The sequence below is a fragment of the Macrosteles quadrilineatus genome, unplaced genomic scaffold, assembly GCF_028750875.1.
Source record: "Macrosteles quadrilineatus isolate MER2022 unplaced genomic scaffold, UCM_ALF_1.0 Scaffold_2__2_contigs__length_208266976, whole genome shotgun sequence".
Lineage (NCBI taxonomy): Eukaryota > Metazoa > Arthropoda > Insecta > Hemiptera > Cicadellidae > Macrosteles > Macrosteles quadrilineatus.
In genome coordinates, this window is record NW_026542595.1 from 133,012,988 (window position 1) to 133,157,166 (window position 144,179).

Sequence of the window (144,179 nt, forward strand, 5' to 3'; positions counted from 1 at the left end):
CTTACGGAATTCTTAAAAAAGTCTAACAGAGACATGGCAAGTTCCACGTACCCGTTTTATGTTGGTTTCCAACCATAGTTTAGTTGTATTAAAAGTTTTAATTCATCCGTTGTTTAAATTACCTGTGCAATCATAAATAAGCAAACGCCCACAGTTATCCCAATGGTTTGCAGGTAAATCAAGGTGCACATCCCTGTAGCTCTGTTAAGTTTTTGGGTCGTTCTGAAACACAATATTAAAAAAAGCTTAATAGTAATAATATAACATATAAATCTCCTGAATTACACACAGTAATAATTTCCCCTGATTATTTACACACAATATTGGACTTGTCAATAAATCAATTTGCTTTATTGTTTTATCAAAATTACCCTGTGGTTAATTTTGACAGTTTTATAAAACTAATAGGTATAATTATGTTTTTACCACATCATCCCGATGCAAGCAAAGCACGGTTAAAGCCATCAGTATAAAATATATTTACCAGACACATTTTCGAAACCATTGAATACATGTTTTAAGAAACAATAATATCAAACCACCTACTTTATTATAGCTTGATGATGGCGAATGCTTTCTTTCAGACATTCAAACAAGCAGCCCTCTTTCATCGTCTCATCAAATGTGATCTGTTGTTGAGTTCCACGTGCCTTTAGTCGCCACGGACAACAGCTGATCTCAATTTCTCTCCGCAACACTTCAAACATGTTCCTCGCTCGCTGATCTATAGTGTTGATAGAATCTGCAAGAATAGTCAATTCTCCTGTCAAACGAGAAATAGAGTCAACCATGATGATCTCCCAGTTGGCGTGGTAAACGCCCACCGAAATCGCAATGGAAAAGTTAAACCAAAAGTTGCAGAGTGAAAGGATAAACTCCGTGGAACTCCCGAGAATCAACGAGAGGTACTCGTGCAGCAACTGTATGTCTTTCTGAGCGTAGAACAACGGATAAATAGCAAAACTGCAGATGACCTTCAAATAGTTGCTGAGTATGAATCTTTCCGTGGTTCGCATCCGTTCTTGAATAATTCTTCCATCTTCCATCTCTGAGTTGATCCGATAGGATGTGTAGTTGGAGAGATCTTTAGCCAAGCATCTCATCAAGTCTGCCATTTCTTCATGGACAGCTGCAAACTGTATCAACAGAAGTCCCTCGTAGCTTAGTATGATTAAGTCCACCACGAGTTTGAGGGTGTTATCTCCCTCAGTGTATGCCTTTGTGAGTGCTAAAAGAGTTCTGGCCAATCCCAAAGCTACCAGGAGCACGTGGAAGAGGTAAAACTTCAACTTGAACTCGCCTTTGTTAAAATTGTTCCCAGATAGGTAAATCAACCAGGTGCTCACCTGGTAGGCTGGAACAACCCAACGTCTAGACATTGTGAAAGTCTCAAAAACACAATACAGGATAGGACACAATACCAAGGGGTAGTCCGATGAAAAAATAATGAAACGAAACAGAGCAGCTGTGCTTCCAATTGAAGGTAATTGGTTGAAGTGCAGTCACAGCGTATGATTATCTGTCTGCCCCGCCTTATCTCCTGGTCTCCATAAACATTGTGACTATTTTATAAGGAAGTATATTATTTATAGCTGAATAGTCATTCAGCTCACCTGCTAAACAGAATTTCATTAATACTTTTAATTCTTTTCATTGAAATGGCGACCATACAAAGTAGGTATTTTATGCCAAGTATGAATGGAGATGAGTGTAGGATGAGTGGAGTGATCTTGCAGTCTTGTCAGTGCCGACATATTCCTTAGACACAGCTGTTAATTAATAGCCCATAGAGCTAATTTGTTTGAAGCTAAGAAGATACAGTAGTTCCTCGAGACTGGACATAATTCCTTGATCATTGGGGTCTAAATGAACTATTATGTAGCATTTAAAATTTGACATAAAAAGATAGATTGACAACGTAGCGTACAGAATAAAATGTTTAATCCGTACAAAACAATACCTTTTCTTCTATCAATGTATTTAAACAAATAATACATGTAAATTATTTGATACAGGAACTTAATTTTTTACCAATTTATTTTAGAAATTTTAGAGTTACCGAAATTCTTTTATTTTGGTCATTGATTTATGTTAGACAACAACTGGATAGAAACAAGAGATATTGATAAAGTGCTTTGTTTTTCTTGTCAGCGCTGCCTTCCAATGCGTCAAACATCGAAACATAAACATCGACTGTTTCTCTTTCCTTTGACTTACTAATGCTGATGGCTAATATCGATTGTCAAATCTTAAAAAACTCGTAGTTTGAGAAAACACCAAAATTGTGCTATTAGATGTGGTACGGCATTTCAAAATTGATCTCACACAAGGATTTGAAATATTTATTAGCAAGTTATATATTTTTGCCAACTTTTAAGCTCCTAAAATAAAACATGTCTAAACAAGGAAGTTAGGTTTAGACTCTAAGAATAAATGATTTTTTGTGAAACTATGATAATCTTAAACTATGAACTTAAAGCTTCATGCAAACATAAATTCTTGTTCCAAGGCTATTCAGGATAAACTTTTATGTTATGTTCTCCCAGCATCAAAGTCAAGCAACCTATCTACAACAACAATGAAGATTGTGGTGGCTTAGCTATTTCACGGCTCACTTGACGCTTTGAGCTAAAAGTCTGACGTCACACATATTCTTACTTAATGATAGTATGACTATCATTATCATACGGCTATCTTATGACAATCAGATTTAAACACTTAAACTTTATTTAAACTTAAATAAAAATAAATTTTACTCATGAACTTTTGACTAACCGTACGCTTGTTTACTAATAGCAGTGTACCTTACAAATGGAAAAAATATGTTCTCTTAATTTCGAATTCAACTCATGTAATACAAACTTATGGGGGAGTGTGCTACCAATAAAAACAAAAATAACTTTTGGTTTGAGCCGTTAGGTTAATTATTAAAGGATCTTGGTGAAGTAATGTTATGTCAACAATATGAAACAACCTTAATGCCCTGTTATTATTGATGCCGTCTTAAAATATGTAATCTTTTCAATAAGATCGTTTTTTATATTTGTCGAGTTACAGTACTTAACTAAGCAATGCTTGATTATTTTGAAGAGGTAATATTATATTAGATATTTTATTATATTTTCAGATAATAGGTCCATTTCATTTTAACGTTTTAATGATTTAATCAACTAGGAAGTGGTAAAATAAATTAAAATTGTGTCACCAACTCAACAAAACACAATCAAAAAGGAAAAAAAATCAATCAAATTCAGTTTCTACGTTATTACTAAATTATTGTAACCTGAACATTGAAGCTTTTAATTAAAACGATCCGGGACTCAAGTATTAAAACAGAAACCTTTTATTCTAAAACTCATAATTATATTCCATTAAAAAAGCTTCTTACATAGTCAGATAAGCATATTTTACATTGCATATTGTGGAATAATTACGTACAGGTTTCAGTAATATGCCTAAAAACCAGTGTGTTCCAATGATGCGTGATGTAAAATACCATCACCTAGTCCCCATTACAAGAAATATAAATTATGTAGCTGAATAAATAATACTCAATTTCATTGAGAGACCTGATACGACTGTATAGTGTATAACTCACCTAACTTAAAAAAAGAGTTTGTGCACGAACTGAACGAAAAAATGGTTCCATCCAAACACTGAAACTGTGGTTTCAGTTATAATGGTAATAATTTGCATAGAAATGAGCCGTAAGAACCACCATCCAAAAAGAAAACAAGAAGAAATTATTACAAATGTACGTGACTCCTATTGGTCGTTTACACAAACATTCAGACAAACTGTGGTACACAGCTGTTGTGAAAATATTCAAAGGTTATTGGAGTCGGGATTTATTAGACCATAAAATAATACGTAAAATAAACTACTTGCATTTCATTAAAATATATAATATAGTCATAAAATAAAATTTGGTAATTAAGTACAAGCAGGAAAAGTTTAAAATAAAGTTATCATTGGGAATTTTTTTGTTTTGTTAGAAATTATAAATGCCTGATAAAATAAATAAAGATATTATCAATTGAATGTAATCATTTGGTATCATACTAGTTCATCAATAAATGTTTCAATAAATTTCAACACGTACACATGCAATTCTGTTTGTTTATTAATACTAAAGTTAATAATATTAATATTAATACTAATACTAATATTAATAATATAAGATTTGTTCCCAATTTAAATAGTATTATGTTTCACGAGCTTAGTGCTACATGAAATATAATACGGTGTGTTTTTTGTAAAATGTGAATAGTTTTGTATTAAATAAAAATAGTTTAGCCAAATGTAATCAAAGTAAACCCATAAAACACAAGAGAACTACACAAGTTTTAAAAATTTCACGATAAAAAAAATCAAATTTACATTTTCGTGTAATTTTCTAAGTTACCATTAGGTGCACACGCTCCAGTAAAGACTATTATTTGTTTAAAGCTTAGCAATACGGTTTAGAAAGTAATTGGAAATAAATATATATGTACGGTAGGTGTTTCTATTCTCTAAGGACATGAAAAAATCGGTCCCGGATCTACGTTTGAATCTGGGTCACTAAGAGACCTACGGTAATAAAAAGCTTATACTCTATAGCACAAATTCGCTGAAGAATAATTCGGTCATTACAATGTTGTTATATTTTGGCTTTCAGAATAGACAAGAGTTGCTATTTTTAATTGATCTCTTTGCACATATGCTAAGATACTCTGAATTGAAGCGGTAAATTGGGATGTTTGTGTGGTATTAGGTATAGTTAAGAAACCCAAAGCTCGAGGTTTTATCTCTAGCTGAGAAAGAATTAGGAAGTTTTTCATTGAACTTTAGTTTAGTTGGCTCGTCTCCAGTCCAATCCGATAGTAGACAATGGCTGCCAGAAGTTGATCAGTGAGCTACGTAAAAGCTATATATACTTTTTCATGTGAAGTTGGCGAATTTAATGCGTATTATTGAGTTGAATTAAGCAGTGAAAAATAAATCAAAATAGAGATTAAACATAGATATACGTTGAAATTATGAGTGTGCGTTGTCTATAGTGAGTATAAGAATAATATAGCAACTTTAGACGTTTGTGGGGTGGGCCCCTAGTAGAGTTTCAAATAAAAATAAGCCTATGTCTGTGGTATATTGGATCTAAATTTCAGCTCAATTGGTCCAGTAGTTTTCACGTGAAAGACTGAGTGACAAACTCACAAACATACACACTTTCACATTTATTTTTTTAGTAAAGTAAAATAAGATTTATGTTTCAAAGTTTTGCCCAGCGTATAAAATATTGTGACTTAAATATAAGTTAAAAGTGTAATTTTTCTTTTCAGTAGTTAATCAACCACAGTACGGTAATGAGGAAGAGGAAACATAAATTGTGCAGGAAGTTTTTAACAGAAACATAACTTTCTCCATTTAAAATGACAAATGTGGATTAACTAGTCATCCTGAAATTTATTAGTTAAAAAGGGGAAATAACAAAATATTAATGTAAATATTATTAGAGGTGTTATTAGTATTAAAACATGTATTAAATGTCCTATGGGAATTTTGTCTGGAACTTCTATTGACTAAATATATTGCCTCTTTTAATTCTATAATCTAACTAATTTTATCTAAGTGTTTCAGAAATTATAGTTCTTTTATCTACAGTAGTGAGTAGCTACGCAACATTAAAAGGACATCTTAGAGAATAAATCCAGGGCTGCGACGATTTAAAGAGCCTGCAGCTAGTACAAAGCAACACCACTTTAATAACCGCTTTAAACATTTTATCTTTTGGTTATTTGTTTTTATCTTTAATGTTTGGTCTAAAAGTAACTAAATTATTTGAATCGTCGTTAATATTGGCATATTGCTGTTCTGTCAAGACCTTACTCTGCAAAATGATTTCCCTAAATCATCTTACACTATATAAATTATTTAAACAATTTTCCCTAAACCTGAGTAAACGTTTGGACCAACAGACATTTTGCAAGCCCAGCGTTGTGGGAAATTACCAATTATTTAAGTCATTGAAAAGTGAACTAAGTGGAAAAAACCTTAAGGCATTTTGTAAACTTACTTTAAGATTGAGTTGAGCTTTGTATTATTGATTAAATAAAACAACTCTTTATTGTTAAGGCTATTTTTACAGTAACAAACTTGTGCCACCTAAACGTTGCTTATATTCTAACTGTTGAGAAAGTTACATTGTAATTTAACATATTTAATTTAAATAACACTGAATAAGAAAAAAATGTGAACCAAAATTTGGAAAAATAGAGTTTACATTGATTTTAAGCACGATGGTACCCGAATTATGCATATATTGTTACACTTTCAATAAATCATAACAATATTATAACAAGCGTATAATGTCAGATGGATGCACGAATACCGGTATGGATCATAAACATAAACAAATTACGTTGTTGGCCCGAATCCTATACTATTCAGTACTCTGATTATCGAAAGAGTGCCTTGCGGAGCGGCCGTGTGGCGACCGAGTTTAGCTACAAACATTATATTTCACAAACTTGTGGAAACGTAACACAGGTTAGAAATTTCTAATAAACTATGTTTAAATAGTCAGTCGAAGCACGTTTTCACTGCATGTTTTAAATTTTTTTGTATCTTATTCCGACGAATTTATAGTTGTAGTTATATTTGTAAAAACACGAATCGGAATTAAAATTTAGCAAATTCGTGTTTTTATAAATATAACTACAAATATCAATTCATCGGAATAAGATACAAAATATTTCAAACATACGCTTAAAACGTGCTTAACTGATTATTTAATCACCGTTTATTGGAAATATCTAACCTCCTGTTTATTTTCGGGCCAAAAACCTCATTTGTTTATGTTTATGATCCATACTGGTATTTTTCTAGTATTCGTGGATGGATGTATACTATAGCGTGGTTGTTAACAATTTGTATATACACAATACAATATTGTTGACGAAAATCAGCTGAGTATGAACAGGATGCATATTGCACATGAACATGTCTAACAATGGTCTGTACCAACGTGAACGCGTTATGGTCGTTACATAGCCATACATAGTGTGGTAATATTTAACGACTTACAACATACAATGTTTGTAGTTTTACCTTTTTGTACAATGGCTGTAAATCCAAGCGAAATTAGTTAATACATGAAATAAATTTATTAGGCTTAAACTCTGAGATAAGCGTATATCTAGGTACTATTCCTTGATTATTTACAACAATAAAGGGTGATACGTCTGCCCAACATTACTTACTAAAGCGAAATTAGATCCAACCATTTTTTGTCGGAAAAGGAGTCAAAGTTATCTGTACTGATTGTTCAGAGGAACGAGAATTTCATTACACATCTATGTTTTACGTAATAGAATAAATAGAAACCCCATGAGACCTGCAAAATATGTTTGGTGGTTCACGAACCCATTTTGAAGCTCTTGTCAAATTTTAAAAAGTATAAAATCTTGTTATTTAAGGAGGTGCTGTCAAACTAACCAAAATTATTTTAGTGTCCAATGTTTAAGTAGATAGAAAAATATGTTAAAATTGTATACTGTATACAAATTAATTGACTATGGCCCTAATTATTACAAAGTTTCCATTCCAAGTTTAGACGTTGGATGTTTGGTACGACAATATGTAACTGACACAGTGTATAATCAGTTCAGGTTAATTGCATTATATGCCCTCGGTTGCTAATGTCATCTGTCAAAAGCCCTTCGTCGTCGTAATTAATATTTCTGAACAATAATGCTTCATATAAAAAAACATACCCTTCCTTTTATTTTAGTAAGTATTTTAAAGGCTTTTGAGGTTTCGGTCACGTATTAAAACTAAAATCTGATCAATATCCAAACGTTTATAAAATAATTTACGTGATTCTAGATACGGTAGCTAGATTTTATTTATACTTAATATTCTCCTGCAAAATCTGTAATGGTTAGCCATGCCGGTTGCCATCAGACAGAGTCTGAGGGTGAGTAAATAAAAACAATGCCCTTGCTTGAAATACTGGATAAACAATTTTATCTCTGCCCTAGAAAAATTCTAATAACGCTTCTTTGGAGATATTGGCTGCTATTGGGCTATGGATTTTTAGAGACACCAACAGCACTGCTTGGATGAAGTTTTCAACCATTACTCTTTGCTTTTCTGCAGAACGATATTAGACTCTATGCTCCTACGGGGATTATGAATGGGTCCATTGAGTTCTAAGAGTTGGCATGGAAGATTCCCATTTACATTCATGACTATAAAAGATCCAGATACACATTTGGGAGACTGTATTGTCTTACTTGTATCAATAACGGAGGGTATCTACTGACAATGAAGTTGTTTGTTGAACTGATTACTTGTAGTCAAACTGGAATCAAATCAAGGGTAGGAACTAAGCAAAGTAAAAATTTGACTGTAATTACCTATTGAATTTTTTTATTCATATACAGTATATCGTGTAAATATTCAAGCGGTTGGTAGTTAGATAATTAGACAAGTTTAATAGTTAGATAATGTTAGCGTATATAATCTAGTTTATAATTCGCTAGGCACGAACTCGGAATTGCTTATCACATTATGTACTTCAGGCTAGACCAAGGGGTTGCGGCATTATCACTTGGATAAAATCCATTGGTGACTTGGTGGGATTTGAACCCGGGACCTCAGTGACTGAAGTCCCACGCTCTAACCACTACACCAGCTCCCTCCTCAAATAAAATATTAAAACATTAGAAATAGAAGGTAACAAGTATAAATTATGTAATCCAAATGCACTAATTTATTTCCTCATTATGGTACACCAACTCTTCTTTTACTTGTTTACTATCGCAAAACTAACTAGACCAAATTCGTGGATTCAACTAATTAGCAAACCAGTTAACAGATTTAAAAAATAAATATATTTATAGATTTTCAAAGCTTTATAACAAGGAGGTCTTTGTATGGAAGTCTGTATCATTTATCACCCATATAGAATTGCCTCATTCAGCACAGCAACCTCAAATGCAATGCTCACAATTGCCTCTTTGGATAAATTGATATACATGTTTATATTAAATACACTTTTTTCAAGTTTTAAAATACCAAAATTTTAAATTATTTGAATTTACTTCTCCTACTGTTTGTGAGAGACTGGAGTCTGTTGTAAAACCATAAAATAAAAAGTAAAAACATTCAATTTAAAATAGAAATAATTCATCACTAACACAAGTTAACTACACCAAAATAATAATCTGTTAAATATTTTTATGAGAATTTGAAACAATGCTGACTCAGTTATCTCGTTCTTCCGCAGTTTAAAATGTAACTAAAATTCAATATATAACAATCATAATAATAGTTTAGAGTAAATAACAATCATATTTTAAAATATACTAGAGTATGTTAACATGAGAATGCATGGCAAGCTGTAGAAAACTAGGTAGAATTGTAGGCAAGCTAATAGAAGAAAGTATAAGTAATATTGCTTTTATATCGTTTATTTTTCATATCTGCCATGAGTACTGTTGTAGGTATTGTATTTTATTATAAAACTTCTAGTAAATAACATATATCAACTATAATCTGGATGTATCAACGTAACAAGTAGTATAATAAATAAGTAAGACTAAGGACAAGATTGTTTAAAATTCGCCGGTTTTTTAACAGTCTACGGCAACATTTGAATAAGCTCTGCAAACAGCTGGTCGGTTAATGGAATATTTTATGTGGGCCAGAGTAAGTAATAAATGAGGTTCTTTGCGCTTGACTCATAAACGCTTATAAATTAAGGAATTAATGAAATAATAACTTTATTAACACAATGTACGGCGTGAATAAATACATACTATTCAAACACAAACAATTACAAAATTTATACTAAAATTAAAATTATAAAGAGCATTTATCTATTACCTTATTATATTTGTTTTGAAACACCCAGCAGTAGAAAAGTGCAGGTTTAAAGAATTAGCCGATGGCCTCCCCCACCACAATGCTCACTGTGCGGTAGTCACTTCACACGGAAAATGCTCATCGTTTCAAAACCACTTAAGACAAATGGCATGCAAGAATATGTTTAGGCGTAAATTTTAGTGCGACAGTTTTTATTATTTACAACGATGGACAAAACCCTATGGGATGAATGACTCGATTATATTTGTGTACCCTTTTAACAATAAAATTATGTATAGCCTTTTTTTAACATACAATTAGCCACTGAATTCAGAGCTATAGCAGACGATGTGTGAACGAACATCTCAGTAATGGCAATGTTTATCCCTCTAATATTTGACGTCACATGTCTTTTAACTGCCAAAATTAATATGTATAAGGATTGGATTTCAAATGTCTGTTTCTAAAAATGCACAGTAGAAATATTTCTGTTTTCTTTTTCAAAGGTCAGAAATTTTCAAAGAAATTCTCTTGATTTTTATCATAACGTGCAATTTTTTTTTCCTATATTTGGAAAAAAAAATAGTTGAAATATTTTGAATGTTACAATTTTTTAACCAGATAAGTTTTATGTTTGTGTTTCGTTAGACAATAAACGAGTAAAAAGAAAAAGGTACAAAACGAAAAATATAATTTGTCGTTACGGATTAAATAAATAACTAATGAGGCTGAAGTTTTTCGGAATAATAACTTGAATATAAGCGATCAATAACCAAATAATAGCTTTTTTGTATTACTATTTGTACATAAATATGATACATTAAGTCCCTTTGTTCACAAATCTGTTGGAAATGTTAAATTCGCAGATTATGATCCAGCAATAGATCTAAACACGCCTCTTTAAATCGCATTAACGTTTTAAATTTGAACATTAAAAACGGTTACTACACAACAAACGTATTCCCTGAATCATATTAATTTGAATGCACAACATTTTTTGCTATTAAATAAATACAAATTATTTTTGTTTTCAAACTTAGTTTGTTAAATAATGTTGCAATATGGTGAAAAATATAGTGCATCGCATTAGCAATAATATTGGTGAAATAGCATAGTTAAGCAGTTAATTTCCTTGATTACATAAATAATATGATACACAGTTAACATAATACTTATTCAATTAGGAATAAGATAGAATACAACAACTGAATGTAAACATGACATCTATAAACAAACTCACAACAATATAATACTATAACATTAACCATATGTTAAGAACAAATTAGGCAGGCAAGGTGAAAATAAAACTTAAACATTACAACATGCAAAACGTGTCTATTCAGCCCGCGCTCATTGTAAAACTGAAGCTCAGGTCGAAAAGAGTCATTTTACACCCTAGTGTAGAAATGTGCCACAATGTGATTGAAACAAATGTTGCTGAAAAGAAAGAGGTAAGTACTGCAAAACTAAGAGCATAGATCAAGAGCTTTTAAAATAAAGTGGTTACTCATCAAGTATGTTATAGAATCTGTTATCTAGATCCATGCTGTCTTTACCAATGGTAATGGCATTATTGTTTGGTAATGTTAATTACGATGGAGCAGCTTAGACAGGTGTTATTCGTGACGTCACTCTGCATTAATTACACTATGACGCTGCTTATATCACATCTGAGACACACGTACAACTTGATTGGCAACCCAATAATAAAGGTAGAAATTAATGAATTTGTTATTTGTTTTATTATTAATGTTCTTTTACACCCTAGTACGCTTGGCTCTTGCTTGGGACCACCTTACACTAATGAGTAATATCCATGCTATACTTAGAGAGTCGCAGGTTTATCACAACAAAGGTGTTGGTGATTTGCGGAATTAGAACCCGTGACCTCAGGAACGGAAGTGACACACTCAAACCCTAGACTAGATCGTTCCAACAAGTAATAACAATATTACAAATCTAAAATAAAAATGATTTTTTTTTAGGCTCCAAACAGCTTACCAATCCCCAAAATAATCAACTAAACTTTTTATTGAAATAATTTTTAATAAAATGAAAGCTTTTAGATCATCAATAAGAGAAAAAGCACCATCCACATCTCTACCGACAGATCTCTACTCCATCAATTTAAATCTTTTTTAAATAAAAGATGCAAAGAATAAACTTCCGATGTATCTTTACAACAGAGAATGTGCTGAGATGTGTTTAACTATAATTTTGTAAATAATTAAAATATGAATAGAAGATAGAGCTCTCTCGGAGTTTAATATATTATACATTGTGACCCTTGGTATCAATAATACTTATTCCAATGTATTATTGATCAAATAAAAGTATTACCTTATTCAGCCACAGTTTCTGGTATGAAAACTAGTTTTGTCGCTGAGAACTTCGTCAGGTATTGTATGCATCATCATCATGAACATGTCAAAATGTTCTTTAGAATACTGAAATAATCACAATAATCGTAACTTGTTACAGTGATAAATAATTAAAATGGGATAAAAAGTTATAAAACTGGTTAAAACTGTAAAGACTGGCACTGTCTTATGTCTGTCACCAAATAAATAAACACTATAATAAACACACAATAAACACTAGCTATAAAACTGAGTTTTATTTACTATTTTAAATAATCCTTTGAAATACCACAATGTATTAACATTGATGATGTGGTTGCATAATGACCTGACGAAGTTCTAAGGAACGAAACTAGTCGTCATGCCAACAGTGGTTGGATAAAGTAATCATGTTATTTTATCAATAGGTTACTAGGTTAATAGGTAGGTCAATATAGCTCTACTTCACTCTAAGGGGTTTAAATTAAGCAATAGAGCCTCTATTATCAACATCCATCAGCAACTCAATACACAATCTATATACTTTTCATAACTTTTATACAACGATTCCTTATTGCATTTTTTTAGCAAAATGATTTGAAAGTTTTTGCTAACAAAGTGTCACACTCGCAAAACTAATTGATAAAATCATACCAGAAATAGTAATAAATTTAAAATAAAAACAGTAATCCTACGGGTACTCTGTATTGAATATACTGTGGTAGTAGGGTGATTCAATCATATGTATCTATGGCTGTCTGACGAATGGGCTAGGCTTTATCTATTACTGATACTCTGCCTGTCCAGCTTTGTGGAGGAAGTAATGGAGACAAATGTGCAAGAGGGGATTGTATCTGATGCTGTGAACCACACCACTACACAGGAGTAATGTCAGTGGCAGTCCATAATGAACCATAATGAGGTCCTTGTAGAAGATGCGTATATATTTAATATAGCATAAGTCCGTATCCTAGAGAATGAGGATATTTTTGTAATATTCGTATTTGCGATATATTTAGTTCAAAATTGGAAAAAGGTAAACATAAAAACTCGCAAAAGATCAGGGACACATTGGTAAATTTACATTTACAATTTGAAACTACAAATTAAATTACATACAAACATACAATATAAGTGTTTGTAATAAAACATTTTACTAAGCTCTATTTAACTTTAAAAAGATATTTTAAGGATATAATTAAAACTTTGCCAATAAAATAGGTACTATGAGACAGTACAGTTTATTTTCTATTGTTCCTGCTGTAAGTCCTACTTTGCTTTTGAAGGGAGAAAGTATCCTAGACTAAAGAACAACCGTAACATATGTACAAACCTGGCAGCACTAAGGTAAATGTACAGCTTAATGTAGTGTTATGTGTAAAATGTGTTGTATTGATCAAGGAAAAAATAGACTCAAGATTATCCAAAATATTTAACCTAATTTTATAACGATTTAAATAAATGTCATCCTTAAGAAATTAAATTAAAAATATATAAAAAATTTGCCAAAATATAAACAATCTAAAGACATATTTTTCACTATACTTAGAAGTAAACAACATCAGACGACGAAATACAAGCTGTTTTAAGTGTAAAACAACACCCTGCGATGATAATGAAAACTCGTTAAGTGTATGTACACAATCCTTTCTTTCCACAAAATGGCCGTCTCACTGTTTATCCTCCAGTTGTACATGTCAGATAAACGTTACGTGCATGAAATTAATTAAAAGTTATCCTTTTACGGTTTGTCTAGAGATAAAACAGCGTGTATTCGTCGTATATTTATACGATGAGCTTTTTGAAAAATTTTATTGTTGTGGTTTTGTTGGAGTTATTTAATTTGATATTATTGTGTGTAAACTTAATAAAAAAAACTGTTTCGTTTGTACGTTAAAATCAGTTATTTTGTTTTATATACTATGTAACATCTTTTGGTATATTCTTGGTTTATTCTAAAGCTATGGATATCATAGACAAGATGGCTGAGAGTTAAAACGGTACAATATGATTTGTCTTGCCAAATAAGTTATGGTAAAAGAAGAAGCCTTTTTTGTTGTGAGAGGGAGATTGATGTTATAGGGATAATAGCTAGGTGGCCGAGAAACCCACTCGCGTGGCGTGGACTTTTTACATATGCGTCAGAAGGCACTACTGGATAAGGGATGCTACACGATAAAGTGTTGTTGCAGTCAAGTAGCTGAAGTAGTGGTGAAAAGGGTCTATTCCTATGAGCCGGAGAGCACATGGTGTGGGTGCTTGGTTGTGTCAGAGGATCATAACCTTGTGACGATCCAAAATGAGACTTAGTGAAAATGAATCGCACTAGTTTTAAATTTAAAAGGAAGAGAGTAACCGAAATTTAATATGGCTTTTCTCTTACTGCCTGTGCAGGTGCATAAAAATGTCAGAGCTGCAAGTGACGTCACCGAGTAGATCAAAGTTGGGGAGAGTCTAACTGATGCAAGTAGCAGTGTGGTGTTACAGATGCATCAGAGGCTCCTCGCAAGGCAAGTGACGTCACAGGATGTGGCGAGCCTAACTGATGCAAGTGGCAGGTGAGGTGTTACAAATGATTAGAGATGCCTCGCCAGGCTAGTGACGTCACAGGGTGTGGAGAGCCTGACTGATGCAAGTGGCAGGTGAGGTGTTACAGATGCATCAGAAGTGCCTCGCCAGGCTAGTGACGTCACAGGGTGTGGAGAGTCTAACTGATGCAAGTGGTAGGTGAGGTGTTACAGATGCATCAGAAGTGCCTCGCCAGGCTAGTGACGACACAGGGTGTGGAGAGCCTGACTGATGCAAGTGGCAGGTGAGGTGTTACAGATGCATCAGAAGTGCCTCGCCAGGCTAGTGACGTCACAGGGTGTGGAGAGCCTGACTGATGCAAGTGGCAGGTGAGGTGTTACAGATGCATCAGAAGTGCCTCGCCAGGCTAGTGACGTCACAGGGTGTGGAGAGCCTGACTGATGCAAGTGGCAGGTGAGGTGTTACAAATGCATCAGAAGTGCCTCGCCAGGCTAGTGACGTCACAGGGTGTGGAGAGCCTGACTGATGCAAGTGGCAGGTGAGGTGTTACAGATGCATCAGAGGTGCCTCGCCAGGCAAGTGACGTCACAGGGTGTGGAGAGCCTGACTGATGCAAGTGGCAGGTGAGGTGTTACAAATGCATCAGAAGTGCCTCTCCGGGCTAGTGACGTCACAGGGTGTGGAGAGCCTGACTGATGCAAGTGGCAGGTGAGGTGTTACAGATGCATCAGAAGTGCCTCGCCAGGCTAGTGACGTCACAGGGTGTGGAGAGCCTGACTGATGCAAGTGGCAGGTGAGGTGTTACAGATGCATCAGAAGTGCCTCGCCAGACTAGTGACGTCACAGGGTGTGGAGAGCCTGACTGATGCAAGTGGCAGGTGAGGTGTTACAAATGCATCAGAGATGCCTCGCCAGGCTAGTGACGTCACAGGGTGTGGAGAGCCTGACTGATGCAAGTGGCAGGTGAGGTGTTACAGATGCATCAGAAGTGCCTCGCCAGGCTAGTGACGTCACAGGGTGTGGAGAGCCTGACTGATGCAAGTGGCAGGTGAGGTGTTACAGATGCATCAGAAGTGCCTCGCCAGGCTAGTGACGTCACAGGATGTAGCGAGCCTAACTGATGCAAGTGGCAGGTGAGGTGTTACAAATGCATCAGAGATGCCTCGCCAGGCTAGTGACGTCACAGGGTGTGGAGAGCCTGACTGATGCAAGTAGCAGTTGAGGTGTTACAGATGCATCAGAAGTGCCTCGCCAGGCTAGTGACGTCACAGGGTGGGGCGGTGTAGGGAGGTGGAAGGGTGAGGTTAGGGTGAACGACAGATTCAGTCGGTGCGTCGCGGTGCAGCGAACAACTCATAGTGTCAATCCGCGCGATAAAGTGCGATCACCACCTGCCTTAACTCCAATAAACTAAACCCAACCTTAAATCCAAAACTAAACCAGTAACAAAATAAATAAAGCAAACGTAATATAGAAAAATATTTCCAACACCAATCCATTAACTATTTATGTTTAAGTAAACATTTAAACGCCCTAAATAATTACTTTACGAATCAAAATATAAAATATAAATGATGAAACATAACTGTTCCATAATCAAATACTAATTTGTAAACAGTCTTCTTTCCAAATAGAACTTTATGAAGATTAAATACCAATGTCTCCTAATAACAAGAAGATGATTTTTCTATTGAAGGGATTAGAATTGACATGTCACTGCATCAGTTCGGTACTTCCTAGTTATATTTATATTTGACAATCCGTAGTGTTGTGATGCGAGAGTTGAGTGAGACAGGATGCTGTGTTGTGTATGAGGCTCGACGCGTCGCACTGCGGTAGAATTGTGTACAGTGACAGGTGCGTATTGGAGCTGCATACATTATATATTCCTCTCAATACATGTTGCATTGGATTTGAGAAATGTTAGGATAAATATAATGCTTAATATCTTGTTAAGTGAGTAGTTATAGGATACAATGTATGGTTTTCTGAATGGTCACTTATTGATATTCGTGTTTTTTATGTGAGGTGTTAATGTTGTTCAGTTTTTATGTTTAAGTACAAAATGAATGTTGTTGTTTACAGGATATTTATAATTATTGAGTATAAGAATCATCCGCGGGAACTTTTAAATTAATAGTTAAATTTTAAGGTTAATCCTATATGCGTTGGATATTTAAGATTGTAATACAATAATTGAAAGACATAAAAAAAATTTAAACGAACCTTCCTAGTAATTGTTATAATGATTTAGTTCTGCAAAATGTCATTAAAAACTAGGTTTATTGTAATTGACCTTTTCACCTCCGATTTCTAACTGGAGTTTGAAACATAACCTTTTACACTAATCTTTAAGGTAAATAATTAACAAACTATTTATGTCACCTACATAAAGCTAACTTTTAAAAACATTTGTGCGAACAACTTTACTACCTTCTTAATGAAACCAAAAGTTTTTTATGTAGGCGTATTCTTACCCTGGAGAATTTACTAGCACACTATTAATTCTTAGTTACTTTACATAATAAATATTGTTTATTAATTTTTTTTTAATAATTTTATTAAAACTATAAGTTTTTTCGTTGGTACAAACACACTGGCGAAGACTCTTGTTATTAGACGTATAATAATAGTTTCAAATTTGCTAAATTAAACTATTTTACTTTTGTTTTGAATACGCATGAAAATCCTATGATATTATATATTTGAAGTAGACATATTTCATTCTATCCAGCTTTCACAGGTTTAGAATAATGATACGGTGTAATTTGTAGTTTTTATTTTGAAATTATTGCTTCTTGAATAGCTTGACATTTTTTTTTGTCACTAACTATGCACACAAACTATGTACTACAGCAGCGATGTTTAAAGATAAAAGATAAAGAGAAAGAAGAGATAAAGATGTAAAGTGTGTTTAAGATCAAATATATAGATGGCCATCACACTAAATTCACATCAGAGAATTGTTATATTTAACCTAATGAAAAAGTATAACTACAATCTAATTTTTACATGAACATAATTTTAGGTAATTAGGTAAACATAAATGCCCTCAAAATTGCAACCCGGAAGACTAAGCGATTTAAAATGTGTCTGGTTAGTTCTTTATTGTGAAATTTCCTCAAACAGGTCAGATTTATTCCCTATTTAAATAACATTAGACTTAAAGAGTACTTAGGTTTTGCTGATACAGGGAAAAAACATTGTAGAACTTTTATTTATTATTAATTAAAGAATTTCTCCCTGAACTTAATTTCTGTTTTTTAAAGTTCAACAAGATGGCTTTAAATTAAACATTATCATGTTTTAAGGGTAAAACTCTACCGTGGAAATTTACTGGAAACATTAGTTATATAATGTCATCTAAATTGGATACATTTCCAAAATCTTACAAAATAAGATTTTAATTTTCTCCAAAATTTACGCTCTATATTTGTTTTGTGTTAACACTAAACCTTTTACATTTCAATACATATTTTAATTAAAACCAAACACTGAAGGCAAATAATAATTTCGGTTCAAAACGACAATTTCAGTAAATGACATTACTTTCCCAAGTTAAAACGCGGAAAGATAATTAAAACAAGCAATAACAATAAAAACTTGTGGACAACAAACAAGTACAATTGTACACTTCAGCCACACAGTTTGTACTGCTCCCTAGAGTCTTATATATGAATATACCATCGTTAGTATATTATTCACCGACGTTGTGTCTCCAAACACCGTTTGTTTTTAAATACAATTTCATCATTTAATAGTTATTTTAGTAACATTTCATCGTTCTGAATAAAAATATAGGAGGGTAAAACATGTGTATTTTACGGTTTAACAGTGATACAAATAAGTAGGGGTTGCGGAAAAATCACTTAAATAAAAGCCGTTATTTTGCAGGATTTGAACCAGTGACCTCAAGGCCCAAAGACCCGCTCTCTACCAATAGACCATTTCGTTCCGCATGATGCCACTAGTAATGTACCTACTGTCAATTGTTGTAATGATAAACTTATTTTTTCTTAACATTTCAACCCTCAGAGTAATCTCCATGTGGAATATGTGGCCTACGTATTTATGAACGGAAAATATTACAATAATGGTTTCATGGTTTACAAAACATAATGTAATAAAACAATCCCTACATAAGTTATTCTATGTCAAGAGAAGTTTAGAAACGTTTCAACTCGTCCAATAGGTAGCATATGTTATTTTAGTTGTTTCTGAAGCTATAACCTATATAGATACTGAACAGAATCATAACAATGGCATCCTTGATATCAAGGCTAGAGGCGATCTCCTGAGAGTTAGTTGATAAGGTAGACTTTATCACATAAGGCTTCGTGTGACTCCATATGAATAAACTTATTTTCTTTTAAGGAATCGAACTTTGTCACTAATAAAATTCCTGTATGTTTGACTGGATATTTTTGTATTCTTTTTATACTTAACTCGTAACTTAGAGAAAATAATTGTATACAGTTACATTCAAGCGAAATATTTAATCAGTTGCAGTTCAGTTCACTGGTATGTTTTACACAGAAAATATACAACAAATAATCCAAACAATACGAGCTGTTTTTGAACAAACATGATAGATTTAAGTAATAGTGGTCTGTGTTACGATACGTCTAGCTTAGTAAAATGAAACAAACGGATATAAACAATTCATTGTGGGATAGAACATCTGAATCATCATAAAATGTAGGTAGCACTATTTAGTTAGTGTCTCCACAAATTGTGGTGAAATTCTAGTAGTTTGTGCAATGGCAGGACATCAGCAGATTTATGTCGACTGTTTACTGTCTGACATTCACAAATAACCCAATGGTTTGTCACCAACAGGCAAGAATTGTGGCTCTGATCCCATGACCTATCTTTGAGAAATATTTTAATCCAATGCCTTATCTTATATTTATTATTTATTTATGAAAATGTAAAATGAGTTGTATATTATTTTCCTTTATAGAGAGTCAAAATTAATTTAACGATAATAATAGGACAAGACCTGTCATGGCGCAAACTGTATCTTATAATTACAAACTTTTTATTTTTGTCATGGCTACAAAATTAAAACATATGTTGGAGAAAAATGAAATCAACAATTCTTTGCATTCAAAAAACTTCAAAATATGGTAGTGAAACTTTTTACAAGCCTTATGTGGCATTGAACAATTAGATTTACAATAGAATCCATTAGTAAAGCTTAGAACAAGGTTCATCCGATTTTTAGAAAACCAACTTGAAACCCACAATTGTATTTATTGTGTAAAAAATGTCCGAAAAGTATTACGTATGCAGGCCAGACGTTCACTCTTTGTGTAAATAAATGGCAGAAAATCGTTTTTTGGTAGACAAAGGTTTTAAAAACAAAAATTAACTAACACCACTCCCAAAAACAAGATTTTTGTTTGATGTTATAACTTCAATGCCCTTTACTTAATATATCAACATAAAAACCTAAACTCGTAACCCACCGGTTAAAAATAATCATAATACGTAACCAGTTGGTATACAAGTTTTTCCCCACTTTAAATAGAAGATTATTAATTAAAAATTGAACTACCTTGTTGAATTGAAATTCTTCTTTCGGTCTTTTACCAATTACATGTTCTAATTCATATTGCATTTGGATATTTGTTTCATATTTTTTCCAATTTGTGATTTGTGTTCTGCAACGGTAAAAAAAAAAAAAAAAAATTCTATTCTATTCATACCACATTAAAATATCTCTACCTTCTATATAATCAATAAATACTATACAGAAAGTAAATACTTAAATTGGATACAATACATGTTTTATTTTAAAGAAATCTCAGAAAACACATTTTCTCGCAACGATTCATGAAAGACATTCATATAAATCGGAGCGTAACTAATGGAATGCTGGCGATGCTAGTGTCCAGAAGCATATTGAAATAAATTATAATTTATATGTTTTTCCACTTTAAAGAGATTTTTTTGTAATTTGTACTGTATATATTGTTTAGAGAATACAGAGAATTTGTAAGGAATGTTTGACGAAATTATTGTTTTGAACCATACAATGTAATCAGAATTGGGCAATTGGTAAATAATGTATACTATGAGCAATATGTTCTTATCTTTTACTAAACAAATTATTACCACGTTGGAGGAGGTAGCATGGTTTGTATGTTCAATATGCTGCCTCAGAATACCCTTTTCATATTTATTAAGATTACGCTATAAACTTAATGTAATAAATGAAAACTTATAAATTCTGCAACGTCCTAAATTTAGTTGTCTGTAGTTCTATTAGAAAATGAAAACTATAATTATAAGAACAGTTGTATGATGATATCAGTTGGAAAGTATTGTTAAACTTGAAGTAAACACTCTGGAAACAAGAAAATAGTGTTTAAATTTCAGTAGATTGAATAATCATGAGAATTTAAAGGTGAAAGTTGTTTAAGAGGATTTCATAGTTGGCGCCCTCTGCTAGAAGAATTAAGTTCTCGAACCGAAGGCGTAGTCGAGTGATAACAAAGTTATAATTACATTTCCTCCATCTGTTAATTTGCTCCTTCTTATGATTTACGAGAAGTTATAAAATTGCAAATTAATTGAAATCCAATCCAATTATAATAACTTATTTTTAGTTTCAAAGCAGTTATGGTGATTATTCTGATTGAAGAGTGTTTTACAAGTTTTTATTATCAATACAAATTAATTTCTTTAATAAAAAAATATATATTTTCGTACAAATGAACCTTTTAAGAAAAATATGATTTTAATTTTTTTAATTATTTTAACAACTGATAATTTTTGTTTTTACCCTAATACAAAGAGGTACTGTACCTTTTTCTAAAAGCAATAACAAATCAGTTAAATGATCTTGTTATTGAATGTAATTAATATAATACTGGTAGGTACCTGGAACATTAACAAAAGGTAAATCTGTTAATTAATCGTTAAAAGACTCCCATTACACCCAGCAGGGGAATTTACATCATGAGATACAATATACGGGACTGGTGAAATATTACTTTTATTCGGACAATATGTTTGTAACATAGGTTGAACCAAAAAGTGAATGAGGTATTTGAAGTAGCCCAGGAAAACCAGTCAAAATATAACTAAAAAAATTGTAATCAAATAACCCATGGGGAAAAATAAAATACGGTTCATAAAATTTTCAGCACACTACGATGTTTCTAGGCGTTTTATAAACGTTAATTGGAGGCTTTCTTTACATAACCTTTAAATTGTACTCGCGTTGACTGTTAGTGTGTACATTGTTATATTTTCTCAACTTTTTATAGTGTGGTGAAAAATAGCCTGTGTACCACGCGCCGAAAGGGTTTTGCAGCTCTCAATTTCTTGTCATCGTCTAGAACTTATAATTTGATCTCGAGTCGGAAAAACCTCTTTCGGCCTAGATACGAGATCTATATATATATATATATATATATATATATATATATATATATATATAATACGTGAAGCCGTTTTTTGTTAACACAACTCCTCCTTTAAAATATAGTATTAATACATGTTAACATATAACTCGAAAAACACGAAATCATGGGAACTATTACAATACAATTTTCAGGTGTTGATAGTCTTCAATTTGTACCTAAGAAAACTTACGAATCTTAAAAGAAAAGAAAATAAAATGTTACGAAAATCCATACAGTCAGAATAAATAACGATCATCTTGCTATATTTATATCATAAATAAATCCAATGTCGCTGGTTTAGGTGTAGATAGCTTTTTTGAGCTTATTTTTAAGTAAAAATACTTTTACTATTGTGAATTTTGCTAGGATGGATAGGTTTATCGTGCCTGAAAACATCCTTTAGAAACAAGGAAGAAAATTTCATTTCATTCACAAAACAGTATAGTACACTTTTTTAATTCTTAACTCATGTTATTAAACTTATTGTACAAATCAATACACAGCTCCCAGTTTTAATCATGAAAGTAGTTGATTAAAATGTTTATGACCACTTTTTTCCTAGCCGTATTTTATAGGTAAGGTTAAGTAAGAGAAAGTTACGGGCAGTTTCCAAGCAGCAAATCAAATGGTAATCTTATATTGTAGACCTTAATATAAATTTAACTTCCAATTCTTAATTAAATAAGTCGAAATAAAAAAAAATCTAAACTCCACAAACCGTTTTAACTGTAACCACTATTAATACATCAACACTTCTGTATCCAATAGTCAATGCTGTAACATAAATGATCTTCTAAATCTAGCACGACACCCTAACATTATTAAATATTAAAAATTCTATCACAGTACTAAATTGTTTTACTCCTTGGTAACCTGCATCAGATAAACATTTTTTTTAACATCTACGTAGCTTTACCAAAATGATTGTAACTTAAGGAATAAACGTGTAATTTGTTTATTTGAACAAGCAAGATAAAGAACTAGGTTTTAGTTTAATGAAGAAATGACGTAAAGTCAGACAAGAGTCTCCTAACAACTCTTAGGTCAAAAGTGTTGACGGGGTTGTTATCCAACGGGGTTTGAGAGGACAGAGAATCGTGCGGCTGAATAAGTCATTTCTAATGTAAACTGTACAACATTGGTTTGACGTTCTGTCCGATAGAGATATTCTACTAGTATTTTGAAGAAAATTAACTTACTATTCGACTACCACTGAACTAGATTCGTCGTGAATCAGCTTAGACACATGATTTAAATTTAGTAATTGGACCAAACTCATTAAATCATACTTGGTATGGAAACTGCTTAACTAAATAGGAGCCTGGAGAAATTAAATAGCAAAAACCACAAAATAGTTTCATATTTAATTGGTATCATTCGTCTTTGTTGTATAAACTAGTGTTTAAATAATATCTAAAATAATATACTCACACAGACATAAATAAAATGTTAAATTAATATCTACGAGTCTTATTCTATTCATTTCCCTTTATTGGATTCATAGCTCAACCCCTTGTTACTATTCCAGTTTGTAATAGTTATCAGGATTATTTATTTATTTAAAATTGCAGTTGTAAGCTAAAAAGATTTAATTTCAGGTTATTGAAACATATTAGAATTTCTTAAGATAAATATATGGTTAAGAAATATATCAGTCCTACTCTGGGATATGAAAACTACCTAATATTTCAGCATAGTTTTAATACTTTAATAAGATCTGTCTTCTATCTCAGGGATTTATAGAACCTATTTTCAGGAAGAAATTATTCATTTCTGGAAAATAAAAATTTTGCTAACTTTATTTGTCTCAAGTACTAACAAATATTCAAAATTAATTTGATTAATTGGATAAAATTAAATACCCTTAAAATTTGATTTTATTGTAAATGGTAAAATAACTAAAATATTAAGAAAACATCATTGTTTATTATCAACGTACAAAAAAATTAAAAAATTTTCTTTGACTGAAGATAAACGCATTTAAAGATTGGCAATAAAATACTAAGAAACAAGCTATACAATAATGTTCATTTTGTAAATAAATTTTATAAAAAATTGAATTCCGAATAGGCCTACGATTTAGTTTAGCAACAAAATGGGAGATTAAACGCAATCTGTGAGAAATAATTAGCTTTATACATACTGTGTTTCATGTGAGTTTGGCGGTTGCAATAGTGTTAGACGTTTTATTAGTTGCTTGGTTAGTTGGCTTATGTGTTGCACTACCAAATTTGGTATTATTATTTTCCATATTTGAGTAAAAGAATTGGGCATTTTACACCCGACCAACGTAAAACTGTTATAAAACTAGCATGTGACATTAATACATAACAAGTTCAACCACTGTCCTGTTAAACAGCCAAAATACAGTCACATGCGAATAAATACACAACAAAGACCATTAGGCCTACAGACTTTTGAGTAGTAAAATAAAATAGGTCTCAGTAGAGAATCAATACTATTAAATAAACAAATCTCTAATAGATTCAAAACTGAAAAGTTTGCAATGCAGAGTATATGCGAGATACGACTGCAATAGTGACACACCTGGGGGATATTGCCGTTTGAAGCTGCAGAAATGTAAAGTGGCCTGAAATCAGTACGATGTGACCTGAATATATCAGGTATTATTGCAGTTGTCTTGTAATTTTATACAAATGATATGTTTTATCTGAGTTTATTTATTGATAAAATGTAAAATCTTATGATACAAAATATACAAAATAAATCGTTACTCTATCTTTGAGAATATAAAAGTGAACCTAACAACCTTTTGACTAACATACAGGGTTAGGCAAAAGTCTGGAACCCCCCAGTTAACTTTTTAACTCGTTGCAGTAGGAAAACCAAACTCGGCACATGGTCACCACAACAAAAATTCACTTTTTCATTAAAGTTCGAACGTGTACCCGGCCCCCAAAATGGGTTATTTTTGGGGCAGCCCCAAATTTTCAAAAATAAACACCTATCATGTGACCCCTCATTTTAAAGGGTTTCTTAAGACAAATTGAATCGTGCAAACTAGAGGTCAATCGCACCCCTAATCAAAATGGCAGTCGTTTTTAAATATCCCGTATTAACTGTTTAACAGGTTATAGCAGGAAAACTAAACTCAGCGTACCTTAATAAGAAAAGAGAATTCACCTTTTGGTCAGTATTAAAATATTAAATTGTTTCAGTTAACTAGGGGTGTCCAGACTTTATCTTGCTTGCTCCTCTTAAATATTTAAAATGGCTGCAATTTTGATTAGGGGTGCGATAATTGACCTCTGGTTTGCGTCATTCAATTTCTTATGATAACCCCTTACAAATGAGAGGTCACATGATAGGTGTTTACTTTTAAAAATTTGGGGCTGCCCCAAAAATACCCCGTTTTGGGGACTGGAGCAAATTTGTAATATTGATGATAAAGTGCAATTTCTTATGTTGTAAATATGTGCCGAGTTTGGTTTTGCTACTGCAACACGTTAAAAAGTTAATTGGGGGTTCCAGACTTTTGCCTAACCCTGTATGATTAATCATGTCAGCAACATCATACAGATTCCATTTCAAACAACCTCAGTTGAAAACCATTATTTTTAGAATATCAATTTTCATATACAATTCTGAACAAGGAAATTATGTTTATTAATTATTCCAAGGTATGATTACCATTATTCCTTCTCTACTTATTTGGTTTTCTTTAAACAAAGATAATGTTTATATGTCCAGTCGTAAATAAACTGTTACATCCCTCTGAAAATTATTGATAAATGTTCTGATGGATCAAAACATAAAGAATTTAATATAATAATGCATTAATCTTCATTTAATTGATTTTTCGTCTGTACAGACATATTTAGGACATACACACAGTTACAGCCTGAATCCTCCAATTGATTTCTTTCCGTTGAATCTGAGACTGATTTGATGGATTGCCACAAGACGAATTGCGGATTTGACCTATTTATCTATCTCGTAATGTTTTAAAATATTAATTCGTTTTAGAAAAGGAATTTGGCTTTCATTTCAAAAAGATCTTTTATTGACTTGAATACCTTGAATACTTGATTACCTCTGACATGTACAGTGTTTTATCACAAGTTATTCAATGTAAGGACTTGTTGAAGTTCAAAATACTTATTCCAGGCTCAGTTTTACAATGTTTTTAGGTCGCTTTATTTGAAATACGATAACGTAATCAACACGTTACGTGTGGTCACGAAAAAAAACACATTAAAGTTAAACATAAATGTTATCCAACAAACGGATTGATTTACGTATAAACAACTCAAGAACTATAATTATACACTTTTTTGTGATACTATTAATCGATAAGTTTGACTATGCACACTTCTCTATGACATTTGTTACAAATAATACAATAGTGTAGTGGATTATACTGCATAATAAAACATTTTCCTTCACAGTTATTTTGTTACTATGCAATTGTTTTTGTTCAATGGAGTAGGTATTTTGTGTTGGGAAATCTTAAACGCTTTAACTCTAAAACGTAACTCAAGCTACTTCTGAGTTCAAAACCAGTCTCATTAAGTTTCACAAAGTGATTCATTTGATAACGCATACGTTTTTTTTAGTAAGAAAATAATAATAAGAAAAACATGGTCACAGTTTTGAGGTTTAACATATATATTTGTTTCACAGATAAAATCTATCTTTCTTTGTACATCTTAATAAATTTTACGACAAAAACCCATAGTAAAATTACTATTTTTTGCAAGAAATAACTCATACAATACTACATCCCCAGGATTGACAAATATATTTTTAAACAAATATAGGCTATGTTAAAATGAGATTTAAAAAAAAGGCTCCAGGAGTTAAGAAATATATTTTTAATCAAATATATTTTTAAATGAGATTTTGTGAGGACCACTTTAAAAAGAAAGAAAAGACATAAAACTTTTTATGCCATGTGTGGATTTTTTTGTAAGAAATAATCAAAGTAAATGATAGTCCATTTTACTATACAGAACTTACAGCAGCCGTGCAGGATTTTCAAACGGACGTGAATACTTTGAAAATTAAAGGCCTAATGAAACCCCTTTGACAAAGCACATGAGTGCTAGCTATCATGTTTTAGAAACATGACATGACCTTTAGATAAGATTTTCTAATTTATACTATGAAACTACAAGTTGCCGATTTTTATCTCAATAAATACTTATGATCCTCTTTTACTCCCAGTGCAATTTTTCATACCAAGTATGTAATTCTAGTACATGCATGAATGTATGTTACTTGTACATTTGCTTATATTCCGTGTGTCTGGTAAAATATCATGTTAGGCTTATAATAAATAGATTTTAATTATACATTCTTAAGAATTTACACAGTTAAGTATACATTCTCAAGTTTGATAAAGTCACAATCTTTCATATCATATGATAGGAAGTAATTTTTAAAGGTACAAATATTTGTTAAAAAAAAGTTATCGAGGATTAATAATTTTTATACAAAGCTGACAACCAATGCATAAAGCAAGAAGTAGAAGGATTAATATCCGCCATTTTACAAAATCCTTTTATTGGATTTTTCCATTAGAATGATTTTGTTTCATATTTCTCCTTGGTGACTGTACAGTATTGAATATTCCAGTATAATCCCAGATATTCTTAGTAAGAATTAATTTTAGATGACGTAAAGAATTTGATATTCGCTTTTTTATTTGCTTTTTTTATTTAGGTAAGTTAAATACTAAGCAAATTTAGCTTCTTTTCTCGCACGGATTATAACACATTGTTTTTTATGCAAATGCACAAACGTACTAGACCTAGTGTAGTGGTTTTCTTAAAATAAAGAAACATTTTATCATCGTAAAATTATACAAATTCAATTTCAGTTTTAGGCCTACTGAATACAAAAACAATATATTTATCTGAGGGAATAAAATTTAAAATTAAATACCAAGCCAATACAGTAAGTTGAACATTAAGTCTAGTATATTTAGATTATCCTATTTAAACGAAGATAGTAAATTAAAGTTGATGTAGATATTCATAGAGGAAAAAATATTCATAGATATTCATAGAGGTATGAAGTATTGAACGACCACTACTAAAAGGATTCATGAATGAAAGCATTCGTCTATAATTGATCCTTTGTATAAGGTGACACAACAAATATTATATGAAGACATATGGTGTATAAATCGTTACAATGTTTAGTGACTCGTTACATACAGTGACAGATTCAACCCTTTCAATATAATTTTCTTTGTATGTAATTAAACTGAAAGATTGATTAAATAAATGTTTAGTTTTAACTTAAAGTAAACTACACTTACTTCATTATGCCATTGTTGTAACTAGAGCCAGCTTGTTCTCATAGGGTAAAAACTGTTTTAATTATTCTTTTCACTTCCATCCTAAATGTAAATTTGTGTAGGCTTACATGTGCTTGAATTTATACATGTAAATATGTATTGGGGTTGGAATATTTTAAATTTAATTTGTCATATGGGTTATTATAATTTGTAATATATAATTAATTGTACCTCTTAACACAACTATTTCTTTCCTATGAATTTAAGACCTGTTTTACGAATTACTACGAGTACGAACCAATGAATTCGTTACACCATTCATAACATATTATTTGTGTCACACATTTTATAACTCACCTCTTCAACTTAATTACGATAAAAATACTTTTACAATACTCATACGGCTTTGTTCAATAAAACATTAGGTAAGTTAATATCAACAAAGAACTTTTACTAAAGTAACACAATAACAACACCTATTGTTAACTATAAACATAAACCATACTATGAAAGAAGTGTACATAGTTTCTATTAAAACTATCACCTATAGCTTGTGAAATAGGAATACTAGTTACAAGAATAGTTTTATTCTTATATACATTAGAGATACAATAATAATATATGTACAAGTATTTATTATTCACAGCCGACGAAGCATTACAAAATGCACAAAATATTATTACTTTACACATAAAATAGCAATCCGTTTAGCAGTTTTAGATGTCCGACGCTAAGCTTTCCTTTGAACATTTTTTATAATGTGGCCGAAAAATAAAGCAGGAAAAGGGAAACGCAGTTTTAGCGCTATTTTAATACTACACTACCCATATATGACACATTCTACCTATCACATATTGTTTAAATAGTTGTTTTTACTGCAACGCAAGCTTTTGTATGCTCTGCATGACCAAAGAAACATATTAAGAGTTAGGAGGTATCCTAAAATCGTTTTGGGATTCAGCAATAAAAAAGAAACAATGCTTAGCACTATGCTTTAGAACTCTGATATGTCAAACTAGGGACGTATTTGTATGGAAAGATTAATTAATGCAGTAAAAAAGAAACAGTTACAAACACACTGCATTCGGGGTTTTACATTATGATTGTAATGAAATGTGTAAACTTTAACCCTTTCATATCCAATAAAACTTTGAAAACTGTTTCAAGTGCTAAACTGCTATTTCAAATAACAGTGTTAATATGGTTAGGACAAGTCGGGAGAGGAAATTACATGAAGTTGAGTGCAAAGATCTCTTGAACAACCTCCAGGTCAAGAGTTATGACAGGGAGGTTATATGTGGTGGGGGTAGGAGTGGGAGAGGGGGGGGGTGTCAAACTGAATGTGTTATTGTTGATGTAGATTGTGTAATGTTTCATGTAAATTAGCGTTAATTTATTTTTATCTGCAAAGGGTAACAGAACAAAATGTAGTTTGACTTTGTCTTTAGCTTAGATTAATATATGAACATATTTTATAGTAATAGAAATGTTGATATAGCAAAAGAAGTATATTTAATCAAAAACACATAAAAACTAGATTACTAATCCATTAGAAAAACTAAATCTAAAACTACATGTTTTAAAAGTAGAAACCATAAAAGACTGTACCTACTTTATCATTTTGTTTGTATTTAATAAATAATTAACTTTTCCCAGGTATAAACTGAGATACCACATAAACCATTGAACTTAGTTTGATTGCAGTGTAGGCTCACGTGGAATTAACAAAGTTACATTAGTTTAATGAAATCCTTCTTACTCAATCTATCAGAACCATTTTATCTTAAAAACATACACCAATTCTTCATTTTATCGGATTTGTCAATTATATAGCCATTAAGTAAATGCCAAACATTACAATGATTTAACAAGTACAAATTAATAATACAGAATTTACAATGATGATATTTTTTTGAATGTAAGTAATGTGTAAAATTGTGAACACAGCATTCCTCCCCAGTTTACATTTTTTTATGTTATGTGCTACAAAGAAAAAAAATGTCAGGCCAAAAAATATTGGTGTTTTTATAAGATCTGTTTAAACAAATATAAACAATACAAATATCTTATTTATTGCTAAAAAATAATATTTCAAATACAACTCAAATCGTAGGGTTTGGCTAGTGTCTCCACAAATGGTGGTGAAATTCCAGTCGTTTGTGCAATGGCAGGACATCAGCAGATTTATGACTACTGTTTACTGTCTGACATTCACAAATAACCCAGTGGTTTGTCACCAACAAGCAAGAATTGTGGCTCTGATCGCACTAAATTTTTAATTCAATCCATCACCTTTATGTTATATTCATTGTGTTTATGTTTATTCTTTATTTATGCGGAGAGTAGAAGTTGATTAATATAATCTTATCGGAAGACTTAAATTGTTTTTAATATATTTTTACCTCGAAATATTTTCTCAGAAAACCCAATATTATTAACTCACAGTGCAATGTCATAAGCGTATATTGAAATTACAGTAAAAAATTATCGTTGCTAATAAAGGTTGTGACTTAATGTTATTTAAACATTTTTGTCGTTGTTTGAAACAAGTTAATTAGAGCTTCAGAATTTAAGTCGGAACAATTAAATAATCGTTAAATTTAAAGGTGAAAGTAGTTTAAGAGGAGTTTATAGGTGATACACTTTAAAAGAAGAATTAAGTTCTGGAAGCGAAAGGCCAAGTCGGTTGATAGGAAAGTTTTAATTACGTTTCCTTGATCTGTTAATTTGCTCCTCCTTATGCGTAACGGAAAACTATAAAATTAAAAATTAATTGAAATAAAAATTCCCTATAATCTTACCTTTAACCTTCCACATTAACCTTCTAAGCTTTCATTTAGAAATGTAAATGTAATTTTTGTTTTTTACAGATTTTTCATAACATATTGTAGTAAAACCTTGTTCCATAAACAATGTCAAACAACTTAGATGAGCACTGTTGTGGATTTAATTTATGTCGTATCGGTAGGCACAAAGAACATCAACAAAAGGGCACCGCTGTTAATTAATCGTGAAAACGCTTACATTAACTCAGCGGGGAGGATTTACGTCATGCTATACAAAGTGAATAAACGCTGATGAAATATAACTTTCATTCTGACAAAAATAATTTATACACATAAGTCATACTCTGATAAATGATTATTAATATGATTTTAAAATAACGAATATGATTAATATGATTAATGATGATTTGGAATTAGCTTGAGAAACCCAGTTCAAACTTTCTTATGAAAATATAAATGCGTTTATGGGTAAAAATTATACTGTATGAATATCCAACCACAATATTTGGGATAATTGAAGTGGCAACATACCACTTCCAATTTCCCCAGATTCACAAAAATAAAACCCTTAGGTTGCGATAACATTTTATACCGTTTCCAAGATAACTTATATAAAAAATTAAAAACAAATAAAGATTACATGTGACGTATAAGCATATTTGACAATCAACCATTCACATAATGCAAAACTTAAATTATAAATATTGTTAAGACTTTCCTGCTCTGGACAGATAATGTTTTATTTAAAATGTATTATACTTAAAATTATAGGATAAGTTCAAGAGTAAATGTTGTTTAACATACTTAAAACATCCCTTAGATTTACAAGGACAAACATTGCATTTTCACAACAGAATAGCTTAAGTGCACCTAACCTAACTTTAAGTTAATGTTATAAAACGTGTGGTACAAATTTATTTTTGTGTTTCCCAGTTTGACCATTAAAAATATTTTTTGTAAGAGATTCAGACCACCATTGGTTCTTTTTCACGTTGGCAACGCTAAGAGAAAGTTACTGGCAATTTCCCAGCAGACAATCCAACGGTTATTGTCTTATGCTGCAGACTTGGCTGCATATTTTTAAAAGTTATAATATATTCTTCTGAAATCCACACGCATAGCAGTTGCATAATTATTGGAAGAGCTTAGGCAATTCCTGTTAGGCAGTTCAACATAATTTTGTCGGTTGTTTAATGTGGTTGGAACAAAGAAAATTTGTCAGTTATTTCGTTGACTTGTATAGGTAATGAAACAAATTCAGAAAAAAATAAAGTTTAGATTCCAAACACTCTGAGTAAGAAAAAAACGCAAATTAGAGGTTCTTCTTTATGTACTAATCGATTTACCTAAGATGATTATAATCATATTAATACTATACCAAAATTTAATAATGTTAACTATAAATGCATTGCCAACTTTTAAGCTACATAAACTCTATGCAAAGATTATTTGTAACCCTACTTAGGTTAACCAAACGAGGTCCAAACAATATGCAATATTAAGGTAAAGCAAAAACAAACTTGGTTTTGGTTTAATGAAGAAATGACGTAAAAGTTGGATAAGAGTCTTATAACAACTCTCAGGTCAAGAGTGTTGACGGGGTTGTTATATTTTTAGGGAGAGTACAAGGGGGGAGGGAATAAAAGGGGGGTTATGACAGGTTTTAGGGAGAGTACAGGAGAGGGGGGTGGGAATAAAAGGGGGGTTATGGCAGGGGGGTCCTGTGGCTGCACCTGTTATTTTAATATGTACAGTACACCATTGGTTTGCTTTCCATATTTCATTATTATGTAGTAGGATTGCTTGTATTTGAATTTTTTGAGAACTATATTCATATTTTAGAGTGTTTTATATGAAGGGGGTGGGGGTTGCTTGCAAATGATTTATCATCTATTGTAAATTTTCAATCATTGTTTTCTTGGATGTCCAGGGATGTAAAATAAGTAATATTGATGAATACTACGTGTCATTAACAAGAATCGCCATAGCAAATAATATACAGTATGCACAAAATAATGTATAACTAGCACCGCAGAACCAACATGATAACAAATATTCAACGCTAAAAATTAAATACGTCAACATTATCAAAGTAAATATTTTTCACAGAACAAAATCGACAAATACAAAAACCCCCAAAAAACAGGGTTTCTTGTTGAGTATGCTCACATAAAGAGACGGTATATAGTTTGACAACTTAGTGGTCAGATATGTAAATAATATTGAGGATGCGACTACAATTATCCTAGTTTGACCAGAATGCAATTTTTAAATATTATACAACGTTAAAGAAGGAGATAAACTCATGATTTTGTGCTTTGTATAAAAATTACTTAATAACGAGCCTGGTTAAAGTAAGGATCAATTCACCAATCGATCAATTCAATACTCATCTATCAATCGTCTTGGAAGTAAACAACGGACCGTAGTGTTTAAACGTCGAATTCTGGTTTGCAAACGTAATTATAGATTCATCTATAATTTGATGAAGTACGTATTTTAAATTTTGTAAATTATAAATGAAAAATGACTTTTATTTTAATTAATAGTCATTCTTTGATCTATAGAAAAGAATATTTAAATTCAGCCAATAGAAAAGTTTTTTTTACTATTTAAAAAAATATATCTTTTAGTCGGGATCAGATCAAATTCCTCCATAATAAGTAGTTAGTTGTCTGTTTCATCTTAACTTTATAATTTCTAGTTTAACGGTCTTAGTTTAACACATGATCTTAAAGGTGACCTTACACGTCAAGAAACAATGTTAGACAATATGATGGATCACCTTTGCCCAATACATCTTACATCATCAACTGAGACAGGCGAGACGTGGTGTTGTGCTCATGTGATTGATTAATAAATTTTTCTCAATTCTTTCTCTTATAAACTTTTGTAGTAGAACTTAATTATTTATAAATATTACACAAAAGCTGCTTAATAAATCTGGCGGGCAAATATTTATAATTCATGACGATGCTTTAGTAATTTTGATGTTAGCTAGGATGAATTATTCCGATTAGCTTACTTTAGCCTAAATACTGCCCACTATATGGAAATGTATTACTGATCTTGATTATCAAAAGTAGTTATATTGTTTAAAAAAATCTCCACACAATTTTTGGATAAACGAGTACATAGCTATGTTAAAAAACGAAAATAGGTTTGTATTTTTGAAATGTGTAATTTAGTGCTTGATTAGTCAATCGAAATATTGTAAGGAATTAAAAGTTATGACATCCTGTTATATTTTGCACACATTCGTATTTTAAAAAGGAACTGTCCTCGATAACAGGGTTTTGTAGAATCTATTATAAGTTTAAGAAATTGTATATTACTGGACTGCAAGTCAAAAAAATGTTTCAACTATCTTTGAAATTTATTCGTCCATCGATCAACTATGAGATGGACTTTAATGCTTGATATCAACATTTTGGAAAAAAACTATATTTTTTATTCAACCGAAGCAAAACACTCGTTTAAAGTTAAAACATGTAAAACATTATCCTATGTATGTATGTATGTGTATAGATAGGATATTTCGCAATGCAGAGTAAACTTCAGGTAAAAACTGCAATACTGGATCACCTGCGGCGAATTGTCGTTTGGAGCTACAGAAATATAAAGTGACTTGAAATTAGTCAGCGTTTTATGAAATCTCTTCTTAGATGTCCACATAAAATAATATATCTCTGTGGTTTAACGGGATGTATCGGTATAGTCCTTGAACTTTAGAGGGTCTGTAGAAGTGGAAGACTTGTTAAATACCGTACTGTTTATGTGTTTCTGTAAATGTTAGGTACTCCAATAGTCTACACCTTAAAGTTATGGACTAGAGTTCCTTAAATTAAGATCCATTTTTTGGCAATAAGGTTGGTGAAATAATATTGTCTGAGCATAATATGAATTTTATATTTTAGCACAGTGTCTTTTGTTAGTTTTGTTCCCATTGTAATTATTTTTATGCAGGTTAAATTGTTGTAAAAGATAGGTTTAGGTAACTTAAATAATTAAATAGGAGTTCTAAATCTAATCAGGTATCAAAAACCAGTCTTAATAACTATAACAGTATGATTAGTTAATTTTTAGACTACTAAAGTAAATAATTGTAATTTTTATACAAAATTAGGACTATCTCAGTTAAAATTTAATTTTTTCAAATAATTTTTGTTATCCCAGGTATTATCCCACAAACATCTTACCTAGTTAAGAACAGAGGCAACAACAACAATGGTAATCTAATTTGTATTTGTGTTACATTACTGCCTTCTCTGCTAAACACATAACGACAACCACCCAGTGAGATAATACATTTTGATATGTTAAAGTTTAGAATGAAATACCAAATATCAAACAAATATTTTGAATTTAAGTCTCGCGGATACAATGTTTAAGATGATGAAAATTAACATATATCTTTCATTAAAAAAATTATGTTTACACAAAATAAACAAAAGGTAGCTCATTTTGTTGCAATAAAGTTACACTGGCCCAGCAGTTATTTAAATTTTCCTCAAATCCTTTTTAATTTTAATGCATCATGCATACCTTTTACAAATCACATAAAAAAGAGTACAGGCTGTCACTTTTTTATACCATAGCTATTATATATATCTATTATACTATTCTATCTATTATACCATTTTTGATTATAGTATAATATCGTAGGGGAACTTCGTAACGTGTTGTTTTTAAACAAATACGATTTTCCGACAACTGTAAACTTCGAAATTAATAATAAAGTCACGATTATTTATTTTAAAGTTCATCAGTAGTGACGGTAAGTTAATGTTGTTTTTTTAGGTTTATTGAGGACATTTTCCACCACAAGAGTAATATAAAATACCAACAGCATACCATAGACGTTTATACCATTGCGATGGAAAATGTCCACAATAAACCTTTAAACAACAAAGTCACAATACCATAATATTAGTACTGGGAGTAATACTTTCAGATTCACACTAATCATTGATTTAATGGTCATCACTTTGTTTTATAAAGCTCGTGTTAAATCCATAAAGCAAGCAGGATAAGATTAATTTAAGCCAGTTTCAAAGTCCTAATTCGACTTCTTCCATTCCATTGATTCATTTCATATTTTAAAATTCTCACTAGAATGACAACTGGTGCAATAAATATTGAGATTGTTCAATATTGGAGGTTTTCAATGGCGTAACAAATATTTAAAGTACTATCGAAGTAGTCATTTATTTAAAACTGATGCATATTTGCTCCATTTTAGTCGATTTGTCAATTTAGAAAAGTTAATAAAAGAATGGATCTGAATCAGGCGAGTGTGTTCTTTTTATTTAGATTTTACCAGCTTCAACATGTTTAAAGCTATGATTTCTGTAGTACAAGAGAAAATATAGCTGCATATTTGATTATATATTCATATAAGTACAATACTGGACCTGATAAAGTGATTTATTAACATAAAGATGTATAATATCAGCATCATCATACAGATTACATTTCAGACTCAATATATCTGTCTGAATCTATCACTTGATTTGAACTGTAAGGAACTTGGTTTTAACATTTATTTTCAAATAAAATTATAGGCAGCTTGCATGTCACATTTCGTTTAAATTGTAGATTTTGCTGCAACAAAAGCATTTTGTATGGGTCCCTGCACGATCGAAGAAGGATATTACGAGCAAGGTGTTATAATAAAATCTGTTGAGGATCCAGCAAAAAGGAAACAATATCTAGCAACAGTTTCACATAGGTAGTTTATGAATCTGATATGTACTATTGAAGTAGGACTTATATATGTTGAAATATCGATTATCGTCTAACTAATCCATTATCATGGAACAAACAACCACATAATATTCTAAATGAATCGAGTTCCGAAGAAACAGTTACAAATAACACGACTTTTAGGGAATAGCCCCTAAAGAGACGAAATTATTTATATTCTGATTGCCATAAAACCGTTTAAAATGAGAACTTTCCATGTTCTATTAGATTCAGATTATGATTCAAGTACTTATATGTTATATTAAAGGACAATGTTAATATGGTTAGGACAAGTTGAGAGAAGAAATTACATGAAGTCAAGTGAAAGGATCTCTTTAACAACTTCCAGGTCATGACTTATGACTGGGAGGTTATATGAGGAGGTGGCAAGGGAGGGTAGGGGGTGTGAAACTAATCGTGTTATTGTTTATGTAGGTTGTGTAATTCTATCATATAAAATTACATTATTATTTTCGGCTTTACAAAGTAATAAAAGCTAGTTCTGACTTTACCTAGGCTAGAATATGGTTTACCATACATAGTCACTCCTTCTAAACTTAAGGACTACTAAACTATTAAACTTAAGGACTATTAAACTAGGAATATAAGTGTGTAATCACGAAAGAAAAAACAAATATTTAACTAAATCATGTGTATAAACAAGATTCTTTCCTTATAACTGATATGGATTTCTTACAAATGATTAAAAATGCTACAAACCTTCATCGAGGCCAGACTGATGGCCAAACTGTACAGTATACAGTATATCAGCTGCTTAATTATTTCATTTATTTTTACTTTAATGTAGGTTCTGCATATTTCTTTTAATTACTTTTCGAAACCGCTAGTACGTAAACGAACTGGACAGTCGTTAAGCGTCAAGAACAAACAAGGAAAATTAAAACTCCCAACGAGCAAGCAATAACAATGTTTGTTCAGAACATTCCGGTCTCAATTAAGAGCATTGTCCGTTGCCTGGGAGAGAGGCTTAGTTCGCAGGCCTTGGATTGCCATTGTAGTTGTGTTAAAACTCATCACAATCGATTTTAATTCAGTATAGGCCACAATAGATTGTAGATTGGGTGGTCGTGTGGTTGTTGTGATAGCATTCAAATTTTTAAGGTAGCGATCTAAAGGCTGCTAAAGGTGCCCGATCTCTAGCGTGATTAGTTCTGGACCCAAATACAATTTTTTGGTCATTTGGCTATCAATTATTGATACTATATTTTACAAATTATCGAAGTTATATAGTACCAACACTAGAATGGTTATCGTTCTCTCAAGAAAAACCTGAAAAATGCTAATGTGTAAAAAAGTTCAAATTAATATTGCGTATCTTCCTTTTACATTAAATTTCGCATTTGATGTTGCACGCATTCATAAATATATTTCATAACAATTGTTGAGGACACGTGATATAAAATGTTGATGACACCTGATAAAAGTGTTGTAAGCGTTTAATGAGGTGCTATTTTCATATTAAATACATTTTTGTTGTGGTCGATATAACTTATGTTCCAATTTTACATTAACGGTTACTTTAAACCATAAAAACATTTGACATTAATAGTTTTTTTATTATTTTAAAATGTGGGCTATCCAGATTCAATTGTGTTTGCAGTTGCAGCAAGAGCTCCACTTCGACATATCCACTTCGTATGGAAACATAATCTAACAAAAAAATGTGACCTAGCTTCCTACACCATCAGGTATATGATTATTTATAGAGTTAAGTGTTTAAATGTTTGTTAAACACTTGATCTAGTCATACAACGAATATCAATAGTATTACTAATTTTATAAATATTTATGATAAATTAGTTGTAATAGTTCAGTAAGCTGTGGATTAGAAACTTTATACTTGCTTGTGAAATGACATTTATCAACATGCAATAATAATTAATAAATTCATTTTCATTCATGCACCTTCAACAGTACCAGTAAGAAACGAAACTGATTGAATGAATGATCGGTATTATACGGATCGCATTGGAATTAAAATTAGCAATCTGTTTAGTCAGGATTGTTCGGGTGAAACATAGAGGTAATTGGACCGATGAAATGCCACATTTAAGGTAATTAGCTTTCGTTGTAGTTTGGCAACGTTTGGTAACCTTAAGATTTAAATTACGTTATTGAAATTAACCCTGTATAGTGTGAAAATATTTTTTAAATATCGTTTCTTGTGTGAAGACAAACTTTTGTATACTTGTTAATGTGAAAACTCGTCTCCTTGTTTATGCTCTTTCTATACTAAAATGTATCCATCATTTCCATTTATAAATTGAACCAAATTGATTTGGATTTTGTTTGTTGCTATGTATCCAAAGACATTACGCATATAAAATTTACCACAATCTTTGAACATTTCTTATGTAGGAGTTAAACCATTGATTATTGTAGGACTCATAGTAAGACCTACACTCCAGACAGATTTATTTATTTTTGTTTTGACGTAATCAAAGTCCAAAAGCAGCCTAGGTTAAAGATTTTCAACGTCATTCATATAATTTCTTGCATGTTCCAGTATAGTATTTGTATTGACCACAGGAATCTAGAAATAGTACATAATTAACCTTAGAATTAAATTTGTTTTGGTTAAACATCAGGTATACTTAGTGATGTATTTGTCTTTAGAATGTCAACATCTTTTTTGGCTAATTGTGCTAAATACACACTATTTTAATTTTAAATTATATTTTATTTTAAATTATCCTCATTCAGACATTGATATTAGCCCTATTCCAAGGCTTGACAAGGCTAATCCATTTAAGTTCCGTCACCACCAGCCCAGACTCAAACTTTGTTAAACTTTAGCTAGACCTTGTGTACCCCCTTAAATACATTTAACTTCGATAAAGACCACTGGTTTTCCTTCCCCACGATATCTATTAAATCTAAAAACAATTGGAACTGGAGTGGTATAGTAAATTAACATTGAAGTGATTGTTGTTGGTCTAATTACTGGTCTTCATAGTAAAACATTTTGAATATACTAAATATAAGTTGATGAACTTTTGAAGTCCACCGAGAAAACAAATATTTTTCTGTGGAGTAAATAGTTTGTGTTTTCATAATAATATAGAATTACTTACAGCAGTAACAGTAAGTCGCTGTCTTATTTTCAAAAACGTATTAAAACCTTAAATATTAGTCAGTAAAAGAAGAAGATAGATAGAAATGGATATATGTGAAACTTCAAAAACACTAGAATTTTTTTACGGATGAGAATAAATGTGCTGGGGAAATGTGGGTGTGTTTTTCAACAACAAAATGTGAGCTGTAAAAGAATCCATTAAATTTTCAGTACATAAAATAGCACCATTTCCTATATCCATCCAGCTAAAACCAGGGTATCACTCGTCGCTTACTTACGTATATACAAAATTTGAATGGTAAATTAGTTGTCTAGTTTTGTATCCTACCTGGTATACATTATAATATAAGGTTGGCCAAAAGTTTAGACTTCTCCTGTTAACCGTTTATTGACATTACACTATGAATACCAAAATCTGCACACCCTAAAATACCCAAATTTTGGGAAAAAATTTATAGGGCGCCAAAAAAGCGTACTTTTATTTATAAAATGAGTTAGCAGACCCCAAAATACCCCATTTGGGGGAATTTGGAAGGAATTGATTTGGTGTCTAAAATGCGTACTGTTATGACATATATTAGTGTTTGAGTATTTGGTTCTCCTGGTGTAATTTTTGCCCAACATTGTATGCAAGTTTCCAAATTTAATCAACATACACAATAATAAAGTTAATAATTTTCTAAAGTAGAATATTTGTGAACAAATGTTTTATTAATATCATAAGTTTATTTTATACAACCGCCATTATAACTTTCACACCATTATAATCTGAATGAGGATTTTAATTGGGGAAAGTAGTATTCCATGCTTTGATGATAATTAAAATTTTAATGGTTATACAGAGTGGCTGAAAAGTAACTTGCACCCCCCTTAACTTTTCATTCATTACAGATATTTGAAATCTGTTTGTGGCAACATTCTTAGCTATGAAGGGCTATAACTGTTATGGCCAATTTTGAAAATTTTGCCCTTAGGGGTAGTGGGGGTAGGGGGTAGCTCAAAATTTTCAAATGACAAGTATAGTCGAGTTTGGTATCATTTAACAGGTCATGACGAAACATACAAATTGACATAAAGAAAACCAAAATCGGCCCGCTAATAACAAAATGGCACCCTAAAACGTTTCAAATCCAAATAACCATGAGGGTGGCTAAAAATTAACTTGCACCCCCTTTAACTTTTTAACTATTTGAGAAATTTGAAATCGGTTTGCGGCAACTTGTTTGGATATGAAGGGCTTTAATAATTATGGTCAGTTTTGAAAATTTTGCCCTTAAGGGTAGCGGGGGTAGGGGGTAGCTCAAAATTTTCAAATAACAAGTATAGTAGAGTTTGGTATCATTTTACAGGTCTTGACAAAACATAACAATTTACTTAAAGAAAATATAAATCGGACCATTAATAAAAAAATGACAGTTCAAAATTACTTCTATAACCATTGCCTTAATCATTTGTTAGGTTTTATTTTGTTATTAATGGTCCGATTTCTATTTTCTTTATGTTAATTGCTATGTTTCGTCAATACCTGTAAAATGATACCAAACTCGACTATACTTGCTGTTTGAAAATTTTGAGCTACCCCTTACCCCCACTACCCCTAAGGGCAAAATTTTCAAAATTGACCATAATAATTATAGCCCCTCATAGCTAAGATGGTTGCCACAAACAGATTTCAAATATCTCTAATGGTTGAAAAGTTATGGAGGGTGCAAGTTACTTTTCAGCCACCCTGTATTATAAGTATACAATAGTATCCTATATACCTCAACAATAATTGTACTGATTATAGTTGTGGTTTTACAAATTTTTAAACCGTTCTTACTGATTCGTATGGCTTCATCTATGGATTTCAACTATATTAATATCTAGCGACAAAGTGGTTTAAAACCCATCATAAGATGTAGGTTTAACAATAAAAAAAACTTATAAACATTTAAATCACATGTGAAAATAAGTTTATTTACATAGAAAACCCTCTTATATTTTAGGTAAGATATCTAAATAAAGATTGAGAACCACGTCCAAAAGTTTTATCTGCCGAATCCCATCAAACGTGTCTTATATATTTAATTTGAAAAGTTAGCTGTCAAAGTTTGTTGGCTTACGGCAACTGGAGAGAAAAACATCTTGAATCAGATTTGTTAGAAAGTCTTTGGATCGATTTGGCGTTGTTTTTCAGAGGTGTTGACGACTTTAGGAAAACTTTTTATTTCACAAATAACTATCGTGTGTCCCCGGATGAATATAATGCTATTATTTTTTTTTGCTTAATATCTGCGTGTTTCACATCTTTTGAAACTTAGTGTATTTAAATAGTTAATAGGAGGGCATTCACAAAAGAAATATGACAAAAAGTAATAAAATTAAAAAGAAAATTCACAGCTCTGCCTATAAATATCTCTTTTTCGATACATAAAATATATCCCTGCTATTCACACCACCTTTTTCTCTGTAATTTGAAGTTTTTATATAAATGCAAAATGTAAAAACAGCATAATTATAATATGTAACCTTTTTTGTTCTAAAACGCTAGTCACGAGCCTGGGGCTGTTTTTCACATTACTTCAGGCTATACCTAGGGGTTGCGGCATTATCACTGGGATAAAATCCATGGATGATTTGGTGGGTTTTGATCCCGGGACCTCGGGGACCGAAGTCCCGCGCTCTAACCACTAGACCAGCTTGCTCCCCAGTAATATGTAACCTTACCATGATTAAAAACAGAAAAGATATTATTATAACTCATAAACATAGAAATTGTTTTACTATAATTTTCTATTAGCACATGTACATGATTCAGCAGAGCGTCCAGTATGGTTTCACTTAGGTTTTACTAATATAAACTGTCAGTTGATATTTAAAAATATATTTCCTAAATACAAAGTTAAGAGTAAAAAAAGTTTTCGTTTATCCAAAAGTAAATACCCTTGCGCAAAAGGCGGCTGATTTAACAGATAAATAATTCACGAAGTAACTAGCAAAAGTAGTCTGCCTCGTAACGGTTCCTTCCTTCATCGATACCGTAAAATAACTCCTGTAATGTAAAGCACTTATGATATTTGAAAACCATATTAAGTTACTTAATCCAACTATACTAGTTAATAATTATCCTAGTTGCAAAGAATGCCATTGTAAACTAAAAAAAAAAAAAAAAACTAACCTATTGGGAGAGTCTCAAGACTCATAATGATAAAAATATTAATCTATATACCAATTTAATATATTTTGTTATTTTTATGTAGTAAATTAATTTAATAATATTCAAAGTATCTGAGTATATATTATACAGGGTGTTCAAAAAAGGTGGTCATTTTTTACCTATTGATAATATTCTTGGGTCAAAATAATGAGAAAATCACGATTAATATTTTTTTCCTAAATCGCTTTTACTATTGCGCAATTATTATGCAACGATTTTAACTTTTGGGTATTTCACTCAAATAAGGAATAGTTCATAAATAATTCTAACACATTTAATTTGTTGAAGGTTTAAACATTTATTCTAGGAGCGTATGAAAATCAGAGAGTGGTTGGTTTGAGAATTCTGTTAACAATATGACAATACATGAATACGGTATTGTAAATAGAAGAACCGACTCTGAAGTCAGCTATAACTTGATCAAACATGTCAAAGCAAACTCGAGTCAAGAAGGAATAACAGCTTTGTTTCGACAATATCTTATTTATTTTTGTTCGTCACGAAGCAGCCTCATACGAACTTTACCAATGTATTTTATATTTGAAATAAATACTTTGATAGATATCTGAACCTAGACAGAATAAGTTTATTTATTGTAAGTAGTTGCTAGCATACTCCAGTAAATACATATAGTCTCAAACAGATTTCTTAACCTGATTTTATTCATGAAGATATACATATATATATATAAACACAATTTTTAAATCCACCAGTTGTATTAGGCGTTGTTCCATACAACATTTTGATTCCATAATTGTGTAAACACTTTATATGGTGGTGTTATTTGAGAAACATGCCTTTCACTGAGTATGTTATTCCATGGTATTGGTAAAATATAGTCTATTAAAAAGTGATAATTGACAATACGGCTTCTTCAATAAGCTTAATCCTAATTGGACACGTACCAAGTATCGAAAGCTAAATTGAGGATTATGTGTTGCGCATTGCGTCCCATTGTACTCCATTGTTGTAAAATACACTAATAACAACAATTATTCCGTATCAAAGATATTTTTAATTCGTTTACATACTCAAGCTTTAATTTACTTTTAAATATCTTACTGAACAATAAAGTTTTAAGTTAATTGCAACTATGATATTTAAAAACAATAATTTATAAAGTAAAGATATAGAATCTAACACCATGCTAGATGTTTTTATCATTGAGTTTATAAGAAAAATTTTATGATTTCCTTGGTTTGTATCAACATGTATTTTTACAAAATAAGTCAAACCAAGAGAAGACAAAACAATGATGTCACGACAAGCCCTAAATACAAAAGAAAGAGCTATGTTCTCGATCTTCTGAGAAATGGTTTGTTGTCTCTTAATTGACATTTGCATTTTTTACGAGATAAAATATTATACGAATACACAAAATCATCTTAGTTCTATTAGACTTTTAAAAAAATATTCAATGTTTTGTATTTTTTATATTATTTAAAATGTTCAAATATCACCAATAAACAGAAAGAATAAAAGAAAACCAAAATCGGCCCGCTAATAACAAAATGGCACCCTAAAACGTTTCAAATCCAAATAACCATGAGGGTGGCTAAAAATTAACTTGCACCCCCTTTAACTTTTTAACTATTTGAGAAATTTGAAATCGGTTTGCGGCAACTTGTTTGGATATGAAGGGCTTTAATAATTATGGTCAGTTTTGAAAATTTTGCCCTTAAGGGTAGCGGGGGTAGGGGGTAGCTCAAAATTTTCAAATAACAAGTATAGTAGAGTTTGGTATCATTTTACAGGTCTTGACAAAACATAACAATTTACTTAAAGAAAATATAAATCGGACCATTAATAAAAAAATGACAGTTCAAAATTACTTCTATAACCATTGCCTTAATCATTTGTTAGGTTTTATTTTGTTATTAATGGTCCGATTTCTATTTTCTTTATGTTAATTGCTATGTTTCGTCAATACCTGTAAAATGATACCAAACTCGACTATACTTGCTGTTTGAAAATTTTGAGCTACCCCTTACCCCCACTACCCCTAAGGGCAAAATTTTCAAAATTGACCATAATAATTATAGCCCCTCATAGCTAAGATGGTTGCCACAAACAGATTTCAAATATCTCTAATGGTTGAAAAGTTATGGAGGGTGCAAGTTACTTTTCAGCCACCCTGTATTATAAGTATACAATAGTATCCTATATACCTCAACAATAATTGTACTGATTATAGTTGTGGTTTTACAAATTTTTAAACCGTTCTTACTGATTCGTATGGCTTCATCTATGGATTTCAACTATATTAATATCTAGCGACAAAGTGGTTTAAAACCCATCATAAGATGTAGGTTTAACAATAAAAAAAACTTATAAACATTTAAATCACATGTGAAAATAAGTTTATTTACATAGAAAACCCTCTTATATTTTAGGTAAGATATCTAAATAAAGATTGAGAACCACGTCCAAAAGTTTTATCTGCCGAATCCCATCAAACGTGTCTTATATATTTAATTTGAAAAGTTAGCTGTCAAAGTTTGTTGGCTTACGGCAACTGGAGAGAAAAACATCTTGAATCAGATTTGTTAGAAAGTCTTTGGATCGATTTGGCGTTGTTTTTCAGAGGTGTTGACGACTTTAGGAAAACTTTTTATTTCACAAATAACTATCGTGTGTCCCCGGATGAATATAATGCTATTATTTTTTTTTGCTTAATATCTGCGTGTTTCACATCTTTTGAAACTTAGTGTATTTAAATAGTTAATAGGAGGGCATTCACAAAAGAAATATGACAAAAAGTAATAAAATTAAAAAGAAAATTCACAGCCTTGCCTATAAATATCTCTTTTTCGATACATAAAATATATCCCTGCTATTCACACCACCTTTTTCTCTGTAATTTGAAGTTTTTATATAAATGCAAAATGTAAAAACAGCATAATTATAATATGTAACCTTTTTTGTTCTAAAACGCTAGTCACGAGCCTGGGGCTGTTTTTCACATTACTTCAGGCTATACCTAGGGGTTGCGGCATTATCACTGGGATAAAATCCATGGATGATTTGGTGGGTTTTGATCCCGGGACCTCGGGGACCGAAGTCCCGCGCTCTAACCACTAGACCAGCTTGCTCCCCAGTAATATGTAACCTTACCATGATTAAAAACAGAAAAGATATTATTATAACTCATAAACATAGAAATTGTTTTACTATAATTTTCTATTAGCACATGTACATGATTCAGCAGAGCGTCCAGTATGGTTTCACTTAGGTTTTACTAATATAAACTGTCAGTTGATATTTAAAAATATATTTCCTAAATACAAAGTTAAGAGTAATTAATTATTCTCTTGCGGCATCGTACATCGCTCCGCCATTTTGTTGGTTTTACTTTTCCAGGGACCGGAAGCCATTTCTGTTGTCTCCGTGTTTCCGATTGGTCAGCCATGTTGGTTCAGTCTCATTGGTGGAGTCATAGCGTACGGTGTTGTTAGTGTTCCATTGTGTGAGTTTTTTGTACGTAAACCTTTTATAGATTATAGTGTTTTTTGATTTGTTATTAATTGCATGTTGTATCATGACTTGACTGCTATACAGTGCATATTTTTTGACTACTACCCTCGGTAGTGTATTCCAACTTAGGTTGGGCGTTTGTGTATTGTTAGTTGTAATGTGTTAGTTAAGTTTTTTTTCACCTGAAGACGGGATCAGATTCCAGATCCCGAAACGTTGTGTATTGTTTTTTACATTCGTGATGGAAAATGTCCGCAATAAACCTTTGAACAACATTAACTCACCATCACCAACAATGAACTTCAAACAAAGAATTGATTCTCGGTACGGACCCGGAGTAAGTAATCAAATAAGTGAATTGGAACAAATGCATTTAAAATTGGCTAATCACACAAACCATTTGACCTTTCTTGTGAAATGCAAACGTGATAATTTGATACCTAAAGGTTTTTACCTAAAGCCTCCTTACAAAAGTTTCAAAGCCAGCAAAATAATGTCTTTAGCTTCTAAATCTCTAATCAATGAAAGAATTGAATACCACCGTTTAGAAAAAAGACTTCTGAAAAGCTCTATTGAGAACAAAAAAGCTGAATTGGCACTAATAATAGGTTCTGATTTTCAAAACATTTTTCAAAGCATACAAAATAGGTTCAACAAAGAATCGGAAAATGTGAAGGCTAGGCAAAAGGCTAAACTACAACATCTCAGACCTCCCGATAACATTGATAGGAATACTCAAATTTCACAGTGTGATGATGCAAAAAACCAAGTTGTGAATCTGTCTTCTAAAGTTCTAAACCCAGTTGAGATTTCTGTTTTGAGCAGAGGGCTAAATTTTTCCGTTGTGCCTAAATCAGTTAAAACGCTGGATTTTGTGACAGGGATTGAGTCTGCTGTTTCTCAGTTACCTGAGTCTCAGGGGGATCAGTTCCGTTGTGAAGCTAGTATTTTACTAAAGAAAATTCCTACTCCTAAACCTAATCTTAGTAAAGAGGAAACCAAAGCAGTATCAGTCCTTGGGAAAGACGGTACTGTAAAGATTTTGCCCGCGGATAAAGGGAATGCCACGGTAGTTCTTGATACTGTGACATACGAAGAAAAAATGTTAGAAACTTTGCAATCTGGCCAATACACCCAATTGAAAAAAGACCCCACAGAAACTTTCGAGCGTAAAATCGCTAGTACTCTAAGAAAACACAAAAAGTTTTTTAGCGACAAACAAAGGACTCGGTTGACACCACACCATTCCAAAATTCCACACATGTACGGGTTACCTAAGATCCACAAACCTAACGTTCCTCTGAGACCAATAGTTAGCTCCCGTGATTCTGCTTGTAGGGAATTGTCTAAAGTCCTTCTGGACATTTTAAAGCCTTTAGTAGGAAACACTGATTCGTTTATCAAAAACTCCAAAGATTTTGTAGAAAAGTCTAAATCTATCGTACTGGCTGATACTGACAAGCTGGTCAGCTTCGATGTTGAAAGTCTGTTTACGAATGTCCCCGTTTCGGAAACCCTAAAAATAATTGAAACCCGTCTCACAAACGACAATACTTTAGCAAACAGAACTAAACTCCCTGTTAACGTCATAATGGAACTTTTGGAGTTGTGTACTCAATGTAACTATTTCCAATTAGAGGGTAAATTATACCGTCAAGATGAGGGTATGGCCATGGGGTCACCATTGTCACCTATCTTTGCCAACATCTTTATGGAGGAGTTTGAGCAAAAAGCTTTGGCTTCAGCTCGGCTCAAACCGAGGATATGGTGGAGATATGTCGATGACACTTTCGTGGTTTTCCCTCATGGAGATGATAAATTGAATGAGTTTTTAGAGCATCTTAATAGCGTTTCATCCTCCATAAAACTAACCATGGAGGTGGAATCACAAAACAAACTCCCCTTTTTGGACGTGTGCGTAGAAAAGCATTTGAACAGTCTTAGAACATCTGTTTATAGAAAAAAGACACACACAGGGCAGTATCTAAACTTTCAATCAAACCACCAAATTTCTGTCAAGGAGGGGGTTGCTTACTCTCTGTTTGACAGGGCTAAGAGCATTTGCTCCAATCAGGATGAGTTAAAGGATGAAATTAAGAAAGTAGAACAGGATTTGGCTAGTAACGGATACCCTCGATCCATTATAAACAAATGCAAGAAAGATAGGGTTACGCGTGAACCTTTACAAAATCGCAAGGAAAAACTCGTCCACATGTCAATCCCGTATGTGTCAGGACTGTCGGAAAAAATCAGAAGGGTTGCTAGGAAATTTAATGTGCAAACAGCATTTAGGACACAAAACACACTTAGGCAGAGTCTCGTCAAAACAAAACCCAAAAATGACACTCAGGATACTAAAAACTGTGTTTACAGAATAAATTGCAATGATTGTTCCAGGCCTTACTATGGCGAGACAAAAAGACCGTTGAACATTAGAATCAAAGAACACAGAGAAAACACCAAAAAAGGTTTAGTGGAAAAATCTAAGATCGCTCATCATTGCTGGTCCGAAAATCATCGTATGAATTTTGAAGAGGCAAAAATTGTCCATAAGGAACCTCATTTTTTCAAACGTAAACTCATTGAAGCCTCATACATTAAATTAGCAGACCAACCAATCAGTCAGTCATCGGTTGAAATAAGGCCACTTTGGCTACCCATTTTGAACAAGGAACTAAAGGATAGGGAACTTAATTGTTCAATAAATAGGGAAATAACGAGTTCTCCTCAAAATTCGCACGTTATGTTAACTCGTAGTAAAACTCGTGATATGAATAAACATAATTAACACCCATCTTGCGGCATCGTACATCGCTCCGCCATTTTGTTGGTTTTACTTTTCCAGGGACCGGAAGCCATTTCTGTTGTCTCCGTGTTTCCGATTGGTCAGCCATGTTGGTTCAGTCTCATTGGTGGAGTCATAGCGTACGGTGTTGTTAGTGTTCCATTGTGTGAGTTTTTTGTACGTAAACCTTTTATAGATTATAGTGTTTTTTGATTTGTTATTAATTGCATGTTGTATCATGACTTGACTGCTATACAGTGCATATTTTTTGACTACTACCCTCGGTAGTGTATTCCAACTTAGGTTGGGCGTTTGTGTATTGTTAGTTGTAATGTGTTAGTTAAGTTTTTTTTTTCACCTGAAGACGGGATCAGATTCCAGATCCCGAAACGTTGTGTATTGTTTTTTACATTCGTGATGGAAAATGTCCGCAATAAACCTTTGAACAACATATTAAGTTACTTAATCCAACTATACTAGTTAATAATTATCCTAGTTGCAAAGAATGCCATTGTAAACTAAAAAAAAAAAAAACTAACCTATTGGGAGAGTCTCAAGACTCATAATGATAAAAATATTAATCTATATACCAATTTAATATATTTTGTTATTTTTATGTAGTAAATTAATTTAATAATATTCAAAGTATCTGAGTATATATTATACAGGGTGTTCAAAAAAGGTGGTCATTTTTTACCTATTGATAATATTCTTGGGTCAAAATAATGAGAAAATCACGATTAATATTTTTTTCCTAAATCGCTTTTACTATTGCGCAATTATTATGCAACGATTTTAACTTTTGGGTATTTCACTCAAATAAGGAATAGTTCATAAATAATTCTAACACATTTAATTTGTTGAAGGTTTAAACATTTATTCTAGGAGCGTATGAAAATCAGAGAGTGGTTGGTTTGAGAATTCTGTTAACAATATGACAATACATGAATACGGTATTGTAAATAGAAGAACCGACTCTGAAGTCAGCTATAACTTGATCAAACATGTCAAAGCAAACTCGAGTCAAGAAGGAATAACAGCTTTGTTTCGACAATATCTTATTTATTTTTGTTCGTCACGAAGCAGCCTCATACGAACTTTACCAATGTATTTTATATTTGAAATAAATACTTTGATAGATATCTGAACCTAGACAGAATAAGGTTATTTATTGTAAGTAGTTGCTAGCATACTCCAGTAAATACATATAGTCTCAAACAGATTTCTTAACCTGATTTTATTCATGAAGATATACATATATATATATAAACACAATTTTTAAATCCACCAGTTGTATTAGGCGTTGTTCCATACAACATTTTGATTCCATAATTGTGTAAACACTTTATATGGTGGTGTTATTTGAGAAACATGCCTTTCACTGAGTATGTTATTCCATGGTATTGGTAAAATATAGTCTATTAAAAAGTGATAATTGACAATACGGCTTCTTCAATAAGCTTAATCCTAATTGGACACGTACCAAGTATCGAAAGCTAAATTGAGGATTATGTGTTGCGCATTGCGTCCCATTGTACTCCATTGTTGTAAAATACACTAATAACAACAATTATTCCGTATCAAAGATATTTTTAATTCGTTTACATACTCAAGCTTTAATTTACTTTTAAATATCTTACTGAACAATAAAGTTTTAAGTTAATTGCAACTATGATATTTAAAAACAATAATTTATAAAGTAAAGATATAGAATCTAACACCATGCTAGATGTTTTTATCATTGAGTTTATAAGAAAAATTTTATGATTTCCTTGGTTTGTATCAACATGTATTTTTACAAAATAAGTCAAACCAAGAGAAGACAAAACAATGATGTCACGACAAGCCCTAAATACAAAAGAAAGAGCTATGTTCTCGATCTTCTGAGAAATGGTTTGTTGTCTCTTAATTGACATTTGCATTTTTTACGAGATAAAATATTATACGAATACACAAAATCATCTTAGTTCTATTAGACTTTTAAAAAATTATTCAATGTTTTGTATTTTTTATATTATTTAAAATGTTCAAATATCACCAATAAACAGGGGATGAAATTATATAAAAAATATTGCAAAACAAAAATACTGAAGTGGCTATGGCCAAATGTTAATAACAAATGTTCTAGGATTCTCTTAAGTTTAAGGAAAATGTATATATTATGTGTAAAAGACGTTACTTCTATGTTACATATAATCTCCATATTACGGCTTGTCGTACTAATATGGTTATGATGTCTATGATAATCTTCAACATAGAACTATTTAATTGGATTTAGGAATACTAATACTTTGGCTGTTTAGATTAAAACTTAAATTGACTTTCAGGTAGACTGTACACGTATGCATATGTTGAATACATGCTGATATTTAAACTTAGATCTTAGAGTTATTCCTCTATTTTAGTGTGACAACATCTCCCAGATTTTCTTCTCATAACATTCTTGAGGTGTGTGGAAACAGTTAACTGAGTACCCAAACTTTTTTATTTTGATGTCTGCTTAAAACCCATTATCTATATTTGATAATTGTATTGTACATTAATGGCCATCCCATTTGCACTTAATAATACCAACGGCGTCATTCTACACCACATTCAAACCCCTTTAATTTGAATTGCAAATTCCTGTTCCATATTCATTAGAAAATGTAATCGTATTAGTAGATAGGAATATGAGCAGCCACTGTCGGATATGTTGGTACAATTTATATATGCTAAAATATGCTTTATTTGATGAGGTATATTTTAAAATTACATGTTGAGGAAAACTTTGGAGACAATGTTTTTTGAGTATTAGGTTTTTTGTTGAGTTAACTATAACGCAATGCATTTTATAATCGCTCTTTCATAATATTACTTGCTGGGATAGCAATGATGACAAAACAAGTATTTTCTCCTTTTTACGCTAAATTGTTTATCAATGTACATCATACATTGAAATCATGAAACAATCGGAAATATTCTTTTACTAGTTTATGTGTAGTGTTGATGAGTCAGTGGTTCAGTTGGTAGCATCGAGGACTTCGGACCCAAGGCAGCCGACCGAATGTCGTGGGTTCGGATCCTGGTCGCAGCCGCAAACATTTTATCACTAGAGTTCACCTTCGTACTGTATCGGCTCACCCCTTGCTTTGCTGGATACGATCCACGCACGGGCAGTTAGTCCATGTGGAAAGGAAAATGCAAGGTTAAAAGAGGCCACCAACCTCTAAAAAGTTTTAATAAAGGTAATTGATTAATGCTAATAATCGAAAAGTAAATTAAGTATATTGAGTTTTTATCATTTATTAAGGGTTTTGAAAACAAAAAGATAATTATTATTTTTACATCAAATTAACAATTTTTATTGATTCCAAATACACTAACGAAAATACCTAAGATGTTAGCCTGTTCTTAATACAAATTTAGTCTTCGATTTTTTAAAATCCGTTTTCTTACAATTCAGTTTTCTACAAGGCTGGTGCTTGGTGCTTCTATCTTTTCATCATATTTTGTAAATAATCAAGCGTAAAATGCATTATAAATACCTATTTGATAAAAAATAATACATAAAATGAACTGTTGTGTCGCATAGCTTTTATAGTTTTTGTTATTAAATAGATATCAGTGGAAACATAATTAGTTTTATAAGACAAAACCATTAGATTTTCTTCAAACAATTTGTTTGAACATTCTATTATAGAATGGTAAACAAATTAAATATACACTTTTGATATACTAATTCGTGAATGGTGAAAAGATAAGGATAATGTGCTCTCAAATTTAATTTGGCCACTTAAAAAAAATGCGATATCTAATAATATTCTACGAAGCAACCCCCTTTATAAAACTCACCGTCTTCAACAGCTTGCCAATAAAGACGAACCATAAATGTTGGATTTGATGAAAAACGTGACTGCCAAGCGAGCAACGCATCGTATGCAATATAAATCATAATATGAATAAACGCGTAGCACAATTGTACTATTATTATTTACTGTACAATTGGTGAAACAAAATATGTAAGATAACCAAGTGGTTACTTGGTAATAATAAAAATAAGGAACAATTTTGTAACTTACGACACCAATGTTTTTTATTTTTTATAATTCAGGCTGTAAATTAATTATTTATCTATTTATTTACAAACGACGATACACCTATACAAGGTTTTATCAGGTTTTAATGGGGAGGTGCTATCAGGTTACAAAACTGATGACAGAAGAAACAATGTCCAATTTTACAGTAATAAATTCATTCAAAGGTAGCCTAATTTCCTATACGATATGTGACAGATTTACATTTATTTTAACTATTCAATTTTAACAATAACAATAGACTTAAAAATATACGTATATAATAATTAATATTATACGTATATAATAATTAAATGTAAGAATAGTTAATGTAAGAACAAATAAAAACATATATCACTACAAATTTAACGGACACGCCAATAACTTGTCACTTAACACGTTGTGAAACATATGCGTGAATATGTCATTATTATTAACGAATTGTTTAGTGAACTGAACAGTGCCGATCATTTAGTTTCTAGACTGCAACGAAAGGAACTTTATTATCTCGATCGTTTTCCATGAAGGATTTTTTAAACAGGTCACTTCCTATTTAGGCCACTATATAAATAACAGTATCTTTTTCAGAGAACAGCCGATTTCTATCATAAAGTATCGGAGTTATTTGTTTTTATTTCCTTGGCTTTACTTTATTTTAATTCTTAGGTAGAGAATTAATTTTGCTGCGGTCTTAGATATCTGCAGTATGTTTTTCCGTACATATGCAATTTTGAAGGTATAGTTCAGATTGAAAAAAATATATTATCATCACATTATTAGAATATGATTGTATTTGTCATCGTCATAAATAATTGTACCTTTATTACAATAATAACACATTTAGGCCTATTTATATTTAAACTTATTCAAAAGAACAGGCTAAGTAGCCCAGTTATTTCATAACAGAAATAAGTTTGTATTATAAAATACGATGGAAGACAATTTTGTGTACAACTAACAATAACAACATTTTAAAGAATTTGCGTTTTGTAATTTATATTGATTATGACGGAAATGATAAAATGGTAAATGATGTAAAATGAAATTGACCAAGCGGTGTGAACATTTCTTTTAGTTGTTTTCTATTCCCAGTTTGGCCTAAGTAGTCTTAGTTGAGCTGTAAAAAAAAAACACACACACTGCAGTGATGTCTTGTGAGGCCTTAAAGATGATTTAATATACGTTTGTCTAGATATATATATATTACAATTCTATAGAATCCGGACAACTGCCATAGTCCTTTTTAGAATATATACTGAAAATATTGTATTGCTCCAAATAAATGCAAAATACAACTTTAAAATAGTACTAATAAATGTTTTGGTATATGTCCTTCCATTGCTATTTTTGGCGATGAAAACCATGCAATAAATCAGCTGTATGCAGCCTCATTTTATATTCAGAGCCTTGTGGAGCGGTGGTGATTTGTAGGCTCTCATTGTTTGTCGCACTGTCACAATATACAGGGTGTCCTACAAGAGTCATCAATTTTCATAGGTATATTTTTTAAACTTTTATAGAAGATTGCCAACATCGTTTACCCTTAAAAATGCTTGTAAGCACACAAACAACACAAACCTTTGCATGTAACGTACCCGGTAAAAGTCGTGATTTTAAGTCCAGGGAGCAAAAAACGCCGGACTGGAGTGTTAACACAAAAATATTATTAAGGATTCGATAACCGTTCATACTGTTTTCTAATATTTTTTTCACATTACTCGAGCTTGAGTATGAAATATATCCCACCAAATATTGAGAAAGCTGGTCCAGTACAAATTATTAAAATAATCTACGCATAAGTTTATGCTTTGTTGCACAAGTAATATACATACTGTACTGTACTACCTTTGCATTAACTGGTTCATTTTAAATACCATGGACGATCTAAACTTATTAGAGTTTATTAAATCTGTTGAACATATAGGAGTGGTACATAGTTAGGGATAAAATAAAAGGTTCTTTATCTAATAGGAAATTTACTTTGTACATGTTTAACCTCTGGATAATTTTTTGTACAAATAAGTGGTCAAATAACTGTAGTTGTAGACCTGTAGGTGATCCGGGTTTAAGTCAGCGACCAAGGTTACGAACCTAAAGGTTAACTTTCAAGCTGTCTCAAAGTTAAGAAAATCCTCTTCATCACTGAACTTTACCTTTTAAACTCCAAATTGACTTTAAACTTTCCATTATAAATCAAAACGTACAAAAAACCCCTAAAATACTACATTACAAACTAATTTTATATTCACATAGCCAAAATCTAATTTACATTTAATATGAATGTAGTGTGGTAAGGTAGGTATGGGTTTAAAAATTAATCAGGAATAAACAGTGGAAGGTAGCCAGGAAAACCGCGTAACAGCTGTTCGTGGTAACCCAATACTCTACGATTGTGTCACCGCTTTCCCATTGACTCCCTTATTGAGTTGGCATTATCATAGATTAGAAATATTGCTTATAATAGTGTCATTTTGATGGTTTATTACTGTTTATTATTCTGAGAATCCTCAACGAAATATTAAATTATATATAAATATAAATCTAGTACAATAAGGTTTCGTAGAATATAATTTATTGTGAGAAATTGTATACAACTAATTACAGTATTAACACCTATTGTTGTAATAAGGTTTATTAATTCGTAATAATTCGTTTATGGAACATATATTTGGTACTGTAATATAAAACACATAAATACAAACATATAAATAAATGTAACTTCGTTCACCATATTCAGGTGGTTTGAGGGGAAGTTCCTCCACTACTTGTTTGTATTTAATGTATGTTACAACCTAATGAAGCTATGAGTGGGAAACATTTGTAGAAGACACTATAAAACAAGATCAGCTTTTGATAAGATATTTACAAGAAATGTTGATTGTATCGAACTGTTATGTACATCGTGAGTTTTTGCATAATTTTTGAGTCGATTCTTTAAAGTCATTGGAAATTATGACTTTTTAAAACACCTGTGATATTTCGCAATTGCTCGAATTCGAGCAACAGGTACACTAGTAATTTTGGTTTGTTTACCTCACACTCCACAAAGTAGAGTTGTTTAGAGCTAATTAAATGACACATTATGTTTTGTGATAAATTATTATTACTATTGAAATGAAACTGGAACTACTTTTCATGATTTGCGTGTAATATATTGGGTGATTTTGTTTAAAGTGACAACTACCAATTTGTTAGTGACAGAATTCATTACGAACGTGGGGAATATCAAATATATTATTCAATTGTCAATGGTTTTGACATTTTCATGAAATTCATTGTTCTTTTCCATTTCATTTAATGGCTTTTGCGAATCTTGAAACAAAATAATGCTATTACACATATCAATGTTTGCCGTTACGTAAGTTATGTTTAGTAAGCTACCTTATACAGTATTATTATATGTACCATCAAAAGTCATGTTAAGACAGCAAATGAGCTGAGTAAGCTTGGTTGAAGCCTCGCTGACTATTTATTAGTTGAGGTTATCGCGGTTGTTCTCGTTAGAACTGGCACAATGCTGTGAAATTACTCTCTTCTCCTTCAAAGTGCATTTACTGGTATCAACAATCGTATTATACCATGTGAAATGTGTTGGGTAACCCATATCTTGTATTTTCATTTTTGTTCTGTTATAAAAAGTGAAATAAATTAGAATACACAATTCAGGTTTGACAAAGTACACAACATAATATAGATAGTAAGATATTTACTTTTTATATTAAAGACAATAACCGAAACTAAAATAATTATAATTGAACTGAGTTAGTATATTTGTACTAAACAAAAATAGCTATCAAACCATTGCCATCTATTGGATTTGTGTCGATCATACTTTTTCTATAACTAGGGAACCCCCCCCCCCTAAGATAAGGATTATAAGATGGGGAAACTCTCCGTTGTATTTTTATTGCTAGTTTTAACGGAAATGAAGACCATAGCTTACAACGAGTTGTTAACACAAACTTATCACAAAACGCACAGTTTGGTGATTGAAACTTTAATAATTGCTTTTGAACCACTAGTCCTGAGTTATAAATTATGTGCAATAATGTGCACTAAGAATTTATAACTATTACTATTGTATTGTTATTATTAACAATACAAACTATGAGTTTTAATTGGGTTTGTCATGATTATACCTTTTGGAATGTAAAACCTTTCATAAGTTGGATTAATTACATTAGAAATACGTAACATTTATTGCTTAACCGTAAACTACTTTATAGTATAAAGAAAACATAAAACACAAATATTTACTATTGATAGGAAGGAAACTGCTGAGAATTAGGCACATATGTTTTATGGTTGGCAAACTCATCGAAAATAATCTTTGGCAACCAAATCTGAAACCAACATGAAACGAAGAATCAGAGGACAGACTCACAATACGTCGTACCACAGCTGATATCGCAAAACGATTATATCCCAATTGGTCTGTACAACCCCTCCCTTGGGCTTCATTTTGCTCGCCCTAAAGGTTTTAGACATTCAATTTAATACTTTGATCCTATTTAACTTTATATGCTCTTTACTATGGATGTTTGTTACCATAAATAACAAATAATAATGGTGTCTGTATGAGAAAAACTCTTTGGTATTGAATAATCCTCTAATGACAAAGTAAAAATATGTATATTCTTATATATAGTTTGAAAGTATGAAATATTCAACTAGCACGAAATTAAATCTATGTTATTCAAGAAACACCTGGCTTCTCAGTAGTAGAAGTTACCACAAACTGCTTGAAATTTGGAGACTTTGCTCCTTGAAAAGTTTCTCATTTTGCATAACCCAGATAGCACAACGCGAAGTTTGGACCTTATATTCCAAATCATTCAAGGTTCAAACATAATTGCAAAGTAAATTTCTTCAATACAATATCTTTTTTCAAAGAGGAATTGAGTAATAAAATTTAGTGATAAAATGATTAAAATACAACAATCACAAAAAAATAAGCTGCGTTAAAGTTAGACATCATTAAGTGTCTTTCTATGTTTTTTAAACATAACTTTATGAATATTTAAATAATTATGAAATAGTCACAAAAATCCAGTTACTCTTCTCAATTGTTGTTCAATAACATAGACAGAATGTATAAAGACCCTTAACTTTTTTATTTATGATTTTAGTGGAGGAGATGAGATAGAAAACCGGTATGAGAAATAACTCCAATCAGTAAACCCAAAACCACTAAACGCATTATAGGAAATGTACCACCCTATATGGAATTTGGATTAACTTAACATTTTCAAATATGATAAAATATAATTTTTGCAAAATAACCTACATGAATATAACCTGCAATTCTTGGTTTACATACAAATAAGGCAATAATAATTTTACAAATATAAAAATCATAACTCGATATGCTTAAGCTAAACTCTGTTTTGAAATATTATGTATGTACCATATACGAAGAAAAAGTGATCATGTTAGCTAGTTGAGGTTATTTAGCTTTCAAAACAACTCAAAACTGCCAAATTGAAGTAAATTTAAAACAAGAATCTTTTCTGTTTCCTATATAATTTTGAATGATAGCAACATATGAAATTGATATAAGTCATACAAGACACACTGATGAAAAATATATAATTTAAACGTGTCTTCCCGACAAAAATTCGATTTAATCAAAATCATTTTTAATTATTACTGTGTTTTATAGCATTAAAAATTAAAGAAACCCCTTTTAGAAACTGAATAATATTTCCGTTACTATCAATTTACGGCAGTTTGAAACACCGTGTTAGGTTTAACGTTGTCTGAGGATGAAATATAAGTTTCGCTTCCAGGTACAACTTTACTAATGAACATGATATGATTAGCACCAAGAGTCAATTGAATTAACAAGCCTAGTGGAACTTAGGCATGTTACCTCTCTGACAACATTGTCACTTGTAGAGAGTATAGTTAAAAATTTTTACCGCCAGGGTATGTACTACATTATCATACTGGAGTTACCACAGTACCATAGTAGTCGTTTATAATTTGTTGTTTCAATGATAATTCTTTAGTTTTCATTATTTTAGCGGAACGTTACCTTGGTTGGGACTGTCCCACTATTTCCTTTTGGTGTTCACACATTTTGTGAGAGATTATCGTAAACTATTAGGCTTACTTATTAGTGAATGTTCTAAGAAGTTCCAGGATCTGGATCATGATTCTGTGTTTGAGAGAGAGTCTAGAATATGACATGGTCAGGAAGTTCACGGTTATTTCCATTATATAGTTAAGCAAACTGATGGAGTTAAAACCAAAATAGTTTTTGTAGAAATTTAAAGTTTTTTACAAACCTTAAGAAATGTGACATAATTAATTCTTACAAAAACATTATTTGAGTCAATTATTGTTTTAGAAAAATGATAACACAGCTGCAGCAAACCTGCAGACTAAGGGAATTTAAATTCGTCTAATTCTATTTTAATAAAATATTTATAAATATAAATCATACTTGTTCGCTATTTAAAAATATTACATTTAATGAACCCTACAACCACTATGACCCGATCTTGCTGGTTCGTGAAATCATTCAATTGTACGCAGTTCTACACATTCTTTTTGAAATTAGTTAAAATCTAACCAAAATTGCTCAATTCATTGTTGGCTTATTCTTCCCTATATTGAAATTTACTGAAGAAGTAGGAAACTTTCGTTTTGTAAGTATTTTCCTAGAATTTTACATCGTTCTACTTAAGATGAAAATCTGTAACTTAAGATCAATAACATGATAAACGAAGATTCCTAGAAAAGTCAAAGACAATGATAACATATTATAATTTTCTAAAACATGTCAATTTACTGTAGAGCACGAAATGTACTCGTACAAAATGTTCTTAACGTCGACTGACATTGCAGTGCGTCGTTTGGTTTATGCAAATCAGGAAAGTTTCCCTCAAGGAACGTCTGCAGACTTTGGCTAAGTTATTTCTAAGTTTATAAGGTCACCTGCTGTTGAAGGAGTTTGTGAATCGATTGAGGTTTATGGAACGCTTACGATGCAGTTAAATATTACATACGTTGTGGCTAAAAATATCAATAAAATATTTTGTTGAAAAGGATATTTTATCAATTTAAGTACTTTTAAAAAAGTGTACTGAAAATATTATTACTTTGAGAGAAAAATCGTATAACAAAGGTTTTGATTGCATCTTTTCTATCGGAAAAATTGTTACAAAAAAAGGAACTGGTGACATATATTGTAAAACTAATTAGATAATATTGCAGTTCGGGACTATTTCAACGCATGTTTATATTTATAATTTATATCTATAGCTAAAACCTAGTAGCTTCACTGATCAATTGCATTCTAAAACAAATCTTGATTGAAATACTATTTCTAACCTCATGTTTTTATTTTCAGAGTAAAAATTGAGGGATCAAAGAAACAAGATGACTACAAAAGGTAAGTATTTTAGTCATGACTAATTCAATATATAGTATTGTATAGATCAAACAATGTTATAACAGTAAAATATGCTTAACCATTGAATAGACGTTTCTTAATAAGGTAATGTTCATAATTTGTTAAAAGGTAGGCCTACTGTATTCCATAATAAATTAAAAATTCTAAATTCATCGCTTTACCTTTTTCAACGTGTAATACTGATGTAAAAGTATGATGATAGGATCTGATGAAAACATTCAATCAACACCTGGTAGATTAAACATGTAAGCACTGTTATTATTTCATGCAATCAGATGATTTTCCTGTCTCCATTTTCCTATATTTTCTAATATTCTTATCTATTACATATTTTCCTGTATGCGCATGATTTACTTCGTATATTCTTAAATAACGTATTAATTGTTGTATCTGTTTAATATACATATATGAACGACGTACTATAGTATATAGGACTTATCGTGATGAGGAAGGGAACAGAAATTACCTCAGCAACCCTCGATTAAATTATTGTCATCAAACTTAAGTAACTTGACTGCAGTACAAAGTCTCTGACACACCCTACTAAAAAGGTAATAAAATATCAATACCTATTAAATGTAGTCCCTATGAAGTGTTCAATTATTATATATTAATTACACGAAACACTCCATTCCTTTTTTGTATTATGCTTGCACCCTTGTCATCCAAAATTGTTAAACCAATTGAGCAACAATTCCTCTTTCTCGCGGGTTGTTTAGACTCTTTCCGCTATTAATGAACTTATATTTATGGAAAGTAAATAAAATATACGTGTAATAACACCTAAAACATATATTTACGCTCATAATGTTAACTCACAAGATGGTAAATATACCTGAAGATGAGAAGTGGTGTTTGATTTCGATTGAATACTACAATCATCATCAGACCGTCCTCATTTGCCTATTGGGTCTGATTACGATTGGAGTGTCCAATCGAAATCAATGACCCCTCACCATCTTTTATGAATATTTACCGTCTTATGAGTTAACATTATGGGCGTATTAATTGTAATTAGACGTATCTTGTATTTACTTTCCGTAAATTTAATAACACGTACAATGCTGACCAAGAAGTTATGTAACTTATATTTTACATGTAGTGTACTGAATCAGCTGATACAATTTAAATGTGTTTTCAATACTTTGTTTACATTGTTGTTTGTTTACGTTTGACATAACAACATAGTTACTTGGTGTTTCAAATATAACTTTTCTTACGAAAATGTCTTATTACTTTACATAATTAACTCACAGTACTACAAGCTAGTATTTGACCACGCACGACCTGATCCCGTCAGTAATCTTCACTTTACAGGAGTTATTGATATACTTTAGAAATACTACACACAAAAATCCGCACCACTATCACAGCGGGTTATCTTTAGTCGCCGTTTCAGACAAGAAGGTGAATCTGTTAGTCATTTCGAATTTGCTTTGCGCGAAATTGCAGGTCTCTGTGACTTTAGTGACAACTTAGACGAACGGCTGAGAGATCAGTTTGTTCTGGGCATCAACAATGATCGCTGGCAACTTGAACTTTTGCGCTTACATGCTACGACAGATACTACATTTGAACAAGTCACAAACGCCGCTACTTTATTGGAAAATGTTTGACAATCAACAGTCACAATTCCGTAATACACGTTCAGTCAACAGAATAAGCAACAGGAACAAGAAGAATGCTTTCGAAACGATACCGTTGAAACAAGAAACAAAAGGAAACACTTCGAAACAAAACATCTTACATCTTAACAAGAGAACTGACTGCATTCGGTGTGGTTACAAGAAACATACACAAGGAACGAGCTGTCCCGCTGTCGATGCCACTTGCAACGCCTGTGGAGGACTGAATCATTTTGCACGCACTTGTCTTAAAGTGGGTAATGCAGTCATTATCAAAGGTAAGCGACTTAACATGTTAGAGGCAAAAAACTCGTCTTGTAACTCTAGTGTTAAATCTTTTTCTGATACAGATCAAATCCAAGCGATTAATAAAGGGTCGAAAGTAATGCTTTCAGTCAAGTTAAACAATCATACAATTTCAATGTTGTATGACCCAGGTGCAGCGTTCAGTATCATTAGCAGAAACATATGGCGAGATCTAGGAACTCCTAAACTATTTCCCACAGAAAATCTTAATGCATACACAGGAGTTCTAATTAAAACTATGGGTAAAACGTATGTTTCAGTTGAAGCTTTTGGTTCTAAACGTAAGTTACCGGTAATTGTTGTTAAGAAAAACGATATACCTTTGTTCGGCCTAGACTGGGTTCTTGATTTTAACTTACCACTGCCACCTGGGGCTCTTATCTTATTCTTATCTAACAGGGGCAGGTCGAGACCTTAAAGCACTTCATCCGAAATCGAATTATTGCGCACCCCAGATACTTAATTGCTTTCTTGTTGACCTACAAGTTGAGGCGCCCAATGAATGCCTGTAGCTTCCCAATTAGTTCATCCTCAGGAAGAAATCTACCTCTAGCCATATTTCCAAGAGTTATCGATCTAGCGTCAGAGAGCTCAATACAATCAAAGAGTAAGTGATCAGCTGTCTCTTCTGACCTATCACAGTACCTACAGATCGGTTCACCATCATATAAGCCCATCCGTTGTAGATGTTTCCTGAATCTTCCATGACCAGTTATCAGTTCAACAATTAATTTAATTCTTCGTCTGTCTAGTCTCAAGAGGTCACAGGCAACCTTTTTGGAAGGCCTAAACAGAGTAAGCTTGCTGACCCTAAGAAGGGGAACATCGACCCAGCGTTTGCGATGCTTTTCCTTGGCCCATGACGCAATCGCAGAACATACACTGTTTCGTGAGATGCCACAGAAGGGTTGCGGGCCTAACAATGATGTCGCAGAGGCAGTATTTGCCAATCTGTCTGCAGCTTCATTTCCTTCAATGCCAGAGTGTCCTGGTACCCAGCAAAGCGTAAGGTCATTTCTCCTACCCAACTCAGACACAGAAGCAAGACAATCCCACACGAGCCTGGAGTTGAATTCGTAAGAGTTTAATGCTTTTAAGGTCGCTTGACTATCAGTAAAGATATTGATTGTTTTGTCTCTGATATCTTTGTTAAGATGTTCTTGAGCACAAACTAGAATGGCAGTGACCTCCGCTTGAAAGACAGTTGGGTACACCCCCATTGGAAGACAAATACCATTGCCTCCATTCATCCAATGCACACCTGCTCCAGTGCCCCCATTTTTGATCTTAGAACCATCAGTATAGCATTCTAAGTCACCTGTGGGTATGGGTCCTTTTCCGCCAGACCAATCCTTCCTATCTGGTATTAGTACTTTGAAAGGCTTTCCAAAGGAGTATTTTTTGGACATGTGATCTGAAGGTAAGTCCAATTCATCATTATGTACCACCTGAACAATTTTAGAGTGCCCTTTATTGTTCCCTGAGGCTATCCATAAGTTTTCGCATCTAAGGCGTTGGGCTGTTTTACTTGCTACCACCTTAATATAAATGTCAATAGGTAGCATGTCAAGCAGACAGTCAAGTGCCGCTCCAGGACAGCTACTTACTGCCCCAGTTATCATAATAAGAGCAAGCCTCTGAACTCCTGCTAAAGCTTTGACAGCTATAGTTGATTCCATCTTTGGCCACCACACAAGCGAACCATATGTAAGGGCGGGTCGAACAACAGATACATACAGCCAGTGCATAAGTTTAGGCTGTAACCCCCATGTGCCACTTACCATCCGCCTGCATGCCATAAGGGACCATTTGCCACGCTCAATGACTTTTTGAAGGTGTGGTCCCCAGTGAAGTGATCTGTCCAAAATTACACCAAGATACTTCACCTGATTCTGCAGCTCTATTACAGTACCCTGCAGTCTTAGTGGGCCGATCCCGTCCAGTTTCCTCCTTCTTGTGAAGGGTACCATTACAACTTTCCTGGGATTTATAGAGAGCCCAACATCCTGGCACCAACGGTCCACTACCCTTAAAGCTCTATTCATAAGGTCAGTTATGGTTCCGTGGAACTTTCCAACCACAAGGATTGCAACATCATCAGCATAACCTAAGGCGAAAACCCCACTTTCGTTGAGGGTCCTTATAAGGTCGTCTGCTACCAAATTCCAAAGTAGAGGAGAAAGAACCCCCCCCTGAGGACATCCTCGAGTAGTTCTTGCCTCGATCGTATCATTGTGGAGTGAGAGCCTAACCTTCCTACTGAGAAGCAAGGATTCAATCCATCTACATATTATACCGTGAAAACCTCTTGCTCTCACCGCATTAAGAATCGCTGGAGTACCAGTATTGTCAAAAGCACCTTGAATATCGAGAAAGGCACCCAGGGCCACTTCACTGCTCTCTAGAGCTTTCTCAATCTTGCTTACAAGTTGGTGCAACGCAGTCTCGCATGATCTTCCTGAGACATACGCATGCTGATTAATATGTAAAGGATGTGTCCTAAGAGCTGTATCCATCATATATCTTGAGACCAACTTCTCTAGGATCTTAAGAAAGAAAGAAGATAGAGAAATGGGTCTGAATGACTTAGGGTCAGTGTAACTATCCCTTCCTGGTTTAGGAATAAATGCGATACGCGAATTACACCACCCTAAGGGAATGTGTCCTAACGCTAAGCTAGCTCTGAAAAGTTTACAGAGTGGGTGTATAATTGTATCAAGACCCTCCTGCAAACAAACAGGTCTTACCTCATCAGGACCCGGCGATTTGAAGGGTCGTAATAAGCCAACAGCCCATCTTACCTTGCTGAAGGTGACTATGCGGCAAGCAGTGCTCCACATAGAATGAGTGGCACGACGGCCCAGGTTAGGCCGCTCTGGACTCACCTCCTCCTGCTGCACTTCAGAAACAATACAACCAGGGAAATGAGTTTTTACCATAACCTTTAGTATTTCGGTAGGTTCAAAAGCCATTACACCTGGGGCTCAAATATGTACATTGTCCAAACAGCAAACAGAACAAGTAAGTGAACAGATTGTTAATGACATTGTTAACGGTTTTCCAGAAGTTTTCAGTCCCTCTTTAGGTACGATTAAAAATCACAAGGTATCTTTTCACATGGCTTCAAATGCAGCTCCTGTAGTTTCAAAACCACGGCCAGTTCCTTTTGCTTTACGGGAACCTGTGGAAAATGAAATTCAACGATTAGTAGACAGTGGAGTTTTAGAACCAGTCGATGCCAGGAATGAACCTATCATTTGGGCTTCGCCCATAGTAATAGTGGTAAAACCGTCTGGAGCTATCCGCATATGCGCGGATTTCAAAAATACTATAAACAAACATATGCTCCCCGATAAATATCCTATGCCTACATTCGAAGAGATCACCTCAAAACTTACAGGTGGCCAGGAATTCTCCGTCATAGATCTCAAAGATGCATATCTGCAGATGGAGGTCGAACCATCGGCACAACAGTACCTGATTATTTCTACTCACAAAGGATTTTTCAAGTACAAACGCTTACCCTTCGGAATCAAAATTGCCACCGGGGTTTTTCAGTGCAAGATGGATCAAGTACTGGCAGGCTTACATGGAGTCGCTTGTCTCCTTGACGACGTCATAGTCACAGCCCCAACGAGAGAGGAACATATCGAACGTGTCAAAGAAGTGTTAAGACGTTTTCAAGAATCTGGAATTCGTGTCCAGACATCAAAATGTAAATGGTTTCAAGATTCCGTTAACTATTTGGGTCACAGAATTGATAGAGCTGGTATACATCCAACGACAGAACATCTGGAAGCAGTGAAAAACATGCAATCACCGAAAAATGTGAAAGAGTTAAGATCATTTCTTGGGTCGATCAATTACTACAGTAAATTTATTCCCCATTTACAGTCCTTGTGTGTTCCATTACACAAACTGCTAAAGAAAGGCGTGAAATGGCATTGGAACGAAAACCATGAACAGGTAGCAGCAAAATTGAGGCATCTTCTTACTACAACAGACACGTTGGCTCACTATGACGAATCCCTACCTCTCATCCTCGCAACTGATGCGAGTGATATTGGTGTTGGAGCTGCTCTTTTCCAAAAGTATCCTGATGGGACTGAAAAACCTTTAGCTTTTGCGTCAAGGCGCCTTGATCATGCTGAGTGCCGATACAGCGTGATAGAAAAGGAGGCGTTAGGTTTGGTTTTTGGAGTAACTCGTTTTGAACAGTACCTTTATGGTAGACATTTCGAAGTTCGAACGGACCATAAAGCATTGGTTAAAGTCTTCGGTGAACATGATTCAATTCCGAAGGTAGTTTCAAATCGAATCGCTAGATGGGCATTAACACTGAGTGCCTATGACTACTCGATCAACTATCAACAGGGCAAAGATAACAAAACAGCCGATCTATTATCAAGATTTCCCTTGCAAAATACGATAAAATCTACAGAGGAAGACCAGGGTGGCAGTAACAAAGCACACCTTTTCCATTTGCGTTCACAGGATCTACCAATATCGACAAAGTGTTTGCAAGAAGCGACAAAAACTGATCCAATACTTTCAAAAGTAGTAAACTATTTAAAAAGGGGTTGTTGGCCTTTGGAAAATAATGAAGACACTAACCTACAACCGTACTACAGCAAACGTGAAGAACTTTCCTTTGAGAATGGAATTCTACTTTGGTTTGGGAGATTGGTCATACCTGCGAAACTTAGATCAAGAGTGATGGAAATACTACATGAGGGACATCCAGGTATTGTAGCTATGAAAGGGAAGGCACGTTTTCAAGTCTGGTGGCCTAAACTGGACAAGGACTTGGAAGAACACACTAGACATTGCAATGGATGTCAAGAAAACAGAAGCAAAGATCCTGAAATGCCGTTATTCTCATGGCCTGTTCCTGGAGAAGTTTGGTCACGGATCCACATCGATTTTGCCGGACCCTTCATGGGGAAAATGTGGTTGATTGTAGTAGATGCTCGGTCAAAATGGCTTGAAGTATTCCCGATGTCGTCAACTTCAACAAAGTCAACGATCAAAGCTTTAGAAGAGTTATTTTCAAGATTTGGCTATCCAAGGGTAATTGTAAGCGATAATGGACCACAGCTAACATCCTACGAGTTTCAAACCTTTTGTAAGAGCCTAAACATTAAACATGCTCGAATCACCCCCTATCACCCAAAAAGCAATGGGTTAGCGGAACGATGTGTTCGTACATTCAAAGAACGCATGAATGCTTCAAAAGGAAATTCTGGGACTTTCCAAGAAAAACTCAACAGCTTTTTATTTGCTTACAGAACGTCACTGAGAAGATCTACTGGAAAAACTCCAGCATTTATGATGTTTGGTCGCGAATTACGCTCCAAATTAGACATGTTGTTTCCTGACGTTGAGCAGAAAAACGACGAAGAGTTGGTTCAACAGCGGCTACAAAAACCTGGATCAAAAGAAAAAGTTTTTAAAGAGGACGACAATGTATTAGTCCAGTCAATAAAGGGATTGTAGAGGACATGGAGAGGGGGAAATTTTTTTTCTGTGGGGATGTGTTCGGGGTAGTTAGAAGATAAAAATACCAAAAGTCCCCGCCTCTGGCCCTGCTGCTTCAGCGGAGGGAGGGGGGGAAAGACCCCATTTTTTAGTTTTTTACTTCTACACTGAAAACCGTGCATCGTACGGCAAAAATGTAAATTACAAAAAGAAAGATGATGAAATTCTCTACAAGAATGGTTATATTCATTTCTTACGTATATGCATTAGTTTAAAAGATATTCTCAAAATAATAAAAGAATTCTTAAATAAATTGATTTTCACACGGTTTTTGTCAAATAAATTTATATAATCCATTAGCAGTTGTTGTTTCACATCAATCAGGATAGAAAACAGGTTTTTGAACACTAACCTATATTATAATATAATATATCAATCGTATATATTGTGTTAAAAATAGTTTACATAAATTTAAATAAATTATGTATATTTGTCATGGAAACAAGTAATTTTGGCATAATTATTACATTAAAAATTAAACAGATTATGTCTGTAGCTATATTTGTCCAGGTTTATTTATATGAACTACCGAAACCAAGACTTAATACTATTGTTCATGGTCTCTCCATAATCCAATTCTTGTTCATCAGACTCAATATCTATACTGTTAATACTGATCTATGAAATGGCAACCATACAAAGTATAGGTATTTTAAGCCAAGTGTGATTGGAGATGAGTGTAGGATGAGTGGTGCGATCTTGTAGTCTTGTTAGTGACTAAAACCGACTTATTCCTTAGACACAGCTGTTAATTAATAGCCCATACAGCTAATGGCGACTAAGGGACCTTCAGTTTATAGTGGAATCCGAACCACATTTTTGCCTTGGTAATTACGAATTGGTTTAATTATCAGGAAAGTACTGCGGATAGTCGTAGTACTCACCCGTGTGGACGTTAATCCACACCAGGGAGTATCACATCCACCTTGCATGCCTATAAATATCCACAATTCGTATAAAAGGGGGGACATAACCGTATCTATATCATTATTATAGATATTTTGAGGTTAATATAAATAATATTTATTGTTCGGTATTCATATTTTTAGAGTATTTAGAAATTAATCATTATGTTAATTAAGTCACTGGTTAATTAATCATGCTAATGTGTATATAAATCACCACATTTATTGTAATATTATTTAGTCTCAGTAACAATTTATTGTAAATAGACTCCCGCTTTCAATATTCAAATGAGATTGCTAAGCCTGCTCGAATTTCCCGCCACAGTAAGGCCTATTTTCCTGTACTACATACCCATGAATCACCTGACGCCGTGTTTGCTTCAATCGCATTTCCTATTGGCCATCGAATTCCTAGACCCCTCTAAACCGCAATTGCATTTTTAAAAGTGTGAAACCGGCGATCGGCGTCTGTCTGTCCACGGTCGGCGTCCATAACTCACGGTGTATTCCGTTTCTAGTATCTCGGGACATTAATTGCCCATTTTACCTCTTAAACGTATTTTTAGGCTATAGATTAATTATATCTGGCCTCTCTCTCCTCTATAGTACATTTAACTATATATACATTTTAATTTCCCCCTTTTGTTTGTGATTAAATTACTTAAATTGTGATCTAGTGCTTTCAGACTCTTCAAACCTCAAGACAGTGTGTGCGCGTCCGTGTATTACTTCTAGACTTTCCGTACGTTTTCACCGCGACTTCCGCGTATTAGTGAGCTCTTTGTGATTATGAACTTGGGTGCGTTGCGTTCTCCAAAATTCTACAAAACAGAAGCACTCGGTCTAAGGACTCCGCCATCCGCCCTCGCTCCACCATAGACGACGCCGCTGCCATACTCTCCACCTTTGGATAATTGGACGCAAGGTACAACCTTAAAGTTTTGTGTGTGTTTTAATTAGACTCTAAAACTAATCTCATTTGCCCCTCACAAGACATTTTATTCCATCTCGGGACCTCAGTGCCCTTCAAATTGCAGATTCGTCATTTTCTCTAATTTAATTATTTTTCTCTTGAACTATTAATTAGTTCTGGTCCTTCGAGTTATTAATTATTTTCATTTTCACCCATTACGCCCCCAACATTTGGTCCTTCGAGCCGGATTCATTGTCTAAAGTCCTGTGGTAATTAATTTCAGCCAATTTTCATCATCAACCATATTTTTAGCGATCTGCAATTTTCAATTTTCGCCATATTGGTAAAATATCGGCTCGCGTTCGTTCCGTTCGTGGGCGTGGTTTAGCAATCTCTCTCCACTCGCGCGTCTGCGCAGGTCACAATCATGTACAATTTGCTGTTCTCTCTAGTAGTAGACAATTTTTCCCTACTTGGCTTTTTTATCCCGAAAACGGGATTTAGTTTTAGTTGCGGGATTTAGTCGCGTGCAGACGGCCGACACTAGTAGCAGACGCATATTTCAACTGTCACTCACTGTACAGCGTTTGTTGTTGTTTACATTTTCTCATTTAAGGTGTATTGTGTAATAAGGTTGATTGATATTATTAATAACCAACTATTAGGTTATTATTAGGTATTTACTATTATTCTTTGAATCAATATTGCTCTTTTGAATATCATACTAAATAAACAATAATTTGTCATTGTTATTTAACATTGTTTATGCTTTCTGAATTTTGATTTTAAATGAAGTAAAGTTAAATTAGTTCATCTCTGTAATTTTGGTTGACAAACGTGCGATATTATATTTAAGGTAATTTTATCTTGTCAATTAACATTTTAATAAATAGTTCAAAATAACCGTTTTTACTGGTTCTTATTACTATTGTTGTACATATAAACAAAACTGTTAGCTAGCGTATTTGTATTGTGATTCATATTTCATTGATGGTTATAATTTTATGTTCCTTTCTCATTTATTAGGGTAATAACTTACTCTTTATGTTGCAATTCTTGTTTACTAAGGATTATTCTACACTGTTTCATTAATGAGGCCTACTCTCATTAAACTTATTTAGATCCATTTATTAATTTTGTAAATAAAGGTGAACTTTCATGTGACTCATTCATTTGTTCTATCATATCTCTTGTTTTATTGTGCATTATTATTACCGTACTTGAATACTTTCAACTAAGCTCAATTGTTGATTTATAGTTTGAAAATCGAATTAAACCTGCCACACTCATTTAAAAAATATTTTATTGCTATTTAACGTGTTGATAACTTAGTGTTTTTCACTATTTGCCTCAATTAAGCTACAAAGTAGGTGGATATATGTTTTAGATATTTATAATATTTTATCTCTATATTATTCAGCGGACAATTAATTACTACATTGTTAAGCTAATACCATTCATAGGCCTAGCTACAAGCCTTTTGTGTACCCATAACTTCCATTTTCGTGTGAATACTTTCAAGTGAACACTTCACAATGCCTCCTAAAGCATCTGATTTTAAGTCCGCAATCTACACCCGTTCTACGGCGCTGATTAAATCACGTTTTGAAAAACTTAAGGCTACAGTAGATGAATTATCAACTCAAATCGACCCTCTAACACCATTACAACTTAAGAAATTATCCGCTTACGCGTTGGAAATAAAAAAGAAACGCAGTGAATTTGAAAATAACCTTCAACGTGCCTTCGTTCTGGAAGATGAAGGGATCGATGATAAGACTCTTTCCAATGATCAAGATGCTATTGAAGACATGTTCTCTCACATTCAAGCTACGATTGAAACTCTGGTTCCCTCAGAACCACCAAAAACCCCTTCCGCGTTCAGTGAATCGTTTTCTGTTTCAGAAACTCATCCAAGCTCACAAGTACGATTACCTAAACTGGACTTACAAAAATTCTCTGGCGATCCATTAACGTGGACAAGTTTTATCAATCTTTTTGACACTGCAATCCACCGTAATGCTTCATTATCCTCTGTTATGAAATTCCAGTACTTACTCTCTGTCTTAAATGGAGAGCCTCTCAATTTAATAAGGAGTTTAAATCTCACCGCTCCTAATTATCTAGTCGCCTATGAATTGTTACGTGACAGATATCACAACAATCGAAGATTGCAATCATTGCATCTTAACCAATTGTTGGACCTGCCAAACATTACGGCAACTTCACTCAAAGGTTTGCGCCAATTTGTAAACCTGTTTACGGAACACACACAAGCTCTTAAGGCATTAAATTGTGACGTTAGTGACAACAACCCCCTATTGTCCGCACTCCTTTTGCGTAAAATGGACCAGGAACTACGTAAAAAACTTGAATCGTTCCGTTCCAGTCAAACCGAAGATCCAGTTACTCATTCATTACCAGAAATTGGTGAAATAATAAAATTTCTTAACCAAGAATGTTCGCAGACAGAAGATGCTAACATACATAACATGTCATCGGCCCACAGAAGCGTTCAACCTTCACCTCACAAAACCATACCAAAAAAGGTGCATTTCCGGTCTGACGTAGGCCTAGCCATGGTAGCTACTTCGAGATCTAATGCTCCCCCCTCTCATAGCTCTCAGACTAAAAATAGTCCTGTCTATAACAAATGTTTTGTTTGTAACAAAAATGATCACAAAGTTTACACTTGTGACGTATTTCAAAATAAATCTCCTCGAGAGCGACACGCCATTGTTAAAAAACATAATCGTTGTTTTTCTTGCTTGGGTGAACATAGCTCCAAAGAATGCCGCTCTCAGTTCACTTGTCGCACATGTAAACAGCGACACCACTCTCTCTTACACCTTGGTGATAATAATCAAACATCTCAGATGTCTTTTCGACCTCAAGGTCAAAGAACTTCCCCGACCACTTCAGGTCCATCTCACACTCAGACTGGTGATGTTAATTCACAAGCCTCTATCTCCGCCACTGTCGCGGATGTAAGCAATTATTCTGCCCAAAATAACTCATGTACGACTTCGGGTAATTATACTGTATTACTCGGCACCGCCTTGGTCAAGTTGACTTCCCCTCAGGGTATCTCTCATGTGTTTCGTGCTCTACTAGATACTGGCAGTATGTGTGATCTGCTCTCAGAACGCGCTGCGAATCTCCTGAATGTAAAACGCCAGTCTTCTCAACTCAAAATATCTGGTCTTTCTCAAATGGCTTCCTGTACTAAAGGGTCAACTTACTTGAATCTTGAAACTCTCTCAGGTCGAGTAATAGCCACTGACCATCAATTCCATATTCTTGATAAGATTTCCGTCGACTTACCTCGCTCCCCTATATCACCGGAAGTGCTAACAAAAATCAAGCCCTATGTTCTAGCTGATCCTACTTTTCACTTGCCTGGTGGAATTGACGTGCTTATAGGTAGTTCTCTGCTACCCCTCCTCTGGACTCATGAAAGTTACTCCCTCGGCACGCACATGCCTCATGTGATAGGTACTCATCTTGGCTTTATTCTGATGGGTAAAGCTCCCTGTGCAACTAACTCGGAACCCGTGTCAGGTTTTGCGATCTCTCTTCTCTCTGTTAGTGATAATTCACTACACTCTTCCCTACAACGTTTTTGGCAACAGGAGGAACCCCCTCACTTCCAGGTTAAGTCACAGGAAGAGCTTCTTTGTGATGAATACTATAAAAAATCACACTCTCGTGATCAATCAGGTCGTTATGTTGTGCGACTTCCGTTCAAGACGGACCCCTCCATTCTAGACCAATCTAGGCCCATTGCTGAAAAGCGCTTGTTGTCTATTGAGCAGAAATTTAAAGCTCAACCCCATTTTTCACACTTGTATAAGACGTTCATGTCTGAATATCAAACTCTCGGCCATATGACAAAACTAGATTTTGTTGAAGACATACACCCACACTACTTCCTACCTCATCATGGGGTACTGAAGGACTCTAGCACGACCAATTTAAGGACAGTGTTTGACGCCAGTAGCAAAACCAGTTCCGGTCACTCCTTAAACGATATTCTTTTGACAGGACGTAAATTACAAACTGACATTTGTGACGTAATTTTGAACTTCCGCTCTCATAAAATTGTGTTTTCATGTGACATTCGGCAAATGTACCGCCAAATACAAGTGCACCCTGACGATCAAAAGTTTCAACTGATTCTGTGGCGTGACGACCCTTCAAAGGAAATCTCTACGTTTCAACTTACTACCGTCACCTACGGCATGAACAGCTCCCCCTACCTTGCTATTAAAACTTTAATGCAGTTAGCGGAAGACGAAGGTGATGCCTTCCCTCAGGCTTCTCACTCTCTACGTCATCACACCTACGTGGACGACATTATCACGGGTGCTGACTCCGTTGAGGCTGCTCTTGAACTACAGGACCAACTTATCCAACTTCTACATCGTGGTGGCTTTGAACTTCGCAAGTGGGCCTCCAACTCCTCTGCTCTTCTAGAAAAATTTCCTTCGGAACATCTAGAGACTCCAAGTTTCCTGCAAGACGCTCAGCTTCCCCAGTACTCCATCCTAGGTCTCCATTGGTCTCCTGAAGAAGACTGTTTCTGTTACGCTTTCAACCCCCCGTCTGAAAAGCTGACTAAGCGCTCCGTGCTCAGCTTTATTGCCAAACTATATGACCCCTGCGGATTTTTGTCCCCATTAATCATGGTAGCAAAATGCTTCATGCAATTACTATGGACTCAAGGTCTTGATTGGGACGACCATCTCCCTTCTGATCTCGCACATAAGTGGCATGTGTTCACTAGTAACACTAAAGACCACCTCGGTCAAATTAAGATCCCCCGAGCATTTCCGCTCGCTCACTCCTCTGATATCGAGCTTCACGGTTTCTGTGATGCATCGGAATGCGGTTATGCCGCGGTAGTGTATTTCCGGTGTGAATCTAGTGACAAAACAGTCATTGTGAAACAAATATTGTCTAAGACTCGTGTTGCCCCGTTAAAAAAGGTAACTTTACCCCGCTTGGAATTGTGTGCAGCTCACCTCTTATCAAAACTAGTGCATTATTGTGAAAAACAATTTAACTCTCTTACTACGAATACCACTGTATTGTGGAGTGACTCATCTGTAGTTCTTACTTGGCTACAAACCCCTCCATACAGACTAAAGACCTTTGTGGCTAATCGTGTAGCCCAAGTGCAAGAAATCATTCCCAGTTATCAGTGGCGGCACATAAAAGGGACGGAAAACCCCGCTGATTGTGCCTCACGAGGAATTCTAGCCTCATCTCTCATTGACCATCCCTTATGGTGGACTGGCCCACCATGGTTACAGCTCCCTGCGGCCAACTGGCCCCCCTCATGTTTTTCGCCGTCTGAACTCACTCCCACGGACGAAATTAAAGAAACTCCTCTTAGTGTACTTAGTGCAACAGTCGCCCCTTCGGAATGGGACTTTTTGTCTAAATATTCATCTTGGTTGAAACTAACCCGTGTGCTAGCTTATGTACTACGATTCATAAACTATTCCAGGTCTAAAAACAAACTCTCTGGACACTTAAAACTCAGTGAATTAAATCTAGCGGAAGTGACAATTTTTAAACTAGTGCAAAAACTCCATTTCAGTGCGGATATTAAATTATTGAACAAAGGCTCAATATGTTCTGCACAATTACAGAAACTCACCCCCTTCCTCGACCCTAATGGTCTCATACGCGTCGGTGGCCGATTGTCACATTGTTCGCTTGCTCATGACATACGTCACCCTATTGTTCTACCCAAGTCTCATACTGTAGTGAATTTGCTTATAGACTTTTACCACCAGGTACACTTGCACTCAGGTCCGCAACTAACTCAATCACTACTCGCCCGAAAAGTGTGGATTCTATCGGCCAGGAGCGTTATCCGCTCGCGCATATTTAGGTGTCTTGTGTGCTTTAAAAATAAACCACGAAACAAAATCCCTCTAATGGGTGATTTACCTGCTCATCGGGTCAATCCTACTCGTCCATTCTCATCTACAGGCGTAGATTACGCCGGACCATTTAGTGTTCGCGTTTGCAGTCTCAAAGCTCTTAGACAGATTAAGGTCTATTTGTGTATTTTTATCTGCATGGCTACCAAAGCTATTCATATAGAGGTAGTCACCGATCTTACCACCTCAGGCTTCATTGCCGCTCTCACACGTTTTGTGTCGAGACGCGGACTCTGTTCCGATCTGTATTCTGACTGCGGAACCAACTTTGTTGGTGCAAACTCGGAATTACGCAAGGTAATCCGTGAAACCATCCTTACACCTGATTCGCAGGACAAAATTGTTCATTTCACCACCCCCAAAGGAATTAACTTCCATTTCAACCCCCCCTCTGCACCTCATCAAGGTGGCTTATGGGAAAGTGCCGTTAAAAGTGCAAAATACCATCTGAAACGGGTAATTGGTGAAACCATTTTAACTTTAACCCAATTTCAAACTTTGTCCATTCAAGTAGAGGCAATGCTAAACTCGCGCCCTCTTACAGCTCTTAGTTCAGACCCTTCCGAAATTTCTGTGCTGACCCCTGGACATTTCCTCATCGGAGCTCCATTAGTTGCCCTGCCGGAACCTCACCTGTCTGAAGTGCCCTTCAATCGTCTTCGTCAGTGGCAGCTTGTCCAGGCTTTTCACCAGCGTATCTGGAGGCGTTGGCAGCTTGAATATCTCCACTCCCTCCAGCAGCGATCCAAGTGGACCACCCCTCATGAGAATTTGAAGACCGGAGACTTGGTGCTCATTCACTCCAATTCACCTCCACTCACCTGGCCTCTTGGACGCATCGTCTCCACTCACCCTGGCGCTGATGGAACAGTTCGAGTCGTCACAGTGAAGACAGCTTCTGGGACTTTCACACGGCCTGTTCACAAGGTCTTCCCTCTGCCATGCAATGAAGACTAAGTCCAAGAAACCTACTCTATGTACATTTTAGATTTAAGTGTGGTTTACGTTTGCTCTTGTGTTTTTTAATTAATTGTCTGTTGAAGCTGTAATGCTTCAAGGGGGCCGGAATGTTCGGTATTCATATTTTTAGAGTATTTAGAAATTAATCATTATGTTAATTAAGTCACTGGTTAATTAATCATGCTAATGTGTATATAAATCACCACATTTATTGTAATATTATTTAGTCTCAGTAACAATTTATTGTAAATAGACTCCCGCTTTCAATATTCAAATGAGATTGCTAAGCCTGCTCGAATTTCCCGCCACAGTAAGGCCTATTTTCCTGTACTACATACCCATGAATCACCTGACGCCGTGTTTGCTTCAATCGCATTTCCTATTGGCCATCGAATTCCTAGACCCCTCTAAACCGCAATTGCATTTTTAAAAGTGTGAAACCGGCGATCGGCGTCTGTCTGTCCACGGTCGGCGTCCATAACTCACGGTGTATTCCGTTTCTAGTATCTCGGGACATTAATTGCCCATTTTACCTCTTAAACGTATTTTTAGGCTATAGATTAATTATATCTGGCCTCTCTCTCCTCTATAGTACATTTAACTATATATACATTTTAATTTCCCCCTTTTGTTTGTGATTAAATTACTTAAATTGTGATCTAGTGCTTTCAGACTCTTCAAACCTCAAGACAGTGTGTGCGCGTCCGTGTATTACTTCTAGACTTTCCGTACGTTTTCACCGCGACTTCCGCGTATTAGTGAGCTCTTTGTGATTATGAACTTGGGTGCGTTGCGTTCTCCAAAATTCTACAAAACAGAAGCACTCGGTCTAAGGACTCCGCCATCCGCCCTCGCTCCACCATAGACGACGCCGCTGCCATACTCTCCACCTTTGGATAATTGGACGCAAGGTACAACCTTAAAGTTTTGTGTGTGTTTTAATTAGACTCTAAAACTAATCTCATTTGCCCCTCACAAGACATTTTATTCCATCTCGGGACCTCAGTGCCCTTCAAATTGCAGATTCGTCATTTTCTCTAATTTAATTATTTTTCTCTTGAACTATTAATTAGTTCTGGTCCTTCGAGTTATTAATTATTTTCATTTTCACCCATTACGCCCCCAACATTTATGCTTAGAACATAATAAACTCTTTAATTATATATTACCCTCCACATCAACCCACCTCATTAGCTTTGCTATGTAGCATTTGTGCTATGCTACATACACATAAACATGCTACAGAACAGTGTTGCTCTTAGTATACTTTCCCTCCAGAACCTATTACTTCTTTGTGTAACCTCGTTGCAATATGACAAGGGTCGGCTGTGGCGATGATCGGAGCAAACCTGCGGTACGGCAGCAGTTCCCCCGGGAACCTCACAAACTCCACGCGGAACTTCCAGTGTCACCCGGGGGGAGAGACCGAGGCGACCATCATCTTCATCCTTGGAGGTCTGGGCATGTCGGCCAACCTGGCTCTTATGATGCTCATACTCGCCAAGAAACAGCTGCGCAGGTAAGAAGAAGTCTGGATGTAAATTAAATTGGAAAATATAGATTTTTTGTCGTGCAACTTAGTAGATGTAGTTATTTGCCAAATAGTAAAAAGGTTACCGGTTCAACTATTAGAAATTTAGTGTTTTTATTTTTAAAAAATTCAAATTTTTAATGTTGGTTTAAATGATATTCATTTCTCGTTTTCAAACACAGGCCTTAGAGGTTTATGTCAACAATTTTGAAAAACAATTACTAAAGAAAGACCCTGAAAAATATATTTAGGTATCACTGTAACTGTAGTCAGTTTTTAAAGCTTTTCGCAACCATGCCGCATAGTCTAATTTTAGTTTGAGATCAACCCACCAATATTATTCATAGTGACTTTATAAGGACAAACTATTACTCAAATAATATAAATTTCAGCCAAAATTTGTTTAAATAATCTTTTTCAGTTACAAGTCGTAACTTCTTTGTCCTAATGCAGGGGCTTTCCAAACATATTTCCATCATAGTATAGCGATAAGTTGTAAAGTTCCCCACTTAGCTAATGGAGACCACCCCTTCAAGTGTGGAACTTACGGTGAACAACTTTGCTTTACAAGTTACCGCATATACTGAACCGATAAAAACACTTAACTGCCAGGCCACGTATGTAAACCACCCCACTTTAGTTATTTTAGTAAAATTGGCATCTTTCCGAAATAAAAATCATAAACAAATCAATCATTGTAGATATTATATTAAATTAAGTATACATTTCTTAAAATGAAAACTACATAATATGAACCAGATGAATCGGCTAAAAAATTTTTGTTATAAATGGTCACAGCTAAGTTTTAATTAATAATTTAATTGATTTTAATCTCAACAATTACAATAGTCTACTTTATAAATCTCAAAATATTGTAAAGCAAAACACCGAATGCTCTTTTGAAACGTCAGGTTAATCTGATTAGCAAGGCAGACTAAGATATCCCATTGTAAATCCTTCGTAGGTTTTGCTGGGACCCACCCTTGTCTGTTGGCACTTGACAGTGTGGCAGGAATAAAACTTTAGATAGTATAATCAAACAGAAAATCTGAATAGAAACTTATATATTCAGAAAAAAAGCTTAAGTTGAGTAAAAAAATATCAAAATTTATGACAAGATATGTAATTAAAATTTGATTTGATATTGATAAGATAACATTTTACATTACCTACCACAAAGATAAATTACTTTTGTAGAATATATTTTAGCAAAAGAATTATAAATCTCTACACATTCCGCTGTTATTGGATAAAAATAAAATATAAAATATTAATTAATTAATATTAATTAATTAGTTTAATTTAAAAGGTAGTTTCTTTGTACAAGAATTAATTTGATTTAATGAATCTCAAAATTAATATTTAAAGCACATCTCACTTTATTTGTTGTAACGTGTGGACTGTGGACCGTAATGCCAATAAAATGATCGTAAAAAATTTTATTTAAATGAAATTTGATTTTATTTCAGTTCTCTTTACTAGTTGACAACAAATATATGTATATTATTTGAACACTTGCAATAGGAGTTTTAACTATTTAAAATCACTATTTAAATTTCTTTGTGGACATATACTCTAACAAACAAATCAAGAATCATTAAGCCCACGATTTAAAATAATATTTTTTTTTATTTTTATGTTTAATATTGCAGACAGTTTTCAACTGATGTGAAATTAAAAGCACAAAAAGAGAACAATTTCCTAAAACTTTTGTAATTAATTACTATCCCATCAAATAATTGTTTGCATTCAGGATAACGTACCTCGTCTTTTAGAAATTGAATATGACGATCCGTTTAATAATGTACCATCAAAGGGGTTTACCTGATTTGCATTCAATTCAATAGAAAGTCTTATTGATGCTCCACCTTCCATCTGCACTATCTTTTATTGTAACCTTTGTAATTTTATATATTACAATTTCTTAGGAACGTATATTAATTTGATGTTATCATTAATGTGTTTGAAATAAATCGATTAAGGATGCTCACAATTTACTGCAAATATAATGTCGATTTGTTTAAGCGTTTACTTAAATTGTTTCTTTCAAACTTGTATGATAGGTTATTTCGTTGTAGGTAGGTACTGTAAAGGTACGGGTTCTCATGTTCAATGTGAATTATATGAAACCGAGTGCTGCTTAGGTAATATTTTCTAACATTGCAGTAGTGCTTTGGTGCAAGTCCAAGATTGCTGTGTTCCAAACACTTCTGATGATAAATCCTGCAATCCGAATTACAATTTAAAATTGTAGATCTGTAGTTCCCGGGATATCAGGTGGAATATTGTGTGGAATTTATGTCTTTTAACCTAATATTTCAAATTTTACAAATTTTTACTGTATAACTTAACAAAACATATTTTGTAAACAGTATGGAAACCAAGTCACAAAGATCAACCTCTGTAAAAATGATTTGTTACAACAAAGTATTAGTTACCAACAACTTAAATAAATATAATATTTTTAATATTATTTGAAGTGAAAATAGTACTCACAAAGCTAACCGACAAAGGAACCTTTTCTTTTGGTTTGTGCAGAATAATATTGGTAGTTTTGCGTTGTAAATGTTTTTGTTATTCGATGTTATAGTCGAAGAAAACCTTGCAGTCACATAAGGAAACCTGTAACAATATTACTCATGTAACCTAAAGGCAAAGCTTATATTACCTCCTTTATTCTTACTTATCACAAGCAAACAGGTGGAGGCTTATACTTCAAGGTAGCTTTGCTGAATGACGCCAGTGACTTGAATAGAGAGATTTTCCTTAACATACAGTGCTGTATCTCTGTTGATAATTAAAGTTAAGTAACCAAATAGGGACTTATACAGTGTTATTATTGACACATATATTTAAAACTAACAACGTTTTAAACTAACAATATGCCTATCCCACCAAACCCTTAGGAAATACCAGAACATCAATCAGAAATCTGTTTAAGAAAATGTCATAAGATGAAGGTTCGAATAATATACCCTAAATAACTAAGGTTAAAGTTCTTATTATTAATTATCATATTTTTTTATAATTTTCAAACTCATAATTATAATTAGTATACCTAAAAGTTAATCAATTTTCACTCAAGTAATAATTAACCGACAACTTCTGATAATTTACAACGTTGTTAAGGTTGAATATCCTATCAAACACTTTCCGTTAATTAAAGCTCTGATGATGAAACTGTATACTTTGCATTGATGAGCTCAGCAAGCTTTATTATGATGAACGCTCCCTGAATGAAGAGTTAAAAATTAGTGGGTGATTTCTCCATGTTTAGAGTTATAAAATTGTTACAAGGGATTGTAAATTACTATCAAAATATCGAAATACTCTTGTCTATCAAAAATTAGTTGGCGATTTCTTCATCTTTAAAGAATAATAAAATTTTTACATGGGATCGTGAATTACTTTAAAAATATCGAGACACTCACGACTATCGATATAAAAGCTAATATTATTGGAACTGAAATTAATAATTACACTAACAAAAGTATTATGAAAATTTTTGCCTAATTCTTCATTCAAACACACCTTGTTGCAATAATCTAGAATAAATGTAATAAAATTTAATTTTTTAATAGCATTGAGTTGCTTAAATCTTATTTTAGATACTATTAAATTTAGATACGATTAAATGTATATTATATTTAAGAGTACTTAATGCCATTGTACAATCCACTAGTGTTTAATTTTACCTCATTTTAATGCTATGCAAGGGTGGGGGTATTTAACACCGGCTTTCAATAGTTCAGGTTAAAAAGTGATTTCAACATGATGATTTATTTTTAATTTTAATAGGCGTTATGGAAACAACCACGATAAATTTAAACTTGTAGTACAAATTCCCGAAGGCTTCCCTGAACAAATGGGTTTTAAATAAATAGGACCAACCGGGGCTATTATAATACAAACTTATTGTGATTACAGTATCGTATTTAAATTGCTTCTGGGTGGGTTGATGCAAATTGGTGTAAAGTACGATACGGTGAGGTTATGACATTTTTCGAAGCCCTACAGAATCAGGGAAATAAATTGCTTAGGTAGAGCTGTAAAAATAGGGTTAATTGGTACTAAGCAAATTATTAGGAAAATATGTTGTGGAAAATGTTTGAATGTTATTTAGAACATATTTTCAATGTTTATTTGCTTAACAGCTCTTAATGATTTTCCTTGATTTATCATCACTACTGCAATAATGACGTTTCATAAGACCATGTTTTCTATTGCTTTTGGAATTATAGAGTTGCATAAACTTCTCCTAACACATAATTTATAGGTTAAAAAAACAGATAAGTACAAAACTTATAACTGAAAAACTCACAAAAAATATGAAACTGAAGGGAAATGAGGCATAAAAAAGAACATCATTTTGTTACAATACTGTACTGTATTTTATAAGTTGTAGGCTACAGTTGCCAACCACACAGTAAGAAGAATTAAGATTGTATAACAATTTACAATTAATAGACCCACTATGTGTATCGCACGAGTAAAAAAAATGTCTATTTTGATATTCATTTTCTGAACCAAAAAATGGTAGTAGAGGTTTTAAAATAAAAAAAAGTTATTGCTTAATTCTAAAATCATATAACGTGTAAACACGAGCTTATAAAAGGTGGTTATGAATAGTAATCAAAGATTTCAAGCAAACAAGTTTTTTTTTACGAGAAGACTGCATTAATTTATCGATGTTCTTAGAAAATTAAATTCTATGTTGATGCCCCTGGATTACTTTATTTGACTATACTATTATGGTACAATACCTCGTCAAGTATTCCAATTGTCGATTGAGGTTAACAACCATTATAGCGATCTTCTTAGGTTTTAATTACGGTTATTTCATTCAAGTTTAATATTAAGGGTAATGGAGATAAAAAATAACAGGTTAAAACCGTTTTTAAATGTTCTAGTCATTAAGGAAGGGGCTTTAATCAGGGGTAATCACATTAGCTACACTTTATTATGTACCCTAATAGAACCGGTTGACCGGTTTAAAAATTGTATGTATGTTCTTTGCGTCGGATTGTATACTCAACTAATATTTAAATACTTAATCCTAGTTAGCAAAACCAAACACTCATAGAAAACCACTTAACTGTTGAGTTATTAGCACGGTAAACGTTAATTATTCTCTGTTTTGTACCCGCCCCGCCATATCATGTGGCTGCTTTACTAAACATGACCAAACTTGGCAAACTTTGTTCAAGCACACCCTCTTACTCCTTTGATCAAATGAAAACTTGCATTGTTTATGTTGCAAACTGAACACGGCTAGAAGTCTGTGGAAACATGATATAGTTAACGAGTTTTTAATTGTGTTTAGCGTGTTTAGTGTGTTTAGTGTGAGTATTTAAACAATTTTGAGCCATAAAAATTCATACCTCATGACATAGAGCTCTTATAGATCTGTAATATCAAAGATTTAAACAAAACCTATTTCTATTGAACAATGTGTTAGAGAGAGAGAAAGATTCAACTCCATAGGGTTTGAAAAGTCCATGATTCTTTGAATGATTGATTCTTTAAATAAAAGTTACTTTATATGCAAGCTTCTTCATCCTATTCTTAAAATGACAAGTATCAGGTTTTGGTAAAAGTCGATTAATCCAATCATTAATGTATTAATGTACATTTACACATTTTCCTCAGGAGGTTCAACAAAATTTTAATTTATTTAAATTCTTTTATTGTATAGTTTTTAATACAAATCCGAACACCACACATTTTAAGATATTTGAACACACGTGATTCATTAGCCTTTATCATTGACAACGGTAGATTCGGCCAGGTTTCTTTTTTCCAATCAAAACAGTTACGTACATACAAAATATAATATTGAGTAGTTGGTCTAGTCAATGTCGTGGAAGAAGATAAGGAAGAGAAAATTTTCGAGCACAGTTCTTGAGGGATCCTCTGATTTACTTTAAAATCCACTGATCTTGCACTCTGTGATTTTATGTATTTTGTTAGCTGGTAGTTCTAAAAAAGTTAATGGAATTTGACAGACCAAAGGCTAAATGTGGCATAATCTATCTGGCTTTAATAATTTCATGTTGATTATTAAAGATTCTTTGATCAACAGATGGTCGCAAGGATTGCTCTTTCACCAGGCGATGGTGGACTGTGCCCGAGCCGCCATCTTGATTCCTCTTGCCGTCTCTATCATGCGCTGTGAACCTATCAAAAAGTGTTCCCTACTCGAAACTGCCTTTTTATTACTCGTAAGTAGGTGAATTTGTATTTTGGATACTAGTTAGAACCGAAGTTAAAATGTACATAGAGAGTAAAATTACTTATTACCTTATCACCTCCTTCTCTGCTTAATAGGCAATTGCTTAAAAGGTATTAACTTGTTTGTACAGGATAAGCAGCGTCAAAAGGATACATTTATTTGTGAATATTTACAGTGCCTATTAAAAAAAACTTCCCTAATGTAATTGTATAAGGAGTTTTAGTAAAATATTATATACTTCAAGGAATCGAAATCTATATATTTATGCATTGCGTGCCTTTTGAGAGCATTTTTGGCTCATCATTAATCTCATGTTAAACTAATTTTGAAATCATAAATTAATTAGGTTTGGTAAAATAGATCATTAATTCAGACGGGAAATATAGGTGAGATACGATTACGTACATACGTATGTTATAAACCTAAAACGCCTTGAGTGTTTTGTATGATAAGGTATAAAGAAAAGTTTATATCTGTGACTGTCCCTTACTGGCATTTGTTGCACACTTTGTGCAGTTCTGCTTTTTATTAACCTTTAAGAAAAATGTTATCCTCATCATCATTCTTTTATTGATATTTCCCTCAAGGGGTACATCAAATAAATACATTTCCAAAATACAATTACACAAAAAACAAAAGTTTGGTAAATTAGTTTTACTAATAACTAGGTAAATAAATAATTATATAAATATTACCATGAAAAAAATCAAGAAAAATAAAACGAACGTATTTCTTCTGCATAAATATTATGCGGTCCCCTAAAGTATATCATTTTCCAAAAGTTACTCTAGAGTTGGAAAAAATAGTGTTACTCAGATTATTAAATTAACAGTAATTATTATACCTATCCTAGGCAACATTGCATACAAATGAAGCTCTACAGATGATTGCAAATCAGGAACAACAGATGTGATATAAATCTTTGTACTCATTGGGGTTTTCAATAATTATAACTCCACAGTCAACTGTTCATTCCTTTAATCAACATATAGAAATCTTGACCTTATACAGGGTGATTGATATAAGTGTGCCAGCCGTTTTATTCGAAAACCATAACAGATATCAAAAAAAGTTAAATAGTAAGTGCCTTGGACTTTTTATTTAAAAAATTTTAGTAAAGTCGAAAAAATTATTTTAGCCGCCATTTTTCCAATATGGCCACCAACTTTGATTTTTCTTATAGAACACCCTGTATTTTATGATGTATTCTAGTAGAAAATGTAATTTTTAGACGATTTTATTCGTGTAATTTTTTTCATAAACCTAACCGTTTCAAAGATAATAATGGTTAAGCTTTTGAAATTTCTGCATGAGAAAGAGTTTCGATAAAGGCCTAAGCAAGCATGCCAGCTGTTTTATTCGAAAACCTTTCAAAATTTCACAACTTAAACCATTATTATTTTTAAAACGGTTATGTTTATGAAAAAAAAATCACAAGAATAAAATCATCTTAAAATCACATTTTCTACCAGAATACATTATAAAATACAGGGTGTTCTATAAGAAAAATCAAAGTTGGTGGCCATATTGGAAAAATGGCTGCTAAAATAAATTTTTGGACTTGACTAAAATTTTTTAAATAAAAAATCCAAGGCACTTACTATTTAACTTTTTTTGATATCTCTTATAGTTTTTGAATAAAACGGCTGGCACACGTATATCAATCACCCTGTATATACCCCTCATACCCAACATCGTAGTCTACTGTACTTAACGTCTAGAAGAACCAGGATTGATTCTCGAGCTCAAGGTACATTTATCAGGTAACCACACAGGATTATACTTTAGGATTTGGTCTTTGGAAGGTGTCATTTGGATTGTAGTAGCTTCAATACAATTTGTAGGCAACTGTCTTTGTTAGTCAGTTCAACGACGCGGTAATCCCGAAGACAGTCTAATATGATCGTGGAAATGTATCATAAGTATTACATATATTTTTCTTTTCAAACCTATAACTCTTCTTGCCCTAGGTTACCGTATCTACAGTGAACATGTTGACGACGGTGCTGAACGACTCCCCGGTGTTCCCGGATGGTGACGAAGAGGAAGACGACCTCTCGGCACCTCTACTGATGGACTCCCCGCAGTGCGTGCTCTTCGGGACGTTCATGATCTGGTTCGCAAGCATCACAATCAACCTAGGTAAAGTTTCCATTTAATTGTGTTAAAGTTAGGAATTTTTAAAATAGTTACAAATTGGGTCTCTGACAAGACGTGATATTATGAAGTACTATTTAATTTTTTTTTGTCAAATTCGCTATATTTTTTTTTCAAAAATATTATCTTGATTTATTTTAATTTATTTGTTTCATCACTATGCACTTATAGGAACGACTTATAGGGATACGACCCCTTTCTAGCGCAGATTACAGTAGATTTGGTTATGAACTAGGCAACATTTATGATTAAATGTACAATTGGTTGGTTAATAAAAACAAACCTTAAACCGGAATACTATGAAGCAGCAACTACTATTTGTTTTTTAGGTTGAAAAATTGGGTTCTGTTGGGCCTGGATTCAATTCCTATCCCTAGTGGAAAAATATAATGTTTACATCATGTATTGTTGAATAATTCTTTACTAAGGAGTACTTAACTGTACCTTGTCTTTATATTAAATTTCCAATTGACAGCTTAAAAAATACAGTATTTTAGCAAGTGAGATTTATTTTTTCTGATTACCCTACAACCTCATAAATATCAGGTTTATTCCAACTCTCCTGATGTAAAAAGTTCCGAGGAAGCAAGGTGCACTAAGTGGTAGCGGAAGGGAATTTCATCCTCGTAATCTTAGGTTCAAATCCCACTTATTAACAATGACATTTTCCATTGATCAAATTTCCTGAGGTGCCTTAAAGACACATCAAGGTGCTCTTTAGGTTCTCGGTCCACCACATCTAGAAAGGAAAAAAACCCGTTCCCTACTAGCTTAATTTCTTTTACAGGGCCAACATTTCTCTCAGGGGCGTTGGCTGCCAACTCCGAAGGCATGCACAACCTCCCGTCATGTCCTCTAGTGCACGGTCCCTTTAGACACTACGTGCTAAACGTACTGTGGATCTTCATAAACGTCATTTGTGTCCTGCTCACGCTCTTTCACCTGCACAAATTGCACAGGTAAATAGTTCATAATTGCAATAAGATACCCAACAAGACAATATCATAGTAAACAGTATAAAAAAAAAACCAAGAACATGCCCTTTAACTTTACGTTAAGCTTCTCCTGAGGGTTTTGGAACTAACTTTTGTATCTCGGCTAGTATTTGTGACTGAAAATCCTACTCATGGGAATAGAACACCTAAAATGCCTAAACGATCTTATGGAAGCTTGAGGTTCATCTCTGAATAGTCAAATTCAGAAACAATGTATCCAGAGGTATGGCAAATTTAGTTGAGTTACGAACCTTAAACTATTAACATTAAACTAAATTGCAACTCAATTTTCACTGTTTATTAGTTGTTTGAATAATAACAAACTACTTAAATACAAGAGCCTAGACAGAGGGCGTATACAGTATTGTAAAAAGTTTAGTACTTGTCGTAATCAGGCTGGTACCACATAAACTTGATGTTTCAGAGATTTGACGAAGGCCAATGTGGAGGCAGTGAGAGTAGCGGGGTTGGTAACGACCCTAGTTAGTGTAACAGGAGGTGGGGGTATGCCAGAGCTACCCTCAGGGTTCGTCAACTCCAGACAAGGCACAAATGGAGCCATACCAAGGGTAAGTAAAACACATAGGGTAGTCACTCTTAATTTAATATAGGTTTCTAGCCCCGAGGTTTTCGGTTGAATACTATTAGGCACGATCCCGGAATTGTTTTTCACATTACTTCAGACTAGACAGTAGACCTAGGGGTTGTGGCAATATCACATAGATAAAACCCATTGATGATTTGGTGGGATTTGAGCTCAGAACCTTGGGAACCAAAGCCCCACACAATAACTAGTGGTTATTGTGTGGGGCTTTGGTTGGCCTTTGGTTTGGCCCAGAATGGAGGAGCGAGCTGGTCTAGTGGACCAGCTCGCTCCTCCATTCTGGGGGAGTCCATTCTGGGGAGGCGTATAGAGTGTGAGGGTGTACAAAGAGAGAAGATGTGCCTAGTAATCTCAGCAGCTTATATGTTATTCTGGGGACATATCTTCCTAGAAACACTGCTTAATAACACGTGTATTACAGCCGCCTGCAGAGGAGCACCGTCGCATGGAGCACTATCTCAGGCGTATGGAGCGAGAGGGTGTTCAAAGAGTGAAGATGTTCCTAGTCATCATAGCAGCTTACATGTTGTTCTGGGGACCTCTCTTCTTAGTAACACTGCTCCAACATCCAATACTAGGATATCCGCTGGGTTATGAGGTACAGGTAAATTAGTTAAGTAATCACGATTTTCTTTGGAGAAAAATAAAAAAAAACATATTTTAAAGCAGAGAAAAAAACTGTGTAAGCGTTTGGATTTGAATAATCTAGACCCTTAGGGAAATAAAAAAAAAAACTTGGTAATAATTAAATTTTTAAAAATAAACCTGAGATTGGAGTTATTTGGTTTAAGCTGTTAGATTCCTACATTGATTTATTATTTCTAAAAAATCATTTAAAGCATATGCGTTAAAAAAATGCTTTAAAGTATAAATGCGTCAAACACCTGTTATAACATATTTACACTTATACTGTTAATTCACAAGATGGCAAATGCATATAAAAGATGGTATGTGGTGATTGATTTCGATTTGAAACTCCAATCATCATCAGACCCAATAGGCGATAGGCATATTCGCCGATTGGGTCTGATGATGATTGGGGTATCCAATCGAAATCTATCACCACTTTACCATCTGTTATGTATCTACCGTCTGGTTAGTTTTTGTATAAGTATTAATATATTGCTACAAGTGTATTTTTACGCATTTTTATACTTTCAGGAAATTAAGTAACACGTACGATGCTATTAAATAAATATTTGAATATAGTGAATAAAAGGTAAGCAAGTACCTGTTTTATCATTAACTTCTGTCAAAATTTAAAACATAAATTAATATCTGAGAGATTTGCTTTATAAATAAGCATGCCCAAATCCGTAAGCCATTTCATACTACTACCATGTGTTCAGTATAGTTCAAGTTTATAGTCGTTCATTAATTCAACAGCTGTGTGTAGACGTAGAACAAGAGGATGATAAAACAAAGCAAAGTGTCGTTGGAAGAGAAGCAATTGCTCAACGCGAGTGTTTGTTTTTACTCATTCACGCTCCAGGGATCTTGTTTAACCTTGTGTGAGGGCAATTTGCACACCGACTCGAATTTCATTATTCCGTGCGATGTGGGATTCAATTTCCCTCAGCGGTTTTAATTCGGGAACGAATCTTAAAGCTTGTTTTGTTACCTGTGAATAAAATAGCAACATAGGTTAAGAGGTATACTATTTTAACATACAAATTGGAGCCATTTAAGTAAAATACCTTTGAAAATTGGTAGTATTATTCATTGTGTAAATATTATACACGTATGTTTTAAATGTTAACAAGCAAAAATATAGGGTTATTCTGTGGAAATGCTTGACGTTTGATTGAAATAGCTTCACAGAATGTTTGAAATTACATCACTGCAATACAGAAGCACCTTTATCTTAATATTTCATAATTTTATCGAATTTTATTAGTTGCTTATCATTGTCTACAATCCTGTATTGTACATGATTAGAGCAAGAGCTGAGACTAGAACTGGTTTTACAAGCATAAATAAGAAGTATTGTGGTGTCTTAGCAGTAAAGATTTTCTCTGCAAACCCTTAGACACGTATCACCATCAGTGGCTGTGACTAGATCACGTTTCGCATTGCCTATGTTCAAACATTTGTTAACATTTCTCTTTTACTTTTTCTTACCTTTTGTCGTTTCACTGTCATGTCTGAAAAACCATCACCTTTGGGTAAACTTTAAACTTGTAGTGTATTTAACTTTATACGATTCATTGAGGCACACATTAATTTTACATAGCAAAAGATTGATAGTTAATAGGTTATTTTCTGTCTCAACGTCTAGCTTATCATGTTAGTCATATTGTTATGTTAGTCATATTGTTGTTGTTGTTGTTATCGTTAGTAGTTGCGAAATTTTCAACGAATACTTGTAAAATTGCACGTTGTTACCTTTGTCAATTATTATCTCTTACTGTGTCCTATCGTGTGTGACTGTCAAATCAAGTATTAAGAGTGTATGTGTCAATTTTGAGTTGTTTTAAAATGCCAACAATTTCCTCATCAAGTTAAGTCGTCTGGTACCAAATAAAGCTGCACGACTCTTTAAACCTCCTTCGGTATCCATTCTCTCTTACTCGTTCTTACCTTGTGTTTTTGACGGTCAAATCCAATCAGAATATGTTTCTTTTATACATATTTTTCTTTCAATTCTCCACATCTCGATTATCACCCAGGTTGTCAATCGATCATGTTGTGCGTCACTTATGCTTAACAATCTCTGCCTACAATCATTCTCCTTATCCACACTTATATTTTCTTGTCAACATCTATTTTATCATGTGACTTGTCCTCTACTCGATTAGTTATGTTTGTCCGCCAGTTATGCTCAGTCCTCCGCAAAGCTTCTTCTTTTACTCTTTCTTATCTTGTGTAACACTTACATTTAACCAATTGTATCTGACGCTAGGTCTTGTAGTACACCTTTATTCACTTAACTTTTACTCATTGACATATTTTTTATCACATTATTTTGTCCATTCCCAGAACAAGCTGCACGTGGCCAGATCAACGAGCAAGGAATACCAAGGAATACAAGGAATGGTATTCCTTGCTCGCTGGGCCAGATCAGTCCAACTTTACATGAAGACTAACTAGTTGTTTACGCCACTAGATCTCTTGTACAGCGTTGTCTACATTCTACAGCGTTATCTTGTCATCATGTCTGTTATCATTTGTTCGCCAGATCACGTTGCACGTCGCCTACGTGCACGCGTTCGTCAACCCCTCGCTGTTCCTCGTGCTCCACCGAGGTCTACGGTCCGCCGCCCTCGACCTGTGCTGCGGCTGCTGTATCAGCCTGGGCGGCTGGTTAGCGACGCTGAGCCAAGACGACGGTGACGTCACACCTCCAGATAACCTGCTGCTGCCGCCCCCGCCGCCCATTGCCGCCCTCAAGCCGCCCCTGGCCCCCGCCAACCCCCCACTACAGCCTGGCCTCACTTTGGTAAATCACTGTTTTATGTGAGTAACAGTGTTGTACCGCATGTTACCTCTCACTATAACCTTCGAAAATCTATAGAACTAGACATCCCATTACTAGAAGCCAGATTTTTTTATTTAGGGGTTTTATCGATGCACTGAAATTTTGTTATGTTGTTATTTACCACGAATATTAGAACAATAGGGGTATGGATCATAAACTTAAACAAATGGTGTCACTGGCCCAAATGACTATACTAATAGCCGTACTAGTTGGTTTGTAAGTTTTTTGACAGTTCCTTTTAGTTTAAATATTAGTATAAACATGTTTACTCTCAGGCCAGTGACGTAATTTGTTTATGTTGATAATCCGTACAGCTTTTGTCCTAAGATTTGTGTAAATTACTGATTTTTGTCAAATATTCAAACATTTTTTATCCAAGCCAAACCATACAGAAAGATTATTATAAACTTAAATACCTTTATGTTTTCATAACTGTGTCATCTAAAGGAGAAAACTTAATTGTAGATTGTAGCACAACTCTTTGTTGAAATTGTTCGGTCAACTCTATTATTATGAAAACAAATTTGCTGCATATGGTCTAAATAAATGGGATGTCTACTTCTTTATCTATGGGTCAATGCTAATTTGGTCATCGAAGTGGACTAAACTAGTTTTATAACAAAACAAATGCAGATACCTACATTTATTCTGATAGGTAAGACCAGCTTGCTAGTTAAAAATACATTTAATGCACAGACTATAAAGTCTTTTCTTTAGGAGTTATTATAAATAATATTTTAAGGAATAATATGGTCCTTAGGAAATTTTTATTTGGAGTTTTATGAGATAAAGCTGTTGACATACATATTTTTATTACTTATATTTCACAATATTTTATGAGTTTAATTTACATAGTTTAAATATTCCAATAGTTGACAAAATTGATCTTTCCATTACAAATCCAAAATTTAATTATTGCGGGTTAAAATTGTAACATTTCTTATATTTATAAAAAAAGTAAAATCATTGTACAAGAATTTAATATGGTACTGTAAATATCGTAAAAATAATAAATAACAAAATACAATAGGTATTACCGTAATTTTAATAGCATTCCATATTGTGAGCCTACGATTTTTTTACTACTATTTGCAATATGTAAAATATTAAAGCTTTCACTTGTAATATTTTTCGTTAGCAGTCTACTTCAATTACCAATTCATTACCATCCATGTAATATTATAAATAACGAATATAGTATTAAACAAAGGAGTATAATTACAGTAGTTCTACTAAGTTAAATAAAAAATTATAACGTACTAAACATTTTCCAGAAATGTAGAATTTATATTTAAAAAAATTTTCTTTTTCTACTTCAACTTATTTGTAAATGCTCACTAGCAAACAAATTGGTTTTAAATTAACTCAAAGCAGTATTAGATCAAAAAATACAAAAGTGGGTTGTAAAAACCAGTGAATACTGCACTAAAAACAATGAAGTACAATCCAATCTAAATCTCTAGGAATAGTTAATGATTTTGAATTTGTTGTCTTAAATCTGTCTATCTTTTTCCTGGTTATAATGCAATAGATCGACCAAAATCCACAATATCCATTTGAAAGTAAAACCTGAATGTCTAATTTAAAAGTAAAAAGCGGTCGTATTTTGTCAATTGTTGACATTACCTCCTTTCAGAATTCAACTGAGTATTTCTTAAGTAACTCATTTCGGCTAAATATTTGGTCTAGGTGACTTAAAATTTGCTAGAAATTACAAAACAATTTTCTTTTGATAAATGTACTATGCAAAGATAATTGTCCATAATCCACCCATATGACAATGAAATAAAAATGGAGATGTAAAAATAATTGATGTTTGACAAAGTTATAAATAACACACAATGGCAATGAAATGAACATGAATATTTTATCCCCATAAAACTTGGTTCATTAGATTGGAAAACATAACAATATATAAGAAATTACGATGAGCCATGGAACAAGTAAGATGTTGTCCATAACTTTTTTTCCTTTTCACAGGAACATTCTGAAAATGTTAAAGTATTACAAAAACATTCCAATGACTGCAGGAGCTATAAGAGCTAGTAAAACATAACATAGATGACCTACTCGATTTTATAATTATTACAAAACTCTAAAAATGCTGTCTAGTAATTATTGAATAGAAAAAAAAAACATTACAAAAGTTTCGTGCCAAATTATTATTAATTAGGCCTACTCATCAATTCAGGGAAGGTCTGTTCATGTAGGAATATCTCAACAATGTATGATGTCACCGATACATTCTAATTGAAAATGGATGTTGCAGACAATTTGTTGATTTTCCGAGTTTAAAACAAAACAGGTGAACCAATGTTGTACATTTTCTATTTTTATTTATTCCTGAAAAGAAAGTTTATATGCAAACAAATTGAAATGTTACAAAACATAGTTATAAGCCCTAAAACCATTTCTAAAATGTTTACCAAATCAGGTCATATTGCTTGGTCATCTAGTACCCACGAAGATTCCCCAACTCAAAGCAACATGTTCGTGCCCCTCCCCCTGAGTATGTAGTCCGTGGGGCATGTTGATGTCAATATGTGTTTGGCCATTCCGCATGTCATGTCTACCTGAACGTTACCCTGGATGTTTATTTGGTGTGACCCCTATATGAGGTAATCTTGTAATATTATCCATCGGGTTGGACAGAAGTAGGTCATCTTGTAATGTACAATTTTTCTGTATTCGTGGATTAATTTTTGAATGTTTTGAAAATAGTTTATACAAGTTATTTATTTTTACTGTGGATTGTTTAGGAATAATTTGAGTCATTTCAGTAACTAAGAGATGATCAGATTTTAATTGCAACTTGTGGTTATAAGTCAGTGATTATTATTGAGGCTTTTAAGAAATTATCAATAATTGACTTTTTGAATACACAAATCTTCCAAAGTCGATTTGTATTTCGAGAAAACTGCCTCACACATATGGAACGTCCATTCTGATATATAAATTCAATTTTACACAAGCTGTTTTACCACCTTTCCAACAGTTACCACATTATATTGTGCAGGGAAACGAGAATATGATGTACAAAGAGGAACCGTGGTCGGGGTCTATGAAAAAACATCGGCCCCCGAGCCAAGGGGGCGTCACCCCGGGTACGGCGACCCTCCCTTACAACGGGGGCGGAGCCCTGCCTCGGTTCTCCGACGAGGACTCACAGCAAAGCTGCTCTAGCAGCGAGTGAAGCCTGCGGACCGCTGAAGCACAAGTACAAACTATCTGCCGAGCGGAGGAAGAACGAATACGTGTTGTACCTGAGGATCTTGAGACGCAAGAAGAGGAGAGTGCAGAAGGATTTGGACAAGGAGTCGGAGTCAGGGGAAGACCTGCAGTTGACAGACGATGTGGAAATTGTGGGTAAACTGGAATAAACTTGGAGTCCTAGGTTTGAGTGAAGATAGTGAACACATGTATACTAACACCAACTGATCAGATGTTTGTTGAAGCTATACCATGACGCGATTTCTCAGTCAAATAAGTTTAGCAAATAAAAAATAGTGGTGGATTCGACTCCGTGATAAATTTGACCTCTCTGACAAGCGTTAAATTAATTAAAAAATGCCACTGGTGTTGAAAGTAACACAAAAAAAACCAAAAGAAGAAAATACATATAACGCAAGACCAAAACTAAAAACCTGCCGTCTTTCGGTGATGAAAATTTGCTTGACGTTAATTGGAAACAATGAAAAAAAATTATTAATGTAAAATGTAAAATAAAATATTTTGGTTAATTTTTTTTGCTTAACATAAAATGAACCATTTTGTGTAAAATATATACATATACTGGTTTTAAAACTACATAAATATGCATTTTTAAAGGGAAGTAAAAAAACAGGCCATTTAAACTGTATGTCTATAAAAATCACCATCATAGTTTTAGTCTAAAGACTTTTAATGATCTATAACTAAATTATATTTCAGAGTTAACTATCTTCACTCTGGGCGCGGCGAAAACAAACGGTTCAAAACAAACTAACCAACAATGAAACAGGGATTTAAGAATTAAAGTACATTTATTTTTAATACGATTTGCTCATGAGCTTACTGAATCATTAAATTGTTTTGTGTTTCTGTATTAAATAGCCACCACCAATGGAGGTTTTTGTTTTTTAAGTTTGGTGGATTAAATTAACAATGATGTTTTGGTAAAAAGTTAGAACAGCATGATTGTACTTTGGAATTATTCTATGATTACAATTCGTGTTCAGATTTTGGAAATTGTTTCTTATATCGATAATATTTGTACAGTTTGGGCTACACGTCCTTAAACGTGACTATTTTGCCTGGCCAAAGGGCTTAAAAACTTTATATTTTCTGACAACTTACTTTCAGTGGTGCTGGTTGGAGTTAATAAAGTTCATGTACACCAACTCACTCACAATACTAAGAGTACCTTTGATTTCAATAAACAATATACAGTCTAACATAGATTATACCTATCGAAAACAAACTCAAGGGCCTAAAAGAAACGGTTTTAAATCATAAAAATACTCAATAATGACGTATTGATTAGAAAATGTTATAGCACACAATTAAACCCACGTTTCAGTGATTTATTCGATTTTTTACATTTATGTGTACGTATGATGTAGAATGTCAAAATTAAGTGGTTTGAATATAACTTTATTAATTTGTAATCACACTTTTTATATTGCTTATGTATTAAATTGTAACTAGATTTACGTGTGTTTCTTATTTACTGTTTTGTATTTAATCAGTGCAATTTTCAGAAATGTTTAAATTTCCATGTTTACAGATTTGTTCCTATGAAATACTTATAAATAATGTAATTTTAAATTCCTCCAATCTCAAGTCATATGGTACAGTTTATATTTGTTTAACGAGTATACGCTTTATTAATTTATTTGAATACTAAATCATTGTTATACGTTTATGCTATTCATATTACATTAAAGTGTTAAACATGTGTAAAACAACTAATGTTTCTTATAAATTTCATTCTTTCATTTAATATGGTTTTCAGCTAAAATAATGCTATGTTTTTTATGTAGTTAGGTGTTATCTAACGTGTGTTTAGTTTTAATTTATAACTCAATACTTAACTGTAAACGTTCTCAGCATATTAATTAATAGTAACAACATCCATACAAATATTTCCAAATAAAAAAAACTTCTGTATTTCAATAAACACTAAATAAAATAATTAAGCTACCCTCATCAATATTAACGTCTAAATATTCTGATCCAAATATAACACTTAAATAACAATACTTTATTGAACAATACCTTAAGTTTTGTTTCATTATTTCATTGAGTAGGAATACTTTGTAGTATTCAATATATTTTAAAACAAATTACTAACCATTTGATTAATAAAAAACCTTAAGCATATTTGAAAATAAATACCTAAACAAGTTAAGGTATACAAACATTTAAGTGTAATTTGTTTTAATTCTCATAAAATTTATTTAATAATTTTAAAAAGTAAACATATTTCTAAAGACATGTTTCATCTTATGTTTTCAGTCAACTAAACTAAAAACCTAGTTAAATGTTACTGTTGTATTTTTATCGATCTATAAGTGATACGAACCTTTTTAAACTTCAAGGAAGTTTACTCAATACGACCTAAAATGCTTAACTTCAAAACTCTGTCGCTAACTCATCAATTAAAGACAGTCATAGCATGCAACAAACTTGCCATCTTCCCTGGGTATTCTCAATCTGTAAATACTAACTTGTAGAACTATCACATAGATATCTGTATACTGAACACTCCTAGGTCTATAAGTGTGTCCAATAACGAAATGAGTGCCTAATAAATAATAGTTAACTAATAGAATCGGTAACAAATTGTAACTGGAGTAGTTGGAAATAAATACGTTTTGATATTGTAAAGTTTAAAAAAAAACCTATTTAGTTTTTGAATTATTTTAATTTTTGTAGCTTCGAATCAATTCAAGTACTGTAATTAGACTGTTTAGTTGTCTGAATGCTTATGAGTGCGTGGGAACATAAATAAATTGTTATTCATGGCGAGGACCTGAAGATTGTCAACACTATTCCCCAAATGATTGTCATGCACATATAGATGATGTATAAAATCAACCTACAGAATAAATGAAAAATAACCTTTATTTTTAAAATTAAATTATAATTTACATACTTAAAAGGCTGGCTTCAAGTTATATGTTGAGTCTTTTTATTTCTTTAGCTCAATATTTATCATTTTTTTTTAGTAAACCTAGAACATCTTTTAAAAGATAACTGCGTGCACGTTTTCTCAACAAGAAAAAAACTACATTTGTTGTGCTTGGCATTTGTAAATTATTTATTTCTAACACAACATTTAGAATTCATTTCCTCTAAGGGATAAACCTCAACTAATTATAATTATTCAAAAATATGTATCTATTCAATGGGAATTTCAAAAGAACTCACTTATGAGTATACTCTTACCAAACATCTGCTGGGTTTTTTTAGAAACACGTGTTTTTTTGTTTTAAATTTATTTAAGGTAATTCTTATGTAGGAAAAATTTAACTTTGAGAACTCATCAGTTCTCAAGGGTAAGAAATTTTAAATTCTAAAACCTTGTTGCAAAACTACAAAATGAGACGAATTTGTTGGCACCTAAAACGTCAAAGTTGGTCCACAAATAAAATATAGGGCAGTGTTAAAAAAATTGCTTCATGCAGATATACATCTATTTTATATACATATGTATATATTTTAAACCTCCAAAACAAAAATTCGTGCTGGATTACGTATGTTTATTTCCAACTACTCACCTGATAATAAAACTAACATAATATTGTAGAGCTAAACAGGAGCTAACATGAAGCCTAATGGCATTCCTTATAACAGCCTTGTTTGGGCTTTACCTACTGTTTGTGATCCAGATATATTATACAATAATTATTATTTATTATTGGTCTTCTTATTTAACCCTGTTTGTCAAAGTCTGAATGTTAGCGTTTATTCATTTGAATGGTGTGCTGAGAAATATGTACATTTTCTAGCTGATAAGGCTTAATGTCACTTTGATTTGTTATAATATTTTGAAATTTATCAGTACTAAAAAACTAAATAGGAAATTGATTATTCTGAGAAAAAAATAACTATTTTGGATACTTATCACTCTTAATATGACTCTAACTTGAGCAGCGGCCTGTTACAGTTGAAGATCTCTTTCTCGTCACAAATATAAATGTAAACAGTAATAGTTTTCGAACGGTAATAAAAAAAACGTTTTTTCCAGAACCACCTATAAGAATATTTTGTATTTTTCAAAGGTAAAGAAAACTGTTCAGTAATATTGAAACTCGTAATAATGTTTAGCCAAGTATTTGTTCACTTAGTAAGTGGTATCAAAAATACTGGCTTATGAATTACCAAATTTAGTTATTATACTTGTAATTTCTTTCATAGATTTTTATACATTGATTGGTTATGAGCTGTGATCTATTTTATGTGAGGGGGTAAATCTCATATAGCAAAATTAAAATACAAATTTAAACTATGGTAATAATTATGTTTTATATTTGTATTTGATCAAATAACATGGCTTGATATTATTGAAGCATGTAGTTTTATACACGACTTTTCCCAGCTAAGGGACGTAAGTACAGCTGACTGACTGTCACTGAAGATAAAGTGTTCAAAGCTCTTTGCCAATGCTTCAAGAGAGAATTTCCTCCTTTGTAGTTCCTCTTTACATTTAAATCACGTAATCAATCATTGAAGGTTCTTCCTTTAACACTTTGATTACCTAGTTTGAATTGTAACACAGAATAAAAAAAAATGAAACAATTGTATTTAAAGCATTCTAACATTATTTTACAATGCAAAAGATAACGGCAAATTGTTGATATTTTACGGAGGATTTATACGGTGTTCGTGAATTCAGTATGCATTATGTTCTTCAAATTGGGGAGCAAGCTTGTCCACTAGTAGATAGCGGGACTTCGGTACCTTAGGACCTGGGTACGAATACCGCAAATCGCCGAAGGGTTTTATCTAAATTATAATGCTGCAACCTCTAAGTCTAGTTTGAAGTAATGTGGAAAATAAACGCGTAATAGTGCCTAATATAATAGGAAACAAATCTAGTCTTCAAATATAGTTAATCCAATCATCTTGTACACGTTACTGAGACGATGATTGAACTCGTGAACTCGTTGCTTACACCTCAGACTAGAGGAGCGAACTGGTCTAGTAGTAGAGCTAGGGGCTTCAGAGGTCGAGGCACTGGGTTCAAATCCTGCTAATCACCAATGGATTTTATCCATGTGATAATGTCACAATTCTCTAAGACTAGCTTGAAGTAATGTTTAAAACAGTTCTGAGCTAGAACCTAGGGACCTAGGATGCTAAAATACAATAAACAAACACCTACTAACGGCATGGCCAGTAGTGGAGAACTGCCGGTTTTACCTCACTTTAGACACGTTTTTCCCATGTTATTCTTATGGGGATCATTTTTTGGCCACCAATTCCAAAAATCCTGATCTTTGCCCAAATATCCCTATAAAATTGTCAAACCTTATTTCTTAGTTATTCCCTATAAATATATTCGATATTAAGCAAAAAATAAAAAAAAACTAATTATTTCATTTATTGACCCATGCATGTGTATATGTATAGTAGTATAGTTTGTCGGTGCCGTTTTTTGTGGTGCGAGGTTTTTGGGCCAACTCCTCCCCCCCTCACCCCTCACCCCCTCACCACTCCCCTCTGCCCCATGCACAATTGCTAGTACATCTATCATTCCCCTTTCCAGTTGATATATTATATTTCTATTTCAAAATCATGTATGTGCGTGGTTTGCACACGAACTCGGCTCATGGCGTGGGCACGCTCCGGGCTCCTGCTTCTTGCCTCTAGTGGTGACGTGGTGAAAATGTCACTCCCTTGGGCTTGCTCCTTGCTAGTCTTGGATCTGTTGAAGTAATTTTCAATTTCTAGCTGAAAATTTTTAAAATTTCCAAAATTTTGAAATTTTCGAAAAGTCTATAAATAGAAGTGGCACAAATTTTTTTTGTTATATATAAAAATGAGGCCCACCTGTCAACACTGCTCTGTGTCGCTCTCCACCAAAAGTAACCTGATTCGCCACTACAAGGTAATTCATCAAATGAATGTATGTAAAGTTTGTAATTTAATCTGTGATAGTAACATTGCTCTAAAATCACATATATTACAAAGTCACAAGAGTTGTAGTTTTTGTAAGAAAAATATTGTTGGACATTTTAGAAGACATGTAAATTCTTGCAACAAATGTCCATACACGATGATTAAATTTGTTAGTGAATCGATTAGAGCTGAACTTGAAAATAATCTCAAGTCTTGTCCTCTGCCGATAAAATGGACGTTAGTTAGGAGAATCAAATTTATAAAATATTCAATGGATCAAAATGGAAAATTAGTTAATGAGAAAGATTGTATTGCGGATTTTAGAAGCCTTACTATCTTAACTATTGAGAAGAGAGATTTAAAGCCTCAAATTGAAAATGCACTTTTAAAGATTGATGCTTCCATACACAAATATCAAGCCCAAGGCAGTGGATGGATATATGACCATACTAAATATTGGCAGTTGCACGTTTACAAGTATAAACCCCTAACTCCAAAGTCATATATCCCCACACCAAAAAGTATTCAATCAAAACATGCTGTTTTAAATATAAAGAATTATGATAATAAATGCTTTCTTTGGTCGATTTTAGCAGCTTTACATCCAAGGAACTCTAATGAACATGCTGAAAGGGTTTCTAATTATGTACCATATGAAAGTCAGTTAAATATGGCAAATATAAAATATCCAGTAAAAATATCTGATATAGATAAATTTGAAACACAGAATAATATAAGTGTTAATGTATTTGGGGTTGAATATGATAAATTTATACATCCATTAAGAACAACTAAACTGAATACTAGTAATACTCATGTAGATCTATTGTTATTACAAGAAGGTCGTAAATCACATTACTGTTTAATTCGTGATTTTGATAGGTTAATGTTCCACTCTACAAAAGATGACCATAAAAAGCATTTTTGCAAGTTGTGTTTGCAACATTTTTACACTAATGATATATTAGAACGTCATACAATATATTGTAAAAACTTTGATGCTCAACGAGTGGAAATGTCTAAACAAGATACATTACAATTTAAAAATTATAAATATCATCTTAAAGCCCCATATGTAATTTATGCAGATTTTGAATGCTTTATAAACTCTAATATACATATTCCATCGGGATTTGCATTTGTCGTAGTAAAAGATTCAAAAATTATTTCTGAAGAGTTGTACAGTGGCACAAATGTTATGGATGTGTTTTTTGAAAGATTATTTCAGGCTTATGATTATATTAAAAATCAAATGGCAATATATATTCCTCTTCAAATGACCCCTGAGCAAGAGGTATCTTTCCAAAACTCAACACATTGTCACATTTGTGAAAAGCCCCTATATTTTGATAGGGTGAGAGATCATTGCCATTCCTCTGGACAATACCGTGGAGCTGCCCACAATGATTGTAATTTAAACTATAAAGTAACAAAGAAAATACCAGTATTCTTCCATAACTTGAAAAATTATGATGGTCACATAATAATGCAACATTTGGGAAAATTTAATAATCGTAAAATTAATTGTATAGCTAAAGATATGGAAAAATATATATCATTCTCTGTTGATGATTTAGTATTTTTAGATTCATACAACTTTCTGTCCCTTCCATTATATAAATTGGCTTCCAATTTGAACACATTTAGATTCATACAAAATCCACTACTACAACGTAAAGGTGTATATCCCTATGAATATATGACGGGACCAGATAAGTTTGCAGAGTCTCTACCCCCAATTGAAACATTTTACAGTTCTATAACTAAAGAACATATCTCTCCCAATGAATATGAACATGCTAAAAATGTATGGACCCATTTTAATATAAATAATTTACAAGAATATCATGATTTATATCTTAAAACAGATGTATTGCTACTGGCTGATGTGTTCGAGACATTTAGAGACCTATGTTTAAAGGATTACAAACTTGACCCTGTACATATGTATTCACTTCCTGGACTTACATGGGAGGCCTGTCTTAGAATGACAGGAATAAAATTACAAATATTCAAAGATGTTGACATGCATTTGTTCATAGAAAGTGCGATCAGAGGAGGAGTCAGTATGATTTCTACACGTTACGCTAAAGCAAATAATAGATATATGGGTGAACACTATGATCCCAATCAAGAGAGTGTCTATTTAATATATTTAGATTGTAACTCACTATACTCTACAGCAATGTGCGAGCCACTGCCTGTGGATGGATTCAGTTGGACTAATGAGATAGACTACAAATATAATCAAAATGATGAGTTTGGATACATTTTAGAAGTTGATTTAAAATATGATAAAAGCTTACATGATTTACATAATGACTATCCATTAGCGCCTGAGAAAATGAATGGCAAATTAATACCTAATTTAAATGACAAAACTAAATATATTTTACATTATAAAGCATTACAAAAATATGAGGAATTGGGTTTGATTGTAACAAAATACCATAGAATTTTAAAATTTAGACAGTCTAAATGGCTTGCGCCCTATATTAATTTTAATATTGAAAAACGCAAATGTGCTAAAACTGATTTCGAAAAAGACTTTTATAAATTGTTAAATAATAGTCTCTTTGGTCGAACAATCATGAATCAACGCAAGTTTCGTGATATATATCTTAAGGATGAGTCACTATTAACAAAATATGTCACTAATCCAAGGTTTGACTGTAGCAAAAAGTTTGATAACAATTTACATGCTATACATTTAAATAAATTAGTTGTAAAGTTTAATAAACCAATATATTTAGGAATGACCATTTTAGATATCAGTAAAGTAATAATGTATGATTTCCACTATAATTATATGTCAAAATTTAAGAACAAAAGATTTCTAATGACAGATACAGATTCATTAATGTATGCTATAGTTACAGAGGACTTTTACAAGGAAATAGAATGTGACTTACACTATTTTGATACCTCTGGATATAGTAAAGACCATTTCTTATACTCTGATAAAAATAAAAAAGTCACTGGAAAGTTTAAAGATGAATTAGGTGGTCATATTATGTATGAATATTGTGGTTTAAGACCAAAGTTATATTCTTACATTCCTCTAAAATGGTTATATGAAGAAGACAAGCAAGCTTTAGAGGTGAAGAAAGCTAAAGGAGCTGATGGTGCCACTGTTAAACATCTCCTCAGACATCAACATTATTTGAACTGCCTTGCAACTGGGCAAGATTACTATGAGAATGTGACAAGAATTAAATCTATAAATCATCATCTTCAAACCTTAACCATGAATAAAAAAGTACTATCCTTTGACGATGACAAGAGGTTTATTCTAGAAGATGGCATCAATACTCTTGCGTTCGGTCATTATAAAATTGATGTTCAAAATGTGTAGATATATAATAAATACAAATGTTAAAAAACTCCAATCTTTCATTTATTTACCCTTACCATCCTCTTGATAGAATTGGTCAAACATAAATCTATATTTGCCATTATTCTTTGGCCTTTCTTTGTCTATTACAAGAAAGCCGTATTTAGTTTTATCCCAACATTGGTGGCAGAGATTTTTAAATTGGTCAAATGAAAAGTCATTACCAACATGATTGTGATATACATGTTTTAAATTTAAATCATCTTGTTTAAATAATATTAGGAAATTTACATTATCACGTAAATGTTTGTGTACTTTGCTGTAAGATTGACACAAGTAAAAACAGTTAATATTTTTATGTCGACCCATTGAGAAAAATTGTGTAATATTTGGACTATTTATGTCATCAAATACAACAACTGACTGTGATTTTACATCATTTGGTGTGATTTCACAGTCAGTAAACGTGTGTAATTTCACTTCATCACACAAACTAAATATTTCAATTATTTTTTTATATTTTTCTTGTTCTAACGATTTGGATATTAAATATAAGTTTGTAAATTTTAATCCTTCCTTTCTTACAATTAAGTTATAAATTACAACCGTCTTCCCACTTCCACTTGGACCACAAATAACACATCGAATATTGGTAGGAAATAGACCCAACTTCTTTGGTATATACTCCTTAGTATGTGATATTTTGAATTTATGTTTTTGTTGAATAAAAGACATTTTTTATATAATAAAAATGGTAAAAAATGTTAATAAGAAAACATGTAAAAAGGGCAAAGGTTTATTCCTAAAGCCTTACAGGGGTCGAGGGTTATTGAATACTCTTATAAATAACCTTCCATTCCCACTTCACATACCATCATATCGGTACTGTGGACCTGGAACGAATATACGTGAGAATATAGCTAAAAATGTACCTCCAAAAAATAAACTAGACTCTTATTGTAAAGAGCATGACATATTCTACATGAATAATCCTGATACCGCTGCTCGGAACAAAGCAGACATGAGATTAGCAGACTTAGCTTGGACTAGAGTAACGGCGAATGATGCAAGTCTTGCTGAAAGAGCTGCTGCTTATGCAGTGACAAATTTGATGAAGGCAAAAGCAAAGATGGGAATGGGATTAAAATTTAATAAAAAAGATGGACAACTACCAGCTGTTAGAGGCCGCAAAAGACGTGCCTCACTTCAGGGGAGTGTACCTAAAAAGCGAGCTAAAAAATCTAACACCAAGAGTAAAAGAGTGCGGAATAGTTAATTTAGACAGTTCATCTGGCACACATTGGACAGCTTATCGTAAAAATAAAGATATTGTAATTTATTTTGACCCATTTGGAATCCAACCTCCAAAAGAAGTAATTAAATATTTTGAGGGATATAAAATATTCTATACAACTGATCAAATACAAGATTTAAATAGTTCTATTTGTGGAATTTTATGTTTATCATTCATAAAAAATATTTCTTTATAAAAATGGATTCATTTACTATAACATTTTCGGGTACAGAGCCAGAGCTAAAGTCAGTGTTCTTTCCTCCCATAGAATTAAATGATGATTATGTTATTGGATTGGTAGATTTTCAAAGTTATAATTCAATATTTAATGTTAAAAAACCACTAAATACTTTAACATATTACAAAGTAGAGAAAATGACATTACCAAAAGGAGATATCTCAGTTGATGATTTAAACCGGTTATTAAATGGAAAACTTAAAGTTATAGTAGATAAAAATGGAGAAGCATTAATTAATACTAAATCCAAACTTTTATTCAAAGGGCTTATTCCAAAATTAAATCAACTTAAAGGAAAAAAATTAACCATTAGTGAAGGTGATGATGTTTTCTATTATGACCACAATGCTCCAGTTACAATAGAAATTTCTGAAGGAACATATGAGGTGGTTGAGCTTGCAAAGGAAATTCAAAAGCAAGTCCCAGACTTTTTCCTTACAGCTAATAATAAAACTATGAAAGCGACACTACTTTCTAGCCACGTGTTTGATTTTACAAAACCATGTTTAGGGTCTATTTTATTAGGATTTAAAGGTGTTTCTACTCCTGGTGTTCAGTTTGAATCTACAAATAAAATAAACATTAATAATGTAAATGTGATTAGAGTAAAATGTAATATTGCAAACGGGTCCTATTTAAATGGCAACAAATCACACACCATACATAGCTTTTATCCAGAAGCTCCTCCTGGCTACAAAATTATTGAAGTTCCAAGAAATATTATATATTTTCCTGTAAATAAGAGAAGTTTAGATGTTGTCAGTATTACATTTGCCGATCAACATGACAAGGCAATTGACTTTAACGGAGAAGAAACTACAATTACTTGTCATATAAAAAAGATATGAGAATTTATAAGAATTTATCTATAAGTGTACAAAATGCTAGGTTCCTAAAGTCAATAGGACTAAAGTTAAAATTTTCTATTAATAAAAATGGAAGATTTTCTAGACGTTACAGGGAAATCCCAATTCGACGATAGTGTGGTTAAAATTACAAATCACTCCTATGTTCCCCACAATACTTTAGCAATAAATAATTCTGATGAAATTCGAATATGTATTAATAATCAAGATTTGCTAACTCTCCCGTGTAGGAGTTATCTGTATATTAAGGGAGAAATTGAGAATCATGATAAAGGCCATTTTATAAATAATGCATTTGCGTTCTTATTTGATGAAATTAGATACGAAGTTGCAGGTAAAGAAATAGATATTGTAAGAAACCCAGGAATTTCTAGTCTTATGAAAATATTGAGCTCTTACAATAAAACAACTAAATTGTCAAATGTAGCATTTGATTCTGACACGAATTTAAAAGAGTTCCATAAAGGTGGCAAGTTTAGTACATGTTTACCATTAGAGCTGTTAATGGGTGTATTTGAGGATTTTAATAAGGTATTAGTAAATGTCAAACAAGAATTGGTGTTGAAAAGATCCAAAAATGATTTGAATTGTATATTAACAACCACTAGTGCTCCAGCCAGTGGCACTGCTGATACGATTCCCAAAATTACACTTAACTCAATTCAATGGGTGATGCCACATGTGATACCATCAGATGGAGAGAAGTTACAATTACAAAAGATGTTATTGCAAAATAAAAATTTGCAAATTGCATTTAGAAGCTTAGAGCTGCATGAACTTCCATCATATCCCAATACTACAAGACATACATGGTCAGTAAAGACATCTTCTAGTTTGGAGAAGCCTAGGTATATTATATTTGGTTTCCAAACAGCTAGGGACAATAGTGCACGAAAAAGAACTGATGAATTTGATCACTGTAAATTAAAAAATCTCAAAGTATTTCTAAACTCTGAATATTATCCTTATAGTGATTTAAATCTCGACTTTGAAAATGGAGATGTCTCTAAAGCTTATGAGATGTTTATGAGGTTTAGCGAGACTTACTATAATACTATCCCAGATCCTATGATTAGTAGGGCTGAGTTTATGAAGAAATATCCACTAATTGTAATAGACTGTTCTAGACAGAACGAAACAGTGAAAGAAGGAATTGTTGATATTAAATTAGAGATTGAAACTGCAGAAAATGTGCCAGCAAATACATCTGCATATTGTTTGATAATACATGATAAAGTGTTTGAGTACAATCCTTTGTCAAATGAGATAAATAAAATGTAAATAAAAGATGAAAAATATTCAACAAGAATTGGTTGACTCTGCAAATCAAATACGAGAGAAATATAGAGCTTTAAAACGTGGCAAGTTTCTAGAGGCTGAAGAGAGGTTCCAAACATTCCAACCTTTAATAGAGCCATTACAAGAATTAAAGAAAATCACATCAGAGAGGCCTCGAATGGAGATACTCCCAATGACTCCATCTAGAATATCAATGATACCAAGATATCAACAACAACAACCATTACAACCATTACAACCATCCACCCCACAGAAATTAGATTTTGGTCTTTTAGCATCAGACTATTTAGGAAATTACCTCAGTAAAAGTAGTATGACAGACACTACATATGGTATTAGACGAGAAGCAAATAAATTTTTTATTGGAAATAAGGAAGTTGATATTGGCAATGATGATGTTACAGTTGCAAATAAAACCTACAAGGGGACAAAAGGTTTATGGGAATTGTTAACGTTAAAAGAACCTGAGAACTATACTCAGGCTGATTTGCAAAATTATAAAGAGATTTTGGAAGCTACAAATGGACATTTAAAGAGTTACAAAGATGGTGCACCAATTTCAAGTAATAGACATACTAAATATCTTAATATAATTAAACCTCTATTTAAATCTGTTGGTGAAGGTTTGAGACAAGTGACTGGTAATAAAATAGACTATATTTATTGGGATGATCCTAATGAGCTTGTAGATAGGTTAAGACTTCTTTGGCTAAGTCGCCAAGCCGGTAACTCAGGAGTGGATAATGAAATGGATTCCATTATTGAGGAATTGAGAGAAAGTGGAATTATTTATTAAATAAAAATATGTTTATAGATAAATTTTATCGTTTATATAATCCATATAATAAGCCTGCAGAACCCAGGGCGGCAACCATGAGTAGTGAACCTACTTTAAATTTACAAGATGATAGTTGGAATTGTTTAAACCGTAAAATTGGTAATGTTAAAGATGGGGAGTTTGTAGATGATGTATCAACTTTAGGACAGACATTAACTAGAAAAGGTGATGTCTTTTTACAAGGTAAAACTAAATATGAGTTTTTAGAATCTAAGAATAAAAAGTGGAATGCTAAAAAACAGAAAATTACTAATGTGGAAAAGGGTGAAAGTTTAGATTATGTGCCCACTTTACAACAGACTTTAATACGAACAGATGGTGGTACATTTGTACAAGACAATAAAAATTATGAATTTTTAGAATCAGAGAATGGTGTTTGGAATGCTAAGAAACGGAAAATTACTAATGTAGAAAAGGGTGAAAGTTTAGATGATGTGCCCACTTTACAACAGACTTTAATACGAAAAGAAGATGGTAAATTTATACAAGATGATAATAATTATGAATTTTTAGAATCAGAGAATGGTGTTTGGAATGCTAAGAAACAGAAACTTAGCAATTTGATGGAAGGTACAGATAGTAAAGATGCTGTGAATGTTTCACAAGTTCCAAAAATGGAAGCAGGCTATTGGAGTTTTTATAATAAAAGGTTAGTACGTGTTAAACCTGCCATTGATGAAACTGACTGTGTTATAAAAGAACAGACTATAACTTTTGATAAAAAAGAAAAATGTTGGGATGCCAAAAAACAATTTATAAGAAATCTACCAGAGGGGGAACATTCGGATGATATTTGTCTAATGTCACAAGCTATGCATTACGATGGATCAAAATTTGTATATGGAGAAAAAAATTTTAATTTGATGGAATATAATCCTGATTTATTAGTTGCTGACCCCACATCTTTGAGTGGATTTAAGTATATAGATAATAGACCATATATACCAGAAAACTATGTATTTAAAAGAATGGAAGATAATCTATTGATTGGGGCTAATGGTGATGTATTTAGAGTTACAGGAAAGGATGATGTTATAAAAAATGAATGAAATTGCATACGAACTTCATAAGCCTGCAAGAAAGAATTTCATTAGAAGGTCTTTTAAAGTATTGGGTATAAACGAAACTGTACAAATAGATTTAATTGATATGCAAAACTATGCTAGAGAGAATTCTGGCAATAAATATATTTTAACTTTAATAGATACATTTTCTAAAAAAGCTTATGCTGCTCCACTAAAGAATAAGACAGGGTTGGTGGTTACAGAAGCCATTAAAACCATTCTACCAAAGGGGGTTAAAAACATTCAATCTGACAATGGAAAAGAATTTTTTAATCAATATTTTAGCAAACTAATGAAAAAATTAAATATTAATCACTATCACACATTTTCTACAACTAAGGCTGCAATTGTGGAGAGGTTTCAGAGAACTTTAAAGAATTGGTTATATAGAGAATTTAGTGCTCAGGGGAGTTATAAATGGTTGGATTTACTTCCAAAGTTAATTCGAAAATATAATAATAAAGTGCATAGATCTATAGGAATGAAGCCTAACCAAGTGAATATTAAGAACAGTAAATATGTGCATGAGAGGTTGCATGAAAGGACTTCTAAAGTAGTGCAAGTTAAAAAGCCAAGATATAAGGTAGGTGATAGCGTGAGAATTTCCAAGTATAAACATGTTTTTAGTAAAGGATATACCCCAAATTGGACAGGGGAACTATTTACAATATCAGAAGTTAAGAATACAAAGCCTGTGACTTATATCTTGAAATATGAAAATGGTAATATAATCAGAGGAGGCTTCTATACAGAGGAGTTGTTAAAGACCAAATATAAAGACATGTATTTAGTAGAAAAGGTAATTAGGAGAAAAGGTGATTTATTGTATGTCAAATGGCTTGGGTTCCCAAGTAGCCAGAATTCATGGATTTCCACTAAGGATGTCCAAGGGAGCATGCCCGCGACCAGGAGCGCGCCCACGCCATGAGCCAAGTTCGCACATACAAGATTTTGAAATAGAAATATAATATATCAACTGGAAAGGGGAATGGTAGATGTACTAGCAATTGTGCATGGGGCAGAGGGGAGTGGTGAGGGGGTAAGGGGGGGAGTTGGCCCAAAAATTTCGACCCCCAAAAAACGGCGGCGACAACCTATACTACTATACATATACACATGCATGGGTCAATAAATGAAATAATTAGTTTTTTTTTTATTTTTTGCTTAATATCGAATATATTTATAGGGAATAACTAAGAAATAAGGTTTGACAATTTTATAGGGATATTTGGGCAAAGATCAGGATTTTTGGAATTGGTGGCCAAAAAATGATCCCCATAAGAATAACATGGGAAAAACGTGTCTAAAGTGAGGTAAAACCGGCAGTTCTCCACTACTATGGCCAGACCAGAAAATCTTCGTTTTAAGTATCTTAATAGCTTTACATTTTAAATTAATTATTCATATCAACTTAAGTATTAAGACTCCTGTTTATAACACGTTTAGTGAACACCTTAACTATGAAATTTCAACAGTATTTTATTTAGCACTCCATTCTTCTTAGTAATTGGTATATCTTAAGTTTATGGAAATAATCATAAGCTTAATTTCAGGCATCAAATGTCTTTATGGGTTAAAACTTGCTAGCAAGTCTCACAGTACTTTAAGCGAATATAATATTAAGATAGTTGTCAACAGTATTCGAACAAGGCAATAAACGTTTATCAACAATTAAATTCTGAGTTGCTCGATATGAGAATGGGACATTGAAGACACTTCTATTATTGTCATCTTCCCGCTTAGGAATCCGGATAGAACAATAAACATTATACCCGAATCCATGCAATACGTTTCCTATTGTTTGTAAAACAACAATGGTTAAAGTTTAGATAATACCTAAAGCAATCGTACTAATTCATATGTCTTTAATGGTTGTATTTCAATTGTCGTAATTTAAAGAAGAATTGTAGACTAGTACTAAAATGAGTTATCTACGTTGTCCATTTCCACCGTCAAAACTGTGGTAGATAATGTGAATTAAAAGTTTTAAGATAAACAGGGTTTAGAAGTAAACACTATGAAATTGCAATGGGCACTGATCTAACAAAAAATAATTACAGAACATACTATCGCTAACTATTTTAAGGTATGTTGCAACCATTCTTAAGTAGGAAAAAATACTTTTATCAAGGAAAGATTTAAGTTTGCCGAATGAGAGGAACATGTAACTAAGTCCTGTCAGAGGAGGAATAATTGAGGAAAAATTCTCTAAAATTTGTTTTTTGGTACGAACTTACTATTTTAATTAAAATTCATGTTGTAGCCCCAGAGCTATCGGACATTATGTAAGACTAAAATTCTCACTTATCCTCGCCACAGCCCAAAAAATATGTCAATTCAGGATATGTTTCGGTTTTAAACCAGCTGACGATTGTTTTGACATCAAAACATGTCCTGAATACGTACAGGATTAAGTAGGTAATTAAGTCTTAAATTATTCACTCTTTTAGCATTTCGAGTGCAAGAGTTCACACTAAGGAGCGTGAAATGAAGCATATATTTTATTGAGCAGTGACGGGATTACATAGGTAATTTAGTCCTAAATATTTTACTCTTTTAGCATTTCGAGTGCAAGAGTTCACACTAAAGAGCATGTCATGAAGCATATGACGTCATCGAAACAATAATTATGTTTATGTTTAACATAAAACAATAAAACTTAGGTGTGCAGCTATATCTTGCCATTCATACAAACTTTTACAAAATATTTAATTCAACATAGAAAATAGTTGATACTGTTTAACAGTTGAATTGAATTGAATTGAAAATAACTTTATTCATAAATCATACAAGTATATACATTGACGGGCGTCAAGTGATCATTTTATGGTTTTGCTATAAAACGTTGGGAGTGAATGACTACTAGGGCTGGTTTACGACGTGGAACTAAATAAACATGACGCTTCCATTAGGATATCTCCATTGTTAGGAATACTGACAGAGGCATGTCTTGTTGAGATAATGGTGAATTGTGTTCCAAAAACGTGGAATACGTAGCTTGATGCATCTTAATAAGATTGTGGAAACATTTCATAACTCATAAATAATGTTTAATATTAGTAAATAATGTGACAGACAGTCTTGTTAAACACGTTTTTTATGTTTATAAATCCGGAATGGATAAGGAATTATATTAATTATGTCTAATAAATGTTTAGTTACATTTATTTAAAGTTGACTAATCTTAACCCAAGTTAAAATCTACGATTGGTGCAATCGTTGATTATTAAATAAATAATAATGTAAATAGTAAAATAGTATTTTTTATTTTCCAAGTATTTATTCAATAACTGCATATTTTTTTATCAAAAACGGAAAAGTTAATGGTCAGGAAGCTTTGTGAGACATTTAAGAAAAACACGACCAGAATATAATGTAAGACAAACATTATAATTAATTGGATAACATTTTTGTAAAATTCTATCTTGTAAAATAGCTGAAGATAACATAATTTGTCATAGCACAAGTTTAGCTGGTGTCATATCGAGATTAAAGAGGCAAGGTTTTTCATGACAAGTATTTGGACTTGATCCAACAATTTTGCAAACCTTCGCCGGGTCTTGCCTTCTAATTAAGTTTACGTTTGTTAATGTCTCGTTTTTGACAAACTGTAAAGTCGTATGTTATTAATGTTTTAATACATTGACTTACAAACATTGACTTTAAATCACTGTAATTTATCTTTAGGGGATTATAACTTAGTTATACCAACGCTGATCTTATATAGTATAAAAAAAAGGTGGTGAATAAAATAGTCCTTCAAGAGCCACCTATAGAACACTCATTTACGATTTTGACATTTCAGCGAATGCTCAATCCACAAGTCACAAGAAAACCGTTTGGTAATATTGAAACGCTTAATAATGTTTGAGACGATTATTTGTTTATTTTGTAAGACTAAATCTGAAGTAAACAAATTCAAATACAAAACTGTATTAAATCTTAAGGTCCCTAATAATTATAGCTTGTATTTAAATTTGAATAAAATAACACGGCTTAATTTTATTGAAGCGTGTAGTTTTATACAACACATGACTTTTCCCAGCTAAGAGACGTAAGTATAGCTGACTGACTGTCACTGAAGATAAAGTGTTCAAAGCTCTTTGCCAATGCTTCAATAGATAATTTCCTCCTTTGTAGTTCCGCTTTATATTTAAATCACGTAATCAACTAGTGAAGGTTCTTCCTTTAACACTTAAAGTACAAAGCTAGAATTGTAGCTTCTAATAAAAAATAAAAGGAACATTTAATTGTAGTTGAGGAACTTTAACATCATTTTCACAATTAAAAATATTATCAAATATTTGTTTACCTATAAATATAGTATGTAAGTGAACGTATTGTTTTCGTCAAAATTTTGGAGTTTGGATTTTAGGAGGTTATATATTAACGTTTAGACCCCACTGAACCCAAAAAGTAGTTTTTGAGGACGTGTGTGCGACTGTGCGTGTGCATGTGCGTGTAAGTGGATGTGAATAGAGCTACAGACCACACCTGCCCAATGTTTACGAAATTTGGTAAGGGGGTTGTAATCTATAATGTCTCTAGGTCTTATTTAATTATGCTATTTTTATTAGCTTTTTATTTCGCAATCATTCCTCTTAGAAATTGGTATATCTCAATAAGTTCATGGAAATAACCATAAGCTTACTCTTAGGCATCATATGGGCTAAAACGTACTAGCAATGTAAGTAAGTTTCTCAGTAATTTAATCGAATTAAATTTAGACAATTCCAGGTAAAGTGTTTGAACGAGGCCATTAACGTTTATCAAAAATTAATTACGAGTAGCTTGAGATGAAAACATTCAAGACACTTCTATTGTTGTCATCTTCCCGCTTAGGAAACCGGATAGAACAATAAACATTAGACCCGAATCCATGCAATACGTTTTCTATTGATTGTAAAACGACAATAGCGAGGATGAGATAGTGCTCGCATCAATTATATAAATTCCAATGGCTTTCTTGGTTTTATTTCAAATGTCGTCTCATGGAAAAGAATGGTAAAAAATATATCCATAGTACTGAAATGGGTTATTTACTTCCTCTACTGCCTTGTATGTCAAAACTGTGGTGGTAATGTGAATTATAAGGTTAAAGATTAACAGGTTTTACAGGTAAACACTCTTTAAGAAATGTCAATGGTCACTGACTATTTTGTGGGTTGAAACCATCCTTTCCTTAAGTTGGAAAAATGAATACTTTTACCAAGGAAAGATTTACATACGGTTAATGAGAGGAACATGAAATTGAATCCTACCAGAGAATGACTAATTAAAAACAAATTCCCTAAATTCTACGATGGATAAAACTCTTTTAGCATTATGGGTGCAATATCTCACACTAAAGAGCATGACTTGGCATATACAACTTTAACTAAACAAAAGCTATGTTTAATAGTTTAACAAAACCAATAAACCTCAGTTTGTGTAGAGATATCTTTGATTAAGACTTGTTTCACATACAAACTGTTGCAAAAATATTTCATAAAAAAAAATAGTTGATACAAAATATTTAATTCAACATAGAAAATAGTTGACATTGTTTAACAGTGATAATTTTATGGTTTTGCTATAAAACGTTGGCAGTGAATGACTACTAGGGCTGGTTTACGAGGTGGAACTAAATAAACATGACGCTTCCATTAGGATATCTCCATTGTTAGGAATACTGCCAGAGGCATGTCTTGTTGAGATAATGGTGAATTGTGTTCAAACACATAATTAACATAATTAACACATAGAAACATTTCATAGCTCATAAATAATGTTTAATATTAGTATATAATATGACAGACAGTCTAATAAAACACGTTTTTATGTTTATAAATCCGGAATGGATAAAGAATTGAGTTAACTAATGTTTAATATAATTTATTTAAAGTTAACCGGTGTTAACCAAAGAAAAAAAATAAGCTTGGTGCAATCGTTGATTATTAAAAAAAAAATGACTATTTCTTACTCTCCAAGTTTTATTCAATAACCAATAACTGCATATCAGAAACGGATAAGTTAATGGTCAGGAAGCTTTGTGAGACATTTAAGAAAAATCACGACCAACATAATAATTAATTTGATACAATTTTTGTAATATACCATCTTGTAAAATAGCAGAAAATAACATAACAATTTTAGCGAATTTCCCTATAGGGAAAAGTAGCTATTACCGTAGGTGGCATGGTAAGACCTAGGCCCGGGACCGATTTACTTTTTCATTTTGATGTCCCCAGAGGCCAAAAACACTATTCGTTCAAATTTTTATATATGTATATATATATATATATATATATATATAGATTTATATATATATATATGTGTCAGTGAACGCGATAACTTGAGTAATTTTTGTCCGATTTTGATGAAATTTGGTTTAAAGATGTAAAGCGGGATAAACTTGAATGAGTTTGCGAACCAGCATGATCGGACTATGGGAACAGGGGTTTATGGGGGGTTTTATGGGGTAAAAATAGGTTTTTCCCATTTTTGACCCTAAAAACACGAACTTTCACAATTTCTTTCTAAACCTTTTTGTAGAGCTTAAAAAAACAAATAATTTAGTATATAGAAGCGTTATTATGCGCCTAATGGTTACGGAGAAAATTTTAAAAAATTGTAATTTTAAAATTCCCATGTTATTCTTATGGAGAATAAGTCAACTGTTGTAGTTTGCTTGTTTATTAACATATTTTAATCAAATTTGGAAAATACATTAATTTCTTACTAAACTATAGTACCTATTAACATTTTACATTAAAAAACACTTCTTTACCCTCCCTACTGCAGCAAACCTAAGTACTCGTTAAACTAATTCTATTTAAATAAGGAATAAATGTGATATTTTTAGTGTAAATCCAATCAGGCAAATGGAAATTCGCTAAGTCTGCAGGTTTGCTGCGGCGGGGGTATTTGTAATATACCATCTTGTAAAATAGCAGAAAATAACATAATTAGTCTTAGCACAAGTTTTGCTGGTGTCATATCGAGATTAGAGAGGTAAGGTTTTTCATGACAAGTATTTGGACTTGATCCAACAAGTTTACAAACCTTCGCCAGGTCTCGCCTTCTAATTAAGGTAACGTATGTTAATGTCTCGTTTTTGCAAACTGTAAAGTCGTATGTATTTAATGTTTAAATACATCGACTTACTAACATTGACTTTAAATCACTGTAATTTATTTTTAGGGGATTATAACTTAGTTATACCAACGCTGATCTTATATAGTATAAAAAAGGTGGTTAATAAAATAGTCCTTCAAGAGCCACCTATAGAACACTCATTTACGATTTTGACATTTCAGCGAATGCTCAATCCACAAGTCACAAGAAAACCGTTTGGTAATATTGAAACGCATAATAATGTTTGAGACGATTATTTGTTTATTTTGTAAGACTAAATCTGAAGTAAACAAATTCAAATACAAAACTGTATTAAATCTTAAGGTCCCTAATAATTAATTATAGCTCGTATTTAAATTTGAATCAAATAACACGGCTTCATTTTATTGAAGCGTGTAGTTTTATACATGACTTTTTCCAGCTATGAGACGTAAGTATAGGTGACTGACTGTCACTGAAGATAAAGTGTTAAAGTCCTTTGCCAATGCTTCAAGAGAGAATTTCCTCCTTTGTAGTTCCGCTTAACATTTAAATCACGTAATCAATCAGCGAAGGTTCTTCCTTTAACACTTTGATTACCTACTTTGAATTGTAACACAGAATAAAAAAAATGAAACAATTGTATTTAAAGCATTCTAACATTATTTTACAATGCAATAGATAATAGCAAATCTTTGATATTTCACGGAGAATTTAAATGGTGTTGGTGAATTCAGTATGCATTATGTTCTTCAAATTGGGGAGCGAGCTTGTTTAGTAGAAGATAGCGGGACTTCAGTCCCTTAGGACCTGGGTTCGAATACCACGAAATTCAAATCTTTCCAATCACCAATGGATTTTACCCATTTGATAATGAACCCTATAGGACTAGCTTGAAGTAATGTTTAAAACAGTTCTGAGCAAGAACCTAGTGTCCTGAAAAATTACAATAATCAAACACCTCAGACTAACGGCATGGCCAGACCCCAACGATCTCCGTTCTAAGTATCTTAATAGCTATACTTTGTAAATTTATTATTCATTAAGTATTAAGACTCTTGTTCATAACACATTTGTGATCACCTAAGCTATGAAATGTTAACAGTATTTTATTTAGCATTCGTTCTTCTTAGTAATTGGCATATCTCAACTTTATGGAAACAATCATAAGCGTACTTTCAGACATCAAAAGTCTAAATGGGTTAAAACTTGCTAGCAATGTATAAGTCTCACAGTACTTTAAGCGAATACAATATTAATACGATATCAGCTACAGTATTTGATCAAGGCAATAAACCTTTATCAAAAATTAAATTATGAGTAGCTCGATATCAGAATGGGACATTGAAGACACTTCTATTGTTGTCTTCTTCCCGCTTAGGAAACCGGATAGAACAATAAACATTAGACCCGAATCCATGCAATACGTTTCCTATTGTTTGTAAAACAACAATGGCTGAAGGTGAGATAGTACTTACAGCAATCGTACTAATTCATATGTCTTTCATTGTTGTATTTCAATAGTAGTTTTTTAGAGAAGAATTAATTGTAATACAATATGTATGGTATTAATTACGTTATTTACGTCATTTACTATCAAGGATACTGTTAAAACTATGGTAGAAGTAAACACTCTTTATGCAATTTGAATGGTCACCGATCTAATAAAAAATTATTACAGATCATACTATGTCGCTAACTATTTCGAGAAACGTGGAAACCATGTAACTAAGCCCTGTCAGAGAAGGACTAATTGAGGAAAGATTCCTCTAAATATTATATTTGGTAAGAACTCATTCTTAATTAATATCCATGTTGTAGCCCCTGAGCTGTTGGACAATAGCTATGTTTAATTGTTTAACATAAATCAACAAACCTTAGGTGTGCAGATATATCTTGCCATTCATACAAACTTTTACAATATATTTAATTCAACATAGAAAATAGTTGATATTGTTTAACAGTGATAATTTTATGGTTTTGCTATAAAACGTTGGCAGTGAATGACTACTAGGGCTGGTTTACGAGATGGAACTAAATAAACATGACGCTTCCATTAGGATATCTCCATTGTTAGGAATACTGCCAGTGGCATGTCTTGTTGAGATAATGGTGAATTGTGTTTCAAATATAAAAATATTTACCTGGAGTGCGTAGCTTGATGCATATTAATAAGATTGTAGAAACATTTCATAGCTCGTAAATAATGTTTAATATCAATATATTATGACAGACAGTCTTATAAACACGTTTTTTATGTTTATAAATCCGGAATGGGTAAAGAATTTAATTAACTAATGTTTAATTTAATTTATTTAAATTTAACTAGTGTTAACCCAAGTAAAAAAACTACGCTTAGTGCAATCGTTGATTATTAAATAACTAATAACGTTAATAGTAAAATAGTATTTTTTACTTTCCAAGTATATATTCAATAACTACATATTTCTATCAAAAACGGAGAGGTTAATGGTCAGGAACCTTTGTGAGACATTTAAGAAAAACACGACCAGAATATAATGTAAGAAAAACTATAATTAATTAAATAATGATATAATATAATTCTAATTAATTGGATAACATTTTTGTAAAATTCTATCTTGTAAAATAGCTGAAGATAACATAATTTGTCAAAGCACAAGCTATGGTGGTGTCATATCGAGATTAAAGAGGGAAGGTTTTTCATGACAAGTATTTGGACTTGATCCAACAAGTTTACAAACCTTCGCCAGGTCTTGCCTTCTAATTAAGGGTACGTTTCTTAATGTCTCGTTTTTGACAAACTGTAAAGTCGTATGTTATTAATGTTTAAATACATTGACTTACAAACATTGACTTTAAAACACTTTAATTTTTTTTGAACATTTATTACTTAGTTAGTTATATTAACGCTGCACTTATATAATTACAAAAATGGTGGTTGATAAAATAGTCCCTCAAGAGCCACCTATAAAACACTCATTTACGATTTTGACATTTCAGCGAATGCTCAATCCACAAGTCACAAGAAAACCGTTTGGTAATATTGAAACTCATAATAATGTTTGAGACGATTATTTTTTTATTTTGTAAGACTAAATCTGAAGTAAACAAATTCTGATACAAAATTGTATTAAATCTTACGGTCCCTAATAGCTTGTATTTAAATTTGAATCAAATAACACGGCTTAATTTTATTGAAGCGTGTAGTTTTATACAACACATGACTTTTCCCAGCTAAGAGACGTAAGTATAGTAGACTGACTGTCACTGAAGAAAAAGTGTTCAAAGCTCTTTGCCAATGCTTCAATAGATAATTTCCTCCTTTGTAGTTCCGCTTTATATTTAAATCACGTAATCAACTAGTGAAGGTTCTTCCTTTAACACTTAAAGTACAAAGCTAGAATTGTAGCTTCTAATAAAAAATAAAAGGAACAATTATTTGTATTTGAGGAATTTTAACATTATTTTCACAATTCAAAATATTATGAAATATTTGTTTACACTATGAATACAGTATAAACGTGAACGTATTGTTTTCGTCAAAATTTTGGAGTTTGGATTTTAGGAGGTTATATATTAACGTTTAGGCCCCACTGAACCTCTGTACATGTGTACAGAGCTACAGACCATACCTGCCCAATGTTTACGAAATTTGGTACGTGGATTGTAATATTTAATATCTCCAGGTCTTATTTAATCGTGCCATTTAATAATAGCTTTTTAGTTCGTTATCATTCCTCTTAATAATTGGTATATCTCACTAAGTTCATAAAAATAACCGTAAGCATACTCTTAGGCATCATATGGGCTAAAACGTACTAGCAATGTATAAGTTTCACAGTAATTTAAGAGAATACAGTATTAAGACAATGTCAGCTACAGTATTTGAACAAGGCAATACACGTTTATCAAAAATTAATTACGAGTAGCTGGAAATAAAAACATTCAAGACACTTCTATTGTTGTCTTCTTCCCGCTTAGGAAACAGGATAGAACAATAAACATTATACCCGAATCCATGCAATACGTTTTCTATTGTTTGTAAAACTACAATAGCGAGGATGAGATAGTACTTAAAGCAATTGTATCAATCCCAATGGCTTTCTTGGTTTTATTTCAAATGTCGTCACATGGAAAAGAATTGTAAAAAAATATATCCATAGTACTGAAATGCGTTATTTACTTCGTGTATTTCTACTGTCATGCTAAAAAAATTGTTTTATTATTCAGTTGAATTTGTAAAAATTTGGAAATAAAAAATACTTTGACTTTGAATTTGTCATGTACGTCAAAACTGTGGTGGATAGTCCGAATCAAAAGGTTTAAGATTAAAAGATTTTAGAGATTAACACTCTATTGAGAAAAGTCACCATTGATCTAACAAGAAATCATTACAGAACATACTACGTTACTAACTATTTTGAGGATGGAAACCATCCTTTTCATCACTCCTTAACGAAAGTAACTATTTTAAATAACAGCTGACATCAATGAAAGTAGTCGTTTCCCGAGCTCTAATTTAGGGCGAGGGAAAATCGATCAGCCGATTTTCCCTCGCTCTAAATTTACTTTCTCTTGCTCTCAATTAGTTATCCATTTACTCACTACGTGCGCTAGTGTTTTGTTACGATATAATTTAATGATTTGAATCAGCTGTATGTATAGTCAAAAGTTCTTTTATTGTTTTATTTTACTTTTTAATCCAAATTTATTGAAAAAATACGTAAGTTTCCTTTAGAGTATTTTCTTTTACTTTTTTGTTTTAAAATTAATCGAAAATATACGTACGTATCCTTTTAGAAGATTTTATTTTGATGCTATTCAAATTAATTGACAAATAAATTAGTTGTAATATTACTGAGGTCTGCTATTCTGTGTTTGTGTATTTTTGCGTCGTGATGAAAAGTATCGTTCATAACTCGTACCAAAAGTGTTTTTTTCCGGCACTTGCTCCATTATTTCCGTCCTCGGCTTCGCCTCGTACGTGGAAATAGCTCCCACATACTCGGCTTCGCCTCGCACGTGAATTTGGGGTTCCCTGTGTTCGGCTTGGCCTCACACAAAAACTTGAGCGCGAGCCGGAAAATGCCCCTTTCGGTCCTATTTATAAAATATACTATTCCTTAAGTTGGAAAAGTGAAGAAATGTATCAAGGAAAGATTTCAATTCGGTTAATGAGAGGAATGTGAAATTAAATCCTACCAGAGAAGGACTAATTGAGAAAACATTTCCTAAAATCCTACGTTGGGTAAAATCTCATTTTTTTGGCATTATGGGTGCAAGATCTCAATCTAAAGAGCATGACTTTAGGCATGTACGACTTTAACTAAACAATAGCTATGTTTAATAGTTTAACAAAACCAATAATCCTCAGTTTGTGCAGAGATATCTTTGATTATGACTTGTTTCACATACAAACTGTTACAAAAGATTCATTTAACATTACTAATATTTGATATTGTTTAACAAATTGTTAATTTTATACTTTTGCTATAAAACGTTGGGAGTGAATGACTACTAGGGCTGATTACGAGGTGGAACTAAATAAACATGACGCTTCCATTAGGATATCTCCATTGTTAGGAATACTGCCAGAGGCATGTCTTGTTGAGATAATGGTGAATTGTGTTCAAAAACCTGGAATACGTAGCTTGATGCATCTTAATAAGATTGTAGAAACATTTCATAACTCGTGAATAATGTTTAATAATAATAATAAATATGAACAACCCGTGTTTTATAGATATTTTTAAAGGTTGGATAAATAATTATTTATGTTATTAATTTGTATAAGGTGGAACGTTTGAAAAACTTACATTGCAAACAATATTGTTATATACATATATACAAAGAGGGCAGTGAAAACAATATTATCAATGTAAGTATTTTATAGCACACAAAAACTTACAGGGTTGTCTCTCAGTTTAGATTTTTATATGCAAGTGATTTTTGCGAATTTAAATTATATCCAAGGGTGTAATATGAACGTTTACACGAAAAAGCTTCCAATCTTGACGTTTATGCTTAAAAACAATCTATATTTTATGTTTGTTTCCTCGATGCTGTGTGTTACTTTTTATATAAGAATTTTCATAAAAAATTATATTTAAAAATAAACTATGAGAACAATAATTACGTACGCCCACCGTATAGGATTGGTTAATGGTAACTAATGATTATCCCCAGTCAAAAACCAAGTTAAAGGGCAATCGTTGATTATTAAATAAATAAATAACTGTCTTTTACTTTCAAAGTATTTATTCAACAACTACATATCACAAACGGAAAGTAAATGGTCAGAAAACTCTGTAGGGCATAGTAACACGTCCAACGTTATAATTAATTGGATAATATTTTTGTTACATACTGTCTTATTAAATGCCCAGTTAAACTTTAATCCGTAGTCATAACTTATTAGCAACAAAAGTTTTTCTGGCGTCATATCGAGATTAAAGAGGCAAGGTTTTTCATGACAAGTATTTGGACTTGATCCAACACGTTTACAACCCTACGCTAGGTCTTGCCTTCTAACTAAGGTAAGGTTTGTTAATGTATCGTTTTTGGCAAAGAGTAAAGTCATTCGTGTTACATGTTATTTATTTTAACAATACTCAATTGATATTAACATTTACTTCATATTCATGTAATTAATGTTTAGGAGTTTATAGCTTAATTATTTCAACGTCTGCATATGTTAAGCATAGAAAGTTTGAGTTTAAATTATATCATTAATGTCTAGTTAATAATTGAACATAAATATTCAAAATATTATCACAATATAAGGCGCGGTTTTAACTTTAAGCTATTTTAGGACCTTTTCAAAATGTAATTTTATTTCAGTATGGAATAAAACTGTTATAAAATATAAATCTTTATATATAATGTATACATTATCGTTACTTTAGTTTATAGTTATATTTGGTTTGGCATTGAAAAACATGTTTGTTAATAAAATTATAAAATTATTGTTCAGTTTGTATTTAGATTTACGAGGTGTACTGTAAAAAAGGTCCAAGTGGTCCTAATTGTTCGCCTCAATAAATAAGTATTTTCATTCATTCGTTCATCTAATATACTAGTCGTAACCCAATCAAAAAATTGGTAATTAGTTTCGCCTGAAGGTTTGCTGCAGTGAGGTACTCTGATTAAAATAAGTTATGGCTAGAAGACTGTAATTAATTAAAATTCATAAAAATTGTATAGTACATAAAGACATTATCAAACATACTTTTGAAAAACCCATAGTAAAATTATTAGAGCCCACGCCTTAAAAACCCAATAATTATTAAGTAAATAGACACATATAATATTAAAATAAAAACCAAATGAAAAATATTTCTATACTATACTTTGGTTGCAATACAAATTTGGCCTTCGTAAACTTAATGTAACTGAGTAAATATGTATTACTCACTGTATTTCTTAGTATAACACCAAACGGAATTGTCAATAAAAGTACTCTGAGGTTGAAATTGTTTAGCTCAAAGCTTTCTCCGTAGATGGTTTTCTCAGGAGTGAGCCAATGCTTTCGACTCGTGGTTGAAGCGTTGGAACTGTGAAATAAGCCATGATTTTATCTCTCTTATCCATTCAATATTATAAATTGAAGAATAGCTATAATAAATATCTCATCGAACATTATAATGTTACCCCTTATTTTAAAGAGCTTCTTCTATTAACCTGTTCCCGTTTTATTTTAAAATACCACCAACAACTTTTCCGATACTTAATTAAAGTATTAAAATAAAACTGACCACTTGAAAAAAAAAACACGTTTATTATTTTGTTCAAAAGAATAAGATCCTTTAAAAAAATCTGTATTCATGCAGGGATTGACCTTTAGGGACTTTAAATAACCAAGGGTATAGTCCCTAGGGATGTTCGGTTACGAATACAAATAGGGATGTGTCTATGTGTTTATGTTGAGTCAGTGTGAAGAAAACTACTGTCTCTTACCTTTACAGACTTTTATAAGTATTTGGCAGGTAACATTTATTTACGTATAACTGAATTCCGAAAAATGAAAACATGAACAGAAATGTCAACCGATAATATTTTGCATGGATGTATAAGTAACCAATTTTAATGTTTAATTAATTTGAGTTATCGTTACTATATTTCCCTTTGAAATAATTTATTTTAAATTAATTTCGTAATATATACTAGTAGAGAAAAATATGTACACCAAAAAAACAACACTCGTTTGTCTCGAGGTTAAAATACGAGTTAAATCCAATTAAGACAACGATAAGAATTTGTAAAAAAGATCTTATAGTAACATTGTTAAACTTATTGTGTACATATCCGAACTGTTGAATGGCAAATTAAGTAAAACAACTGTCATGTTGTTTTGTGTAGAAAATTACACAGGAAAGAATGAAGGGTTTAAATTTGTTTTATAGTTTGGCTTTCCGTGCTTTTCCAAAAAATAAGTTTTAGAGAAATGTATGACTCGATAAATGCAAAAAAACTCATGTCATAAAGTTTTGAAAATATATTAGAGTTATATCTCATTTGGATTTTCTGTAGTATACTGAAACCATCAAATACCCTTTATTTAGAAGCCTAACGCAAAATAAAGGATAACAGCAACACAATCCAAGTATTTTTTCTGTGAATATAGGCTATGACTATTGAGTTTAAATGTACAGACAGAGTTTATTGGGTTTTTAAAGTCACAAACCCCTATTGAAAGAAAAAAAATATTCTACATTAACCAATATTTTTAATCGTTGTAAGACATTGTGAATATAAATCTGATCAGAAAACACATTTTGACCATCGATCTCTATTATTTGACTCAGAACTATTTCTGGGGGAATCAAGATCTCTTAGGTCTAATACTTTATTTGTCAGCGTGTCCGGTACTCGATATCATTCTGATAAACTTTTCTATAGGAATCTTGTGACCAAACATCCTAGTGACCACCAATTTACTATTGATTAATTACCATGTTGAGATGAGCCACGTCATTAAAATTGTAAGTATTTACTTGGATTTTATTTACCAAAACAAATATCTAAATAATATATGGATATTTTCTCCTTCGTGTACATCTTAAAGCATTATTGATAATTTAGTTTAAGTTTGGATTCAAGTAAGAGGACAAAAAGAAACTTGCAAACTTCTGCTACACAAAAAGCTTTATATAAAAGCAAGTGCTTTCTAGATCAAAGTCAAGTTTACCAGCGTCCACTTAAACTATCATTAGACAAGATTTAAAGGGTACCTCTCAACCAATAAAATGGTATAACATTCAGAATGTTGTACATTATAATACACTGAGCTTAAATAAATTATTTTATTTTATAAATATCTGGTTGAAAATTAATATTTTAAATACAATAGAAATGAAAAATATACCGATGGATTGTTAATCTATATATATAAAATCCAATGTAAACTATTTTTTAATAAAATCCAATGTATGTTTGTTTGTTTGTCCGTTATGGACTCCGAAACCGCTCGACAGATTGTAATGAAACTTTCAGGTATTATTAAGCATTATTTAGGATGATTTGTGTGGGGTTTGGTGCAGATCCGTCAAAAGGGCTCATCCCCAGTGGCTCTGGAGTTTCCGATGTTAACCTTATGAGTACTCATATTTAAATGGAATTTAAGAATCTCAACAGCTGGTTCAACTAAACAATTTGATTCTGTGATGTTCAATAACATTAAAAGGTTAATAGGTTTACCAACAGGGTGCAGCACTATATTTTCTTAATTTATGACAACAGCTAATTAGCAACCAAAAGGTGAGTGAGCGTAGCGAACGAACTTCAACCAAGACGTGATTGAGGCATGCGAACGGGCTCATCTTGAAAATGAACGAGCATTGACATAAAACCACATTAGGACAGGACGACGTCCGTCGGGCCAGCTAGTATTAAATAAATAGGCTGATACACAAACTATTTTTTAATATAACTTATATATATCCTAATTAATAAATAATATGTAAAATAACATGAGTACCCTTTTTTATATTATTCTTTATTTAATAAAACACAACATGTTTCACCTCTAAGGAAATTTTCAAGTGTCATAAATATATCCTAATATTTAAGAAATGTGAATCCTGAAGATTATCACACATAAACAAAAAATTTCCCATCAGTAACCACCTGAAATACATAATTACCTACTTTATTTACGACAACGCTAGACTGGAATAGTTGTTTTACAACTTTACCTTACTATTCTAATCTGTTATCCATAGGAGCTGTAATGTCCAGTGTTTTAACTAGTGTTCCTACTGAAATGCAAAGAAACAAGAAACCGTTGTTTAAACAAATACCTTGGTCTACTGAAGCTACCAAAGAAGTTTATAAAAATGATCAGAACCTACTAATCCAAGCCTGTGAACCCTTTGAGACAAAACCACTTCACTCCATCCATAAGCGATCTTTTTTTACTCGAGCAGTATTAACTGTCACAGTTTATTCCTTTTTTTAAGAGGTTGGCATTCCTTAATCTAACATAATGTATTTGCTCTATATTGGTGCATTATTTTGGTTCCACTATTTATTTTACAGCTTTTCGCTACGTAGCATAGAAATGATCTTAATGCAATGATGCAGTCCGTGGTATTTATATTGATATAAACTAGAGGTCGTCATGTGGTCAAAAACTCGACCAAAAATATGTAATGGACTTCTCTATTTTCACCCCATGCTGTAAATCAAACATGTGATTGGAATTACTTTCGTTTTTTGCATTTTTAGTTTTTTCGTTGTATCACCAGCATGGCAACCCATAAGGCCCATGTTAATTTTGAAGAAGGCTTAAAATCTTGTTTGTACTTATTTTTGAGCCTATTTTAATTTATAAAGGTATTATGCACATCCACAGGGAAATATCTTCCTACGAGAATGCTTAGATGCACACGAACTGAGAAAAAAGGTTTTCAAAAACATGCTAGCCTATTAATAGAGGATAAATTGTTTATACATGTTGTTAAAGTAACTAAGTGTGCACATTCTCTTTAACCTAAGGTAACCTAAGATGAAACTCCATTCTATGTACATAAACATATGATCCAAATACCTATTCGGAATTCCAAATGAGGAAAATAATAATAGTTAGTATGTATTCCAAGTACCCCTTTCCAGCTTTAATTGTTTTCTTTTGTGATAACTTCTGCAGGTGAAGTTACATTAAAACGTAAAAATTTTTATATTTTGTTAGTGTTTATCATATTTTAGTAATCTTTTTGGCACAGTTTAATCCTAATCTTCATATGGATATTAGAGCAGATTAAATTTTATCTACCACTTTCTTTAGTATTGTTCTGTTTACCTAATGGTTAAAATAAGCTCATAAAATTTCAAAGAAAATCATAAAAATATGCTATGGTATAAATGTACACATCGTAAACCAGCAATAAAAATATTTTGTAATGAAAATAGTTAACTAAGTACGCCACAAGTAATCCATAAGAAACTTACATTTTATTACAAAGTTATAAACAAACTTAGAAGAACTACTTTAATATCCTCGAACAGCATCACTCAAGGTCAAGGTTTGTTTGATAACCACTTAGATAACCACACTAGATGTTGTGTCTTTGTTTGAAGTGTAAATTTTACTTATATCCAATTTCAAAATCTTGGAAACAACCGGCAGATACAGTAGAGTCTTAAGAAGTGTGGTATGTTTAAATATTAATTTGGATAAAAGCTGTATTATATTTTATACATAATTATAGACTAATTTGTATGGCAATGTTGTTCTTGAAACACAAACAGTCAGCACCTTGATTATAAAACATTTTAGTTTACAGAAAATGGTTATCAAGTAAGATGGCTTCATTTGTCATGAAAGGAGTCCAAAGGCTACAATATGGATTGCTATATTTCCCTCGTATGATTTATTTATCTGCTTGTAGAACTGTCCATTGTTGTCTTTGACACATGGATTCATATTTTTAAAATAACAATTAAAAACTTTGACGCCACTAGCTTCACCATTCACAATAAGTTTTCACAGGTTTGTACCATTTTTAACTAAAAAGCTAAAATATTAAAATTAAAATTACGATTGTGAAAAATAGCCGATGAAATTCAATATCCTTGCAATATGACAAAGGATAGTTTATTATGTAGTACAATTGTAATACCAACTATATGATAATCAACCGCAAAGGTGATGAAACGAATCCTTGAAGTCAATAAAACTAAAATATCGCTTTCGTGTAAAAATAAAACTTTTCTGAAATGACGCTCGAAGAGCGGAAGGTTTGTTTTGACCCTCAGGGGAAATATGTCAGAAAGTTCCTCGTGACATTCAGTATAGTACCACCTGAGGATTGGTAACCAAACGTGCTTCTGATATTGACCGATAAATTACAAGATGACGTTACACATAGAGCGGAGTTCAACATTTGCTATGTATTGTTTGATTTACCACTCCATGTTCAAAAGTAGTTATAAATGAAAATTATCAGTTACCTTTTCTTTTGTCTTGGAATGCTAGGCACGAGCCCAGAATTGATTTTCCACATTACTTAAGGTTAGACCTAGATGTTGCAGCATTATCACTTCGATAAAATGCATTGGTGATTTGACGAGATTTGAACCCGGGAACTCAGGCACCGAAGTAGTGCAGTCTACTACTAGACCAGCTTACTCCTTTATAATTTACTTTAAAGATATAATCCATTCGATACATTAATATGTAGACAATTCTTGGATAAGACGGCTCAAAGAAAAAAAAAAAAAACTACAACAAAAAACAAAGTGAATCGAGCAATAAAATATGTTCTAATTCTCAAACAAGAATTGGCAAATCATGTACGATATAGATAGTCTGTATTAGGTAGTACAATAATATGACTTTGTGACAGCATAAATACCAACTCTAATGGGTGTTTTACAATACCAATAATGCAGTTCCAAATGTAACAATCATGTTAGATGCTTCGAAAAGATGCATTTAAACACTTCAGGCTAGGGAATACATTAAATCTGCTTGAATATATTAAATAGTAACCTAAATGCATTCTCCAAATACAATACAATGCAATGCTTTAGCTATAAAAACAAATATTCTTGGATAGCTTAACACAATTGGCTATCATTTTGAATAACCAGTTCAAACCTCACTTAAGGGTATAATGTGTTTAATCCTAAGTATTTGGATTCAGAATAGGATAAAATGCCTTTCAATTTTGACTTAGCCAAGACATCGAAAAACTATACGCGGTTTTAAACAAATTGCAGAGTTGAAATGAATTAAATAGTTAACAATTGTGTACTAAACTACATCACACAATGTGGGTGGTGTCAGCACAAAGACCTCACATCGCTACATCACATTGTCGTGCAATAGAGGGGTTGAATAGTGGGTAAGATAAGGGCGCGAGTGTATGAATAATATCTGTGTTTTCATTGGAAATGTAATATCACATTACAGATAGACACTTAAGCCACAATTTACAAGCTAAATTTCAATGTCTGGATTTAAACACAAAATATTGGATACATTTGATTTAAAATTAAATTAAAACTATTTTAGTTTATTGCAATAACAAATTCAGTTTAATTTAAACACTTTACCTAGGCAAGCAATATTAAATTCGTTGTTTGAGCAATATCATGAAAGTAACTTTGTTTCAAATCCGGAATTCCATGGTGTGGAAACAAAATGTGATCGTTGTTAATTACCATTATTGCAAAAAAAGGCTTTCGTTTGCCTAACAGAGGAGTGGTACTAAATCAAACAATTTATTATCAAACAAAGTGAAATTAAATGCCAAGAAAAATGGAAGTAATTTAATGAAAAAGGTAATAAGAAGTAAAGACATGTTAAGTATAAAATGCCGTTTTTAAAGTTAGAATATGATTCCTTCAACTTTTTTTGTTGGCAAGGCAAGAAGAAAGTTACTGGCAATATTCCAGTAGACAACCTGACGGTTTTCGTCTTCTGCTTTAAAGTGTATTTCGTCTTTAAAATGTATTAAAAAAATATAATGCTCAATGAATTATTGTCATTTAGCTCAAGTTTTGTTATGTTATTTTATTACTGAGAGTGTAGTAATAAATAAATAGTGTAATAATCCTTTGGGTTTAATGTGGTAAATTAGTGCCTTGGTTAGTTGGAACAAGGCTGACAAACAGTGATTTGGGAACTTTTATGTTGACTTCAGCCAACTCGAAGCATCTATCTATCCTCACAATTAGTTTAGGCGTAAATATATGCTATACATCTTGTTATAAACATAAGTTAGGCACATAACAGGTGCTGGCTGGAATATGTGCTTGAAAAAAAGGAAAAGCTAAGGTTTGTGAGTCGGTGGCTCAGTAGGTAGTGTCACGGACTTCGGATCTTAAGGCAGCAATGTCGTGGGTTCCAGTTCTGGTCACTGCTGTTACATTTTATCAGTACAGGTGCACCCTTTTAATTTGGCTTTGCTGGATACGTTTCACGCAAAGGTCGATAGCCCATTTGGACGGGCAAATGCAAGGTTAAAAGAGGCCACCGACCTCAAAAACATTTAAAAATGCGATTACAAGCCAGTAATACGATTTGATTAAATATTAAATTAATTATAATGACTTAAGGAATTACCCTATGTTCAAAATAGAATAAGTTATCTCGTACTATTTTAACTACTGTAAAACTCATCTACAAAATTTCACCTACACCTAAAATTGAGTGAACTGTGCTCTACCGACAACTGTTGTTCATCCAACTAAATACAAATAATAAAAAAAGGATAAACATGTAAAAGAAATATCCGATGTTTTGGGGGTTTTCAAGAGACAGGGCAAGGTTTAGTTTTAATGAAGAAACGACGTAAAGTCAGGCTAAGGATCTCTTGAACAATTGTTAGGTCAAGAGTTGACGGGGTTGTTGTACGGTTATGACAGAGGGAGGTTAAAGTGATAATGCTTAGTAGAGGACAGAGGGAGGTTAAAGTGATAATGCTTAGTAGAGGACGGAGGGATTAAAGTGACCGCTTCTGTTATAGTAAATGTAATTAATTTATAGCATTGGTTTGGTGTCCTGTCCATGTGGGATTAATTTGTAAAAGTGTTATTAATACTTAACGTTATACGTTTTTAAATCGTTGTACTAATGGCTGCTTTTCTTTATTGAAATGAAAATTATCCAATTACGATCTGTAAAAAATAATAACTGAATATTCTTCTTAGTAAAACCTGTTAGTCCAACGAAATATTTCACTTTAATAGGATTGTAGAATACATACTAGTATTTAATGAAAATCGGGATTTTAAAATAAATAATAGGTGGGAAACTATACATACTCAATTTTATGTTTAATAAACTGTTTAATGTGCATCTCATACCGTCTCAGTAACAGCAATGGGGACCTCATAAAACAGAGCATAAAATAGCATTTCAAACCCCTACAGTGAAAAAAATATTTTAAGAACCAATCCAACGAAAATTTCACCTAAACAAAATTTAAAATACCGCCTAAAATAAAGATCCCTGATATTGTAATCACAGGCAAGTCAATAGTTATTTGCGTAACTAGTGTGAAAGTGGAGTTTACGAGGGAACATAAGGGAAAAGTTTTTCGAGTGCAGCAAAGGAACTTTACGCTCGTGTTTATATTTTTTGTGCAGTTACTATAAAGCATATAAGTAATTAGTATTTGAAACACCGTACAGCACCTTTTTATGTTAGGTTTAATTCTAAGCCTGAGTAAAATGGGAAACTCTGCACCAGCTGATTGTAGACGTAATATATTTAAGTGTGAATGTTGCCAACCTATTTTCCAGCGTACACGTATTACGTGTCTAATATAAACACGCCATTTTGTGTTGTTTGGTTCGAATACTGGCGTGCGGCAAAAAAACTGTGTAAAAAGTGTGTGGCAAAATTAAGTAGATGCAGCAGGTAGCAACTTGCAGTGCTATAATCAGTGGAAGGAAGACCATTTTGTCAGGTGACTGTAGAAAAAAAATTCTTTATCTATGATCTAGTTTAACTCACGATCTTGAAGGTGACCTTACACGTCAAGAAACAATGTTAGACAATATGATGGATCACCTTTGCCCAATACATCTTACATCATCAACTGAGACAGGCGAGACTTGGTCTTGTGCTCGTGTGATTGATTATCACTAGATGAACTACTGAGAAAACTTATAGTTTGTATTTGCTAAAAACCTATTAGAAAAAGTATAAAGTGAATTATTATTCATGATTAATTTATATTTCTTTGATTCCAGGTAGGTTAAACTAGACGATTTCAGAAAAATATTATTTTCAGCTTGTAATAAAGAATTATTCAAAACCACTTTTTATCGATAAATTCATTTAAATATACTGTATCCTACAAAATATTCCGCTAGAAAAGGTTGCTGTGTGGACTATATACGTCAGGTAAATCTACTATTGCAGACTACATGTGGTGCATTTTCTATTTGATCCAAAATAATAAATCTATAACAAATTCCTTCATAAATTTTGATAAAACATTTTTAATATATTTTGTTTGATAGAGTGTACCTAAATTCATTAAAAGTAATTATGATAGTATTCATCACTATGATTTTTATTTACAACACTTAATTTATGTTATTTTTTTAATAGTGTTTTATGAAAAAAGTTTTCGAAAACCTTAATTACCGATTCCAGTTTTATCCATTGAGCAAAGTACGTGTAAACTTTGCCCCTCTAAATATGTTCTAAAACATTTTTTTGGAGGAAACGGATTGGGTGAAAAATGACTCAGTTAATTGCAAAAAAGGTTTTCCATTAGCCCAGCAGAATTTTGATTACGCTTAGCTTCTGTGTGAGTTAAAGGCCTAATGAAACCCTGTTTATAAAGTACATGAGTGCTGGCTGTATTTGTGTTATTGAAATTGTTCTAAAGTTATTAAAATAATCTAAATATGTACAGTTTACCACTACTATATTTTTGTACTGATAAACATCTTTATAAGTAAATTTGTGAGTTTTAGTATCAAATATATACAAATAAATGAAGTCCAGTTCTCTTAATGTCCATCACTCATCGTTTTTTTTTTATAATATTTACCTGTCCATAAATGTATACTGTGATTTACGTTAGCTAGTAAAAAAGTCGAAATTCATGTTCCTGGGCTTTGGATTAATTTTTTTTTAACAAAGTCAAAAAATCACCGGACCATATTACGAAGATAATGGATCCTTTCGATATTATTATGGTGAGCAGAACATCAAGGAAATGAGGCATAATGTATCACAAATAATGTTAAATCAATATTTTTTAAACTTATAAATCCCTACTGGAGAAAGATCCAAATATTTCTCATCATGATTTAATATCCTTCCATTCCATTGATTTGTCCCATATATTACGATACGCCTTGGCATCTGCACAGTATCAAATTTCACCAATAACATTTCCGTTAGTATATATTTTTAAATGGTGTTAAATTAAAATTAATATACAAAATAAATTGATGAGTTTACGATATTAAAAAAAAAATCTTTCAAAGGGTTTCTTCTTTCGTTGTAGTATTTTATTTTTGATTTAAACTGTTGTGAAACATATAAGAGAAAACATGAAAATAGTTTACAAATTAATTTGTTAAACACTTAAAGTAAATCTTAATTAATGAAATATATTTATCTGCATACTGTTATAACATCCTAGTTAAATTAGAACCTCTACATTTTCAAAAACCTATAAATTTGTTTAAACTATCTACTATGAGATTAAACACTTAAAATATTCATATACATAATTTTATCTACAGGAAAGGCCTTGGCACATAAAGGTGATAAAGTCGCAGTAAATAAGATGGGTAATTTTTTTTCAAATAAAGGTATATCTGTATAAAAACCTGGAATGATAATTTCCTTTGAGAATCGCCGATTTTGACGGATCACTTTCAAGAGAAAACCAAATCAATACATTTATCCCCCTTTTCAATATTTCATCTTTATGGAATGATTAGTAGAAAAATGTCTATATTGTTTACAGTTTCAATAGTTATAGTATATCTATTGATGTAAGAAAAGAATACTACTTTGTTTTAAAACATGCACAATGCACAGTAGCATTTCCAATACATTTACATTTAAAAAATGTAGATGCTATTAATTGGTCTTGTTAATTGTAAAAATACTTGTTCTTTTAAATAATTTATATCAGCTCATTTTAAAAATTGCCATTGTATTTAAGGTTTTAATGTACTTTTAACATGATTTTACTCTAAGTAAAGCATGAGCATGCCCTAAAAGGCTAACGTAAATCAGCGTATAGTTCAATTAAAGATAAACTCATAGGTCCGGTTATATTTTATATACAAAAATTTACTCTATCTGCATTATGGACTAAACAAATAATAACTGTCAGAAATTATATTTTAGTAATTGTTTGGATGAATTACTAAAAAAGATAATCAATAGATCAATCAATTTATTTATTGGACAATAATGGATACATGCATATTATAAAATCGGTACAAAACCCATACAAGGTTTCTCTGCACCAACATGTTATAAAAATATATTTAGTTAATCAGATTTAAATCTAAATAATAAAACAGACTAATCAATTAATAGTGATATCGGTTGATCAATTGTTGATGTATAAATAACAGTCTGAATTGAAAGAATTAAAAGTGATTGCACAATAAACGTCAATATTATTTGAAAACTGTGTATGTTTAAAAACGAGTGTTCTAAAAGTTCATTTTAGAACCCGGAACAACCATACAAATTTGATCTATTTAAACTATTTTTAAACTGCATCGTCTGCAGAAATATTGCAGCTTCAGCCATTGACCTAGATGTGCGGGGATTTTTAGGATATAAGAATGGTTATTGCAGTATTTTGGTAACATTCCGTTTAAATGTTTACTTTGCATCTTTTGAAAATGAGCTTTGCTGAAACTTATTGACAGTTATTTTTACTATCTTGGAGTATATAACTTCTTCCCGACTGGTAGGAGAACATGTCGATAATATTAAATTGTATTCACATTAACATCTAAAGTTCGAATGTTGTTTCCAGCACAAAACCATTAACGGAATTCATCCTCACTGTTTTAAATATAAAAAAAATTATATTTTAACAAATGCTGCCTAAAGGTTTGTATGCACACGTTTTATAACAAGTAATTTAATAGTGCAAACTACTTTTGATAACTTGTATTGGACTTTAATAATACAATATATTGGACGTTTAAATAATTAACCAGTTTAATTATTGTTAAACACTGTTTTGACCCAATTATTGTGAATACAACCGTCATACTTTTCTCTAAACACATATCACATCGTGGACGCGTAGTGCATTTGTATCTTAATGGTTAATGGGTAACTTGGGAGCAACTAGTCCATTCTATAAATCAAAGTAAATGCAAACGTTGAAAAATTCCCTAGGCAATGCATAAACTACTTCAGCTAGTATTATACTGCAATTATTGCGATTTTAATTATATTAAAGAGCTTGTTGAAGCATCGAGAGATATAATTTCAGCTTAAGAGTGATTGGTTAGTAAATAGTAAAGAAAATAAATTACCAATGAATAATATAAAATTCACAAAATAATCATATAATTCTTTATTTTCTTGCTAAATAGTGGTTACAATAAATCTAAATGTTACCTTAGTTGATTTGAGTAGACTGGGACGTAGGCGTCGTCCTGTTATCCAACTACTAGGAGGTCACGATTTTTTTTATATTTATATACATGCACTGTGGATGTGATACTCCCAGGTGTAGGTTTAAACGTTCACACTAATGAGCACTACGATTTTTGGCAGTACTATCCTGATAATTAGAACAATTCTTATATACCAAGGCACAAAAGGGGTTCGGATTCCATAAACTGTAGGTCCCTTAGTTGCCATTAGCTGTATGGGCTATTAATTAACAGCTGTGTCTAAAGAATTATTTGGCCTTAGTCACTAACAAGACTACAAGATCAAGCCACTCATCTTACACTAATCTCCATTTATACTTTACCTACTTTGTACGGTTGCCATTTTAGTGAAAAGTATTAAAGTAAAAGTATGGGCGATTGAGGAAATTTTCTGACAGTCCGTCATATTTAAAAATATATCAAAGAATAACCAGTGTAATAGCAACACAAAGGAATGTGTCTAGCCTTTTACTTTATGCATTGTACCAAAATATAATGATAGCAAAAGTAATTAATAAATCAAGTACAAACAAGGAAACCCAAAACATCTATTGCATGGAATAACAATGTTTTGTTAACACTCTGTGGAATCAGTGGCTTTCAGAAAGTTTGGTTTTAATTGAGGTCAGTGTCCATTGGGAAGAGGCTTAGTTAGAGTTTGAACACTGCATTTCTAAATAAACTCTGCACAAACTAAGTTAATTTACTTTAGACTAAAGGATTACAATTACAAGGTTATCCTACAACGACTTATGGCAAAAGGTATTAATTATACAGGGTGAACAATTTAACCGTGCCACTATTGGTATCTAGAAACTAGAGTCTAGTTTCTGAGAAACTAATAGAGAAAACATCATAGATCTTAGATTAGAGTGAACATTAAATGGAGAACTTCATCTAGTTTGTAATGAATAAAAAATATGTACTCCACTGTATCAAAAATTTCCCCCATTTTTCAATATGGTGGCTAGATTTAAAAATGCTTATACAACAACTTTAAAAAATTGCTAATGACATAATGATTATAATGGAAGTTCTCTATTTATTGTTCCCTCTAAATCTAATAGTTAATAGTTTCTAAGATAACAATGGTGCAAATTTAAATGGCTCACCCTTTATACATATTTTATCAAGTTCCACTTAGACAGTGGAAACAATAAGGTAAGCTGTAAGATGTTTAACACCAATCCTCTTAAGTTTTTTTTTTTTTTTTTTTTTTTTTTATAGAGGCTAAAAATGTTACCGGGTCTTATCCAACTAATGATGTTTTAACGTCACACAAAAGAGATTACAAGCCAAACATCTTCATTAAGTCACTAAAAGAGTACTTAATAGAAAGACCCTACTACTCTCTATCAGAATACACTGAAGAACACACATACCAACACATCAAACAGAGCCCATCAAGCTAGGCCTACTTCAATAAAATATTGACGATTCCCCAATCACCAGATTGTGGAGAAGACATCAAAGGTAAATGGTAAAAGGTACAATACGATTGTATAATTTGTTTAAGTATTTTTTGTCAGGAAATGAAAAGTTTTGTAAAATCAAAGCGTGTTGTTGTACTTGAAAAAAAATCATCTTCTCTCTTAAACAAACGGTTCTCTTAAACGGCGTTGATTGAAAACGGGCCAAATTTAATTGTAAGTGTCAAGAAAACTCTGGGTTAAATGATTAAAAATATGTAGTAAACGCTTAATAAATATTTAAATATTCTGCGGTTCACTATACAAGAAATTATAATTATCGTAAGTCCCCCTTTAAAAAAATGGATTATTAGTTGAGCCTAATTGAGAGGAAGTAATTGTTAACCAATAAAAGGTTTGCACTTAAGACTAAATCACCAATCTGTTTAGTCAGGATCGTTCGGTTCAATCATTATGGTAATTGATCCGGTTAAATGCCTGATTGGATGTAATTAGGTTACATTGTGTGGATCGGCATCGGCTCATCACTATTTAGATAGTGAACAACTTTAAAATAATGAGATCTTTATTTTTCTTACAATACCAGTGTTTATTATAATGTGCTTTTTCGCTAAAAACAACCATGCTTAAACCTATATACATTGATCCAAGTCCTTGGTGGATATTTTGTGAGCTACAACCATTTTCTGACTAAAGATAATTAGAACTTTTCAGGAAAGACATAGATATTATGTATGTCCGTACAATAACAATGACTGGTAGTTTTGAGTCTCATTCACGCAATAAATTTATTGCTATCGTATATTACAATGGAAATGCCATGTATGCGATAGGCAAGTTAATAGTGACAGAATCAGGGAAACAGATTATGCCAGACAAATTACCCATATAACTGGCATCTATGTTTATTGCTTATTTTAACTTCTTTTGAAAGCTTAGATCACAATATTGTTTTATTCATTACTTTTAACAATATCTTAAATCGTAATGTTTTGAATTTACAACAGTTACTTTTTCGTCAAAGCGCAAAAGTGTGAAGCTATACTCTGAGAAAACAAGTTATTGAAATGGGATATTTCTTTTCCAGTCAGCTGTCGAAGTTTGAAGAATAAATCAAAACTAACTTCTTCGATATGATTTGTGAAAGTGTTTCAGTCGCTGTAGAATTGTGTTTTTGATCAGAAAACAAGTCATTCGTGATATTGATCAATAGTAAACAGATCAATAGCTTGCTTCAAGATGTTTAATCCATAAACGTTTATAAACTAACTAGAACAAGAAGGATCACCTCACCTTGTAAAAAAATAGTTCTACCCACAACGTGCAGGTATCTTCCAACCGTCAGCCCGGGGACCACATGCGGCCGACAATCATATTATCCGGACAGCAGATATCTGGCGAAGGCTGCTGGAATAACATTTTGGAAAGCTAAGCTGATCATGATGACTACCGCAGTCTCCAAGAGAAATACTAAGACTGCAACAATGTATACTAACAGGTGCAATATGTCCGGCAGGTGCAGAGTCTGCATAATGTAATGGGTGACTTGCTCAGCGTTTTTTGCAGTGCTGATCATCAATATCGCGTTGACCAAGAAAAAAATAAAGTCGTATAAGGATATCATCGTTGTATCAAGTTAATAAAATACGTCAAAAAGTAATGAGATGTTAATAAACATACGTCGGGTGTAGTCAAATCAGGGAGCAATAATAAGAGCGAGAACCAAATAGATGTACTACACTACCACTTGTGTGATCTGCTTTACCGACATTATTAATCGGTAAAGTGTGTGTGTGAGTGTTTAACGATGCCGAGTCATCGGGAAGTGTAAGAAAATTAAATATATTGTACTGATATAAGTTATAATCTATATTAAAGATAAAAACTGTGCTAATTACCATTTCTTTCATACTTTAGAATCTAAAACTAACCCTTAAATTACGTGTAAGGCATTTAAAATGCAATATTAAAAAAATCAACAGTGCTCATGAAGTAAGCTAGTGTAAAACGGTCATAATTAGGGCAAAAACCTAAAAACTGAATAAAATTTAGGAGACGAACATAAAACTATAGGATACTTTCAGTATATTGCAAATTTCTTAAAATATTTAGCACTAACAATGAGTATAAGGAGAATACAGAGGTGCTGTATTTATTTCAGTCTATTTGTGCAATCTCAACTTATAATCATAACTTATTAAAAAGACTAGCTGTTTGCCCGTTCTACGTACGGGAACCTTGTAGTAAGTTGAAACCTTATGTTCAGAACAGGAATTGGTTTGCATATTTACTGTGCATTTTTCCAGATATGGTGGCAAAACTATTACTGTATAGGAATACATATAAACCTTCTCAAATACAATATCTGACAGTTTCAAAGCCAAAACGAATGCTTCGCAATTAAATGTCACCCGATCGTGTTAGTCCATATTTTATATCTAATGATAGTAGGAATTGCTTTATATATCTATGAGGCATAGCCCTAAGGTAGGCCTGTAATTGAAAGTTACTTTTGACACTGGTTAAAAGTAGTTAAAATACTACCTCAACCTCACTACTGCACACTTTACTTTACTACTTTACTTTTAAAAAAGAGGTTGGCGGCCTCTTTTAAACTTGCATTTGCCCGTCCACATAGACTAACCGCCCGTGCGTGGAACGTTTACAGCAAAGCAAGGCGGTACAGTACAAAGGTGAACTGTACTGATAAATGTTAGTGGCAGTGACCAGAATCCAAACCCACGACATCGCTGCCTCCGGCCCGAAGTCCGCGACGCTACCGAATGAGCCACCGACTCACTAATTCACTTTATTCTTGAAATTTTCATTAACAAAGGCGCTCTTGTCTTTTCCACGAAACACTGAGAAATAAGGACATTAATGCGTTACCAACAGACATACACACACAAATACAAAATTGAATTAGGGGGGTTGCTACGCTTTAACCAAAGCAAATTACAAACAAAATAATTATTTAAAAGTTTTGATAGTGTCTTCAAATGTTATGATAATCGTCTTTAGGCCTAACCAAAACTGTAAAATTGGTGTGTAAATCCGTTGGCAAATATATAAATAAGTAAATAAATACACAGTCCACAAAACATTGATACTTTATCAACGCCAAGCTTTAAAAATTCATGATGGTTTGATAAAAAAAAATTCTTTTATTATACAGTAAGACATCAATTAAATTTAATAAGAAGAAGAATTTAATATCGATAACTATAGTTGTAAATAGTGATGTGTTTGTACGTAAAAATGATTCTTACTGCTACCACCGGTTCTAAGGAAAAGTATCAGTGCCAAAAACCAACGTTTACATTTAAGAAAAGAACTATATTACTTACGACCTATTTGAACTGTCCTTCTAATCAAACTGTATTATACTTGTTAATCCGTTGGCTAATACATAAATAAATAAATACACAGGCCACAAAACATGTAACATGTAACGTTAACAATGTAAAGCTTAAACACTCACTATGGTTTGCTCAAAAAAACTTTCACTTAATGGGGTGCAGTACCAAAGTTATTAATATCCCTTGGTTTTTTTTAGTTTTCGAAAATCAAAGTTATTTCCCATTAATAGCATTATTTGTAAGCAAAATTTAATGTTAACATATTAATGACAGTTTGAAAAAACCACATTTATCCTAACAAAGGTTTCTTATTTAAAAGATTACGTAATCTCTAAACGATAATCGGTACATATATCTAGCAAATATTCGGAGGAATACTTCTTAAGTAGGAAAAGTACTGATATCGTTAACGAAATGTAAGTACGTTATCAAAACTCAAGAACAGTCGTCGCACTTGCGATTAATTAAACCGGTTAAGTAAGGCACAACGTTTTTAATCTCATTTGGTTTGGATATGCTAACAAAACTTGATCGGAAATGGTTGCGGTATTTGTAAACAACATTTAATGTAAACATATCAGTGACAGCTAGAAGTGAGAACTAATCCAAACAGCTGATCGTTATTTTATAAAAGTAATAGTAAACATTGGAATAAAATTTGACAAAAATAGAACAAAATTGGGTTTTTGATGGTTCGTTATTTTGTTTTCAAAGAAGCGAGGCCATGTTTTTATAGCCAAAGACACTCTCGCCAATCCAGTGAATACAGAAAAATAATTGAAATCTTGATCTGTACTCTAGTTTTCAAGGAGTAGGCCGCGTAAAATGACACTTTGGCGTTACAGACGCAAACACAGAATGGACAAACAGACATACAGACAGAAATTGAGATAAGACTCGTTTCGGCTTTCTTAGGCTATGAAACGAAAAAATAACCAAAAACTGCATGATTCTAAGCAATGTACAGACAAAACTGTAATTTTATTTATATAGATAACGGGATAACGGGACGTAACGGGATTTATATTATTTATAACCTAATCAAATTTATGTCTGGAAAATATGAACAGTTGCTTCTAAATAATATAAAATTTATGCACAGTTAATAGTAGAAATGTGTAAAATCAACCACGTTTTGTGGTGGAAACGCAATTGAAACAATCTATTATACTCGTGAGCTCAAAACAGCATTACCATAAAGTGAAAATAACCCGCCATCAGATATGCATTAAAGTTTGGTTAGGCCAAAGTAAACAGTCCTTGGGTATTGTTACCAAGATTAAAACTATACAATCGACCAGTTGTTTAAGTTTTTGTAAATTAGACGCACGAAATGTACAATTAATTGTTGTGTGTTTTGTAACTAACCTGTCTTCATTTTTAAAGAAAAAGTTAATATGTAAGTGAATATAAATATATACTATTACTATGAAAGTTATAAACTGTGTACTTCATAACAGTTATAAGTAGTTCCGAAGAAAAACAATCGTTAAAAATTTAAACTATTTATATTTTTTATATTTTCATAAATAATTCTTTTGAAATTTATTATATGGATTAAAACACGCGTTACAAAAAAAAATAACAAGTAGCTTAGTGAACTTTTCATTGTTAAACGTTTTAAGTAGTCCTAAAAGAAAAACACTCGTTAAAAATTTTAACTATAAATATTATTAATTTTCATAAATATTTCTTTCGAAATTTAATACATGTTTTTAAAAACACGTTACAAAAAAAATAACAAGTAACTTTTCATTGTATCATTCTCAAATCACATCATTGTTACACATTTGTTGCATCATTGTTTTCATCCATTTTTCATTGTTCATTGAGCTTAAATTACAAGTTATTGAAAAAAAAATACAAAACAATATCGATTATTTAGATATCCCATACCATATTTACAAGACAAATACCTAAGCAATCAAAAAACAAATTGAAATAAAATTTTATACAATAGTATTAAAGTACAAATTTAAATTTTGTTAAAATATTTTTTCATAAGACTATAATTCATGCTGCGAAAAATAATTTTCAGTTATAAGAAACCTAAATGTGTAATGACAAGGCAGAATTTGTAGAACCAGGTTAAATAACTTTGTAGTTCTGAGTCCGTTGTTTTCAACTAGATTTTTTTCTAGTTTCCTTCAATAACCTCTCAATGAAATAGTTGAAGACTACCATTAAACTTTACAGATTATATATTCACATTTATTTTCTAATCCAACTAATTTAGTTAGTAGAGTATTTCGAGATAGGCCTATTTTGAAATGATGAATAATGATGAACGTGTTTAAAATTGTCTCACCGTTGCGACAGTGAATCAATATAATTATACAACTTCTTAAATACAAGAATCTTAACTTTGACGTGTGTAACTTGTCAGTTCCACCGCAAGATGAGAATGACAAGAAGGTTTGTTCCTGCAATATTTCTTTCCCGTTACTTTTTCTTTCCCATGCAACGACTATATCTTTATCGTCTTCGTATTCCATTTATATT

The 144,179-nt window shown here is 32.5% G+C and overlaps 1 protein-coding gene across 2 annotated transcripts; it reads left to right on the forward strand.

The window, feature by feature from the left end:
* Positions 1-16,420: 16,420 nt before the first annotated feature.
* Positions 16,421-96,915, forward strand: LOC128986011 (uncharacterized). Of its 2 annotated transcripts, none has more exons than XM_054406080.1 (10): positions 16,421-16,577; positions 60,899-60,940; positions 78,483-78,681; positions 84,776-84,914; positions 86,896-87,067; positions 87,870-88,041; positions 88,502-88,646; positions 89,103-89,279; positions 91,860-92,120; positions 95,176-96,915. In XM_054406080.1, exons 2-10 carry the CDS (start codon positions 60,928-60,930, stop codon positions 95,350-95,352), a joined length of 1,455 nt encoding a protein of 484 aa, XP_054262055.1. In that variant the 5' UTR covers positions 16,421-16,577; positions 60,899-60,927; the 3' UTR covers positions 95,353-96,915. The 2 variants fall into 2 exon arrangements, with proteins under 2 accessions (XP_054262055.1, XP_054262056.1); XM_054406081.1 differs by having other exon boundaries at positions 91,860-92,137; positions 95,176-95,279.
* Positions 96,916-144,179: the final 47,264 nt, after the last annotated feature.

Excerpts from the sequence above, each read along its gene's own strand:
- LOC128986011 (XM_054406080.1), top strand. Across the intron at positions 87,068-87,869 it reads AAGCATCACAATCAACCTAG|GGCCAACATTTCTCTCAGGG; the intron begins GTAAAGTTTCCA and ends TTTCTTTTACAG. Across the intron at positions 92,121-95,175 it reads TACAGCCTGGCCTCACTTTG|GGAAACGAGAATATGATGTA; the intron begins GTAAATCACTGT and ends TATATTGTGCAG.